General features: G+C 39.7%; 4 protein-coding genes across 5 annotated transcripts in view; all 4 read right to left on the reverse strand.

Moving 5' to 3' along the window:
- Positions 1-9,144: 9,144 nt before the first annotated feature.
- Positions 9,145-20,166, reverse strand: LOC113422744 (keratin, type II cytoskeletal cochleal-like). The gene is made up of 9 exons (XM_026683874.2): positions 19,577-20,166; positions 16,980-17,191; positions 15,298-15,358; positions 14,356-14,451; positions 12,759-12,923; positions 12,513-12,638; positions 10,261-10,481; positions 9,776-9,804; positions 9,145-9,648 (listed from the first exon to the last, which is right to left on the reverse strand). The coding sequence occupies exons 1-9, from the start codon at positions 20,159-20,161 to the stop codon at positions 9,218-9,220; spliced, it is 1,926 nt and encodes a 641-aa protein (XP_026539659.1). The 5' UTR covers positions 20,162-20,166; the 3' UTR covers positions 9,145-9,217.
- Positions 20,167-37,655: 17,489 nt separating this feature from the next.
- LOC113422721 (keratin, type II cytoskeletal 6A-like) lies at positions 37,656-52,769 on the reverse strand. The gene is made up of 9 exons (XM_026683842.2): positions 52,092-52,769; positions 44,748-44,962; positions 44,251-44,311; positions 43,370-43,465; positions 42,511-42,675; positions 41,465-41,590; positions 40,426-40,646; positions 39,076-39,110; positions 37,656-38,980 (listed from the first exon to the last, which is right to left on the reverse strand). Exons 1-9 carry the CDS (start codon positions 52,623-52,625, stop codon positions 38,652-38,654), a joined length of 1,782 nt encoding a protein of 593 aa, XP_026539627.2. The 5' UTR covers positions 52,626-52,769; the 3' UTR covers positions 37,656-38,651.
- A 21,455-nt stretch (positions 52,770-74,224) lies between these two features.
- LOC113422723 (keratin, type II cytoskeletal 6A-like) lies at positions 74,225-97,881 on the reverse strand. Its single transcript, XM_026683844.2, has 9 exons — positions 97,263-97,881; positions 94,745-94,959; positions 92,559-92,619; positions 91,572-91,667; positions 88,265-88,429; positions 87,460-87,585; positions 84,280-84,500; positions 77,337-77,371; positions 74,225-76,128 (listed from the first exon to the last, which is right to left on the reverse strand). The coding sequence occupies exons 1-9, from the start codon at positions 97,785-97,787 to the stop codon at positions 75,854-75,856; spliced, it is 1,719 nt and encodes a 572-aa protein (XP_026539629.1). The 5' UTR covers positions 97,788-97,881; the 3' UTR covers positions 74,225-75,853.
- Positions 97,882-133,441: 35,560 nt separating this feature from the next.
- The window catches only part of LOC113422722 (keratin, type II cytoskeletal 7-like), an 11,013-nt gene continuing 275 nt past the window's right edge, over positions 133,442-144,179 (reverse strand). Inside the window, exons 1-10 of one of the 2 annotated variants that reach the window (XM_087953993.1) lie at positions 143,756-144,179; positions 142,487-142,704; positions 141,591-141,651; positions 140,410-140,505; positions 139,403-139,567; positions 138,236-138,361; positions 135,103-135,323; positions 134,604-134,635; positions 134,470-134,517; positions 133,442-134,433 (exon numbers count right to left, since the gene is read on the reverse strand). The exon at positions 143,756-144,179 is cut by the window's right edge and continues 275 nt beyond it. In XM_087953993.1, the coding sequence (XP_087810119.1) occupies positions 134,207-134,433; positions 134,470-134,517; positions 134,604-134,635; positions 135,103-135,323; positions 138,236-138,361; positions 139,403-139,567; positions 140,410-140,505; positions 141,591-141,651; positions 142,487-142,704; positions 143,756-144,179 (1,618 nt within the window). In that variant the 3' untranslated portion in view covers positions 133,442-134,206. Of the gene's footprint in view, positions 134,518-134,603; positions 134,636-135,102; positions 135,324-138,235; positions 138,362-139,402; positions 139,568-140,409; positions 140,506-141,590; positions 141,652-142,486; positions 142,705-143,755 lie in introns of both variants that reach the window. The other variant, XM_026683843.2, reaches the window with a different exon arrangement.

Below are 144,179 nucleotides of genomic sequence, written 5' to 3' on the forward strand. Positions count from 1 at the left end.
TGTCCTTTCCATTTAATTGTCATTGGGTTATGATCTGCCCAGGTACTTGTTTCAATATCTATTTCTTGGAGATTAGTAATCAATCCATATCATATCTATTCTGAACCATGATGAATGTCTATTTGAATAGAAGATATATTGTTTAGTCTTAGCGTTTCTTTCTCTCCATGCATCTTTTAAATTTATTTCATCTATCATTTTGAAAAAGTATCTAGGGAGAGTCTTTCTGCTTTGCTTTGTTGTTTTCTGTGTTTTATAGTCCAATTTATTGTCTACTATTCCATTGAAGTCTCCCATCATACAGATATTAACATTTCAATTATTTTCATGTGTAATTTTCTATAAAATTCTTCTTGATTTTCATTCCGGGCATAGATTGCTATTAGGAGTGTTTTCATATTGTTGTCCGTTATTTCCACTATTAAAAAGTCTTCCATCGCCATCTGTGTGGATCAATTTTGCTGGGATAGTGTCTTTGATGTATAAAACCACTCCTCTTTTCTTGCATTGTGTCAAAGAAGTAAATATTTTCCCTAGCTTTGGCTGTATCAACAGTTGTTCATATTGTTTTTTTAATATGTACTTCTTGTAGGCAGATTATATCAAATTTTAATTTCTCTAGTTTATGGAAAGTTTTCCTTCTTTTAACAGCTGAGTTAAGTCCATTTATATTAATTGTAGTAAATTTTTTCTCTTCCGTGATTATACTTTATAAGTAGGTTTTGCAGCTCTAGTTGATCTTGGTTCTCGTTGTTCTCTAGCTTCCACCTTTCCGCCTACTGCACCTTCTTCTTTTTCAATCGCTGCTTGACAGTCCTCTTGGAATTCAATTAATGACATTTCTTTTTCTGTCTCCTCCTCTTTCCCTCTGAAGGATTCTGTATAAAATAATTCAGTTTTCTCAATTGAATCAATTCTGTGTCTCTGTTCCTGCCATATAAACATTAAGCCTTCTGGTATCAACCATCTATAGTTCACCTCTTTTTTTGAGTAGTCTTTTAGTTATCTCTTCTCATCTCTCTCACTCTTCTAGGTGCTTGTTTCAGAACCACAATCTCCTTATCTTTATATTTCAATGTTTTCTCTCTTGGCACCTGCAATATTTGCATTTTAATAGCTTTCTTTGTAAATCTAATGTGAACTTCTCTTGGTAAACTATTTCTCATTGTGTATCTTGTGAAAACTCGAAAGACCTCATCTATTCCATCCATCATCTTTTCTTTAGTTATTTCCAGAGCTTCCGCCAAGATTTCTGTCATTATCTCTGCCAAGTTTTGTCCCTTTTCTTCCTCTATGTTTTGGAATCTAAGATAAAATTCTGATCTGTCCATCTCCCATCTCAGCATCCCACTTTTATCTTGTTCAACCACAGTTAATCTGCCATCAATATCTCCAATCTTCTTGTCTCTTTGTTTATCTTCTTCTTCTTCATTTTTTTGGAATCTCTCATCATACTTCATCATCATTTGTTGAATATTCTCCACCTTTTCATCAGTTTTCTCTGTCCTCTTTTCAATATTCTCTGTTTTTGCTTGTATGTTTTGAATTCCTTGCATTATCATCTGCAGCGTCACCTTTTCCTGTTCTTTTTCTTGTTGTAACATCATCTGTATTGAGCGTTGTCCTCCAGATGGTGAAGAGGAAGAAGTAGGAATTGAAGAACCAGCCGCTGTTAGTTTCCTGCTCATTTCAAACAATTCAAAATCTTCAGGTTCTTCTAGACCTTAATCCACTCGTGTAATGACCAATTGTAATTCCAAGTAAAAATAATGAGAAAAAAGGAGGCAAAATAAAAGAAAAATTTCTTCAGGTTCTTGTAGACCTTAATCCAATCAATTGGTTAAATAGCAAGAAAAATCCAAAAAAGAGAAGAAAAAACCATAAACAGAAAATGGAAAAAATTGTTAAGTATTGTGGGTGGCAAAAGAAAAAAAAGAAATAAAGTTCTTCAGGTTCTTCAACACCTTAATCCAATTAAAAAGTCTCGAGAAGAAAAAGGAAAAAAAAAGAGCTACAAGAAAAAAGCCAATATAGGAGGTGAATAAAGAGCTGGGGAGGGAGAGAAAAAAAAAGAGAAAAAAAGACTACTCCCTTAAAAAGAAAAAAAAATACTAAAATTTTCCCTTTAAAATAAGATGCAAAAATAAAAAATAGACTCAAAAAGCAAAAAGGAACAAAAACAAATTCTAAAAGGCCAAAGATCCAAATAACTATCAAAAATAGTAAGGAGGGGGTTTGCTGAAGTGGAGAATAAAAAAGAAAAAGAAAAAAGAAGGAACACACTGCATCTATTTAGTTATCCAAGGCTTTTTGTTAAATTCCAAACAATTTTATAACTCTCTTCTCTGAAGTCTTATCGTCTTCTTTCTATAAGTTTCAACACCAGACTCCAGCCACTGATAGAAACCCAGAGGAGCACCTGCAATAACACTCTCCCGTGCTCTTCTCTCTATCTTATCAAACAGGCTTAAAGTCCTTGAAAATAAGCCTCAGTTCTTTTTCAGCTTTGTCTGGTTGAAAAGGAAGAAAAAAGCAACAATATTTCTAAGCCTCTAGTTGGCAGTGTTACAAATTTTCCTCCACTTTCACTTTCCCCCTCCTTTTCCAAACAGAATGTAATAAAAATTAATTAAAAATGAAGAAAAGACTTAAAAGAAAAAAGAAAACTAAAAGGGAGTCTCTAGCCTAGAATATTATAAAGACAAAAAAGGAAAAAAGACAAAAAGAAAAAGTAAGGTAAAAAAGAAAACCAGTCCAGTTTCAAAGTGAAAACTCATACATTAAAAGTCCAGAACTAAAAAAAGAAATATTAATTTTGACTTCCTGTTTAAAATTGCCACTTAACAACTTCTGCCTTAGATTTTACAAATTCTTTCTTTTCCTTAGGGTGTTGTTTCAAGTCTTAAAATAAAGAAAAACTCTCACCAAACCGGCACACTTTCTCTTTCCATTCTCTTCCGTTTCGGAGCTGTCTCAACTTCAGCAGCTTTAATGGCTGCCTCTTTACCACTGGCAAAAAGAGCTTCTCCTGGATCTACCAGGGACTTTGCAATATCCCTGGATCGACAGGATGTGCTCTTTACATTCACCATCTCTTCGGGACAGTTTAGATCCATTTGGACTGTCCAGGAGCAAAGATATCAGCGGTGATCTCGAATCTTCAAGATCGCACGCCGTATCGTCACGATGACAGCTCCGCCCCCAAGTGGGTCTCATTCTAAGGTAAGATGAAGGCACAGGAAAGGGATGCAGGCTTTGAAGCTGGGCACTGCTATAAACAGAATTCTTCAGCATTAAAGACCTGTCATAGTTTGTGTAGGAAATTATTGATATCAGAGTTATATTTGAATCTTGGGTTGGAAGCCTTCTAGCTTGAATATTGAACTGCATGCCACCAGGCATTAGCAGAAACAAGTTGGCAAAGGGAGGTAGAATGAGGCAGGCAAAGAGAAAAAAAATCTTGCATTTAGAGTCCTGCCTGCTTAGTAAATATTTGGACTGGCCTATCCAAAGAAGCTTGGCACACATTCACTCATTTTACTGTGTAGAAACTTGAACCAGCCACCATCATGCAGATTATAAAAGTAAGACTTAACTTAACAGGGCTTATTTCTGAACCTGATTCCCTTGAGACCATATTTGGTGTTGAGTTCAGCACCTGCTTCAATTAGCAGTGCTCACACTGAAGTACAGGTAGTCCTTGACATACGACCACAGTGGAGCCCAAATTTTCCGTGGTTAAGTGAGACCTTTGTTAAGTGAATTTTGCACTCCATTTTACAGTCTTTCTTGCCAATGGTTGTTAAGTGAATCGTCGCAGTTGATAAATTAAGCCACGTGACTTCAAAGGATAAGAAGAACAGGATAGGGTAGGGTAGGGTATGGTAGGGTAGAACCAGAACAGAACAGAACAGAACAGTCAAGGAAATGATCAGTCCACTAATGGGAAAAGATGGCAAGACAGTGACCAGCAGCAGGGACAAAACAGAACTACTTAATTCCTTCTTTGCATCAGTCTTCATGCAAAAAGTGGGGAAAATAGCTTAACTTACCCAATGTGGGATACAGAACAGGAATGCAGGTCCAAATAGGCAAGGAGTTGGTAAGAGAACACCTATCCATTCTAGATGAACTCAAATGATCAGGACCAGATGGATTACCTCCCAGAGTTCTGAAGAAGCTGGCAGATGAGATCTCGAAACCACTAAAGAGAATTTCTCAGTGCACCTAGAGTACGAGGAACTGCCAGAATATTGAAAAATATTCTAGTTCTAATATTTGAAAAGTGGGGAAAGGGAGATCCAGGAAACTACAGACCTATCAGTTTGACATCAATGCTTGGAAAAATCCTGGAAAAGATAATCAAACAGCAGATTTATGAGCACATAGAAATAAACAAGGCAATTACTAGAAGCCAGCATGGGTTGTTAAAACTATATCATGCCAGACAAATTTTATTTCCTTCTTTGATAAAGTGACTAAATTAGTGGATCAGAGAAATGTTATGGATATAGTATGCTTGGACTTCAATAAGGCATTTGACAAGTAGACCACATCCTACTTCTTGGTTAGATAGAACAATGTGGAGTAGAGTGTACCATCACCAGTTGGCTGACCAACCACACTCAACCTGTAGTCCTTAATGGAACTATTTCTACATGGAGGGAAGCATGTAGTAAGGTACCCCAAGGTTCTAGGGGCCAGTACTCTTCAACATCTTCATAAATGATCTAGATAAGGTGGTAGAATATATGAATCTTTTACATCTTTTTTCTGTTAATTAATTGGGGAGATCATATTTATTTTATTTTAGCTTCTATATTAAATTAAAGTTCCTTTCTTCAGTGAATAATTGCTCTCTTATCTTCCTTTTTCCTCCTCCTCTGTATGATGTTGGTTTTTTGTTGTTGTTTTTTCATTTTACCACCTAATTACAAAAAAAACATTCAGAAACACCTAGTGCAAGACTAACATCTTTTGAATTACACTTTCAATTATGTGCATCAAGCCAGGAATGTGCAGGCCACATGGATGAGATCTTATATGATGTGTCAGTCCAGCCATTGAGGTTTGCAAACTACTACTGCTATCCAGAGTCAGACAAAGTTGGAGTAGTATATCAGTGTGTTAAAATATAAACCATTTGATCCAATCACTGCATCACTATTCAGAAATCTGGAGGACTATCAAGAAATACAAACATTTTGTCTCTTTGGCATCATCTAGTGGTCAATTGACTGACAGCTCCATTACTCACTAGGTCCAGAATTTTATAGAAATGACTTAGAGCACTGCACACCTGAAAACCTCTTTCACATGTCCAAATTCCATTTTTACATTGCAGCTAAGTTTAGCTGCCATCTAGAGGCCATTAGGTCCATAAATTGACAGCTTTAGAAATCAAAGCACCCAAGCCTTACAAGCACCATCCAGACACTTTTCCATGTGACAATTAATGCCAGCTATCCTAGGCTTGGAGATGTTCACATTTTAGCTACAAATCACTACAATTCTTTTTTTTTTTAGTTTACTAAATATTTACAAACGTAATCAAGAAAAAAACAGAAAGAAAAGTAGGAAGCAAAAAAAAAAAAGTAAATAGGGAAGAGACCTATAGATATTATGAATAAAACTGAATAAAAAAATTCAAAGGAACAGAAAAATGTAAGGAGTAAGATCGAAAGGTAAATGGCAGACAGGAATATATCTGAGATTTAAATTAAATCGTTTTTTTCTGTAAGTTTATCTATGTGGGTCCTTCGCTTCCCACTAGATGGTGCTAAGTACTGCTAATTGTTGCAGAGTTGCTCAAATTTTTCTTCGACTTATTTGCTGGCATTTAAGCCACGATTTCCAGGACACAATCCAGTATCATCGGTCTGCTGGTAAGCATATCAGAATCATGAACTCATAAATGGGTTTCTAATTATCTCGCCCAAGTTTGTGTTTGATGTAAGGAGTCTAGAACCAGCATGCTTCACAAAGCTGATCCATCCAGTTCTGGTCTACAGGATAAAATAAAGACGCAGAGATCCTAGGAAGAGTGCAGAGAAGAGCAACAAAGATGATAAGGGGTATGCAGGATAAGCCATAGGATGAAAGGAGCTGGGTATATTTAGCCAAACAAACGGAAGGATTAGAGGTGACCATGATAGCTGTTTTCCAGTACTTGAGGGGCTGTCACAGAGAAGAGGGCAGTGGTGGGCTACAACCGGTTTAACAACTGGTTCTGTGAGCACGTGAACAACATTAAAAAAAAAACCACCAATTTCAACCTGAGGTGCGGAAACACACTGTGCCACGCGAATCAGCTGAGCTGAAAAAGACGGAAATATAGGACAGGATAGGGCGGGGGCGGGTGAGTGGGGCCAGCTAATCATCGGAACTATTGGTTCTCTAGAGCCGGTCTGAACTGGCAGCATTCCACCACTGGAAGAGGGGAGGGGTCAATTTATTTTTCATAGGACCTGAAGGCAGGATAAGAAATGTCCTGAAAGTGAGAATAATGAATCGTCTGCTTTCTGGAGTTGTGGCTGCTCCATCATTGGAGGTTTTCCAGAAAAGATTGGACAGCCATTTGTCTGGGATGAAATAAGGACTTCTGCCATGGGCAGGGAATTGGACTATCTCTCAGGCCCCTTCCAGCTCTATGGTTGTATGATTCATTTTTCATTAGTATGAATTTGGTTTATGTTTTACCTGCATGCGCCCTCTTCACAATTTTTCACATGGGAAACTGCAGTATGGTGTGTGTGTGTGTGTGTGTGTATCTCTGTGCGTGCATGCGCATACACACACACATGGTGCTTCTTCCCACAATTTTATGTGGTACAAATTGCTTCAAAGCATTTTCCAAAGCATGTATTTTGACATGCACACCAGGCATTCATTGATATTGATTGATGTGAATGATCCCAGTGCCATTTCCCATTTCTAAAAAAAAAAAAAAAAAAGCTGAGCTTTATTCACAAATGCAATACAAGCAGAGGTGTACAAAAACTTTCAGCAATGCCATATGGCAAACGAATGGGGCTTCTGATAGGAAAGTCTTTTGAATTCTTCTGTTATTTACTCTGTTTTGACCTTGATCCAATATCCGCTGCCAATCATAAATGCTTATAAGAAAATCTTGAAGCCAGAAAGAGTATTTGGTTCAGAAAAGCAAGAATTTATTTATTTATTTATTTAATTATTTATTATTGTGGATAAATAGAGCACAGAATTCATTATTGAAGGAACTAAGGCAGGTTCTCAAGCAAAGAGCAGCACTTGCCTTCCTCATCTCAACATGTAATACAGATTATGACCCATTTTGGCTGGTTCATTTTGTGACAGAACAGTCTCTTTTAAATGCAGGCCAGCTCTAGCTTGCATGCAACAGAAAAGGGCGGGGGACACATTTTTACATGTAAACTCTTCAACCCATCCCCCCCCCCAAATTTCTGCACCATGATTTAATCAATGCATCGCTGTGTTAATGTATATTACTAACTAGTACAGGAAAGGATAGGAAGTAGCCTGTGCAGAGGATATAAAGGCAGTTTGTAAATGGACAATAACAGCGTGAGGAAAAAGGGGTTGCTAATGCGATTCACACCTGTATCTCTCTAGAAACAAGAACAGATCCTTCTTTCCCCTGAGTAGAAGTACCTTTAAAAGATATTGTTCCATCAGAGTAGCCATTCATAGAACCCAGCCTAGATCCTTAAAACCAACACTGTCACCTAAACCTAAAAAGATGAATGGTTGCTCCAACACACAATTGATCTGTGCACTGTTTGTTTTCACAACAACCCACATTCTGTCTGCTTTCCCTTGAGTTCTTAATAGAATTCTGGCTCTGATTTTAGCATAGTAGCATAGTATCCAGGTGCATTTATGCAGCCATTAAAACCCTATAGGATTGCTGCAGTGAAACCTTGCAAAACGTCCCAGAAATGATGGTTCATAAACTTTAAAACCTAACAACAAAGGATTTTTCATGCCAAGAAATTCAGCAAAGCTGCTTGTAGAATACATATTCTAACAATTATTTCCATCCAGTAGAAAAGCACTGTTTTGTTTCTGCTTCCCAAAAATAATAAAAAAAGAAACAGTTATCTTGAATTCTGTGGCCCCAAAACCTCAAGTGTTACTGTCACTTGCAAGTATTGTGTTTTGTATGGAAAAGTGTAATTTATTCAGATTTAGTTAATTGGTCAGGGCTGTAGCATTTAAATGTCTAATCAAATCTGAGAAGCATTGTACGCATTCATTCCAAATGCAGGAAGTCACTTTCTGTCTTCACATTGTTCAAAGATGCCATCAGAGGTGGTTCATTTTAGACAGTCATTCTTGGACACTGCAGATTTTTACAGCTAAAGAATGAAATACTATTTGATTTGGAGAAATGGCATGAAACATGCAAGACAAAGAAAAGAGGAGGGGTTTTTTTCCCCAACAGTAATGGCAAGCAGATGAACAATAGCCGTGTGTTACATGTTCTCCCACAAGGATGGGATCAGAAATTTGAAGTGTAATTCAGATGTTATTTCTGTACTTTTTGTTGGCATTCTCAATAACTATGAAAGTACCTACTGTGTTACAGCAGAAAGATGTAGCGTATAGTTCTGTTAAAAGGTCATATATTTGAAAGACCTCAAGTGCTGCCTTGTGGGAATATACTATCAAAGGAATATTGGACTTCTGTGCTAAGCTGCTGGTTTTCATTTGGGGGTCAGAGGAGTGATTAAATGAGGCTTCTTTATATAAATAGGGAATATTAGTGGAAAACACCTGCTGCTCTTGGATTAATCCTTTAAAATATCTGCTGAAGAACTTGGAAAGTTTGCAAAGTCTTCCCTTTCCTTCCCTATCCCTGTTTCTACCCATGTTTCCCCTAACATGGCCAACTGACTTCTTACCATTGTAGATATACTTCACACACGCACATACACACACATACTCAATATTCAGGGTTCTGTGGAGTTTGCAAAAAAAAAAAAAAGGTTACCAATGCAATTACTAATCCCATATTCTGCAGTGACAGGAACAAAAGAGCTTCAAAAGCAAACTGGAAAAACAGTGAATGATTATTCTTACATGGGGAACTTACTGGAAAACTCCCCCCCCCCCAGAAGTTTAGTGAAATTTTCCCTCCCTCGTTTAATTTTTAGAGTTTGTTACGGTTTTGCTCACAAAGAGGTGGAGAATGTTGAGATGCCATTTGTGCCAGGTTCTAATAATGACTGCTGTAATCATCCCCAGAGTATCCTCCACTGCTCTGGATGTTATAGCTGCCACTCACAGAGATCCCTCCGGAGCCACCTTTGCTACTAACCCCAGTGGTTGCGGAAATACGTGTGGTGTTTGTGCTGCTGTATCCTCTACTCTTAGAACTGTAACTTCCAGAACTTCCCACATTTGCCACATCAGAATTCTTAGAAGTAGATGGGACCACAGTAGAGCTACCACTTTGTCCAAATCCAGAGCTTATGGAGGATTTAGAAAGGCTGTCTCCACTCCTAGAGGTAAGTGCAGGTTTGCTGCCATGATCTCCACTTCTAGAGCTGGATCTTCCACTGCTGTTGATGTTTCTTTGTCTCCTTCCAATTGTCCCACCATAAGAACGTCCACCAGTTCCAGAGATGTTGGGGGAACCTACAACAGCTATAAGAAAAAAAAGGGGTGAGGGGAAGCAATGCTGAATAACATTTTTTTTTAAAATCCAAGGATATGAATCTAGGGCATCAGGCAATGTTCATGACAATACACATATACTTTTCAAACTACTTACATATTTTAACAGGAGGAGCATTAGATATCCTGTGGAGAAAAGAGTATGAATAATTATTAATGTCCCAAGAAGCTAGCTCTGTATCCCAGATATCAGTACCCACAAAGGAGTTGGCTGATTGAGTTTCAAATGTTTACATATTTTCCCAGCTCATTTTTGAATTGTGATCCTTTAAGACAGCTGGTAGGTTCAAATGATGTATATTAGTGTATTTGTCCTGTGTTTTTTTTTATCCCCTCTGACCACAATCTAGAATTTATTAAAAGTGAAAAGTTGGCCATAAACAGTGCAAAGCCATTTAAATAGCAGCTCTTTCTATACTTAAACTATCATCTGATTCATTCAGTATTTTTTTTATTACAGCATATTCATACTGTAGTTCTGAAACATGACCAGGTGACCTTCCCACAAGAACATTAACAATCTGTAGCTGTGTGGTTTGGTGTATTTTTCCCCCCATTTTATTTTTTTTCCAACCCACTTACCTGTTCTCTTCTCCTTCCAGAAGTGACTTATACATCGCAATCTCAATATCCAGGGGAATCTTGAGATTCAGCAAGTTCTGGTAATCTCTCAGCAGGCGAGCTAGTTCATCTTTTGAGCTCTGCAGATTGTTCTCCACCTCAGTTAGCTTTAACCTGGCATCTTTCAAAGCACTCTCTCCCCGCTGCTCATTGTCAGCAATAGATGTCTGTAAGGCATCAATCTTGAAAAGAGCCAGACCAAAAAGAAAAGAAAAAAAGAATGAACTTGGGACAACTTGAGCTTCCTCAGCAGGTAGTGGAGAGGAGAGAAAGGGGGAATTAAACACAAAGGCACAAAATGACCAGGGTGTGTGTGGATAAGAAAGCATGGTCTTTTTTCTAAATCCATCAATCAAATGTCTGAATTTCAATGATCCTTAATGTGCTATCAATTCTCCAGGGGATGAGGACAAAGTTGGTCTTTGGGTAGAACCCCAAAAAGAAAAGGACAGGATAACTCAAATGTGTTTGAAGTGAAACTTAATTATACGTTTAATCCGCCAAGTCAACGTGTCATTTGTCATTTGCCCTTTCTGCATATTAAAAATGATCATTGGGTCATATATTTTAGACAGACTCTGGGGAATCACATTTAACTATGATAGCCCCTAGGTTTTGCATCAAAATAGCTTCTAAATTCTTAATTGCTATAGCCATGCCACCTGAACAAATCCAGTGTTGTCTGAATTTGGAAGCCAAGCAGGAACAAACGTAAGTAAGACTTGATGGGAGATCTAATGAGATAACTAGTACTCAGGGGTGGGATTCTACCAGTTCGTACCTATTTGCTAGAACCAGTTGTTAATATTCTAAGCAGTTTGGAGAACCGGTTGTTAGAAGAAATTACTGGCCTAATCCTGTAAGGAAGGCAGGAAGGAAACATTCTGGTGTTGCTTACAGAAACTGCCTCTCCATTAACCCTTATTACATTCTTGGCAGGACTAGACTTCCTGTCTCTGGAATTTCTCTGGAGTTTTTTCCCCCTCCTTTGCTGGTACTTTGCTTGTGTGGATTGACTATTCAAAGTTACAGTGGCACTGAAAAAAGTGACTTATGACCATTTTTCACACTTACAACTGTTGCAGCACCCCCACAGTCATGAGAGGCCAGGCGAGGAGATGCCTACCTCGATGTGAGTGATATTGAGTGGGCCATGCCCAGCCAATAACATGACCACCAAGCCATGCCCAGCAACTAAGCCATGCCCACAGAACTGGTTTTTAAAAAATTTGAATCCCACCCCTGCCAGTACTGTATACTTAATCTATAAAATTAACACTGCAAAAATACCTGGCTAAATTCCCATTTCCTTGTTCATCAGATTTCTATAGTATAGCTCCCCGTCCACAAGTGTGTCTCTGGATGACGTTCAATAAAACTAACTAATTAAAACAATCATATAAGCAAGATCATAACGGGAGGATGCATAATGCAACCAAATTTGTGGCCTCCCTGTTACCAAGGGATCCCAAGGCCTGCTAAAAGGAGATTTCCAAACGTCGATAGGATTGGACTTTATATTTGAGGGAAATGGGCATTAAAAATATGAAATGCAAATACATACATGCATGCATGCATACATAATCTCAACATGGGAGGGGATGTTTCAGAGGGCAGGGGCCAGGGCAAAAATGGTTCATCCCCCAGGTCCCATTGGATGTAGCTCCTTAGCATATGGAATCTATAATATGCACCTCCTGCTGGACCTGATGGGAAGGATAGATGTAACTGGGGAGAGGCAGTCCTTCAAACAACTTGCCTTCCTGCCGTGCAGTGCTTTAAAGGTCAAAATCAGCACCTTGAATTGGAACTGGAAAAAAGCTGGCAATCCATATAGCTCATGGAGCAGGGACGTGTACCTTTCTAGGGGCACCCATAACTGCCTGTGCTGCCCACGCTGCTTCCTTCCTTTCTCAGGATCAGGATTTGATTATGTCCTTAGTTCTTATATACGTGCCCAATTCCAGATTTTAAATGGAAAAGAATCAAATTGTGTTTTTTTAAAAAAAAAATATTTCAGGCATCTTTGTAAAATGTGCTTTGTTCCCTGTCCCATTTAGTGCAGAGGTGGGCAACGGATGATCCTTCAGATGTTGGACTTTTCTTGCCTTCACATCAAGCCTACTGATGGAAGATAGGTGGGAGATATGTGTACAATAGCATCTGGCAGAGCATATTTTTGCCTACTCCAGACTTAAATCAACTTCTTTTACCTGTTTTTTGGTACTTTCCACTTCACTTTTGCCTCTCTGGATCAGACGGGTAAGCTCTTGGATTTCGTGACGGCTACTGCTGAGATTGCTGCAATAGTGTCCCCATGTGTTCTGTAGCTCTTTATACTGAAATACAGGAGAAGTCTTATTCCTTTAAGTTTGTTGTGGCTTTGTAACTTTGGTTTCTACTAACGTCAATAAAAACACGCATTTCCCTCTTGGGAAAATAAGTTAAGCCAAGCTTACCTTGTTTTCATACAGAGCATTGACCTCATCCTTGCTCCTCTGGGCAATTTCTTCATACTGAGATCTCACTGAGTGAATTATTCCCTCCATGTCAAGGACTCGACTGTTGTCCATTGACACAACAACACTGGTTTCTGAATTTGCTGCCTGTAAGCTTTCTATTTCCTGTCAGGAAGAAGTTGCAAGAGATGCTGAAAGTACTTCTGAATAATGCAAGAAATTCCTATCCCAATAGAAGAAGACACGTTAGAAAGGTTTGCATCTTCTCCTTTGAGCAAATGGTCCATTTATCAATTATAGCATTTTCCTCATCATTTTAGCCCCTTCCCCTAGAGAACCCTGTAGCATCCTCATTCCTAGCATTCATCATTCCTAGGAGGAGCTGGTTTGATTTGCAATACATGCAACCTACTTCAACAATAGTGACAGAAAAGTTTCAGGGACATTATCAGACTGTAAGATTTCTATAATTATATTATTGAACTTGGAAGAACAATTATCATGTTCAGAAACAATACCCAGGAGCCTCCCTGATTCTTTTAGAAAAGATCACCTGAGGTGATAACATCACTCTCATAATTATAGGGCCTGATGGGCCTGGAAAGATTCCACCAAATTAGGACTCTATTCTGCTTTACCTATCCTCTGATGCAGATATTGGTAAATTCTTGAACTGTATATATGAACTTGGTTAAAACCTTCCATTATTTATGGTAGTCAATAATGATACCCCTACTTTAAATAGTCAGGGAACTCTTCAAGGGAATCCCCTGCAATGCGTGCAATGGACCCACAAAACCAGGGCTGTCTTAACGCATGGGCCTAATGGGCACTTGCTCATCGGCCCCACCAGCATAGGGGCCCCATACTAATCTGTGTAGGTTAACCCTTCAATGCACCTTGTATCATATAAATACAGCAACGTGTTTATTACATTTTACTGCATTTTTTAAATTAATACTATCATGCATTAATAGAAATTCACACTGATTTTTCCCCATAGCTGATGAGATGAGCCCGCACATTATTCTGTGTGGGCTCATCATTCTGTTCAGTCCAATGAGTTAATAGATATATCTAATGACCCTAATGACATGATTATTGATTATATTTATACATTGTATATGAACACAGATATAGGGCTACGCATAAATTATTAGTGATTAAATCTGAGGTTCATTCACAACATTGAATATTTGTATGATAAACATGTAGTAGTTATTTAAGATCAAGATTTAAGTCCAATAAAATAAATATAAGTTTAATTTTATCGACCATTTACATTTTTATTCCTGTGAGTAGTTGCCGTAGGGCCTCCAGTATACTGCTTTGCTCGGGGCCCATAATGCTGTTAAGACGGCCCTGAACAAAACTAAGTGCTTTCTCTTCCTTGGATTCTTCTACTACTAACTACCTGGGAGATAGTTGGATCTTTTCCACCTCTCTGCCCTGGGTTATGAAAAACAAATCAGATAATCCTCTTTCTTTTGGCCAGTTCCTGGTACAAAGTAAAATGAAAGAAAGTAACCCAAGGGAAGCAAAGATCATAAATCTTTTCATTGCAGAAGGAATAAACCACATATGTGGGAATCCTTACAGCTTCAAAGACACATTGGATGAAGTTGAGCTCCTGTCTCAGGGATTCCACTTTCACTTCTAGATCAACTTTGTTGCTATACCCAACATCAACATCCTGAAAAACATGACAGAAAGTACATTTATCTTAACAGAACAAAACTTATTTTTCAAAACATTTTATTATGTGTCCCCTAAAGATCTTTTCCACATTCTTCACTTATGAAGTTGACATGGTTGGTGATCAAATCAACATTATTATTATTATTATTATTATTATTATTATTATTATTATTATTATTATTATTATTGCTGTTGTTGTTATTGTTATTTTTACTATAACTATTATTATTATTGTCCTATAGAGGATTTTTCCAAGTCTTGTCCTCTCTCAATATATTGGACTATTAGTCCCATTAAGCCTCTTAATCAGCATTGGCTAGATGGTTTTCTCTTGCAGTAGACTAGCATTTCACTGATCAACTGTTTTATTGGAAATGCTTTTGTCAGCCTGGGACATATCCTTAGAAAAACAAGCCTGATTTCCAAGCAGTGAAAATTTGAACACCAGAAAAGGAGACTGGGCTGTTTGTCCTATCTCTCCTCTTCTAGTGATCTCTCAAAATTGACAAAATTGTCATCAACAAGGAACAATAAGCTGGGATGATTAGGAAGGGAGCATGTCTCCCGATCTCCAGTCTATATGCTACCAGTGATTAATGACTGAAGACCACTGAAATGTATGCATGTTATGAAAGAATGAATGAAATCAATTTGCACCCTGTCTAAAAATGTTGCAAAGTGGCTCATATTGACCTTAGATAAATTTAACAGGCCTTTATTTTTATTGCAATAAACCTACATCCTGACTGCTCCAGCATTACTGCTGCTCACAAGTCTGTACATATTGGGTGAGGGTTGAATCATTTTAATTATACTTTTTTGAGAACCAGAAATATCTAACCTTTTTTAGCAGCACAAAATTATTTTCTGCTTCCAGCCGGTGGTTGATTTCTTTTTCATACCTTGAAATGGGGGGGAAGGGAAAAAGGAGATAGCTAAGAGCTTGAATAAACAAACATACACACAAGATGCACACAAATCAACTGAATTGCAAAATTTTGTGTGAGTGAATGTCAGGTTTGGGGCAGAGTGTGAGCTCAAAGCTTTTGCCTCATGACCCTTGATGGGTCAGGGGAGAGGTTTCATTGGCTGGATTGGAATCCTCTTGGCTATTGTACAGATACTGAATTATCTCAAAGAATCTCAATTATCTCAAAAGGACAGACCTCAGCCACTAGGTCTACAAACAGTTTCAGATTTGAAGAAGGAAGAGGAGATACTAGGACACACATAGCACGCTTTGGGAAAAGAAAGGTAGAACTTTGTTCCTCAAAAGCTGGGGATCTTGGTATGACCTTCAGCCAGTGCTCCATCCCAACCTTTTCTGTATGAAGGAGAGTGGTACAAAATGTGCAATAATTTTTAATGCTGCCCAGGTCTGCTCTACAGCTACATTTTATCACTTTTTTGATTGGTTAGACTAAGGCCGCGATGGCGAACCTATGGCATGCATGCCAGAGGTGGCACGCAGAGCCATTTGTGCTGGCACTCAAGCCACAGGCAAATTTACCTCACTGCACATGTGCGCACCTCACAGCTGATTTTCAGCTGGTTTGAGGCCTTTTCCGGCCTCCCAGGCTTGAGGAAAGCCTCTGCAGTTTGAAAAATAGGCCCGTTTTATTACTTCCTGTATTTCCGGAAATACCATAAGTGACAAAACAGGCCTATTTTTCAGGCTGCAGAGGATTTCCTCAAGCTTGGGAGGCCCAAAATCAGCTGGGAGGTGCAGTGCAGGTAAGTGGGCAGGGGATTGCGGGTGCATGTGCAGGGAACGTGAGAGGGCGTGCGCATTGCCTTCTAGGTGCTGGCACACGAGTGTGGGTGTGCAAGTGCATGCACAATTTTTGGCACAGGAGCCCAAAAAGGTTAGCCACCACTGGACTAAGGTGTGCCTTTCACCCTAAGTCAATGGGACTTTGACAAAAATAAAAAATAAAACCCAAGAGAATACATTTTATAACTAAATAAATAAATAAAGCCAACACAAACTTAATTTTGATTCCTTTCCTTTTAAATTAGCACTTAATTAAATTAACATGATTAAGCACATTGGATATGATTGCCCCTCCCACTAGGTAGATATTAACATCTTCTGTCACATAAGCAATTATAAGCAGGTGGCAATTTGGGGAGGGAACCTGAGAACCACACTCAAGGTTTTGGACAACGCACACATTGCTCTGGGCCCCAGGTTTTGGACTTCTGCTTTAAAGATATTAGATACAATGCAAGAGATAATAGCCAGTGTGCTATAATGGATAATTAATGAGGTCCCTCTCTCACCCACCCATGCCAGAAGAAGATCTGTATTGAGCCTGTATTGTTGCCCCACAGCTATCTAGAAAGGACAGCGCACACCTGACCATGGGTTAATGTGTCTATGCTTGCTACTACAGAACAAAAGGGCAGATCTATATTTAAGAGAACCCAGTCCATTTTCAAGGATCCCCAACTACTTTTTGACATGGTTGGGCCTTGGGAAGCTTACCTTCTTCCCACCTGCTTCAATCTCTCACTGATTACCTGCTTTTGAATTCTTCAACCATATCCTGGAATTTTGACTGCTCCAATTGCAACTGTTCCCGCTCATTCAGCAGCCGCTGCAGCTGCTGTTTCAAGGCTGTGGTGTAATTTTCAAAGAGGGGCTGAATGTTGGCCTTTTCCACAGGCTCCTGCTGCTGCAGGCAGTTCCATTTGGTTTCCAGAAGCTTATTCTGTTGCTCCAAGTGCTTGACCTGTAATGAGGGACATGTCTAGATGCTCTTCTACTGTTTCAGACTATCAACAGATTCTTAGGATCTATTAGGAAGGTAAAGGAGCTACTTTTTTGACTGAAAGAATGATTCTTCTTCCTCTTGTTACTGATATTATTGTTTTGGGGAAAAAACTAAGCATCACCATTTCATGTCTGGGAAGATCTAGAGGACTGAAAAGGCCTATAAAAGAAAGAAAGAAGGGGCACACATCCAAATGTTTACATCACTGCTCTGAGCATCAGAAATGCAAAGTCAACCGCTAAAAATATTCTCAGGTTCCTTGAGAATGATTGACTTAAAAGTTGCAGCAATGAATTAGAGAAGGGCAGAATTTCCAATGTGGCATTGGAAAAACACGGCAATTTGCAGTACTCAGTGCTTGCAATGCCTTCCTCCCTAACTAGCATATATAGGATTCTAACAAAAGCTGGATTAGCTGTGGCTTTCTGTTGAACGCCTTTTATGGGTAGAAGTACTCTGGACTCTGTGTGTGTGTGAGAGACGATGGGTTCACTGTAATCCACACATAGACAAATGTTGCCCGAGGTAAGATAACTCCCCAAAAGATGTTGTAGAGCAGTTCCCAGTATAGCATTTGGTTAATCCATCCAAAAGCAGTTGAGAAAAACATCTTGATGGGACAAGGGGAAATACAGATAGTCCTCAATTTACAACCACAATTGAGTCCCAAATTCAGTAGTGGTATTCTACCAGTTTGGCCCAGTTCTACCGAGCCAGTAGCAGTGATGAACAGCAGAGACTAAACTGATTCTCTCTGCCACTCTGCTATTGGGCCCACCCACTCACCTGGGCTCCCACACCCACCTTTATTCCCTTATTTTGAAGCGCAGCTGCTTTGCACGTCACAGCGGAGTGCTGCGTGGCAGCTGTCGAAGCAACAGGGAGAGTGCAGAATTGCAGGAGGTGAGTTGGAATGCCTCTGTGCCTGCGCAAAGTGCATGCTTGACACGCACGTGCTCACCAAACCAGTGGTAATATTTGAATCCCACCACTGCCCCTTGTTGTTAAGTAAGAAATTTCTTAAGTGAATTTGTTCACTTGATAAGTAAGAAATTTCTTAAGTGAATTTTGTCCCTTTTACAGTTTTTCTTGCTACATTTGTTAGTGGATCACTGCAGTTGTTCAATTAATAACATGGCTTTTAAGTGAATCTGGCTTCCCCGTTGACGTTGCCTGTCAGAAGATCACAAAAGGCGATTACATAACTCTGGACATTGTACCTGTTGTAAATGTGACTCAGTTGCCAAGCATCTGAACATAAATAATGTGGCCCAGGGGTGGGATTCAATTTTTTTAACAACCAGTTCTGTGGGCGTGGCTTAGTTGGTGGGCATGGCTTGGTCATGTGAATTTGTGGGCATGGCTTGGTGGTCATGTTATTGGCTGGGTGTGGCCAATTCAACATCACCCACATCGAGGCACGCATCTCCTCGACTGGCCTCTCGTGACTGTGGGGATGCTGCAACAGTCGTAAGTGTAAAAAATGGTCATAAGTCACTTTTTCAGTGATGTTGTAACTTTGAACAGCCACTAAATGAACTGTTGTTAAGTCAAGGACTACCTGTGTGGCCACAATTTCAAATACATTTAATAATAAATACGTTGAACCTCTCCAGATCTATGTATAAGAGACAGTTTGGTCTAATGGTTAAGGCACCAGGGTGGAAACCAGGAGATGGTGAATTCTAGTTGCACCTTAGGTGTGAAAGCAACTGGGTGACCTTGGGTCAACCACACTCTCTCAGCCTTAGGGAGGAGGCAATGGCAATCTATTTCTGGAAAATCTTGACAAGAAAACTGGAGAGACTGGTTAAAGCTCTCAAAAAACTAACCCAAAGACATACATAAAAAAAAAAAAATAATAATCCTCCAAAAATCCTATGTATGGGAGAACAGAACCATGCATCCAAAGCCATATGAATTTTCTCCCCCCCAAAAGCTCATTGCTTTAATAAAGGATCTCTAACAAGTGGTCCATTGTTGTTTTTTCCATATACAGATTAGTCACAATTTGTGCAAGTTTTAATGATTTGATGCTAAATTTAGTGCAAATTGTAAATGGATTAGATTAATGTTGGGGCTAGTGCATACGCAGTTGCCATTTTAATATTTGTGCATGCAAAATGGAGAAAAGGAAGGTGCCGTTGAAGGAAAACAGCACAAGTTCCAAAAACAAGAAGTATTTGGTATAATTGAATGATACGAATAAGGTCATAGCAACCCTCATCTGTATTCAGTACAAGTTTAGTCCACCTGGTATAAAAATTGTTCTCTAATTAGAATGCCCAAAGAGAGCTTTGTGTCAGAACATTACAGGCCAGTCTTACCATTCACTCTTCTCACCTTATCAATGAAGGAGACAAACTTATTGTTCAGGGTTTTGATCTGCTCCCGCTCTTCCTCCTTCACTCGAGAAATCTCTGGATCAATCTGGATCCTAAGAGGCTGCAACAGGTTTGGGTTGATTCGGACTGTGTGGATGCCCCTCCCTTCGCCAAAGCGGCCAAGGGATTCGTAGTTCGCACCAAGACCACTTCTGCTGGCACCACCACCCAGACTTCGGGAGCTGAAGGTCTGCAGCTGACAGCATCTGCCAAAACTATTCCCGCCACCAAGACTCTGGCTGCTGAATGCTTCATGCCTGTGATGGCCTCTGCTTTGGTTGCCAGCTGCTCCGGCCTGGCTGTTGGTCCCTGCACTTCGACTGCTAAATCCCTTGTTCTTTGCAATTCCAGCACTAAAGCCTGCCGGCCCAATGCTGTAGCCAAAAGGTGCAGCTCCGTAGCACAGCCCACTACTCAGGTTTGCTCCAGAGTATTTCCTGCTATGGAAGGAGGAGGACACACTGCTGCCTGCATGGAGCCCACCACTAGAAATATAATTCCGTCTCCCGTTAAGGGATTTAGAGGTGCAGCATTGCCGGCTCATGATGGCTAAGGAAAAGGTAGAACCCAAGCAGTTGAAGCAAAGCTGAGCTGCCAACAGAGCTCCCAAAGAGGAAGAGAGAAGCTTAAAGAGAGAAGCAAAGTCTTGTCCTGCTCACATCAGGAATTATTCTTTATATACCTTCTGGGATCTGGGCTGGGTACAAAATAGCTATCAGGTTAGGAAGATTATGCTTCCTTTCCTTGGGAAGCATAAATAGTCAACATGCAGGCGCATTTTCTTTTTCCAATGTGCAAATGGAAAAAGACTTCAAAGAAAGCTAACGTGATGCGGATGAAATAATCTGAAATGGAAAAATCTTGCTTGGCTTGCTGGTGATCGTGAGTGACCTAATTAAACTGTTTTCCATATGACAATTAGACCTGAGTTAAATGATTTCAGAGAAGTCCTTTGCATTTTGCCTTCTGGAAACTTTGCCATTTTAGCACCTTGACTCAGGCAAGAGTGAAGATTACCCAGCTTTCAATTTTAGGGCTTCCTACTCAAAGCTACACACATCAGTGTCCCTGATGCTCCCATTGGACCAAACAAACCCAACAAGGCATCTGTCCCTAACCTTGATGATGCCAAAATACTGAAACTTGTATTATGATGTCACAGTGCAAGGTCTGCCTTCTTACATTGTGATGCCACTTGGAAATATGTAAGACGCACCGTTGGTGCTACAGTGAGGCAAAGCACATGTGATACTTGCCTTCCCCCACCCACCCACCCAAGGCTGCCTGCGCCAACAAATTAAAGCAAAAGAAATATTTCCACAAGATCTCCAGAATTTCCCAGCAATTCCTTGATATATTTATTTCAGAGTTACTATATAAAATGTGTAAAATCAGAGACACTCTGATAAGTTGATCCCATCTGTGAAGGAAAGTAGATTTTTCCAGTTCTTCTGAAAGAAAATTATTTTCAAAGATGAGCCGTAGTAACTGACCTCTCTGGCTTTAAATTTGTAATAATTAATTATTATTTGTAATAATTAATATATTATTTGTAATAATTATTTGATCTTAGAAATCATAGAATAATGGAGTTGGAAGAGACCTTGGAGATCTTCTTATGCAACCCCCTGCTCAACCAAGGGCCCCTTACTTTTCTGGAAAAATGCTTGTCCGATCTCTTCTTGAAAACTTCTAGCGATGGAAGACCCACAACTTCTGGTTGGAAGCCATTCCACGAATGGCTTGGTTCTCACTCTCAGGAGATTAGTTCTAGATTGGAGCTCTCTTGAATAATCTTCCATCCATTGCTTCTTTGTCCTGTCCTCAGGTACTTTGGAGAACAGATTGACCCTTTTCTCCTCTCTGTGACCGTCCCTCAAATATTGGAAGACTGCTATCATGTCATCCCCTAGTCCTTCTCTTTGCTAGACTAGACATACCTACCTCCCACAAGTGCATGGTTCAGCCTTCAGACTCCAATCATATTTGTTCTCCTCTCTAGAGCTTCACCAGATTTTTGAACTTTTTTGATTTTCATGAATTGATCCTTGACAAATGATCATTGAAGGTAAGTGGTGTTTCCAGATAAATTGTCTGAAAACCAATGCATACTCTTATTTGATTGAAAACTGAGCAGAGGTGGTATAGAGGTGTCTCTATGTCATCATGTCAACCCATGGTTTGCCATGTGTATGCACTATGTGATAAGCAATGTATATCCTTACACAATTTGGTAGCTGTCTCACTTTCTTTTCAGGAATTGGACATTAATTGGCTGTTGGACTTTGGTGATCAGATAAACAAGATAATTGAGACATTCTATCTAAAGCATTAACATAAAATGAAAAATCGGTACCACTTAAATAACAGCTTGCATAAAAGATGTGATTTTTCCCCCACAGTTTTTACACAAAAATCACTTTGCAAAGTGAAATATTTAGAGAAAATGGTCTGCATGTGGTACACAATAAACATATATATGTGTATTTTTCCACTTTCATTACATATCTTATTGTATGCAGAATGTAGAATGAAAAGAAATTGTGATGACTCAGGGCATGACACAAAAACAATACAGTCAGATAATCAGTAGGAATCCCTTTGTTAGCTCCAACTTTGCCCCCAGTGTCCTGGTTACCTTCTGGCTGGAGAAAAACTCTCCCAGGAACAGCCTTTGGCTGCAGAGAATCAAGTCCAAAACATGGTCAACAAAAACTGTAACTATAAGTCCAGTCAAGGTAAAATGAGATAATTAGTCTGGCAGGACAGAAGCAAGAATTCCAGATGTGAAGGCATGGCAATAACTCAACATGGTTGGGAAGGTGCCAGGAATACAGATAATCAAAGTCAACACAAGATAAACTCACGTTTGCTCCCAGCAGCTGCCTCACTCAGCATGCATCTCTTTTAAACTCTCATTCCCAGGTGTAGCTAATGAAGGGAATCAGGGCCCTTTCCTCTCCCGTAAGCTACGCAACCCACGCAACTTCTCCGTTCCTCCCTGCATGCCCCAGGATGAAGAGGGGGTGAGTCTGGGTCTTCCTCTGAACTCCCTCTCCCTTGTTCTATCTCTTCCCTGCTCTGCCCAGCCGGACTTTGCCCTTCCCCAGTTTCCTCCACAGCCAACGGAGTCCCACTCCCACTCCCTGTTAGCTGTTCATCTTCCTCCTCAGATTCAGACTCCGACAGAGGCATGACAGAAATATTGTTGCATTGTATTAATTGTAGGAGAGGGAAAAGCACTTCTTTAGGCCCAAATGGATGAAGATTTGGGCTGGGTCTTGTCTTTTATAACAGATTACCAAAATTCACAAATAACATCTACCTTTTAGGATCAACCATCAATAGTAAAAGAACAAGCGGTCAAGAAATATTACACCATAGACTAGCACTTGGTAGGGCAGTCATGAAGGCCTTGGAAAAGATATTCAGATTTCATGACCTGCAAACATGAAAATAGTGCAAACCATGGTATTCCAAATTTTGGTTTTGGTCTTTGAAGAAGAAGGGTATGATGAGTATTGTTCTTTTTTAAACTTTGGTATTGGAAAAGAGTTCTGAGAATACCACTGACAGTCAAGAAAAGAAAAAAAAATGGACCATGGAACCAATCAACTCCCAGAGTTCTGACTCAAGGCAGAAAAGATCAGGCTCAAATTATCCTATTTTGGACACAATGTTTGAGAACTTAACTCTTTGGAAAAAGATCTCAAGTTGGGAAAGGCCAAAGGAAAGAGAAGAAGAGGATGACCAGGAGGAATGTGGATGAACTCAATTCCAATGGCAATTGGCTTACCATAGGAAAACCAGGCTAGGGAAGCAATATCATGATAAAAACCAATTTATGTGGTCACTAAGAAATTACACCAACTTGATGGCACTATATAGTTTTCTTCATCTGCGCACAGCCCCATCTGTGTTTAAATCTGTATGTAGTAATTGTATTTATTTATTCATGGTGACAAATTTGTAATGCTGATTTTTTTTCCATGTCAATGACTTTTCATAACAAGAGTAGCTCCATGATCCAAAATCTGGTACTACTTAAGGCACAAGAGCTTGTGTAATTTTTTTCTTATCATTGTTTCAGAAGAAGTGTATCTTGCTTTGGTTTTGGAAGGTCGATTTTCCATGATGGGCCGGTTGCTGCTTCCCCAGCCATTTTTTTTAAGCCACATGTCCTGCATTGGAGCCACCAAGTCCAGCATCTGTCGGGCAACAAGAGGAAGTTGTTCTGCAATTCTATCATACCTTGTTTCAGGCAACTCCCCACTATTAAAAGGATATTTCCCTTCTGGGTTGCCCCAGGCAGCATTCATTTTCCTCAATGTTTGCAGACAAGGGCTCATTTGCCATGTTAATCCTTCATGCCTGCATGGGTTAATTAGCTTGAGATGGAGAAGAATTGCCAGGCTCACCAATTTCTTGGAGGAGGAACCCACATCCACTGCAATATTATGGTTGTTTATGGCTAGCAAAGTTTCCAGACTCTCATTTCAGTAGGGAGAGACTACCTTGTAGTTGGGTAAAGAATAGTCTCACGCTTATGTATAAATGTATGGTTGGCCTTGGACTTTTTTTTTAGAAAATGGATGCTGCCATCCAGCAATTATTAAAATCTACCCTGGTTGTCTCCTTCCGTCACAACAACAACAGCAACAAAGCCTTGTCCTACATATTTCCCTGCTTGCTTATACAGAAAGGATTCAGAGAATGAAGCCAGCCTTTAGTTAAAAATAGACTGAATTTTTTTTAAAGTGTTTTAACTGCTGTATGTAAAATTTTCCAGAGTGGGTTCAGAAGGAGGCACAATGACATAGTCATGCTCATGAATTGCCTTGTCCAAATACTTTGCAGTATTTTTCACCTATGTTTTAAAATAGAGACTGATCCCATTGTCCATGTCTCCCATGATCCAGGATATCAACTATCCAAACTTGGCTTGTTTCACATCCCACCAAAGATTCTTCATGTAGCAGCACTCTAGCTTTGATGGCCAACTTTTGCAGGTTCCAGGTGATGGCTTGAATATCTATCACTTTTTAACAAAAATCCTTTGACATCACATGAGATTGATATTTGAGAGAGTAGATCCAGAGTATCTGGTTGCCCCATTGCCAGCATGGACTGACAACCATTTTTGGAGGACTGAAATGGATGATATTGTCCTCAATTAAACTTCCATTCTGGGCACGTTTCTACCCCATGCCCAGAGTACATTTGCTATGTTATGTGACTTTAAACATACTAGTCCACTTCAGTTCATTATCTCAACCAATGATTCACTGCTGTGTAGAGGCCCTGGAATTCCTCCTACTACAAAGTAGAGCAGCACCTTATTGTGCTTGGTGGATTAGCTTGCTTTCTCATATTCTTTGAATGACAAACATTATCATCATCATCACCACCACCACCATCATCAACATTATTATTGAACAAGTTCACCAGTAAACCACTAAAATGTGGGCTGTCCCTTTCCCCCATTGTAGATCTTAATGTTAATTTGTTAAATTTATATCCACTTTTCCTCCAGGAGTTTGAGACAGGTAAATTATCTTCCTTCTTCCTTTCATCTGTATAGCTTTGCTAAGTTGAATTGACAGAAATACTAAAGTGAGGGAATCTTCAAAGAGATTTCATGGCTGAAGGTGATCTTGGGGTCTCCAGAGTTCAACTAATTAAACACTATGTCCTCCAGTTCTTATTCTTATTATTTATTAAATTTGTTAGCCATCCATCTTGTCACAAGGTGGCTTTGGGTAGCTTTAAATACTAAAATGAAACTATAAATATATGAATAAATATATAAAATCACATTAAAATTACAATAAAATACAAATTATAACCAAAGATGGAGAGGAAGGGAGGAGAATATACAAAGGGGAGGGTTAAATTTATGAATGTGGGAACTCAAGCTGAATATGAATACTATGATGACATTGACAATGATGATGATCTCTATTGACAACATTGATTTATTGTAAGGAGAGTATTTAAAAATCTGTGACAGCAGTTTAATTTCATGTGTGGATTATTGGAGAGAGAGAAATTTGACAATCCCATGACCATTTGTTTCTAGTGCAATGCCAAAGCATATAAAAGACTCCTTTAAAAACTAAACAATCAGTTATTCCAAACATAATTTCCACCATTCTCTGTTTTCAGAAATATTGTTTTCATTTATATAAATGTAATTATCACTTATCATTACATTATCATTACTGACAGATTTACTAATTGCCCATGTTCAAATGACTTTTTTTTTGGATAGTGGAAAGACTTGGATTTTTCCTTCATTGCATACTGAAAATATAATTGAATTCCACAAGGGGGTAATGAAGTTCTGTTTACTGAATTTCTCATTTCTGGATCATCTCATCACAAAAATTAAATTGAGCTATTTTCCCTCTTATCAAACTTGCAAACATTTTTCTCACCTTCACAAATATAAACAACACTATAATCCAGAAGAGGAATTGGTGCACCAACTTCATATGCCGTTTGAACATAATGTTAATCAAATTCATCTGTTGAACATAACATTAATCAAACTTACCTGCTTCTCTGAAGTCATACCAATCAATTCTAACAAATTCAATATTTCTACTAGGATATCTCAATATTCTAGAATTTATTCCATTTCTAGAAACATACAGTATATTATTGTTTCACTCTCACTCAGGCAGCTACCACTTCCAAGATTAAAAACTGTTTTGGAGCCATGTTGCCCACCATCAGAATCTCCTACACTCGGACTTCCGGTTTGCAACCTTTCGGCGGCGGCAGGGATTTGCGACCGCGCGATCCCTGCTGCGTTCACCGTCAAGGTTCCCCCGATCCATTTGGATCTGGGGGATATAGCTGCCCCGCAGAGGCAGCTGAAGACAGGGGGGATCCGGCAAGGGGTTTGGGGGTGTCGCAAACCCCCTCCCCAGCCGGCTAAACCCCCTTTTCCCGAGGCGGAGGAACGGCAGTCAGCAATGGCTGCCACGAAGAAAGCTGCAGCCGGACAAGCAGGTGCAGGAGGGAGGAAGCTGAAAGAAAAGTGAAAGTTGCTTCTAACCGGGACAAGATGGGAGAAAGTGACCTGGAACCTTGAAGGCTGCTAAGTATATATTGTTCCCTGTGAGAGTTTTAAGCTGCGAATATTCTAAAGGGGAAAGTTTTTTCTTTGTTCTACTCTCCTTCCTAAAGTGACAGCGGAAAAAAACAAAAACCTTTTTGGCTGTGAGTGGGAAGGGATAGTGAAAAAAAGAATTAGAGCAAAAATTTGAAAATAAGGAGAAGATTGCCTAGAATTACAAAGAGTTTAAAAACTTCCAAAAAATATATTTGAAAAGAATTTGTGATTACTTTAACCCCAGAAAGAGAAAGTGAAGAAGAAGAAGGTATCTAAAAGAAATTGTCTGTTTGGATTGTTTGGTGACTTTGGAACCTCTGGAAATTACTTCTGATTAAATCATTTGGGTGGCTGTTTGGAAAAACTTTTTCTCTACACAATGGCATCATCTATGGATGAATTGGAACTTATATATCAAAAATTTGAAAGAGAAAAACAAGGAGGGGAAGATGGTCTTGACACTATTTTTCAATACTTGGAAATGGCGGTTTATACTTATGTGAAGCAGAATGAGGATGATGGGGACAAAGAAGAAGGAGAAGCCATCTTTGATGAACAAATTACTCTGACTGGAGAAGAGAAAAAGCAAGAGAAAAAGGGAAAAAGGTCTTTAAGATCTGGAAAAATAGCCCAAAAAGAGAAGAATAAGGTGAAAGGGGGATATTATGTTAAGAAACAACAGAAAGGGGGAAAGCAGAATAAAAGGGAGGTGGAGAGACAAGGGGTTAAAGAGGATAAGGAGAAGAAGAAACAAGAAAGAAAGGAAGGGATGAGAAGTCCTAATGGTGGGGAGCAAGATGTTAAGAAGCAATTTTTTTTTAGAGATAATGGATAAGCTTTATGGTTAAAGGGATTCTAGAAAGGTACATAAGACTGCATTTTTATATTTGTATTTAGAAGTAAACATAGAAAATTAGAAATAATATGTAACCTAAAATGTGATAAATATTTAACATAAATTAGTGAAATTTTTGGTTAAGAAAAGGGAGTACTGTAACGAAACATAATTCAAGATTGTGATGTGAGGGTGGGGGGTGGGTAATAATCTTTGAAAAGCATAAGTGTTCCCACAAAGGCATGATATTTAATTGAAATGGATAAAATGTTTAAGATATAAATGATTGTTAATATTAATGATTAGAATATGGTATACTAGCGAAATTTTTTGTGAAATGAGAATTGAAGTAGAAGAAGGAGGTACTTTTTAATGAAATAATGAGTTATAATATATGATGAGGGATATAATATATAACTATGGAAAATAGGGCTCCCATAAAAGTATGTGATTTAATTGAAAAGTAATGATTTAAATGTTTAAGATATGAATGAATATTAATACTAATGAATAGATTTGTATTACTTTTGATAATATAGTATAATTTTAGAATGTACCAGACAGAATCCCAATATATGTTATGTGTTTTATATTAAGTATTATAAATGTATGGGAAAGAGATAAAGGCATCATACTCCATATAGTGTGCAGGAGAAGTTTTTTCTTTTTTTTAAAGAAGGAAAATAAAGGGCTGGCTGGAATAGAACAGACAAAGAATAATAAATATTATGATATGAATTGAGAGGAGATAAATAAAATAAAATAAAATTGAGAAAATTTAAAGGAGAGGAGAAGACATATAGAAAATTGAAAATGTTAATAAGATATGAAATGGTATGTAAAATGAATATGAATTTGAATTTGTGTCTGTACCAAGAGTTTTAACCCGGGACTAAACAACTTTCAGATAAGAGATTTTTTATGCTTTTATGTTTTGTTTTATGTGTATCTATGTATTGTTTGTCTTGAAAATAAAACTTGTTTTTTTTTAAAAAAAGAATCTCCTACACTCTTGATTATAATTCTAGAACCATCAAATATATGTTCATAATTTCCAATACCTTTTTGAACCCATGGATTACAAAATCTATTTCTAGAATTGCTACTGTTTCTAAAGTCAGATTCTCCATATGGTCCATAACCAAAAACCAGAGAATGAATTATGTCCGTGACCTCCCGGTACACACAACTGTTGCAAAGTCATAGCATTTGCTTCTACAAAAAGAAACTGTGTAAAAAGTCTGTGACTGTCAGGCATGAACAATCAGATCCACACATGAAAAGTTCAATTGGCTATTTTATTGTTCATGCCTATAACATAAGAATCCTCCCAGACTTCTGGTGTGCACCTGGACTAGACTAGATAAGGTTCAGCAGCATTCAAGGAGGGATTGGTCTTTTTTGGTTTTCTTGTGCCTACATAGAGATACCAGACTAATTCTCTGCTTGACTCCACCCCTTGGCTCAGCCAGTCTCTTTCTCCGAGAGTGATATAGTTTGTGGTTATAGGGCTCTATTACTCTACCCCCAAAATTGAGTGCAGCCTTCACCAGTGGTGGGATTCAAATTGTATTACTACCGGTTCTGTGGGCGTGGCTTGGTGGGCGTGGCAGGGGAAGGATACTGTAAAATCTCCCATCAGAGGTGGTATTTGCTGGTTCTCCGAACTACTCAAAATTTCCGCTACCCGTTCTCCAGAAATGGGCAGAACCTGCTGAATACCACCTCTGGCCCTCACCCATCATCCAAAGTTGTCATTTTAGTATGACAAAGGAGCTCCTGAGATTGATGACAGAGCCCAAACAAAGATACTATTAAGAATAAATGTATTAGTAATTCTTTACTACATTTTCCAACATACTGAAACATGTGAAACATGTGGAAGTGCTCTTGATAATATGCCAAGATTTAACAAATAATAAACCACTGCTCAATTTTGCAGAATTGGAGAACAATTTAATGTTGATAAGAGTCTTCTTTTTTCTACTGGCTGAGAAAAGGACTGGTAGGACTGGGAGAATTTTGAATGCTGCTTAAAAAATTTCTCATTGTTCCACACTGAAGTTGGAAGGGTTGGCTGCATGTTCTGTGATATTACAATCTGGTGGGATAATAATATGTTAAGAATAATATGCTTCCAAAAGTGTTGGATGAACATGGTATTCTAACATCAGTATTTATCAAATTTAGAAAATGAATTGATATTGTGAACTTATGCATAGTGTTGAATTAATACTGAGCACAAACTTTCCATGGGAAATAGTGTGTGAAATTTCCAGATTATTTGTGCCTTGAATAGGCAACATGTTCTGAGACAGAAAGCCAAAAGGTTTAGACCAGTTTAGAAGTTGCCAGGGCTTCATAGAGTTTCAGAAACATTATTAACTGCCAAATTGATAAGATGAATGAAGATCACACTAAGCCCACTCTTTTTTATACTTTCATACAATATATACTAGGAATTCTTTGCTAGAATTTTCTTGTTCCATTGAAGTGCAAGAATTGATAATTGATAAACCAACAAAAAATATTTCCCTGCCAACCAGGGAATAGAGTAGAGTAGAGTAGAGTAGAGTAGAGTAGAGTAGAGTAGAGTAGCGTAGCGTAGAGTAGAGTAGCGTAGCGTAGCGTAGCGTAGCGTAGCATAGCATAGAATAGAATAGAATAGAATAGAATAGAATAGAATAGAATAGAATAGAATAGAATAGAATAGAATAGAATAAACAGAGTTGGAAGGAACCTTGGAGGTCTTCTAGTCCAACCCCCTGCCTAGGCAGGAAACCCTACACCACTTCAGGCAAATGGTTATCCAACATTATAGAATTGACATTTCATTATCCCCAACAAAGAACTGCACATGGCTGAAAAGTACAATGAACAGGCTCAGTTTATCCCACTTGCAAAAAGCACTATGGAGAGACCCGTATTGCCTGGTTGGAGAGGGGGGCAAAGGATGGATGTGCGAATCCACTAGCAGAAAGGAATCTTTTTACAGTGCTCCCCACATCCCCATTCTACCCACTCTTTGAATCGAGAACTCATTTCAAGCAGAAAAAGAATTTTTTTTTCCATGAAAACCAAGAATTATTGGAAATCGCATTATTATTTCATCGTCAGCCAACAAGAGACCAATGAAGTTAATTAATTCTTAAAAGGCTTACTCTCAAGTGACCAGCTTTTCAGCTTAAGGGCTTGCTCCACATTGGGCCCTGTTTTGTTGTACTGTAAGCATGTCTAACAAAATTGCTAACTGGGCATTTTTGAGATGATTCTCGACTACTTACTTATTAATAGACTTAGACACTGCCTTACTCCAGGAACTACCCTGGGTAGCTCACACTATAAAACTACTGAACAACATAAAACCAATATAAGTAAACAAAAACAGCACCTGTCCAAAACATAGTGTACAGAGAAAAATACATGTAGCAAGGGGACTATATCTATTCTCGCTCCAAGCCTGGGAAAACAATCAGGTTTTCAAGACCTTCCAAAATACCATCAGGATGGAAGCTACACAGCTTTTGAGATGGGGGCAGGGGAATCCCTTAGATAGCATCATCTGCATGTGGTCCTTAACTTAAGCCTGGTTACTTAGCAACCATTCAAAGTTATGATGGCCCTCCCTGGGAGGACTTCCAATCAGGTTCCAAAGTTCTGTTGGGCTACTCCCCATGGTCATGTAACCACATATCAGGCACTCAGCAACCAGCTCGCATTTATGGCCATTTGCAACAGTCGTGTGGCTGACCTTTATGGCAGTTTTGCTGAAAACTCTTGGTTCACTTAACGAGCTCCGCAGAAAAGGCTGCAAAGTCAGGCTGAGCACATGGGTGACCTGATTGATCATTGTGACTTATGACCAGGGGTGGGATTCCAATTTTTTAACAATCAGTTCTGTGGGTGTGGCTTAGTTGGTGGGCATGGCTTGGTGGTCATGTGACTGGCTGGGTGTGGCCAACTCAACATCACTCACATCGAGGCACGCATCTCCTTGCCAGGCCTCTCATGACTGTGGGGATGCTGCAACAGTTGTAAGTGTGAAAAATGGTCATAAGTCACTTTTTTCAGTGCCATTGTTACTTTGAATGGTCACTCCACACAAGCAAAGTACCAGCAAAAGAGGGAAAGAAAACTCCAGAAAACTTCCTGAGATAGGAAGCCCAGTCATGCCAAGAATGTAATAAGGGTTAACGAAGAGGCACTTTCTGTAAGCAACACCAGAATGTTTCCTTCCTGCCTTCCTTACAGGATTAGGCCAGTAATTTCTTCTAACAACTGATTCTCCGAACTGCTTAGAATGTTAACAACCGGTTCTAGCGAATAGGTGCGAACTGGTAGAATCCCACCCCTGCTGTCAAAGCTGAAAACGGAGCTTCTCCTTAGGATTATGTAGGCAATGTAAAATCTTCTGCATTTTACTCTCATGGTAAATCCAGTTCAATGCTTCCTTGGAAGTAAATAAATGTGTTCTGGTTTGCAATTACAAACAGCCTGTGTACCTGTGTCAGTGAGGTGAGAGAAGTAAGTTATCAGCCTTTTGTCAGTCATTAGTTTGCCCTAATAGATCAGTCACCCACTTATAATAAATTTAGTTTACTGCGATGTTCTGTACATCTTCTGAAAATAGTCTTAAACTAAAAAAATGATTGTTGCAACGAATGTCATATTATGCACTTATATTATGCCAATGTTTGACATCCTTCCATATGTGTTTTGTGTGATAGCAAACTTTATAACCTGCCTTAAGGGCAAGTTACTTCCCAGTAAAATGATCTTCTCCTTCCCTCACACCAGCCACTCCGTTGCCTGTTTCTTCATTGCTGCACAGCGCCAGGATCCACTTTGATGGTCGGGAGGTAATTTAACAACCAGTTCACATGAACCGGTGCAAATTGGCTGAATCCCACCGCTGTATGTATGTATATATTTGTCTAAATATGTGTAGTCTACATGATGATGACAGTGATGATGATGATGTTGATGATGATGATGTCATCTGGAACTTTGAAAACCAATCCATAAGAAGAGAATGGTAAATTATTTCTGTGATGTAATAGGAGATCAACTTTACCTATAGGTAACAGTACTATTAATTGCTTTTGGCGCATCTTCCTTTCATGTCACTGGTCACTGTATTTAGAAAAGGGGAAAAATCTATTGCAGTTTTATATATATATAGTTATCTTGCCAAACCAATTCATGGAAGTGGACATCCATTGAATCTTTTTCCTTCCTGGAGGATTCTGTCCAGTGAAACTGCCCATTTCTTCCTTGCTTGCATTTTTGTTTTGTGAAAGATGACATTAGAACAATTTTGCTAGATATCCATAAGGACAGGACCCACGACTTATCTCCCAATTAGGACAAATGAAACCCAGCTCTCCCCCTTCTCACTTGCCTTAGATTGTCCAAGATAGAAGCCTTCTACTTCTCCCTTTGATTAGATAAATGCAGTGGGAGACTTCTTCTTTATGTTGGCTTTAGAAGAATCACAATAAGGAAGAGTTTTTATATCCTTCCCCCCATTTTTTTAATTCCTCAAAAGAAGGAGTTCCTGTTTAACTATATATACACTTGGCCCCATCACACATTGATTTCCACTGGATATCCTCTTTCAACATCTTCAAACATGAAATTAGAGCAGGATGTTTTCTATATGATCCACCCTATAGTTCAATGGTATCACATAATGTAATATTAGACTACATGATTTTCATCAAATAAGATATTATCTGTTTGTACTGGTTCCTGTCATTTCCTTCTTTAAAAAGCTAATGTGCTCTTTATATCTCCAAAGTTCCTCTTTGAGGCACTTTTTCTGCCAAAAAACTTTGGCTCAGAAATCATTCTGGTCTAAGATTTATTTCTTGCAATAACATTCTCAAGAATATCCATTTGAATTTTTCCCTTTGTCTTTTTTTCAACAAGTGTTAACTTACTATCCACTTAGTTGATTACATTCTATTATTTGAAGGCTGTCAAATGTACCTGAGTATTGACTAAATATAGTTGGTAAATCCAGTCATTGTGGTTTGTAAATCCCACCTTGTAGCTTAGAATAACATGCAAACATGGACTATGGATTGTTCAGCAATCCATAGTCAAGCAATCCATGGTTTTGTGGCCATCAGGGATACACAGTGCTCTTAGTTCAGTTTAATGTAGTTTGACAATCTTGTACTTTCCACCACATTTGAGTCAAGTCCTTGAATATCAATAAAATCAATAAAATATTTCTCTCACACACATTTACTCAATATAGAAGCTTATCAAAAATCAGTGCCCATTGGTCAATCACAATGTGCTTTATTAATTAATATTTTTCAGAGAAAATGTTCCTCTGTTTGAAGGTCATACCACAAACAAATAAGTGTTAAAAGAAAATGGCAGCAAATTTGAACATTTAATGTGATTTATATAATAAAATTTTTACATAGCATGACTATACTACAATACATCCTGTATATATCATTAAATCTCATGTTGAGAAATTGGGGTCAGCAAAGGGCCATCTATGGATATCAGCAAATAATAATGACATCTGGAATGGCAGGTTTGGCAGGTTTAAAATAAGACAGTCTGATAATCCAACCACAAGAAGCTTTGTCAGGATATACAAAAACAGATATTGGAATTTACTTAGTCCGTAAGCCTTAGACTGGGTCTCTTTTTTGTTATTTTTCTTCTTCTGGGGGCGAGCTTTTAACATAACAAAGGTGAAAGGAGATGTGACATTAACTGCGTGAACGCAACCATCGATGAACGCACTCAGGAACAGAATTCCAAGGGATGGAAAACAGCTGGTTTCAGGAACAAAATGGGAAAGAAAACAATTTAAAATATCTGTCTCTCTACTACTTGGCTTTTCCAAATTTACTGTGACAAACACACATCTCCTACAACTATTCAATATTGTGTGGAGTATTTTAAAAATGGGAGTACAGAACTCAATTTTCAGAATTGGGAAGAAGATCAATCCTCATCTTTCAGTGCAAAGGTTGGCGCACAAAGCTGCAATTCCCTTGTCACATGGCCAATCCAGGGAGTGCTACTGTTGTGATCCTGGGGTAGAAGATCTTTATACTTTACCAAAATAAGATGGAGAACCTGAATCACTTTAGAGAAATTTCATTCCTGTCCAATTATTGGTGTTTTGGAGAAGTAAATGATGAGGGGAGCTAATGTCTTCTAACAATTGTTCTGCCATGAATCTGCAGAGGGAAGAACATGGACATTCTCTCTCAAATTATGATTTCTCAAATGAAAACTGTAATTCCAAGTCTTCTTCAAGGAGTTCATTTCATTAGCTCAATATCTTGAATTTAGTAAAGGAATGCTCTAACAGTAGGTGCATACCGACCCCAGGAAGTAACATTGCTGCACCATTTTTTAATATTGGGCATGCAGTTATTTAGGAAAGGTGTGAGATTTATTTCTGTTTGTTGACAAATGCAGTTTGCTGTCCAGAAAATAATGATCTTCTTTAATTTTAGATGTTTTTCTCAAAATGTAAAGATCCCAACTACTGTCCATGGCATTCTGGGGCCCATCAAATTTCAGTGGGTATACTAGGATTTGAATAATGGTAATATGTGGAAATAAGGATGACAAATAATGAGAAATGTACTTTAAGATTGCAGATTATTCAAACTTCTGTTTTGGATTTAGGATTCCAGTATGCCTATTCATTCTATGTTGTTTAGAGGCAGGAATGTAGAATGTAACTCTAATGAACCCTTATAGCATAATCATATGCCTTCTGCAGCTGTTAGGTAAGCCAAATAAAATAAGAACTGATGGATTTTGAAGTTAGTTTCTCTGATTGGGCTTACCTGTTATCTATTTCTTTTTACAGTATATATAGATTATAGGTCAAATTGTTTGGGTAAATAGAGTTGCAGAAGCTTATATATTGTAGACCTGTTTCACAAGGGGAGGAAATTACTAATGTCGTAATATACTTATTAGTATTCAACTAGGCGAGAGAATATATGTGTATTTTCTTTTTTAATGTACCTTTGATTTTAGGGGGTTTCTTTCCTGGTTAGTTTTGTTTTGTTCTTTTTGTGTTTTTTTTGCTAGTTTGTATTTTAACTCTTGATTTTTTTTTTAAATGGGAAAAAAATTGATGGAAATAGAGCTTGCCCAAAACATCTTAATGGTTCAGTTGGTGAAGCAAATGGTATCTCAACCTCCTCCCCACCCACTTTCCCCTTTTAAGATAAATAGTAGTTAGTTTACTATGAGTCTTCTAGTCCAACCCCATGTTTTAATTCAAAGAATAGAGCCTAGGGGGGATTGCAGTTGAACCCCCTACCCACTGCCAAGCCCGGCACTGATCAGCCATCTTGTTTAGACCAGGCACCAAAGCTGTCCCTGAAGGTACATGGACTCATGAGCTCCATAGATGCTGAGGACCGGATCTTACAGCCTTAGCTCGATGAAGGCCAACTTCTCTCAATAGAGCAAGGGATGGTTAATTCAAGGCTTTAAAATGTTTGCAGATACAAATTGCTCCTGCAGCTAGTATTAAACAAGCAGGACATGTGAGGAAAAGTTTGTGCACAAGGCAGTTTTATTGCAGATACCAGAAATGTTAGAACTCTCAAGGAGATGTAAGGAAATATACAAAGACTTTGTGTAATATTTTTTTACATATCACCAGCATCGGAATAGGGTGACTTCCATCTGCATTCAGAAGTAGAGACGGTCAAGCAGACAGCTAGTGCAATAGACCAGGAGAGTTCCAAAAATATGATTTTAAAATCAAGATGAGGACAACAACAGTACAATCATCTGTTTTTTGTGTATGTTGTACATGTGACAGAGATAAAAAAAAAAATCAAGTTGGTGGCTACAAGTGTATCATCACATGTACCATATTATTATTATTATTTTTTTTAGCTACATCCCTTGGGCATCTCCGCAACAGATATATTTACTCATTTGAATACATTGCTGGGGAAAAACGGCTTCTATTGCTTTAAAATGTGGGTAAGGATGTAGGTAATTAGAGTCACTATATATGGAGGGAGAGAATGTTTGCATTCCTCCTCGATACACTGAATCCTGGGGGCACAGTAATACCCAAAGAATGTTGAATTATGTTTGCATCAATGTTGAATTATGTTTGCATCTATTCAAAATAGGTAATTCTGGGAACATTTGCTTAGATGTGCTTAGATGGTGCTGCTGAAGTTGGTAGAATAAGTGGGCACCTGCCTGATATGAATCTGCTCCTCCTGCTTTTGCTGCTGGTAAAGAGATTCTACAACCATGATTGCGCTTCAAAAACTTGCAATGTTGAATTGACCAGAAACAGTAAAGTTTGCCGAAAGAACAGCTTATGTCCTCCACAAAAACCAAGTGTTTCTCAGTGTTTCTGCTGCTCTTGAAAATAGCCTTGGATACTCATCTGGGCAACCATGGCTGTGTCTAGAAAGCATGAATTATAACTAATTATAGGCTCCTTCATATGTAAAAGGTAATGCAAAATAACAAAACCCTGACTTTTCTCATAGTATATTTGAAAGGGAGAAGAGGAGAGAAAGCTTCTATTCCCCTCCCTGCTTTCCTGCCATGAGAGCAGTTTGAATGCACAAATATGTGAGGCTGGAAGGTGACAAGTCGCAAATGGATCTATCCTGAGTTTAGCTTTGGGCCTGGTTTGTGAGCTTTCCTTGGGAAATTATTGGAATGGATGCAAGAGCGCACAAAAGGCTCCTGATACCTTGCAGAGCAAAGATAGGCAATTTTATTTTTGTCCAGGGGCCAAGTTCCCTCAGAGATAATCTTTGAAGGACGTTGGCTAATGGAAAACAACACTGCAGAAATTAATAGGTGGAGCAAAAATCTAGTGTATCCCATTTCAACCTCTCTGGCACTCCCTGTCCTCTCTCTTCCTTTTATTCTTTTTCTAATTCTTATGTTTGCCGGGTAAGCAGAAGCCGCAGGAATGGGATAAATGTTACCAGAAGTTAGAACTGAATGAAATTAGGCTCAAAGTCACATTTGGTTCTAAATCACAGGTTGAAGCAGTTTCATGATTTCAGCTACAAAACAAAAGAGAATATTTTGAGCTAATTTTAAAAATGACAGTATTTATTGCAGCACGAGACTTTATTGACACGAGAGATAATTCCACGAGGTGCACTGTGAATGAGGAAATTGCCGGAACTTTGCATTTTGCTTTTTGTTAACAACTTTAGAGGCTGGTATAGTCACATGAACTACTGTACATTAAAATTTAACAACGGATGTACAATAAAGTGATCTTTTAAACAGAGCTTATAAAAGTAGTATGTCTAGTTTGGTGCTCCTGTTCCTCATCTGCAATTTAGTGTATTCTCTTTGTGACAGGAAGATGGGCAAAGCCACTGAAGCAGAGAAGCCAAGAGACAAGCTATGTTACCTGCTTCCTGTAGAGTTATGCAACAGTACAGCTGACCACATGGAGGAAGGAAATATGGGAAGCACCATTCCATTCACAGAAGCACTAACCCAACAACGTGAGGGTGCAGGGAAATTACAATGGTCTATGCAGCAGAGCATGTAAGAAGACAGATGGGGTGAAACACATACAGTCAGAACAATCACATCAACTCGCATCTTCTGCCTTTCTGGGATGGGCCACTTCTGAGCCTGCAGGTGGATGATTACATGATTGAAATGCTTCTGTCATTGATCAGAAAACATGCCTGTTCATGCAAAACTAGCATGCCAGGGAGAAAACTGGGCTTGAAGCCCTGACACACTGGTCTTGTGCATACATACATACATCCTTTTAGAAAGCAAAAGAGAGAGGAAGTTTCCAAGTATGTGATCATCCACCTGGAACTTGGAAGGGCTGCAATATTAGATCAACCTCCTGATCATACTTTAGGCTTACAAGTGTCATCCCAAGAAGCCATTTACCCTGTAAATGTAGAGGATTGTATGATCATTGTAGTAGAAGTATGGGCAATTGAGGGCACACTTAATTTTCAGAAAGTACTGTATGGTGTGTTGGTTGGGCACGGGATAACAAGAGACTCTTCTGTTTCTTGAAGCAGGAAGTGACCTCTGCTTTTAGAAACCTTAGCTGATTATTCTCTTGCTTGAGGAGCTTGTGGACGATACAACCTTCATGCTTGAACTCCCCCCACCATAGGTGTATCCGCCCCCTGTGAGGCTTCCAGATCCACTTAAGCTGCCCCCACTACTAAACCGGCTCATTTTTCCTCCTCCAACACTAATGTGGCTGTGACCGCCGCCGCCGCCGCCTCCACCACCACCAAGGCTTAATCCACCGGCTCCTCCACCAATAGTATATCCAGCTCCTCCTCCGGCTCCGTAGCCAGATCCCCCACCGACACTATATCCTCCGGCTCCTGCACCACTGATGTTGCTTGAGCTGCTGATCACAGCTGTGGATTGGAAAATCATACAAGAAATCAGTCTTGATCACTCAAGAGGACAAAGGCACTCACTAATTTAATTGAAGGTTAGATTGTGTACTTACAGATATTGACAGGAGTTTCAAATTCTCCCGACATCCTAAGAGAGAGAAGAAAAATGAAGCATTGAAGCCGAGAACAAATTTTATCGTTAAGAAAATTCTACAGCTCTCAGCATTTTCATGGCTTTCATAATGGCATCAAATTTGCTTCAAAATAGCTTCAAGGAGTCTTTCCTGAATCCTGCAAATTTACCACTCAGGGCCAGAGCGTCAGGTTATTATGTGTGAGCTGGGTATTCTCAGGATAATGAGATTCAACCACACAGGTCTGTACAGTAGCATTTTCATAATTCATGGTTTTCTAACCAGTCCTATAGTAGCATTTAAGCCAGGGGCGTCAAACTCGATTTCATTGAGGACTGCATCAGGTGTGTTTGACCTTGGGGGTCTGGAGTGGGTGTGGCCAGGATGTGTGTGGCCAGCTCAACGTCTCTCATGTTGAGGCCGCTTGTGGTGTCCCAAGTGCTCTGAAAGAGAAAACAGGCTCCCGAGCTCCGTTTTCAGCTTTGACAGCAGAGGTGGTATTCTACCAGTTTGCACCTATTCGCTAGAACCGGTTGTTAACCTTCTAAGCAGTTCGGAGAACCGGTTGTTAGAAGAAATTACTGGCCTAATCCTGTAAGGAAGGCAGGAAGGAAACATTCTGGTGTTGCTTACAGAAACTGCCTCTCCATTAACCTTTATTACATTCTTGGCAGAACTAGACTTCCTGTCTCAGGAACTTCTCTGGAGTTTTTTCCCCCTCCTTTGCTGGTACTTTGCTTGTGTGGAGTGACCATTCAAAGTTACAATGGCACTGAAAAAAGTGACTTATGACCGTTTTTCACACTTAACGACTGTTGTAGTATCCCCACAGTCATGAGAGGCCAGGTGAGGAGATGCGTGCCTCAATGTGATTGATATTGAGTTGGCCATGCCCAGCCGCACACAGCCCTCCTGAGCTTCCTCTGCTTTCACTGGCAGAGGCACTGTGGGCCAATCCTTCACTGTTTCCAGGGGGCCCCCCACGAGCAGATCTAAGCACCTCACTGGCCAGATCTGCACCCCAGGCCTTGAGTTTGACATCCCTGATTTAAGCTTTTTGGCTTTAGTCTTGTATCAACATATTTCTCTTTCTGCTGTTCCAAATAATTTTCTCTAGAACTATGCATTCTTGTTTCTTTAAAAAAAATCTAGCTACATTATTGGCTAAAGGGATTGTCCAAGTCCCCACCCATGTCTATACTAGGCGATCTATGGTCTGTTCTGCATCTGACCAGAATAGACAACCACCTACAAAACTCAGATCTTAGCAATTGGTCTTTTGCACATGGAAATAGGCAAAAGAATCTAATATCCTGGTCAGTTACTTACCGGCATTCCTCTCCCTCTAACAGAGTCCTGTATGTAGCAATCTCAACATCCAAGGCCAGCTTCACATTCATCAATTCTTGATAATCCCTCAGCAGGCGAGCCAGCTCATCCTTTGCTGTTGTTAGGGCACTCTGGAGGTCAAGCAACTTTGTCCGAGCATCTTTCAGGGCTAACTCCCCACGTTGCTCAGCTTCTGCTAAGGTGGACTGCAGGTTGTTAATCTGAGAAAGAAAGAGACAAATGTTCCCTGAGATATCACGTTTTGTGTACATGGATGCAATTGGCAATACGAATTAATCAATTAATTCATTAATTCAAAGCGACTTTTTAGTTGCAGCACCAACATTAAATGGGCATTCTTTCCAAGCCCCATCTTTACTTTTAATTGTTTCTTAAAGAAGAATGTAAGATCTTGGAGAAAGAATTCCACTAGTAGTTGAGGGAATTTGTTTCTTTCTGTTGCTGTTGGGTGTAAGGTATCTGCTTTGTTTCTTGTGGTTTATTCACAGTAAGACACTGCTTCTTTAAAAATACCATTCTATGGTCTTGTTATTTTTACTTCAATTAAAATATGTTTTTCTCCACCCCCCCCCCAAAAAAAACCCCAGGTGGTTTCCATATGAACTGGATGAAGCGAAAGTATTCAGGTGGGAAAAATAAGGTGAGAATACCAAACCAGTGAAAGTGAATAGTAGAAAATGGGATTCTGAACCTGAAGCCCTGAGGAACCTTGAAGATATGCTTTGAAAGCAATTACAAATGAAACTAAGGAAATCTGGAGAAGCCATCAGCCACCTAATTGGAAGATGGTCCATTGCCCTTTCTCCCTAGAAACCATAGAAAGTTTTTTAATAACTAAATAAGAAAGAATAAGGAATTATTGAAATATGAATTGCATAAATCCTGTTTAAAGGGGGGGGGTTGAACCTAGGCAGTTACAAGAGTTGAATCTTTGACCATCCTACAGCAATTAATTTCTCCCTAGAAAAAGAAATAAAGAGAGGGGAGGAGAAAAAGGGAAGGAAAAGGGATGCCTTACTGCTTTCTTCACAATTTCAATTTCAGAGCGAAGTCTTTGGACAAACCGGCTCATATCTGCAATCTCATCTTTGGTTGATTTCAAGTCATCTCCATGTTTGAAAGCTGTACTTTGCAATTCTTGGAACTGAAAGTCAAAGTGGAAAGAAATTATCATCTTGTGCATCTTAAATAAGTTCCGTTCACAAAATGTTTTTTATTCACATGCATAAAATAATTGGTATTGGTTGCAAACGTATGGAAAAAAGGTTGAGCATTCGAAGTACTTGAAAAAGAAATTTTTAAGTTGCATAAGCTTAATGTACAGAAAGATCTAGTTTTTCTATAGATGAAGAGTCAAAATTTAGTTACAGGAACAGAAATATATTTTCAATAAAGGAATGCATATACTGAATATAAATTTATATGCAGATGTGCTCTCAGGGCAAAAAGCAGATTCTTGGGAACCATTCCAGGAAGCTGGAAGACTCTCAAGACAAAAGAGCCAGCTTACAAAATGAGCAGAACATACTTTTCCACTTGAGGAAAAACAGAAAGGTACAGTACATTGTATGTCAGGCCATACCCTTTTGTTTTCTAGCAGCTGAAACATCTTATAAATACACCCAAGATGGGGAAGGTTACGTTTTAGAAAAATGAAATACAAATGGAAGGGATGATGATAACTACTTATTGATAGTGGTCATTCACCAAACCATTTTTGGGTGTAATATGCCCTATGTGTATGACGTAAAAATAGTGCTCCCTGTATCTTGTGAAGTAGATTAGATCTTTAAAAATATGATATAATGATCTCATGAACCTCTTTGGGCTGCCATAAAAACCGTTGTTTGATTTTCTTGCGAAAGACTAACTTTCCGGACAAACTGCTAGTTGGTTCTTTCAGATTTCAGTAGTTCTTAATTCAGGAGCATCAGAGAGTAGGAAATTATATTTTGTTCCAGTGTAAACATTGAAACCCCTCAGAGATTTGCTATATAACTGAGGGGACTTTTTTGTCATTCAAGGTGAGATGAAATTACATCTGCTTTGGCCAAGGATCCTCACCTTAGATTGATACCACGCCTCGGCCTCAGCTCTGCTCCGATTGGCAATGTCTTCATACTGAGCTCTGACTTCAGCAATGATGCTGTCGAGGTTCAGATCTCGGTTGTTGTCCATTTGCAGAATAACGTTCGTCTCTTTAACCTGTGAGTGCATCTGAGCCAGCTCCTGTCGGATTTTCAAACAATACAATTGTTAAGGGAAAACCCCTGATGTGGAACCGTGACTTCAGAGTGTGTTCGTGCCCTTGGATTAACTTGTTAGACATGTATCTACATTGAAAGGAGCTCACAGGAAAATAATTACAGGAATGATTTTCCAATAAAGATTCCAGATCCTCTATCAAAGCAGATATCCTTTACAGATGGGATTTCTATCATTATATATGATTTTGAATTCTCAGTGTCACTTTGTTCATAGCTATCAAAGTAGAAGTGGCAACAACCACCATTCACTTCCATTGGGAAAAGATGTGATGCTTGTTGGCCTCACATGGCGTGGGAGATGTGAATCTCTCTCTGAAAGCCCATTAAGACGTCCACCTTTTCAGGTATTCTTGCAATACAGAAAAAGTCCCTCCTGATCTCACCCCACACCAAACAATCTGATAAGGATGAATTTATTTTACCTAGGATTAAGATGATAGTTGATTTGAAAGGAGCTATTCATGGTTAATGAATTTATAGGACAGCTTTTATAACAGGTAAAGGACAGGTTTGTGCAGGCAGTAAAACACAGTCAGAAAGCTCTACATGGGGTGGCATGCATTGCTCTACAGGGACATGCATTTATTGGTCACATATTGGAAAAATGAATTTGCTTTAGGTGCTAATAGGTATAATAAGGCAGAAGTGATCCTTACCGCATCAAAGAGCGCTCTTAAGAACTGGATATATTGAGTCAAGGAGTCAGACTTGGATCCCAGATCAATTTTGTGCATATATGAGCCGTCCACGTCCTTTGGAAGAAACATATGAATACTATCATAGTCTGGACAGAGCAGGCAATGATGGGTCAGAGCTTTAAATTTAACACAGAAATTCCTGCTTTAAGGCTTTTTAAGGAAGCAATATTCTATGCAGGTACTATACTGGGTACATAATACAGAACAAAGTATTTATTTATTTGTTCAATGAAGAGCTTGCTTTGTGGAGCTCAAGCCTGCATTTATAGTGCTTGAGCTTCCTAGCATTCCGCATTAGAACTACCCTATATGGTAGGTTGAATTGCTAGAGAGCCAAAGGCCCAAATGTATCTTGTGAGCTTCCATGGGCGTGCGTGGACTGCAACCTGGCTCTCCCCACTTTTATCCCAATACCATAACCATTACCCCACATTCATTTACAATCTATAGTGATATCAGCCGTGGTGGACATTGCAAGAACACATCCCTATAATTAAGCTGCACTTTTAGAAAATAAATATATCCCAGGTTAGAAGCCAACAATTTTTAATGCATAGATATGTGAACTTTTGGAAGAGAGTTTTTTTTTTTAAATGTGCTAATAGCAACAATCTGTACCTCTGTCCTAAGATAAGCTGCACATCAATGGTTCGGAAATGTTGGTATTGGATTTAACACAGGTAATGGGGTAATTGTGAATGCCAGGCATGTTAGATTATTAATTTTAGCACTGCAAATAGATGTGTAAGTGCAAATGACTGGGAATGTATAAGAAATAAAAAAAATATGATTGTGGCTTCACATTTCCATGTGTTAATGTGTTAAAATGGACCACTTACCTTTTTGAGCACCACAAAATCATTTTCACAAGCTGTCCGTTTGTTAATTTCATCCTCATATCTGCAATAGGAATAAATTGTTACTGGTAATATTAGCTTTATTCAACCGGTTGTTCAAATGCATACAAAATCTTTACAAGCCTTACTGAATATATAACTTTATGACAATCTTCTATGGCAAATGAAATCAGGAGGTCATTGCTTGACCTAAGTATCAGCAGAAGTTCTATACTTCATATGAGACTATTATACCTGGCCAGATGCTATGCACAGGACCATACATGGCAAATCAACTAGGTATAAATTGAAAGAAGACTGCCCACCCAGTTGCAAATAATGAGAAGGGAAAGCAAATCATGAAACTATGGTGAAAAAAATTAGCATAAGAGCAATTGCAATAATTGGGAGGAAGGCATCTCACATTGCTTTGCCTTCTCGACAGAAATCCACATTATCCACCCAACATCAACTACTTTTTTTTTTTCATTTTTACTTACTTGTTCTTGAAATCTTCCACAAGCTCTTGGGTGTTCTTCAGTTCTATGTCCAGGTGGTTTTTATCATTGCAGAGGCTGTCAAACTGCCTTCGAAGAGTTTCAATGTAAGCCTCATAAATAGGTTCAAGATTGTCCCTTAGTGCTGGAGAGCCTTGTTGGTACAGAAGATCCCATTTGGTTTCCAGGACTTTGTTCTGTTGCTCAAGGAATCGCACCTAAAACCCCACAAGGGGAAGAGAGAGAAGAGGGACCTCCTTATCTTTCTTGGAAGAATTGCCTAGAATCCGTTTGTTTGTTTTGCAGATTAGTTCCTACCCTGTCTATATAGGCCTCTCTCTCTTCCCCTTTTCCCTGCAATAATGCTGTGAAATAGACAGACCTCAGGGAGAATGACTGGACTAAGATACCAAGTGAACTTCCATGGCTAAAGCTGGGAGCTGAACATGGGTTTCCCTAGTGACAATGCAATTCTTTTATCATTCTTTATCAGATCAGGTGGAAAGGCCCTGCTGAATCTCCGCTGATTTCTCCATGTAACAATATTCTCCAAGTCACTTCTGAGACAAAATAATAGAATTGGAAGGGACCTTCTTGGAGGTCTTCTAATCCAACTCCCTGCTCAAGCACGAAACCCTAAAACATTTCAGACAAGTGGTTTTCCGGTCTCTTCTTTAAAATCTCCAGTGATGGAGCATCCATAATTTCTGAAGGCAAGCCATCCCACTGTTTTAACTGTTCTGTCCTCCTGAATAGTTAACCCTCCCTCCATCCTTTCTCTAATTTTAAAAATTCAAAATGTTGAAAATCAATTTCCACACAATTTTACCGCATCAACATTTCGGCAGAATCTCATCTGCCATCATCAGGCTTCTGTATTGTGTTCGTCTGTGAGTCAGACTATATGTATATGTTTTCTTAAGTTTTTGTGGGTACTTACATGTATGGTATTCAGCTTTGTTCGGGTATTTTCCCACCTCATTGTAGTTGTGCTTTTAAAGTTGTAACGTTTCGGCAGAATCTCATCTGCCATCATCAGGCTTCGGTATTGTGTTGTCTGATGAACACAATACAGAAGCCTGATGATGGCAGATGAGATTCTGCCAAGCTTGCTACAATTTAAAAGCACAACTATAATGACGTGGGAAAATACCCAAACAAAGCTGAATACCATACATATACATACATACATACATACATACATACATACATACATACATACATACATATTCTCATTGTGAAATTTTAAATCACCAGCTGATTAAAATTGGCATAGATCCTTTTTTTAAAAAAAGGAAATAAATAGGAAGTTGCATTTTACATCTATATTTTGTTTCTCTAAAACCCCAGCAATATCTATTACTAGGAATGATTGGAACATGAAATTTTATAGGGAAGCAAAAATATTCACCTTTTTGGAAGTATACAAATCAGGATTAGGCCATCCTGTCTTCACTCTTAACCCAGTCAATATAATTCCATACCTACCGTTGCATTTAAGGCTGCTAATTTGATTAATGGGGCGTAAGAAGGTCACTCCCACTCTCAAATAACTATTTAGGCTGAAACTTCTTAGGTTGAGATGTAGATGAATGAACTATTTGACAAACCAAGATTAAGTCTTTCTAGCAGTAAAAAGCTTATCTGGTCTCTACATTTGTAGGGGCACTGGGTATTTTAGAATTGCCTTTGCTGTTTTCCATTCATTTTTAAAGGTTGTAAAACAGATTTATCAATGTTCATTTTTTATTTTTTTTTGTATTTTTACTTCACTGGTTCACTAGTCAGAAAACCGTAATTCCTATATAAGCAAACAAGTAGCTGTACACGGCCTGAAATCTTAGAACTAAGGAAAAATTTCCTGACAGAACAATTAATCAGTGGAACAAGTTGCCACCAGAAGTTGTGGATGCTCCAACCCTGGAAGTTTTTAAGGAACTGGTGTAGGGTTTCCTGCCTAAGCAGGGGTTTGGACTAGAAGACCTCCAAGGTCCCTTCCAACTCTGTTATTCTATTCTATTCTATTCTATTCTATTCTATTCTATTCTATTCTATTCTATTCTATTCTATTCTATTCTATATCACTTTGTTTTATTCTATGATCTGCCACAATTCACAGACAAAAGCTTATTATTTTGCTACAAAATCTACCAAACTATTGAAGTAAATCTAAAGAAGTTGTCTTTGGGGTACATTATGCTTTGAAGCTGCTATTGCTTCAAAAATTATTCAGAAGGACTTCAGAAGCAAACCTATACCCTTCCCCAATTCATTAAATCAGCTATGATTCCCACCCCCCCAACTTCTACCTAAGCCAAGCCTGGGATAAAAATGTGGCTGCTTTAAAAGTCACACTAATGGTATGGCTGCTTTAATAAATGCACTCAGTGGCCAAAACATAGGATAGTTTTCTCAATGGTAGTTTAGGGTTGGATTGGTGCTAAATAAGCATGGAAAACCATGTTTAATGAAGATGTACTTGAAATAAATTTGGAAAAGAAAAAAAGATGAAAAAAGATCAAAAGAGCTCTTATCTTTCTTATTCATATTTAAAACCTCTTAGGATAAAATTACAACAGCTTATAATTTGAAAGGGAGTATTTATTAATGCTCATTAAAGAATGATATATCTTTATAGTCATCCAATGCTCTAATGGATATGTTCTCCCCTCCTCCATGACCTCCCCCCCTCCCCAGAATTCAGTTTTTTAAACTATGAGAACAAAATGTTCATTATGATTCTGCCACATTTCTTGGGTGGCCTTGGGCAATTGACTATCTCATCAGAGCTGCTCCTTCATCTCTGAAACAAGAGTAATAGATAATGAGGAACTTAGCCTTGAGGGATGTCATAAGAATTAACAAGATAATGATTTTCAAACTTGGCACCAGAATGTAATGCAGTTGCCAGATGCCTGTAAACTTTTGCATTTTGCATGGGAAAAGATTATATTTCTCATTTAGCCAGAAGGAAAGGCCATATGTTTCTTAATAAGGAAATTTGAGTCTGAAAGCAGCACTCTTGAAAACACACAAGTACAGATAAATAATTGGAAAAACCAAACAGCCCATTAGATATTCAGCTGTGAGGAAAATTAGATGTTAAATGTACTGAAGAAATTGTGACAAAATTCTGTCAGTTTTGCCTTTATTCCATAGTAATAAATCTGAAATACAGCATTTGCATTTCTCCCATTTGGATATTCAAGGGTGAGAGAAAGAGGGAGAAGGAATAGGAAAGGAAGAAGTGAAATAAACAAACATTGCTTTACCAAAAATGGGTACTGTATATTGCAGAAACTAAATGCAAATATGCATATACTGGAATACACACGTATGCATGAATTTTGATGGACTGAGATGGAAACAGGATGCATTAAACTTTTTTTAAAAAAATCATAAACTAGAGAAAGTGAAGCAGATAAGTCTGCCCCACCCAAATTCTGGTTCATCCTGACTGAAAGGACAGGGCATCCTGTGGAAAGTAAGATAGTCGTTTCCCAGGAATCCCTGAAGCCACATTTTAGATCATTGTGGATGACCAGTTCACAAGAACAATGTTCCCCATTACATTTTGATATATACAAATCCAGAACAGGTTTTTCCAAGTGATAATGTTTTTCAATAATAGTTGTATCCATCTTTTTTCTCCAGAACTATTTATTGGGAACTCAGCCATGAGAGTGATATACTGCTACTTGGAAATACAAAACTATATATGACTGGCAGTGCTTGGTATGCATTTTCGTTCACTTTATCCTCAATGTGAAAAACCCAATGGAGAATATTGTCTCCCTCATCTCATTCCTCAACAGTGGAGGCACCTCAAAAGGCTGAAACAAGAGTTGAGTATAAATGAAAGATTTTCCTCCAAATGGAATTTAAACAAGTTTTAGTATTTTTTTTAAAAAAACAACATTGTTATTATTTCTAATAAATGTATGATGAGGCAGCTATAAGACAAATCCTAAGAAGGAGGATTGCATCTTACACATCCAGCTTTGATTGCCACAATGTAAAAAAGATGTTGAGATGCTAGAAAGAATGCAGAGAAGAGCAGCAAAGATGATTAGGGGATTGGAGGCTAAAACATATAAAGAATGGTTGCTGAAACTGGGTATGTCTAGTTTGATGAAAAGAAGACTAGGGGTGACATGATAGAAGTGTTCCAATATCTCAGGGGTTGCCACAAAGAAGAGGGGGTCAAGCTATTCCCCAAAGCACTTGAAGGCAGGACAAGAAGCAATGGATGGAAACTAATCAAGGAGAGAAGCAACCTAGAATTAAGGAGAAATTTCCTGACAGTTAAAACAATTAATCAGTGGAACAACTTGTCTCCAGAAATTGTGAATGCTCCAACACTGGAAGTTTTTAAGAAGAGATTGGACAACCAGTTGTCTGGAATGGTATATCCTATAACAATAAGAATAGTTTGACAATTGAGTAATTAGGCAATGGGAAAGGATAACTGGATTGAGAAAGGAAAGAAAACAAAAAGGGAAACAAAATTGAACTTATATGAGGTGAAACAAAAAGATCATTAGACAGGGAAGAGTTAAATTCACCAGGCAAGCAGTTTTTCCTACCTCCAAAGCTCCCTATAGAATCGTAACCTTCAGACTTATTCTTCAGAATAAATTTTTATTTCTGCAATGAGCAGATGAATGGACGGTCTAAACAACCCTATCCAACTCTATAATTCCATATACCAATGACCTGGACAAAGACATCTGCCAGTATTTTGGAAAGCAATGAATGAGGGCTTGGCAGAAAATTTACCAGGCACGTGTCAAGTATAGATTTAATGAAGGGAAGACATTACTGTGGTATGCCTCTGTAGAGGTATATTGATACAAGTGTTTAGAAGAGAGCTGTATAGAAAACCCAGTGAGGAAAAGCTCAAAGTATTAATTAGATTTGCCTAGGGCTAAACTACATTTTCAGAACATTAAATTGTACAGACAGCCCTTCCTGACCTGTTCCATGTTAATGTTCTTATGCAGGGGGAAGGGAAGGAATAGCATATTTTTAAAGCTCTTTCATGCAGGACACTTGATTCCAGTGTTCTGCTTGATTGGTGTTTCTAATATCTTCTGTCTGTTTTGTAGCTTTTTTTGTCTTGATTGGCTGGCAACATTGTGTTTCCTGTATTGGAGGCTTTTACTTTTACTTGGCTCCAAGTAAACGGACAGCAAACTCCAAGACCAATAAACACAGACCAAGACTCCCAACCAATCAGGATGAAGAAAAAACCATTCTGGCACAGCAGTAGGCTAGCCCCAAATTTAAAACTGAAATGGCTGTGAAAGTCTGACTCACAGACGAACACAATACAGAAGCCTGATGATGGCAGATGAGATTCTGCCGAAACATTGCTACAACTTTAAAAGCACAACTATAATGACATGGGAAAATACCCGAACAAAGCTAAATACCATACATATAAATACCTGCAAAAACTTAATAATATATATATATATATACACACACACACACGTGTGTGTGTGTGTGTGGTGTGTGTGTTTGCATCTTCAAGACAGTCTTGAGTCATGGTGACTACCTATACTAATCCCTGCAATTTTCAGGTTGCCATTGTCCAAGGCCAAGAAAGAGATATGGGCTCCAGGTCACTTAGCTACTTTCATATCCAAGACAGGACTAAAACTCAAGGCTTCCCAATATCTAGCATGATGCCTTAACCACTACACCAAGTTTGTTTTTATTTATTTCTATTACATCATAATAATAAAACCTTGGGGGAGTAGTTTGTGAATACTAGCAATAAATGTTTCATAAAACATGTTATGAAGACGAACATGTAACATGATTTTCACATGCACGTGAACAAACCTGTGATTGAGAAACACCTAAGAATGAAGCTGTATATGTCATTAAGAACATACTATTGTTGTATAATATATCATTAGGAATATACTACTAACTGCATAATTCGTTAGAACCATTTATATTAACCAAATGAGTTTTCAAATTACTACTATCAAATTAATCCAAAATGGTTGCAATAAAATGCAGCATGCCTACTTCTCTCACCCCTAAATTCCACCAATTTTAACAGTTCTGCATTTTAACTTCCACATTCTAAAAATCCTTTTAAAAGTCACAATTGTTCATTTCCACCCCAGTTGAAATGCATGCAAAGCAGTCCTTGTTTAAAAGCTTTTATATTTCTTTTATATATATAAAAAGTAACCTCTATCTCAAAATGTTGTAGGTTTGCTTTGCTAAAATTTGGCTTGTGTTTACCCGGCAGCTTTCCTCTTATGAGAAAAGATTTCATTTAAAACTATGTTTAGACACATATTGCAAAGAGAAACCAGCTCTTTGAAATAGTGATGATTAACTTATTCATTCTGGAGACAATTAGCTTTTTGGGAATTAAGTAGGTTTATTTACTACATATACTAGAATAGATTTATATCAATGTCACTATAACATTTTATTTGAAAGAAGCTGCCATATCTACTAAGTGAAGCCAGCAATGAATTTAACAGTATTGTGGGGGTGGAGGTTAGTATTTCTGACAGAAGTAATTCCTAATTCCTTTGGTAGAAATAAGAAGGATTGAAATTAGGAGGAATTTGCACATACCTTCTGCCACCAAGTTTACTAAATTATGCAGTAGAATGCTATACCAGACACTAATCTTCAGATCAGTGTATCTCAACTTCAGCAACTTTAAGATATGTAGACTTCAACTCCCAGAATCCTGAGAGTTAGCTAGGGAATTCTGGGTGTTGAAGTCTTAATTGACCATGTATTCCATGACAAGATATCTTTTCATCTAGTATCATTACAAATGTCTGACCATCCTTATTTGATAATTTCCAGGGAAAATAGAAACTTTCACATTTATAGATAAGGTGTTTCATTACGGAAATACCCTGAAACCTAAGAATTTCTTCCTAGTACTTAATTTAAATGTACAATTTAAATAAAGTTACTAGTTCTTTTCTCAAGTGTAGCTTCCCACCATCTGGTGCTCTCCAGATAGGTTCAATTGCAAATGTTATCATTCCCAGCCAACATAGACAAAGGGATTAATAGAAATTACTGCCCAAAATACATGAAGGAAACCTGATTGAGGAACGTTGCCCTACAATTAAAACAGCAGAAACTCTAATCATTGTAGCTTCAGTCATTTTGTCCTCTTTATGAAGTCAGGTTTTCATAAGCTATAGAAATCCTGAGCAGCATCACTCTACCTACCTTCAGGTTCTAAAAGAAAATTTCCCTTGTTTCTTATTTTCAGAACAGCCTTGAACCTCTTGTATGATCTTCCTAGTGTTTCTTTTTGCAATGCAATGTTCTCCCTGCCCTCCATCTTACCTTGTCAATGAAAGAGGCAAACTTGTTGTTGAGGGTCTTAATCTGTTCCCTCTCTTGCACCCGGACCCTCTGAATCTCAGGATCGACCTCCACATGCAGGGGAGTCAGTAAGTTCTTATTCACTATGACGTTGTGGATTCGCCCAGGTGGTGGGCAAGGCATTGAGCCTGAAAGTGCATATCCTCCTCCACCACCACCACCAAAGCCTCCAACATGACTACCTAGGCCAATGCCACCGCCAAGGGCAACCCCGCCACCATAACCTCCATATCCTGTGCTATAACTGCTGAATCCCAGACCACCACCCAAGCTTCTTCCATAGTGAGCTCCACCACCACCGGAAGCTAGGCCCATAGAGATCCGCTTGCTTCCACCAACGTTGTAGAGACTTCTGCTGCCAAAGCCACCACCAAAAGATCCCACTCCTCCGATGACAGAGGTTGAGCTGTTGCCCACTCGGAAGCCACTGTTGGAGACAGAGTAGTTCCTCCTTCCCCCCGCTGAAAATGATCTGGAACTGAATTGCCGATTCATGGTGCGTCTGTGAGTGGGAGAACGGCAAGGTTGTGAAGCAGAAACAGAAGTCGAGATTAGAGGAGACCAAGAGCCCCCCTGTGATGTGGAAATGGGAGATGTCTCCTTATATGCATTTGACGTCTTGGGCTTGGTTGCATGGGAATGAGAAGAGGAAGGCAAATATTCAAGGGCTTGGCTTGCCTTCAAGCAATGAGTTCTACAGTAACGGCCCAACATCAAGTGTAACACACCTATCCGATAACTTTAATTTGTTCAAATTGCTTGCCTTGCAATACCAGCTTATTTGCATCCCTTTCATGTTCACCATTACCATGTTTGCTTTCTTCAAAGAGCTTTAAGCTATGGTACACAACTGAAGATTAATGCAAGGGGGTACAACTGAGGATACTTTCCTCTGTGCCAACATATACTGTTGCACATAAAGAACAAGGCACGGATCTGAGTGTGTGATGCTCTGCAGAAGTTTGTAGGTCTTCTGAGCCAATCAGCAAGATCACATAGAGAATTCTAAGAACACGTTCAGCTCTAGAAAATTCTGCAAAAGTTCATTTTAGTGGGGAGTCCCGTAAGAGCATTTGTGTGTTCATATTTTTGTGTGTGTGTGTGTGTGTGTGTGTGTGTGTGTGTGTGTGTTATTATGAATCACATAAATTGTGATTGCACCTCCACATCAGCTTTTTCCAACATTAGTTTCTTTGGATGTGTTCACCTGCAATTTCCACAAACGGACACTATCACTAGCAATGTTCAGAGATGAGTCTCAGGCTAAATACTTAAAGAGCATCAAGATGAGAATGGGTGATTTTCTACAAATCCATGTAAATGGCTCAGAAATGATAGATTGAGCTACTTGAGTAACACCATGCCTTTCTTAGGGCTACAGCATCATTGGAACTTGTACAACATTTTATCTAGAGCTATGGCCATCTAAGAAGATTTTGTGTAACACTACAATGCGGGCACCTTGGTTAAAGGAATACTATAAACAAGTTCATTTTAAATAACAAGTTGTTTTCAGGGTGATTTCAGGACTTTGGGGTGGTTTGGAAAACCACGTTCAGCTAAATGTTTCCAGCTTCTATTCAAGCAATACCAAGTACTCAACTAAACCACAACAAGTAATAAAAGTTCCCTTAATTGCAAAAAAACGTCAGGGCAAAAATGTCTTGCACTTGAAATATTATGTATTAAATAATGTTCTTTGCCTGCCTGGGCACAACATGCAAGGAACAGAAACCTTTATAAGAATCATTTCCCAAGCTTGCATAGAAACAAATGCAGCCAACTTAATGCGTCATTAGAAAAGCTGAAAAAATGTATACAATATGATCTATATTCTGGCTTTTTCCCCAGGCATGGAGCAATGGGGAGAGAGAGCCTCTTATTAAATTTTTCATGCTACTTTCCATGTGGTCTTCTCTTCTGAATACATATAATTCTTTGTCTTGTTAAAACATTCTGATGTTTTCAATGTTTTATGATGACCAGAGTCTGATAGCCTTATACTATAAATATGCTAAACAAACTAATAATCCCAAGCAATTCCATCCAACCCCCAACTTTCTCCTCTGATCAAGTGATGACATTTTGCTAGTAATTTAATTCAGCCAGTTGGGATGGATAAATCAGGGAGTAGCTAAAAGCGAGAAAACAAAAAATGTAATATGTCCTCTTCAGAACCAGATCTATTCAAATGTCTTCACTAGTCTTTCATAACTGCAAACATTACAAGTGTACACTTGCTTTTCACACCTTTCCCTATAGGCCCTGTACATTTTCAGAGTAGCCATTATCTGGGTGGGCAAATTATGGATGTTTATGTTAATTGATGGATGTTTAAACTTGAAAAACAATTTGACCAGGAGCTGAGCTTTTGACTAGTATCAAGTACTGTGAAACCTAATTGCCTGTGTGCACCTCAAAGGTCTCACTTCTTTCTCAGGCACAAAGTCTCTGCACCAATGGCCTAGAAAAAAATACCTCACACAAATTTCTGTTTTGAAGATACATCTCTTCCCCTCTAAAGTGTCACCTCCTGTGGAGGTGACATGCTGTTCCTCTATTTCCAGATGTAAAGAGGTGGATGTTTATATTTATTTATACAGCCCAAATGATACTAGGAAAACAGAAGAGAGGAAAGGGCTCTGTGTTTCAGAAAATTCCGCAAAGAATTCTGCAGAAAATCCAAGCATGAGTAGAAAAACTTCACAGGAGGCCAATTTTCTCTTACTCCTTTTCACATTTATCATTTTGAAGATCTTGTCAACTCTCAGTGGCATTTATCTTTCCCCTCAGCAACATCCATAACAAACCACAAAATGATGACATGTACACAATGGAATTTTGATAGAAATGACACAATTACATACTTGCATTGTTTCTTCTGACTCAAGTATGTAAACAGCATTTTCTTGCCCATTTTTGTTGACTCTGTTTCTCCATGTTTTATTGTGTAAACTTATTAGGTAACCCATTTCTATGCACTGAACTTTTCTTACATTTCTCCTAATGTATTCAGTTCTCTAATCCTTATCACAAAATGGGCAAGGCATACTCTTATGCAATGCCTTTTTAATTTCTATTGACAAACAGAGGGTACAGCCTACTAATACTTTCCTACCACCATTAATACAATTTTGAAATGTCTCCATCCAGTTCACCATCTTTTTACAATATTAAAGTATTACAGGTACAAAAAAGTTAAACAACTTGTTTTGATTTTTTATCATTTATGTATAATTTGCAATCACATTATCTCCATTTTCCCTGTGAAACACAATTATCTTGCTTCTTGTGCATTATTTCTCAGATCTGCACTAAATATATTATAATCTATTTAATATTTGCTGAATCATATTCTCAGCCAACAACATGGTATTATCAGCATATAAAAATCCACATGACCGCAACCAAACTTTAATGTCACTGCAAACATTCCATTTATATATATTTGCTTGGGCAGAGGGTTGGACTAGATGACCTACGAGGTTCCTTCCAACTCTGTTAATCTGTTAATTTATCACATACTTCCTCTACGTCAACAAAGAGGGTAAATTTTATTTCTTACATTCTTTACTTAATTCCCTTTTACGTCCTTTAATCCCTTAATTTGAGGTAGAGTCAAAGCACAACTGGATGGAGCTGAGTAGCTCCATCCAACCCCCAACTTATATGCCACTACCAAGGACTGAACTTTCAATCTTTTGAGTGGGAGGCGAGCATCTTCACCACTAGGCCATCACGCCGCTCAAAGAATGCTCATGCATTCTTTACTAACCTGCTGAAAAACAGAAATCTCAGCTGCCAATCTATCCTAGCATAAGGCCAGATTGCAATTTCTCAAATTTTACTCTTTATTACTTCAATCAGAATTCAACCAAACACTTTCCCAAGCATCCTTAAGAAATTCAACCTCTCGTTGATTGATTTATTGATTTATTTGCTTTTACTCTTTGCTATTTTCCTTTCATTCAGAAAGATAATGATTTTCTTCCCATCATCAGCACAGATGCAGATTTCACCTACATGTTTAAAAAAGTTGCACAGCCACTCCTCAGCCAATCACGTCAAATTTAACATTTCTCTACTTTCTCAGTCTGAATCTGCAATCTTTCTATTTTTCAGCACTCTTGCAGCATTTATAAATACTTTTTTTCATCATTTTTTGTTGGATACCAGCTTTTATTTCAATTCCACACTTAAATATCGCATGATTATTCCCATGTCAGTTTCTAAGAAACCTTCCAAGGTCTTAAGGTCTTCCCTCCTCTCAATTTCATGACTTGCATTTTTAATCCCGTTTACTCTGCTCAAGGGCTATTGAACTCTCTTCTCCCATTTCCACAGCCGTGTCTTTTTCCAATCAACATCATTCTGCAGTTTCTCTGCCTCTTTTAAGCTTCACTTAAATGCACTGTTGGATTGCATTGGGTGTGGAGCATCAAATATATTGAGTTTTTCATTTGTGTTTGCCTTTGGAGATTCCTGCTTTCCATTATGGCTTTACCTTGATCTTTCAATCTTGGTCTTTCCTTCACTGACTGGTTGCTTTTCCTGTTCTCTGTTCATGTTTATAGATGGGGACATCTGTGTTAGAAGATCACATCTTGTGCACAAGCATGCTGGTGCTGGAACCAAGGTGTGTATGAAGAACCTGACAATGGCTGAGATACACAAGAATACCATATTTCCCTGAAAATAAGACCATGTCTTACTTTTTTTATTTTTGCCACCAAAAAAGGCACCAGATCTTATTTTCGGGGGATGTCATCCACTGACTAACCTCACTTGCACACGTCGCCCCCGGCCTCCTTTTCGCTGTCAGAGGCCTTCAGAAACTTCTTCTGCAGTCAGCAAGGCTTTCCTGAAGGCCTCTGCAGCTGATAACAGAGCTCTGAATCGATCTGGAGCTTTGTTATCAGCTGCAGTGGCCTTCAGGAAAGCCTTGTCAGCCTTGCTGGCTGCAGAAGAAATGGGCCGTGAAGGCAGGTGTCAGGTGTGCAAGGCCTGGCTAAAACTGTCCAAAGCTAAGTAGTAGGGCAGCTCCACCACCACCACCCCAAACCCTAGCTTAATTTTTACCTGTGCACTCTGGAGTGGGAGGGTTCTTCATTAGGGCTTATTTTGGGGGGAGAGGTAGGGCTTATATTGGGCACACATATAAAAATCAATACTTGCAGGGTAGGTCATATTTTCAGGGGAAAAGGGTACACAAGTTGAGAATTGCAACCAGGAGAATGTCTGTGGATATTCTCAATCATCCAGGTCATAATTGTCTGAAAAGTGCTTTTTCAAAAGGCAACTGGACTGTTTTTATCTTGAGGAAGAAGAAGAAAATGCTTCATTTCTCATCCAAGAAGCTTCATAAGTTAGAAGCTTCTTGGATGAGAAGTAAAATGTTTTCTTCATTTTCCTCAAGGGAAAAACAGTCCAGTTGCCTTTTGAAAAAGCACCTTTGATGCAACCAGGAGAGACCAAACATGCATCAGTTTAGTTTTTGTTTCCCTCGAGAACCCACAGCTAATAAAATATATTATGGTTTTACAGGAGGCAAGACATTCTTGCTTTTATGAAACCATAAAAAATGCTGTAATAAAAAGAATAATTTTAATTTAATTGTTGAATTATGATTCATTTTAAACAGTACTAGTTGTTTTTCATAATTCTTTTATTTATGGATTAGGATCAATATTTGGTATCTGTGCATTTTTGCAAATGTATGAATGTGGCCCATTGATTAGCACATTTTTTTTTTGTAATGTGGCCCTGGAATTCATATGAATTTCAGATCCCAGCTGTAAATGTTATACAGGCAGTCCTTAACTTACAACAGTTCTTTTAGTTCAAAGTTACAGGGCACTGAAAAAAGGGATTTATGACCATTTTTCACACTTATGACCATTGCAGCATCCCGATGGTCATGTGATCAAAATTCAGGCGCTTGACAACTGTCTCATATTTATGACGGTTGCAGTGTCCTGAGGTTATGTCACCACTTTTTGTAACCTTCTGACAAACAAAGTCAACGAGGAAGCCAAATTCACTTAGCAACAATGTTACTAACTTAACAACTTATAGTGATTCACTTAACAACTGTGGCAAGAAAAATCAATATAGAATGTTTTGTAGATGGCACCTAGCCCCAGCAAGATTGGCTAAAATGTATCCAAACACAAAAGCAGAATGTTGGAAGTGTAAATATAAAGAAGGAATGTTCTTCCATATGTGGTGGCAGTGTCCAGAGGTTAAAAAATGTTGGATGAGGGTACAAAGATGGTTATCAGAAATTAAAGAACACAGATTAGAACTCGAACCAGAAATATTTTTATTAGGAATAATTAAGGGGAAATTGAGCAAGGGCATCCAATACATCATTATACATATCGTAACTGCGGCGAGAATAGCCTTCGCACAGGGATGGAAGAAAGAAAAGTTACCATCTGAAGAAGACTTGACACAAAAAATAATGGATTGTCCGGAACTGGATAAATTCACAATGGAATTAAGAGGCAAAGATGATTTGGATTATTATGCAGTTTGGGATAGGTGGTACAAAAGGGTGGAGGATAGAACTAAGAGTTGATGTTTATGTATAAAAGGAGATGTGTGTATTAATGACAACACAAACACTGTTAATGTGAATAGAGATTTGTATTTTTGTTTTTAAAAAATAAAATATTAAAAAAAAACTGTGGCAAGAAAAAGTTGTAAAATGGGGCAAAACTCACTTAACAAATGTCTCACTTAGCAACATAATTTTGGGCTCAATTGTGGTCATAAATCGAGGACTGCCTGTATAAGACCATAATCCATTTATCCTATTTTCACTCTAGTTTCTTCCCATCCTTCCTTTCCCTATATGGCCATTCCCCCCAAGACAGGTACTATCCTGTCCTGGTAGTAGCAAAAATTTGTCTGTTCCACATTCTAGCTCTTGTATCATTCATTATTTCTCTCAACCCTCATAATAAATTCCAGATTAAACCTATTTTTATTCATTATCATTGTAGTTGTGTGGACAGATGAATAGACGTATAATTACACCATGTATCTTAGTTGCCCACTGACCGTTACAATTTTCATTCATTTTTGTCATTCCCAATGACCCAATGGGGTCTTTGTCCTGTACTTTTTGTTCTGTGTCCCTACATTCATCTATTCATTTTGCCTGACATCATAATTTCCCCCAGAGATTGGCTTCATTCACAACGTTGCACCATTTATCCCAACTTGTTCTTGGTTCTACCATTATCACCATTCAATGGAAATCCCAAAGGTGCTTTTTCCAGAAGGCAACTGGACTTTCTTGGAGTTTTTCCTTTGCTTGTCGTCCCAGAAGCTTCTTCAGTTTTAGCTGACTGGTGGGGAATGGAAGGTTAGAATCAGTCAATTGGAACTGAAAAAGCTTCTTGGATAAGAAATGAAATATTTTCAGAGAGAGAAAAAAACCAGAAAGTCCAGTTACCTTTTGGAAAAATAGCACCTTTGGGACAACCATGACCTGGATGAATGAGAATCTCCATAGTAAAAAGCAACATGCAACTGTTAAAAATGAGGAAGCCCTACTTTCAGAAGAATCTATAATATAGTAGATGACATCAATTCAATCAATTTTACATGCATTTCAGCCCTTTTAATTATAATTATACCGTCCCTTCCCTTCATGTATTCATCAACTCCCATACACGAGAGCCAGCCACCTTCATTCAAGTTTATTACATCCTTCTTCTTTTCTTACATTCCAAGTTGCATTCTTTCACATTCCAAGTCATCATCAAATGGCCCTATAAATATTGATCTCCACTGCTCATGATGGGCTTGGCCAACTGAAGCTTTTATCTATCATTAGGGAACCAACCTTAGTCACATCCATGCCATGTGCACAATTCCCTACAATGAGGCCAGCATCAGTCAATTTCTACTCATTTTGATCAGGAGGCCAGAAACACAGTAGAAACTATCTTGCAAGCCAGTGTACAGTTGCTGCAATCCCACCAGCTAAGAAATAAATACAATCTCAAAGGTGCTTTTTTTCGAGAGGCAATTAGACTTTCTGTTTTTTCTTTGAAGACATTTTGCTTCTCATCCAAGAAGCTTCTTCAGCTCTGACTGGATGGTGGGGAATAGAAGGATTTATATTCCTCGCAGACAGCTGGTCATTTGCATTCTTTTAGAGATACAGTCTAATAGCAGATGATCAATGTTAAAAAAAAAGGATAATTATGGAGTTAATGTTATTTACATTTCAATTAAATCAAGTTTAACTTTTCTTCTGGCCTCACTTTTAATGTCTTTCTCCTTATCCCACCCACTTTTTGAACTGCGTGACCCAGTATGCAGCCCAATAGGATCCTCCTGCCATATAAACTCTGCCTCTGGTCTCGGTTATTCCACTTCCAAATGTTAAGTGGGACAATCTCATATTTGAATACTCTCATTAAATTATGGCATTTATTCCATGATTTTACAAGCCTGTGCCCCTTCCCAACAGAGAAGAGAAATCCCAAACCATTTATTAGGAAGAACTTTCCCCATGAAAGTTCAAGAGGAATGCATCCCACCCCTTTTCTGAATATTGAAACATCTCTCAAACTGTTACTGGTTTAATTTGAATGGCTGATTGATTGATTGACTGACTGATTGATTGACGATTGATTATGTGTCATCAAGTCATTTTCGACACCTAGTAACCACATAGATAGATTTTCTCCATGATAATTTATTCCTAACCTAATCCTTAAGGTCTCCCCATGGTGCTTTCATCAGCACTGCAACAGAGTCTATCCACCTTGCTGATGATGGCCCTCTTCTTCTCTTTCCTTTCCCCTTTCCCCAGCCTTGGAGCCTTTTCCAGACAGTTCGGCCTTTGCACAAGATAAAAGAAGGAGAATTGGAGCCTGGTTGTGGGTGCCTCACGTAAGAACTCTTGTTTGGCGATCCATTCAGTCTCTTTTCTTGGCTGTCTACAATATTTACAGACATCTCCAATTCCAAAGTTAAAAAGAGTCAGCATTCTTCCTATCTTCCTTCTTCAAAAATCCAATGACTGTCTTGCCTATCATGAATTAAACCCAAGCAAAGAAAGGAGAAACAAACTGGAGACAAAGGAGAGGTGGGCTGGCTCACCTTCCCAAGTTATAAAGTAGCATAGGTAGTCCTTGACTTACGACCACAGTTGAGACCACACTATCCACTCCTAAGCACAGTGAACTGTGCCTGATTTTACAATCGTTTTTTGCCCTAGTTGTTAAGCAAATCACGGCAACTTTTAAATGAACCGTGCAATTGTTGAGTGAATCCAGCTTTCCCCATTGATTTCGCTTGTCGGGAACCAGCAGAGAAGGTCAAAGATGGTGATCGCCTGGTCCCAGGATGCTGTAAATTCATGCCCATTGCCAAGCACTCAAATTTTGATCCCATGCCCCTAGGGATATTGCAATGGTCATAAGTGCGAGGACTGGTTGTAAATCACTTTTGTAATGCCATTGTAATTAGGGTTACCCAAAAAATGGTTGCAAGCTGAGGATTGCCTATAGAAGGATGTAATATCAAGAATGGACCCACTGCTGTTATCATTGATATGTACATATTTAGGACAAGGTAGTATATTTTAAAGAATAGAATCCTTAAGGTTGGGGAGGGGGAACCTCTTTTCATTAAGCTATATCTGGATCTACACATTTTGGTCAAAAGCCAAGGAACTATTTGTCATAATGACAAACCTATGGTGGCTGGATGGGAACTGATAGCTGCCTCCTGGCCCTCTCGTTCCTCTGTGAACAGAGCGTTCTCTGTCATCCTGGGCCAGCTTAATAGACAGCTACTGCTTAATGATACAGGACTGAACATGATTGAGCAAAAAGACGTGCTCCCTTGATAGCATCAAATCTTTCAAGCCTGAAACTCCTTCCTGGCCGTGCCAGTACATGTTTGACTCTGAGATAGATATGGCGGCGTTTCACTGAGTGGTGCCAAGGTCAGGACAAAAGACACAATGTTTCTCCATAGAAGGATGTAGAAACAAGTCCATCCCACAATTTGGCCACGGAATGCACAACCACTAAGGTGTAGCTTGCTCATCTAGGTCAGGGATGGACAAAGAGCCACCTGCAATGCTGGATGATGGGTTGGGGTGTCATATGGGTGTCATATACACCTGAGTGCTTTCTTTGAAACCCAAGCTGCACAAATTTGCCCAGTGATCTAAAGGAGCTGAGAAAGTTATGGAGGAAAGATAGGTCTTTTCTGTCACTAGGGGCTGACATAGTAGTGATGTTCCAATATTTGAGGGGCTGCCATAAAGAAGAGGGAGTCAAGCTATTCTCCAAAGCACCTGAAGGCAGGACAAGAAGCAATGGATGGAAACTAATCAAGGAGAGAAGCAACTTAGAACTAAGGAGAAATTTCCTGACAGTTAGAACAATTAGTTAGTGGAATAGCTTGCCTTCAGAAGTTGTGGGTATCCCTTACTGGAGGTTTTTAAGAAGAGATTGGACAACCGTTTGTCTGAGTGTATAGTTTCCTGTCTGAGCAGGGGGTTGGACTAGAAGACCTCCAAGGTCCCTTCCAACTCTGTTATTCCATTATTCTGTTATTGTTGCCTGCTCTTCTTAACAGGGTTCAGAATTTCAGTGGCATAGCAGGAATAACAAGCGCAGTAAAATCAGAAAAATAGAAAAAGAGCCTTTGACTGCCATCTAATACAATATATAGAAAAAGGGAAATCCCTACTAGAAATCCCTAAAATTACATATCAACATTTCAACGATTGTGTGCTTTCTGCAACCCCCAGATTTTGCACCTGGAAAGGTCTGTAGGCTTTGTACTGTACTAGGCTTTGCAGAAACTGGGTCATTAAAAAAAATCAGCAGGACTTGTTATTGAGAAAGTCCCAGAAAATTGCACAAGTTACAGGTTGCCCATCCCTGATATAAAAGATATTATTCTCACTTGGAAGAAAATGTGAGTGAGTTAACATTATTTTGGGGGGGGGGCTTCTCCCAAGGGGGCTCTGCTTTCTAGAAAGGAATAGCTTACATCTTGGTGTGTAGTATAGACAACTTCCAAGACTCCATTCTAGTATCTCCCCTTTGTAAGGACTTCTTTGCTTGAGACAGTGAGAAACAATTGCCAGTGTCAGCCGCTTGGCTTGAGTTCTATGTGCTGCAGTCCTGCCTAGCATCTTGTAAGGCCATAGGGGTTTTCAGTACACACAATAAGTCACCTTTGTCCAGAGCTTCTGATACTCTTCCACTGAGAACTGATGGTGTCTATAGTGCCTGCAGAGATATTCTATCTCTGGTCAACAAAACAAAAGAGAGGAGAGTTTTGGGTTGAAGTGAACTCTACACGGCAAGCATCCAATGTCCAGAGTAGCAGTGGTGTAACAAGGCTAAGACACCAAAGCTTTAAAAAAAAAAACCTTTTAAAAAATTATTTTAAAAATAAATTGGTATCTCAGATCAAAGGAGATACTGCCTCATCCTTGTCAAACCCATCAGTCTTAACAATTTTGGAATGCCCGGCAGTGCAACACACAGTAATTATCAACTGTCCCCCGGTAATTATTAACTACTTGGCATCCCGGAGCACCTGACATAATTTGGCACCTGCTAAAGTAATCTCCTGTGTAATGTTACTCTGTTTGTGCTGCTACCTGTTGATGTACTATATGGAAGTTCACAATATGGACTTGATCATAGAGTTGGAATAGGTAGAGACACAAACTGTATATGAAACCAGCAATTAGGAGAAGCTTTCAATAACCAATACTTGTGCCCTGAGCTTCTATTACACAAAGAGATTGTTTATGTTCTTATAAAGTCTGCTGATCAACAAACAGCAAATAGGATTTTTAGTGGAAAACTACTTTAATCACCAATCCAAACAAGTGCAATTTGTCTATTCTGGCTTATTAAACAACACCTTTAATAAGCAAGACTGGATAAATTGCCATTGTTTGGATTGTATCACAACCTATTTGCTACAGTTGGCTACCTTCATACAACATTATAAGCCAGAAGAAACCACCAGGTTATTGGTTTGCATTGTGTTTGTATCATGAAAGGGTGATGGTGTCATAAAATAAAAGTCTTCTTTATCCCTCTATGGATTTAATCATGTCAGGAAAGAAAAAGAAGTAATTCCTATTCATTTCAGGTTTGTTGCACTCCTTAAAACAAAATTAAATGCTATCCTATTCTTGTGAACAGAGGCAGATTGCAATTAGAAGGAAACACAACAATAACCCAATTTTTTTTTTGCTGGAGATGTTCTGGTCTGTCAAAAATGGTGGGGGTGCTATTTGTTAAAACATGGAAATGAAAATAGGATTAATGGGAGGGCGATATGATACCCTCATGCTGATGCTGGAAATTAAATTATGGAGGAGAACTTTCTGGGTAGGGCAATTATGTCAGTCTCTCACACTAAAAACAAAACTGAGTTTTTTAATATCTGAAAGCTGGAATCACCAGCCAGTTTGTTTCAAAATATGCTAGGAATCCCAGTCAACAAGCTGGTTCAGATCTCTGCAGATATATTCTAAGGGATGAGTGTCAAACTCAAGGCCTGGGGGCCGGATCCATGGGGCTGTCCTGGAAACAGTGAAGGACCAGCCTGCGGTGCCTCTGCCAGCAAAAATGAAGCTCGCGAGGGTTGTGCGCGACCCTCCTGAGTTCCGTTTTTGTTGGCAGAGGGTTTCAAAAAGCTGCCCCAGCCAAAAACAGAGCTTGCAAGGGCCATGTGTGACCCTCCCGAGCTCTGTTTTCACTGGCGGAGGGTGGCAAGAGGCTGTTGAAGCTGAAAACAGAGCTCGGGAGCCTGTTTTCACTGGCAGAGTGCTCGGGCAACCACTGGCACCCTGAACACAACTGACATCATGCTGGACATGCCCCACCCTGGTCATGCCCACACCAGCCCTCTGAGGTCAAACACAACCCTGATGTGGTCCACAATGAAATCGATGGGTGTGATGACCCAGGGCGTGGCACAAAGGCAACACAGTCACATAAGTAAGAAGAGTCCCTTTAATACCTCCAACTTTGCCCCCAATGTCCAGGTTACCTTCGTCTGGAGAAAAAACTTTCCCAAGAACAGTCTTTAAGTGGAGGAAATTCAGTCCGAAAACAAAGTACATACAACCTGTAAATAAAAATCCACACAAACCACACTGCAGTAATTAACTTGACAGGGCAGGAGGAGGAATTCCAGACTTGAAAGGCCAGTCAAACACACACAGTTGGGAAGATGCCAGGAACCCACATAAGCCTCGACAATAACAGATAATTGCTGTACGTAGCTTTCCTTTTTAAACACTTTGTTCTCAGCTGCAGCTAATGAAGGGAATCAGGGCCTTTCCTCCCCTGTAAGCCATGAAACTCACGTTGCTCCCTTCTCTGTTCCTCCCTCCATGTCCTAGGATGAAGAGGGGGTGGGCCTGGGCCTTCTTCTGAATTCCCTCTGCCTTGCTCTACCTCTCCCCTACTCTGCCCAGCCAAACTGTGCCCTTCCCCAGTTTCTTCCACAGCCAACAGAGCCACACTCCCACTCCTTGTCAGCTGCTTGGCCTCCCCCTCAGAATCAGATTCCAACAGGGGCATGACAAGGGGTATCAAAAGGACTAGTTCGAAGACTAATATATTTATCGTTCTATTAGTCTTCATGGACATATTTATCATCCTTTTAATCTTCATGGGTTACTACCCACTGTATCAGATGCAGAAAGATCCTGAATTACAGGATATTTGGGGGAGGATTGTAAAGAGTAAGATCATGTAACACAGAACATACAGTCTGCATTGGCAATCATGTTATAAGCCAGCGGTTGCCAACTGATGGGCCACGGCCCACCGGTGGGCCTTGAGAAAATTTTGGTGGGCCACAGAGAAATCTCACCCCTAGAGCACCCCCCAAAGCAATTAATCCAGGCTGCGCAGAAACACAAGGCTGCACTGCCAACATGGCCTGCAGGAACGCTCCCCGCCCACTTACTCCTTACCCGGCAAACTTGCCTGCTAAAATTGCTATTTTTCCTTTTTCCGACCATCATCTGTTCTGCTGTGCCAGGAGATTTAGATTAGCTAGGAAACAGGAAATGGTTGGATTTCTTGCTTTCTAGCTAGTCTTTAGATCTTCGGCTCTGCTTTTAAGTACAGCCAAACCTCCAGACTCACCTCAAGCAAATTTGAGCGACTGAGCTAGCCGATGGCAGATAGATAGATCACTGAATGATTCTGTGAGCAACTCAATCTGCCTGCTTTGCCTGATTTTGGGTAAAAGTTGCTCTTTTTTTAAATAAAACATTCAATATTTACATTCATGGTGTGTTGTGAGTTAATTTTATGAGTTTGCTTGCAAGCAAATTTTATGTGACAGACAGAGCTAGCCAATGGCAGATAGATAAATCTCTGAATGAATCTGTGATTCTATGAGCAACTCAATCTGCCTGTCTGCTTTGCCTGATTTTGGGTAAAAGTTGCTCTTTTTTATAAAAAAAACCCTCAATATTTATATAAATATTTATAATATTTACATACAAGCCATGCCCAGCCAGTCACATGACCACCAAGCCACACCCACAAATTAGGCCATGCCCACAGAACCGGTTAGTGGTCCCTGGGATCTAAAATTATGAGTTTGGTGGTCCCTGAGGTCCAAAAGGTTGGCGACCCCTGTTATATGCAGTTGCTCCTGTTCACAAATGGAATATTTCAAGTGGAGATGAGACAACCAACTCTTGGGGGTGCCTTCCTCCAGATTTCTGCATTGAGCTGGTGGTTAGACTTAGATAGCATCTAAAGATGGAAGGAAAGAGAAAAAGAGGACAATCAATAGCAGCAAGATGGAGGGACTCAGTAACAGTGGTGATGGGAGCATTGTTGGAAGACATGAATGATCCCAGGCTAGGGACAGCTTATCATGGAGAAAATATATCTGTCTGATCACTAGGAATAAAAAAAAAATACTCAACAGCATAGTATCAATCAACCCGTTCAATAGTTTTATAAACATTAGTCAAAGCCTTGAAGAATCACTTAGTCCATGAATCTCAACATTTCCCTAATCAGTAATTTCTTTCCTTCATCCCATCTCCATTCTATTTTGTTCCCTCCTTTTATTTCCATTTACTTTCAAGTAGAGTTTCTCCTTGCCATAAGTCTAGCTTCTCTTCTGAGCCCATCTCTAATTGCTCTCTGGAGTAAGTCTCTTTCTAATGAACTTGAACAGTATCATGGCAGAGGGGTGGGCTACAGACAGAGCACAGACTTTGTGCTGTACTTAAGACTAGGACATGGGAGCTTATGGATATGTGAGGTAATCAGTAGATTAGTCATTCTGAGTGAGATAGGCAGCCTCTAAATTTGATATATAAACAAACAAACAACAAACAAATATAAAATGGTGCTTTTTTTTTCAAAACCCTAATTAAACACAGGGGTGGGATTCAAATTTTTTAACAACCGGTTCTGTGGGTGTGGCTTAGTTGGTGGGTGTGGCTTAGTGGTCATGTGACTGGCTGGGTGTGGCCAACTCAACATCACTCACATCGAGGCACACATCTCCTCGCCTGGCCTCTCATGACTGTGGGGATGCTGCAACAGTTGTAAGTGTGAAAAATGGTCATAAGTCACTTTTTTCAGTGCCATTGTAACTTTGAATGGTCACTCCACACAAGCAAAGTACCAGCAAAGGAGGGGGAAAAAGCTCCAGAGACATTCCAGAGACAGGAAGTCTACACCTGCCAAGAATGTTAATGCCAAGAGTTAATGGAGAGGCAGTTTCTGTAAGCAACACCAGAATGTTTCCTTCCTGCCTTCCGTACAGGATTAGGCCAGTAATTTCTTCTAACAACCGGTTCTCCGAACTGCTTAGAATGTTAACAACTGATTCTAGCGAATAAGTGCGAACCTGTAGTATCCCACCCCTGACCGGGACCAAAGGTTTCTTCTTCCAAGCTTTCAGGCTCATGTGGAGCCCATTATCAGAGAACTTTTTTCTCTCTCTCTCTCTGGAATGTGGTTCCTAGCTGTGCATGGCTTTTAGTCAGGGGTGGGATTCTACAGGTTCACACCTATTCTCCAGAACCGGTTGTTAACATTCTAAGCAGTTCGGAGAACTGGTTGTTAGAAGAAATTACTGGCCTAATCCTGTAAGGAAGGCAGGAAGGAAACATTCTGGTGTTGCTTACAGAAACTGCCTCTCCATTAACCCTCATTACATTCTTGGCAGGACTAGACTTCCTGTCCCTGGAATTTCTCTGGAGTTTTTTTCCCTCCTTTGCTGGTACTTTGCTTGTGTGGAGTGACCATTCAAAGTTACAATGGCACTGAAAAAAGTGACTTATGACCATTTTTCACACTTACGACTGTTGCAGCATCCCCACAGTCATGAGAGGCCAGACGAGGAGATGCGTACCTCGATGTGAGTGATATTGAGTTGGCCACACCCAGCCAATAACATGACCACCAAGCCACGCCCACCAACTAAGCCATGCTCACAGAACCGGTTGTTAAAAAATTTGAATCCCACCCCTGGTCCCGGTAATTGAGTCAAACTGTATCTTGGTGCTTTTTTTGTCTTCATAACAGTTCCTCAGTAAGATTTCCACCACCACCACCACCACCCCCAAAAGAAGCTCTTTGAGAAAGATTATAGATTCTTCTGAAAGTAGGACTTCGTCATTCTTAATAGTTGCATGTTGTTTCTCTACTTGAGAAATTAGATTTCTCTGTATTGTGATATCATTTAGACACAATCTAGTCCTGTATTTCTCAGGATATGCAGAGTTCATACTTGCAACTTCTGAATGAGTCAGCACAGTACTTGAGGGTTCCAAAATATTCCAAAATGCTTTTTAAAAAAAAGAAAAGAAAAATATGCTTAGATTTTTTTTTTTCAAATATGCATTTATTTAAATATTTAACATGACATTTATCTACAGACATTTTTCAATTTACAGATAGCTACAAAACCTACATGGCACAGATTTGAGTGAGGACGTGAACCCTTGGCTGAACCATAACTCACATGAAATTATCTGTCCCAGGACACTAATTCAAGAGAAAGGGGACCTGTGGCCCTTCATACTTTGCTGATGAAGCTATAGCTCAATCACAAGGTCTTGGGACATAGAAATGGTAACTTAGGTTGAATATCAACTCAGTTGGATTTCCTGTTAAAGTTCCATGATCCTTTCAGCAGCTTCCAAATTGACCATGGGCCAACTGGAAGAAAGCCTGAATTCCCTATATGAGTAAGTTTTTAATTCCAGTGGTTTGGCACGACGAGGCAGAGCTAATATCTTGGGAGTACTTGAATATCATTGATGAATACCCTGTAGATTTATTATTTATTTATCAAATTTTTGTACCTGCCCATCTCACAAAGAAATGACTTTGGGCGGTGTACGAACAAGGCTAAAAACAATTAATTAATAAATGGCCAGGGGCATCACAAAACCCTATAATTAAGATATTGGGCTTCAAAGGAATTGTGTCCAAATCATTCCGTGGGTGTATGCCTTGCAGAAAAAGGCTTCACACCACAATCTATTTTCTCCCAGAAGTTTCGCACAGAAGATTTGGTATGCATGTAGGTCACAGTGATAAAACAGAATGTGTTCTGCAGTATCCATACTCCATCCAGTTCTGAAGGGCTGGATACTCTTAGTGCTAGATGAAAAATGCTATCCAGCTCGTTCTGATATGATACAAACTGATTTGAGCAGGCTTGGCTTGCACCTCTCAGATCATATTGGAATATAAACAAACACTTTTTAATATGCTTCCTTGAAATAAAGACATGTTTTTCAGTAGAACGCAGAAGATAGAATAATAGGGTTGGAAGGGACCTTGAGTTCTCCTAGCTAGTCTAGTCAACTAACTGAGAATAGAATCGAATCATGGGGCTGGAAGAGACCTTGGACTTCTGGCCCAACCCGCTGCCCAAGGCAGGAGAACCTATACCATCCCAGACAAATGACTGTCCACTCTCTCTCTTTGAAAACCTCCAATGATGGAGCACCCACAACTTCCATAGACAATGCATTCCACTGATTAATTGTTCTCACTGTCAGAAAATTTCTCTTTAGTTCTAGGTTGGATCACTCTTTCATGATCTTCCATCCATTGCTTCTTGTTCTGCCCTCAGTTGTTTTAAAAATAGCTTGTCACCTTCCTCTCTGTGACAGCCCCACAAGTACTGGATGACTGCTATCACATCATCCTTAACCCTTCTCTTCATTAAGCTAGACAAACCTAGTGCCCTGAAGTGAACACCACATGATTTAATTCCAGAGTCCAAATCATCTTCATTGCTTTTCTCTGCACTCTTTCTAGGTCTCAGCATTATTATTTTTTTTATTTTTTTGTGTAGTGGTGACCAGAATTAGATGCAATATTCCAAGTATGGTCTCACCAGGGCAATATAAAACATTACTATCACTTCACGTGATCTTGAAGCTATCCCTCTATTGATGCAACCTAGAACTGTTTTAGGGTTTTTTTTTGGGGGGGGGTAGTTGCAGCACACTTTTAAGCTCAAATTTATGTGGGGTGGTCTACTATGACAGCTGGAGCTGTCTCACAGTTGCTATTGTTCTATAAAACCCCTTGTCTCTAAAAGGTATCAAAATATATATTCCTAGGTCAGGGGTGGGCAAACTACGGCCCGAGGGCCACATCCGGCCCGTTGGTCTTTTTAATCCGGCCCGCCGAAGAATTAAGGTTTGATGTGAATGATTGAATGATTGCATTCATTTGATTTTGACTTGTAATGACAGGCATTTTGACACCAGGTAGCAGCCCGTCTGTCAAATTTTAAAAGTCAATGAGGCCCCCGAGCCAAAAAGTTTGCCCACCCCTGTCCTAGGTAGATATTAGAATATGTATTTTAAGAGAGACATATTTAAATATAAGAATGTTATTGGTTCTGCATTTTTAAAGAAACTGATTAAATTTTCAATGAAACTTTTTAATCCAAATGTTCTAATGCATAAGCCCACATTGATCTGTATACCAGGGAAACTGCATGTCAATTAGCATGCATTATTTTGTATTTCTTAATTTGCAGCTGCTGCAGATATAGGAGGAAATAAATTTAGAGCTGAATACATGCAAGTGAATTGACTATTGGGAAATTTAATTAACTAATACTAACAAACATGGATCAGCAGTAGACTGATTGAACTAATTCATAGTTTGAATTGGATTTAAATGCAAATTTTAGGTACATTGGAAATGTAATTCACATGATGAATTAATTGGTAGATCATTCAAAAAAAAAGATTCTAAGTAAAAATAAACTGACTCATCTCTCAGTTCTTCCTCAAGAACCTATAATTCTTAGCTATTGTTTTGCAAATCATCTTTAGCTTTACTTGTTCAGTCATTGCATTGAGTATCACATATCATATTTATTTGAAAGGAAGACAATCTTGAATTTAAGATGACATTTGGTGAAAAAAGTAACTAGAATTGGACAAAAATCTATTTAAACATATACTAAAGCTCTATGTGGTGCCCATTTTCAAACCACGGTTGCCAGCTTTAAACAAAACAGATGCTTCCTCCTCCAATACTTTTGTATTGCACATATTTGTGCATTTGCACATGTACAGTATGTGTGCACATACTGGCTAGAGGCCACATTTCAAAATAAGGCAGGTCCAAAATGAGGAAGAAAAAAGGGAAGGTAGGAGGCTGAAGAGGTGGTGAGAGGAGAAATAAGTGAGCTAGGGTTAAGAAAGGAAAGAGAGTAACAGAGAAAGAGAACAGAAAGCCCAGTAGGTATTTGGATCTTACACAGCAAGTATAAATCTACAATAGGAATGCTGTGGTAATTTTGAAATCTTATTAAATTCAGTTCATAGGCTGCTGCTGGGCTTGAAATAGATGACTTTAGTGGGGTGATGGAAACAGGTTAGGACTAGGGTTCAAACTCACAGGGCATTGGAGAAAAAGCTCCCCCCACACACACACATTCACACTTACATTTGCAACCCAAAAACTTTGACAGAGGCATTTGTGCTGAGTTGTAAGGAAATTCAAACCTACGCATGCTTACAATGTCATAAATCCCATTGGGACCAATGGATTTTCCAAATGAATATGCTTGGGATTATCAGACCTGTTTGGTCATCTGAAATCCATCAAGAGAGGTGAAAACTATTCAAGAGGAGTGGGAGGCCTGAATGCCCTTCCTACCCATTTCTCCGGCTACCCTCCATAAGGAGGATAAAATGAAAAAAACAAAAAAACAAAAACAAATGGGGAGCAGACATCTCCATTGTTATATCTTTTCTGCCGCTCACTGGAATCATTGACATCTAGATACCTCGATTCTCCCATTCTTCTTTTTCACTTTGAACAAAATCTGCTTTGAATATAAGACAATCCTCCCACTTCAGAGATAAGTCTTTTTGGTTAACCTCCTGCTTCTCATCTTACTTGATTTTCAATGGCTACAGGTTTTTTTTTTTAAACTTTAAAGAACACAGGCTTACTTGGAGGTCAAGCATTCTCTTTGCCCCTACACAGAAGGTTTCTTGAATCTCCTGAACCACAATCACACCTTCATCTTCAACTTGATATAGACAATTGATCCTGTCTGTGGGGATTCTGACCTATCTACCCCCTTGTAAATCCCTTGTTCCTTGTTTTAAAACACCTGCAAGAACAAAACTATAATCCTTCTGAAGAATTTGCAATTCCCAGGCAGTCTTCTGTGTAAGACCATGGTCTTAGCACCGCCAGCATTGTCACTTCCCAAAACATAAGAGTAGTATTCATTAGGGAAACATCTCTTCAATGAAGCCTTTCCTAGACGTCATTTAAACTCTGCAGGTATTTCCTCCATGTTCTTGCTGTGTCATGCTCTTGTATTTCTCAATGAGGTTGAAGGGGCAGATCCCTTAGGTTGGAACTGGTTTGAGTCTGAATGCTACAGTGGATTGTAAGCTTAGCAAGGGAGCATAGGAACTCAGCTCTTTTCCTTCCCTCCATGTTCCCTCCCATCAGACCCCTCCTTCTTTGGATATTTCTCCCTAGGATTCCCCTCTTCCCTCAACCCCATCCCCAATTGGGGTTAGAAATAACCCTTTCCCAGCAATTTGGGAGATGAAAAACATGCTGTATCAGCATTTGGCAAGAAGCTCTTTCTCATGCTACTGTAACATCAGTGCCAAGAGTTCAGTGCCAAGAGATATTTTCCTGATTGTCCTACCAGCTCTCATTCAATGTGATGAGAAAATTTGCTTTTGAAAGTCTTCCTAAGGGGGGAAAAATAGAAAACTTCCCTATGTGCTCTTCTGGTTATATTACTACAAAGTGAGGAAGGGGATCTATGTTGATATCCAGCCTTTCACTGCACCGTCATCATGCTGGGCTCTGGCTCCCTTGATCTATTAAATCCTCATATATTTCTTGGAGTGTTGTGTTACCCTCACTTGAGAAACTCTGGGACAATTTCTTATTTCCTCTGCAGAAATTCTGAAAATTCATTTGTCCCCACCGACAAGTTTGGAAGGGAATTTGGAAAATCCCTCTGAGCCCACATTAGATCTGATTTGTCCTCTTGGGCCATTTGGGAAAAGAGCCAGATTTGTTCCTAATCTCTGAAATCAGAAAAGTTTACTATTTTAGCCTGAATTATGAGAATGCCATGTCGGGGTGGGGGGGGGGGGGGGGGGGTGGGGAGAGAGAGAGAGAAAATCCCGATGTCAAACTTTTTTAAAAATTTTATTTTTGCAGTTGGGCTGTTGTTTTATTCAGGCCAGATCGGTCATTTGAGTAAAAGCACTTTCTGGTATGAAATCAGTACCTCATCCCTGTTGACAATGGTACATCTCTCTTATACTTGTAGTATTGCCCATCAGTGAGACACCAGAGGTAAACGAGATGAGCCACAAATGAGTCGATCAGTTGAAACCATTTTGTAAGGGGGAAAAAATGTTGTAAACCAAATATTCCTAGTCTCCTATTTCTCTCTTCAGCTATAGGTCCTCCATGTTTGAGTTCTTCATTGAGGAAAAAAAAAGCATTTTAGCTGTAATGAACACCCATGGGTAAAAAAGAAAGAAGACACCAGCTAGAAACAAGTTATCACAATGCAGTTTATTTGCAATTTCAAGCATGAAGTTATGGAGAACAATAGACCGAGCAAAAGAAGCCAAACAGTTGCTAGTTTATTTACAACAAGCATTTGGGGACACTTACAAAATAAGCCATACAAACTATTATGCATTTTTAAAATGTTCTTCATCAATTGGGAAATTTATTTAACAGTTTTTTTTAAAAAAATCATCTTGCAGCAGGGAGAAGGGAAAGGTAACCAAAAGAATACTAAAATTATTTTTCTACGGTTGATAAAGTCAAATGCTATGCTTCTTCTAGGCACAGAACAACAAAAGGCATCGTTTAAAAAGATGGCTGACCTAAGCACTTGTCTTCTAATTCCCAATTAAACAATGTGTTGTTTTGACTGTGTATATTCCTCGGGGTGTTGGAAGAGACTTGCCTACTATTACAACTGAATTAAAACACGGGAGTTCTTTGTTTTCTGTTGGCAACTTCTATATATTGTTTCAATTAGCCCATCCATTAAATTGCCTTTTCCATTCTCAAATGCCGTCTCAGCAGAAGGCTATCACATTTTTAAATGCTGAGCAACATGCGCCAAACAGAGCAATGGGGCTTCAGTGAGAAAAATACAGGCCCTGATGATACAGACCACTTTGGGTTACACTTTCCTCCTGCTTTCAATGGGATTTAAGAGGATATAATTATATCACATTCATCTACTGGTGCAAAGCACTCGACAAAAAGAGCAGCATAAGAAATTGCAGAAATATGAAAATAGACATGAAATTATGACCATAAAATGAATGTCAATACTGGAAACAATTCAGTGGTTTTTTTTTTGAGTGCTTAAAAACAACCGAAACAAAAGGTAAGCATTTTCCCCATCCTGTTGATTTCAAATATGGAGAGTGAACCTAGTACTCAATCTCCCACTGAAATCATCAGGGTGTTTTTTAAAAAATGTCTTATGTGGTCAGATTTTATTCCTAAAGTTTTGCACCATAAGAATAGTATTTGAGGCAGGGAAGGGGGTTCCTTAGTCAGAAGGCTTGGGCTTGGCTTTTTGGTTTGTTTGCTTTTGACTAAAATCAGCCTTAACCAGATTCCAGATTTGCTGATTTAAAACTTGCCTGCCAATTCATGAGGTGGTGGAGGAGGGGAGCTGGACTAGATGACCTACAAGGTCCTTTCCAACTCTGTTAATTTGTCTGAATTCCTATCACAAAAGGGTATTGTCATCCTTTTGAAAGAAAGTAGGGGAGGAAATTATCAATTCTGTCCAACATGGGAGGGGTGTTTTAATTCATTCAGCCTGTAGGAAATGTGGTACTTCTTTACTGAAGGCAGAATTGCAATAACAGAGAGAGGAAAAATCAGAGACGCCTCGACAGCCACAAGTCACGTTGGTTGGGAAAGAGACTTGTAACATAAACACTGCCTGGCGAAGGGGTAATACGAGCCATTTCTCATGAATGGCCAACACCTGCTCAGAGGTGTTCATTCAGGAGACAAGGGACAATACCTGTTCATATTAAACTTCTCAGGGGGAAAAAAGAAGGATGACTAGCTTGGGGACTTGTGCTGATGCTGGCGATTAGGAGCTTTTTTTTTTTTTTCAGAATCAATTGTCAACGTGTTATTTATTTTTTATCTGACCATTTTTCGGCTGGACGATGAGGTTGTGGTTGAGACATATTTCATGCTGGAAGAGCCTCCTCCACCTCCAACCCCTATTCCCCCACCATAGCTTCCAGTGCTGTAACTGCTCCCTCCAGTGCTTATACCAAAGCCGCCAGCACCAACTCCTCCCACTGTCAGGCCCTGGCTGCCTCCGGCACCACTGCCTCCCCCTCCTCCCCCAACCCCCAGGCCAAATCCTCCACGACTGCCTCCGCTCATGGTAGACGAGCTGCTGATCACCGCTGCAAGAAAAACACAGGGGCGTTACTGGACTTTGCTTCAACTATTGACTTGTAGCCCATAGGAAGGAATAGATGACCATCATACACAAGTCTTGGGGACAACAAGGGCATATCTGAGTCATTCTCCTATTCCGAGATGCTAATTTCTCCACTATAGTCCCCCGCCCTGAAATTATCAAACAAACTCCCATCCAAATTCTAACGAGGTACGATCCTGCTTAAGCTTTTTAAGGTTTCAGGTGCTGCCACCTATTGAAGGCAACATGAGTAGCATTGCTGCCAAATCGCTCACTCGAATTTCTCATCTAGTGTGGGGCTCTGTTCAAAACTAAATATCAAGGGATATCTCTTGTAGTGCTCATAGAGGATGGCCTTGGAGAAGAAATGGAAGATCTACTACCAAGACAATGATCAGATAAGCAAGATTTTAGCCCAAGCAAGGAAAGTGGCTTATGAAAAGCAGGAGACCCTATATCATTTCAGACAGGTGGGTGTCCAGTCTTTTCTTAGAAACTTCCAGTGATGAAGCACCAACAATTTCTGAAGGCAAGCTTAATTGTCCTCACTGTTAGGAAGTTTCTCTTTAATTCCAGATTGTTTCTCTCCTTGATTGGTTTCATCCATTGTTTTTTGTCTTGCCTTCTGGTGCTTGGGAAAATAAATTGACCCACTCTTCTTTGTGGCAGCCCCTCAAATACTGGAATACTACTATCATATCACCCCTAGTCCTTCTTTCCTCTAGACTAGCCATACCCAGTTCCTGCAACCCTTCTTCATATGTTTTAGTCTTCAGGCCCTTAATCGTCTTAGTTACTCTTCTCCCAAGGTCTTTCTCATATGCCGTTGCAGATCTACCTCATAAGGCTAACACCTTCTAATTCCTTCTTCTATTTAGCAAATATATAGTTTTTGTTTCATTTTGAATGGATCACAACTTAATCCATTTTACTTACGTTTTCTTAAAGCCTCATGTCTCACTTTTAATCTAAGTTATTATTTTCATCACTAGTATAAAATAGGATAGGCACCCCCTCCCCCACCTCACACAGAGTATAGAGTATTTCTTATTTGATCCTCTTGTCAGTGATAGAGAATATTTTTCAAGATTTCTAAATTATATTCAGTATTAGTATTAAACAATAAAGTCTGTGCAAACAAATGTATTATCATGAGCCTTCATGGCTAATTAGCATAAATGAAATACTTACACATGCTGACAGGGGCAGTGAGTTCTCCAGATATCCTATAGGCAAGAAAGAGGAAACAGTGTGTATATAAGTCAATTTACCTTTATCATGTGTAGCTCATAGCCTATAAGGCCCTGTCCTTGCAAATAAAGATCTTGGGGAAAGTATCAAGTGACAATTAGGAACCACCTGTCACTGTAAATTCTCCATCAGATGGGTGACAAAATAAAGGAAAACATGCTTTGTCTCCCTCCTGCCCTCCCAACACACACACATACACACACACACTTCTTTCCTTGCATTGTCTAGATAGGAATTTGGGGAGTGGGTTATTGATGTATTTGATAAATTCCTGTGGAAGTTAAGCTCACTGAGGGACGATGTCTGCTGCATTTATTCTTTCTTGCTTTTGGACTATATACCAAAACTGCCTTAAATAGCTTGCTACTTCTGGAGACTCCCTGAAGTTGACATATTTACTTCATGGACTGGCTCCTGTTAGCTTTTTAGCTATTATTCAACCACACCTTTCCATTTTTGTCAGTCTTTGTCTATAATAAAGATTTGATTTGATTGACCCCTCTCATTTGTTTATTATTCAACAGACAGGGTTTTTACTCATAACTAAGCCATTTAAAGCTTAACTGGACTACTGAAAGGAAGAATCCACATCACACCAGTTCAAACTAATCACACTATGGATTAGTGCCACCATGAACAAAGCTGTAGAGTTATACTTTTCTTATGAAAATCATAAAACAGAGATTTTGCATATGCCACTACAGATAGGTGAGTTCAAAAGAACGCCCAGGATTGGGTGCTCTGCAACTAGAGAGAAATCCTTTAAGTTAAGAATCTATTTCTGAGAAGTTGCCGTAAAAAAAGGCACTGGTTTCAGACTGAGTGGAAAAAAAGAAAAAGAAAATGGCCTTGATGAGCTGGGGCTCTTTGGTATAATTGACTCCTATCCCTGCCAGCCAAAGGATGCTTACAGTTTCTCTGCCTTTCCTTCCTGATAGAAAAGGCAGCAATTTTACTAAACAAATTAAAAAGTGGGGGGGAGGAATTCCTAGGGAAACTTGTGAGGATGAAACAATCTACATCCCCTTTTAAGGGATTTTGCAAGAGGCAAGGCAGGTGCATAACACTTATGCACCATCTGAAGCACACCCCTGAGCTTTGGAGGGGGTCACACGAAGGGATTAGGATTTGGGAGGAGACTGAAACAGGTTGCACAGTAGTCTTTTTAGCTGGCTTACAGTGGTTCGCCCCTCCCTCAGGGGATCCTGCCCTCCAAGTCTGAGCAGAACAAATTCCTATAGCTCCCTGTCTACTGCAGACTTAACTGGAAAAGGGGGGAAGAGGAGTCTGCCCCTCTCTTGCTGGCAGAACTTACATTTCAGCCCTGAGGAAGCAACCGGCCGCAAAATGGCCGTGCCCGTTCTGTGGCTCAACCCACAAGAAAGCATTTTGCGGCTGCGTTGCCACACAGGTGGTGCAACGTCTCTACCATCTTCTCATGGGATGAAAAATTTATATTCTGTACCCAGTTAGCATCTTGCTTTCAGGAACAGCTGCCTTGATGGAACTGCCTTAAGAGCACCCTCCTGAGGCCAGAGTGCTCATCTGCTTTGTACAAAAACATTGTGAAGGAAGACAATCCTGACCCTTATTGCCTTTCAGGCTTATCCGGATGACAACAGGAGACCAGCAGAGCATTTGCTGTTCTTCAGGGTCAGAAGTTAACCAGAGTAAAGTACATGAACAAATGTTGCTAAAATTGTTGGTGTGCCTCTGGGTATATATAGATTATCCCTTTTTTACATCTGTATAACTACTGGCAATTATTTCACCCCAAGAATAAAATACATTCAGTTCAAGGGTTACTACAACATAAGGTTTTTCCAATGTGCTAAATCAGACAGTGGCCTGGAAGAAGGCTCACAAACAAACTGCACCAACACACATAAGCCAGAAACAATAGATGTTCTTCAGACAGATGCATTTCCTACTATTTTTTTTCCTGGTTCATAACTCAGAAATTTTAGATCCTGGACTATTAGTGAAGGTACACCATTATCTTTAATATCTAAAAGTACTCCTTGTTCCTTCCTCTATCTGATCGCCATGCTCCATAATTTCATCTATGATGGGCAACTATGGGGTTGAACACAATGAGGCCTGATCTCCATTCTTGTGGGCACCAGAGTTGATTTATGGTTTCCAGAGCTAACTGCAGCTATATCTTAGGGATATGGAAAAGTACAATGCGGTTTGGCCACCCCTCCTTCAGTAGCTGACAGAATTCTAGGAGTGGTCTTATAATTAATGTCTACACTAGATTTTCTTGTTCAACAAAATTCAAGGTACTGCTGCAACTGACACCAAGTACCAAAATCCAGCCCACCATTGAAATTCCCAGAATGCCATGGATCCACACTATCTCAGAGGGATGAGGAAAATGAACAACACAGCCTTTCTGCTCTGACATTGGTGGGAGCACAAAGCCAATTAAGCTCCCAAAGCACGTCCACAAATGAAGTGACCACAAGAGGTCACTTTGCCCAGTTGCCTGCTAGCAAGTCCTTCTGCTGTTAGTTCATCTCATGCTTCAAAGCATGGGTTAAGTAGTGGAGGACAAAATGAAAACTAGGAGCTCTTCATATTTAAAAACAGGTTTTCCTCATAAGGTTAATAGGAGCTAATGTCCTTTCAGAAAAGTCAAGGACTTTAAATTCTATCTTTTTCCCATTGTCCTGCCTCATGGTCCCAACAGGGAATGCATATGGATTAAGTTAGAAGTGATTTGGACCCCTCCCTTCTTGAGCACAAGATCCAAAACCATTCCAGACAAATGGCTGTCCAATCTCTTCTTAAAAACTGTCAGGGTTGAAGCACCCACAACTTCCGAAGGCAAGTAATTCCACTGATTTTTCTCACTGTCAGGAAAGTTCTCCTTAGTTCTAGGTTCAATTTCTCTTTGATAAGTTTCCATCAATTCCATTCTTATATTGCCCTCAGGTGCTTTGGAAAATAGGTTGTTGCCATCTTCTTTGTGACAATCTTTCAAATATTGAAAAACTGCTATCATGACACCCCAGTCCTCTTCGTTAGACTAGAGTCATTAGACATACCCAGTTCCTACAATCATTTATCATATGATTTAGCCTCCAGACCCTAAATCATCTTTCTTCCTCTTCTCTGCACTCCTCTAACATCTTTTTTGTATTGTGGCGATGCAGCTGCTATCTTTCTTTTGAAAGGATGAGAGATCTTTTCTTGGTTTTAAACAGAATGGGCTTCGAGCCTTACCCAGTTATCTTGGGCATATCTTGCAAACTCTACAAATTATGTAGACACCCTCCATCATTTCTAGCTATCTTCTACTTCCCCTTGCAATAAAAGCTCATTGATTAGAGTGGGCTGGGGAAAAGATTGGTAAAGCCATAGATGATCTTCTAAAGAAGAACAGAGCAGCTGTCATCCTCCATAATCACTGGATTAAAGACAACACAACTCTTGATCTGGCAGTTTAGGACAGCTTTTCCCAATCTGATTTAGACCAATCCATATTAGCCCTAGGAAATTAAAATATGTACAACCCATCTGAAGGACATCAGATGGTAGGAAACTAAGTGATCTTATGAACCAAGGTAGCTAACTTAGAAGAAAATATTTCAAACATAAGGGAAATTACTTTAGGGGTAAATGTACACACATTTGGATTGCAAAGTGGTGAAATCTTAGAATGTAGAGATATTGCAGAGAGAGAACCAGATTTAATTCCCAGCACATATTTTATGTGGAATGCAAGCCTTACTTTGTTTGATATTTCTTGAGGAACATACTTGAGAAAAGATTGCTTCTATATCTGTGCTGTATTTTCTCTTCTGAATTTTCACCACTAATTAAAATATCAGGGGTGAAGGATAATTTTTTTTTTTTTTTTTTAAAACAAGTTTTATTAAAAGTTTCAACAACAAACAAATCATTACATATTGAATCTTTCCCTGTTTTTCTACAATAATTTCCCCAATATTCTCATAAAACACAAACAAACACAAACAAACATGTACCTTGGCCCCAGTTACCTCTCTTTGCATGGGCTAAAATAATAACACATATCACTCTTCACATTTCTATCTTATTTAATCCATCTTAATAAATCATTAAATTGTATCTTTTGCCCATTCATTTATCCCTCTATCTCTTCTTATAATAAAAGAAAAATTTCTCCTGAAATCACTAATCAGAGTATGATGCCTTTCTATCCTCCCCTAAGTTAGTAAAATTAACATTCAACATAACAAATACCCAATTTGGTTCTGCTTGGTACATTCTATCCACCAAAAATGTTTAAATACATTGTATCCTCCTTTCCTTCGATATTTTATTACATTTTAAAAATCAATCATTAATAAAAACTTCAACATTTTAATTTCTTATTAAATCTTAAAGCATTCTAATTTACTATTTCAAATATAAATATTACAATACCATCTTCTGTACCTTAGCAGAATCTTTCTTACAGAAAATTATATTTCATCCTTTATCTCTAAAAAAATCCTCTTCTCCCATCCAATTTTAAAGCTTTGAGGCTTTTCTCCGCCTTTCCCCTTTCTTTCTTCCCCCACCAAATCTTCCTACCCCCTTCTTCTTCTAACCTCTGCCTTGCTGGGATCCCTTCTCTGTTGCATTCCCTTTTTCTCTTGTTTGTTATCATTATATTTACTTTGCATCATATTTTTCTCTTTCTCAAATGTTTTTTTAGATCTTAAGTCCTTCATTTTCCTTGCTCTCTTCCTTCCTTCTTCCTTAGATAAGTTTTGGAATTCAATGAAGATGGCGTCTTCGTCTCTTCCTTGTTGTTCTTCTTCCATTTCCATCTGTTCCATTGTCTGTTGGTAATTGACCAGCGCCATTTCTAGAAATAGAAAAGCTTTTTCCATGCCATCTTTGCAGATTGCTTTTGTTTGCTCATATTCATCCCTCAGGTCTTCAAAAAGGAAAGCCATTATAAATAAGTCTTTTCTTTTCTTTATTCCTCTTTCTTCTTACACCAACCAAATATTCCGAGAGAAAGGAAAACAATCCCAAAATCCACAATCCTCAATAAATCCAAGCAAGCCAAAATTCCCCTTCCTCTTCCAGGGGTGGTATCAAACAAATAAAAAAAAGAATCCAAGTCTATATTTTAAAGCCTTATTAAGATTGTATTTCTGTCCTCAAGTCTTCAAGGCATCTCCTCCAACAAGATCCAAATTTATATATTTTCTTTATCCTCTCCCTTCCGGCTTAATTCCGTCGGGAGGGAGAGTAAACTTTCCCTTCAGCACCTCAAAACAGCCGCTTTTTTTCTCTTGTGGAAGAAATCATCAGAAAACCATCTTTTCCAGGAATTAAATTAAATAAATCTCAAAGCCCTGGGTCGACCAAGAAGAACTTTTACTTTCAATAACTTTCTCTTCTTCCTCCTGCGCATACTTGCCCGGCTGTTCAACTTCTTTGTGGCGGCCATTACGGACCGCCGCTGCACCGTCCTGGTAACAGGGGTTCTGCCGGCCAGGGAGGGGGTCTGCAACACCCCAAACCCTTCCTCCGGATCCCCTTACCTTCAGCTACCCTGCAGGGCAGCCTTGCTCCGCACCCGTCCGGTCGAAGCCCCAAAACGGCTAGCGCGGCAGGATCGCGCAGCTTCGCGAATCCCTACCGCCTCGCGAAGCGACAAACCGAAACTCAGGGGTGAAGGATAATTTTATGTGTCTCTCTCCAAGTCAGCAACCAAATCTTACTATGAATAATGACTAAGCAATATTATAATAGACATAATGACTGCCATTAATTCCAGATTGTATAGGAAACATAATTTTAGTTATTTACTTGAAATTACACAAGCATATATTATTTATTTATATTCTTAAAAGCCTACCCCATGCTAGAAGCATCCCTGGTTAATGTTAATGTTAATGCAAATTATGGATGTGTGGAAATGTCTTCCGCTATACTGATGATATTGAACAGCATGTAGTGCTTCCTAAATATGACACTGAACCTTCAGACATTTCAACATTGTTGGAAATGTGCCATAAAAAAGTTAATATTTGCATGCACACACACACCTGCCACTTTCTAAACTTCCTACTGACAGCTTGAGAATCACTTTTATTTACTGGCTAAATATACCATAACATATACTCTAGATTTGGGGATAAAGCTAGACATAATGTTTAGAGAGGCAACATATTTAGGGGCAGAAAGAGAAAATTCATTTTAGCTACAAAACATTTGATATCACTTTTCATTGATAGGACTCTTGTTGTTTCCCGTGAAATTTTTTTGCTATTGCTGAATTTAGGAGAAATGTCCTCTATATAATGTCCTCTCCTTGGAGCCCTTTGGAACTTTATCCTATGCACTATCCTATGAATTGTGCTAGGCAAAAGGAAACTGAAAGAGAGAGAAAGAGGAAGAAGAAGAAACTGCTCAAAACTGAATAAACTAAGGATCAGACCCAGGGACAGGATGGTTGAGGAAAGACAGCCTTTTAAGAAGGATGAACTAAATGCAATTTTCTCTAATTTGGCATCCACAAAAGGTACTTATTTGTCTCTGATTGGAAATTCCAGGAATTTCCTAAGAAAAAAATCAGTGGAAAAAGCCTGCAGAGCTCTGAAAAGAGAATCAATAGAAAAACATACAGGCTTCAAACCTAGGATAAGACCTTTGTTACACGCGGAAAAAGAATGACAGACAAACAAACAAATTTTAATGGGAAAGGTAGTGGATGCACAGGCTGTATTTCATACACACAGAAAAAGCAGTTATAGAAAAAGCAGAACAGCCATGATGACAGGTATCTGTTGGTATATTCCCATGTTTAAGATTGGGTAAAATTGACACACAAGCAACATGCAAATAGATTTGTTTCACTCAGAAACACAATACATTACAAGAGTGCACCCACCTGCATTCTTCGCCTTCTAGCAGCGTGCGGTATGTAGCAATCTCAATATCCAGAGACAGCTTGGTATTCAACAGCTCCTGATAATCACGCAGGAGACGTGCCAGCTCATCCTTCGAATTTTGCAGAGCCAGTTGCAGGTCGCTCAATTTCACGCGGGCATCTTTCAGGGCCAACTCCCCACGCTGTTCAGCATCAGCAATTGCTTTTTGAAGACCTTCATTCTGGATACATTTGTATATTAATTAGGCTCTAATTTCATGATACGTGTGTGTCATAGCATGCGTGACTTCATGAAGTATTAAATAAGTAAAGGTAAAGGTTCCCCTCCCACATACATGCTAGTCGTTTCTGGCGGTGCTCATCTCTGTTACAAAGCCAAAGAGCCAACACTGTCCGAAGAAGACCCCGTGGTCATGTGGCCGGCATGACTAAATGCCGAAGGCGCATGGAACACTGTTACCTTCCCATCAAAGTGGTCCCTATTTTTCTACTTGCATTTTTACATGCTTTCGAATTGCTAGGTTGGCAGAAGCTGGGACAAGTAATGGGAGCTCACTCCATTACACGGTGCTAGGGATTCGAATTGCCGAACTGCCAACCTTTCTGATCAACAAGCTCAGTGTCTTAGCCATTGAGCCTCCGCGTCCCCCCTCGCATTATTGTACACTGGCTTTTATTTGGACCTCAGAGACTCAAAAAAATCAGAGGGCAGCATTCAATTGCTCCCATTACTCTTCAAATCCATACTTCAACAAGGATATTGATAAATAATGTCTTATTAAATTGATGGGATAAACACATTCAACAGGACTCATGCATCTTTCAGTGGACAAGTTCTAAATCTTGTTGAAAGGCCACAGGGCAAATTCAATTTCAGCAAAATGAATTTCAACAAAACATGTAACTCAAGGGATTGTAATACCAGCAGTCCTTGACTTATGACCACAATTGTGCCTAAATTTATGTTGTTAAATCAGACATTTGTTAAGTGAGTTTTCCCTATTTTACATCCTTTCTTGCTATAGTTGTTAAGTGAATCATGACAGCTGATAAGCTAGTAACACGGTTGTTAAGTGACTCTGGCTTCCCACTGACTTTGGTTGCAACATGTCCTTAGGACACAGCAATGGTGGTAAGTATGAACCAGTTGCCAAGCATCTGAATTTTGATTACATTATCATGGGGATGTTACAAAGGTGATAAGTGTGAAAAACGGTCATAAGTCACTTTTTTTAGGGCCATTATAACTTTGAATGGTCACTAAATGAACTGTTGTAAGTTGATGTCTACCTGTACTCTCTCTCCTTCACTATCTATCTCCATCAACAAATTTATTCTTCAACAAACCAGTTCAAAGTGAGTGCCACTTTCTGTTCCTAGACGACCTCCAACTATGACACTTAACAGGGCAAGAATTATTTATGTTAATAACATGAACATGTGCTTAGATAATCAAAATGTTTACTCTGGTTTGATGTGCCAAGGAAGCCTTTCATGGTCCTCTTTTCCTTGTGTGCATCATCTTGGCCTAAGGCTTGATTCAAATTATTGACAAATAAGCAAGAGCACTTAGACTTATATACCGCTTTATAGTGCTTTTACAGCCCTCTCTAAGCAGTTTACAGAGTCAGCCTATTTCCCCCAACAATCTGGGTCCTCATTTTACCCACTTCGGAAGGAGGGAAGGCTGAGTCAACCTTGAGCTTGGTGGGATTTGAACTGCCAAATTGTAGGCAGCTGGCTGCAGCAGATGTAGCTTGCAGTATTGCACTCTTAACCACTGCACCACAGAGGCTCCTAAATACTTTTTGCCCCTAAAAATCTTGAGGAAATGCATACAGCATCATAATGAAAACATATCTTGCATCTTGAATTTTTCATGCATTCAGAAAAACAGGTGCAGGGAGTTTGATTGTGGGTTTGAGCTTTTATTGGCATAGCCAACAAAAAGTAAACCTGGAAATTATCAAATATTGCATCTTCCTGCAAATGAGAGACCGAAGCTCTCTGAACCAAGGAATCATGTAGTTATTATAAGTCATATAATATATGGTAGTGCAGTGGTTAGAATGCATATTGCAGGCTAACTCTGCTGATTGCCAACAGTCTGATCCTGACCAGCTCAAGGTTGACTCATCCTTCCATCCTTCCAAGGTTGGTAAAATGAGGACCCAAATTGTTGGGGGACAGGCAATACGCTGACTCTGTAAACTGCTTAGAGAGTGCTGTAAAGTGTTATAAAGCATGTCTACATGCTAGTCCTATTACTATTGAACTTTGAGCAGTGTTTTATTCTAATCAGAGCCTTTCTGGAGCTAGTGAGTCCATTTCTATGCATTTTGTAAATAAATTTTGTGTTTCACCTATAAAATAGAAGCTAATATTGACATAATAGGGTCACCGAGTTTCAGATATTATTCAAGCTGCCGTGTTTTGTATTACAGAGCAATTTTGGGAGCAAATTCATATTCAAAAGTATGCAACAATTTAAATGTGAGGTTACTAGAATTTAGATTAATGAAGTGAAGCTATTTTTATCCAAGCAGAACAGCAGCTGGCACACAGTCAGAGATGGTAATGCATGACTGACGGATAGTCCTGAGAATCAAAGAACATCTCCACGTAACCGTTCTTGCAATATTTCTGCTCCACTTCTACTGTAGAGGAAGAAATAGCAACTTAGAATACATCTCTGCATCAGTGGTGGGATTCAATTTTTTTTTACTACCGGTTCTGTGGGCGTGGCTTGGTGGGTGTGGCAGGGGAAGGATACTGTAAAATCTCCAGTAAGAGGTAGCATTTGCCAGTTCTCCGAACTACTCAAAATTTCTGCTACCGGTTCTCCAGAACTAGTCAGAACCTACTGAATACCACCTCTGCTCTGCACGTTGTGTAGGCCTGAGTTATAAACAGTCAGGGCAGGGGAACGATCTCCTGAAAATGGTGGCAGGGATCCTTTAATCAAAGAGCTATCCAACTTGAATTGATATGCTTGACCACTTTTCCTCAGAAATAAATCCTGTTGAAATTCGATGGAAATATGCTCCTAGCATACATACATGAATGAACTGCAAAATAAGGTGCAAGCTAAAAGCAGATAGACCTGTAACAAAGATGAAAAAAAGAGAACAGAAAAACCCATGCTGACAAGAGTATTGCTATATTCAAATGGCCGCTTACCACTTTCTTCATATTGTCAATTTCTGCTTTTAGTCTCTGAATATGCCGAGTCAGTTCCGCAATCTGATTCTTCATATCTTTGAGGTCATCCCCATGACCAACAGCTGTGCTCTGAAGTTCCTGAAACTATAACATCAAAAGAGAATCCTAATGACTGATGGGAAGCAATACCAGCTTCACAAATTAGACAAGAGGCCTTGGATATGAGGTGAGTTCTGTGTGTCACCTTTCCCTAGAAAAGGCTGATAAAAGATTTGCTGAATTTGCCACATCTAAACCTAAATGTGATTTCAAAACAAAAAGTGGAATCTAAATATTTGCCTTGTAAGAAGAGGCAAAAAATAATAATAATAAAACCCTTTCCTATATTATGTACTGAGACAATGGCATCACACTTTGTCTTTTAGCAAAGCTCAGTAGGCACAAGAACTTTGTGGTTAAAATGGTAGGTACAGAACTTGTAGTTGCATTATTTCTCATGATAAATTGCAAAGCTCCCCCATGGCTTCTCATATAATAATGTGTAGGGTTTTTCTGTTCTTCCTAGCAGTCCCAAAAGTAATGCTTGTTACGACCTCATTATAAAGGAACCTACGATATAAGACAAATGTTCTACATCAGATTCAATTCACTTAAAGGATTTCTGAAAAAAAGAAAAGCCGATTGGAAGTGTAAACCCATGGCCTGACTCAACCCTCTCACTTCAGACTTTCCTTCTCGTTAAGAAGAGCATTGATTCCAGATTAAGAGGATAAGATTATCTTAACTGCACAATCATCGCTGGAAAAGGTACACAGAGTCTTACCTTGCCTTGATACCATGCTTCTGCCTCAGCCCGGCTCCTGTTGGCAATGTCTTCATACTGTGCTTTCACTTCAGCAATGATACTTCTGAGGTCCAGATCTCGGTTGTTGTCCATTTGCAAAACAACGTTGGTGTCACTAATTTGTCCTCGGATTTGAATCAATTCCTTTGTGGAAGAACAAGATGCTATTATCCATCCATCCAGATGTTTACAGATTGTTACTCACTAATTCAAGTTCATCTTAGCAATTGAATCATACAAAAATATTCTGTGGAAGCCAACTCAAAATAAAGGTTGTGCCTCCTTTTGGCAAAGCAGTAAGTTGTCAGTAGGCTGTCTAGTTAGTGTTGTCATCACTGACTACAGCATCTCCCTGAGACTCTAGATGGAGGTTTTTCTAGTCCTATTTAAAAAAACAGCATTTCAGCCTAGGAGTTAGGTGCAGAGGTGGGCTGCAGCCAGTTCACACCGGTTCAAGCAGACCGGTTGTTAAGATTCTGCACAGTTTGGTGAACCAGCAAATCCCACCATTGGCCCGCCCCGCCACACCCTATCTCACCTCGCCCGCCTTGGCCAGTGGCTATAGTTACGCCCATGCCCAGCGACTCTCTGGCTCCTTCGCTCACTCACCCAGACCACATGGCCCAGTTGATCTCCGCGCCTCGCCCATTCTGCTCACAGCTGCTACCCACAAAGTTAAGGCTCTCGGATGAAGGGCCACCTTGGGGTGGACAAACCGAGTCTTGGCCACCTTTCAGGACTGGCTAATGCTGCCCACTCGCCCTTTGCCTTAGGTCGGGGGATGTGCAAGTCCATGGCTCCTTTCCCAGGGCCACCGCTTGCATGCTGCCCACTCACCTTTCACCTCAGGTCAGGGAATGCGACATTCCCTGGCTCTGGCCTTCCCTGGGGCCTCCGCCCACATGCCACCCACTTGCCCTTCACCTTGGGTTGAGGAACATGCCAATCCCTGGCTCTGGCCTTCCCGGTGCCTCTGCCTCCATGTCGGGCCTCCGCTGTAAGAACAGTGCAAACCCCATGGACTAGAAAGTAAAGCTGATGGCGGGGAAGGAAGATCTGCTCCAGGTTTGCTGCGCTCAACCAAGGACCACCTTGGTGGGGGCGAAACACACAGAGAGGCTCGGTCCCCTTTTGGACCCAGCTTCGGCTTCTGGGGGGGGCTTCCAGGTGTGAGGCCTGAGAGAAGATGCCTCTCCCGAGGACCGCCTGCTCTCCCATCCACCTGCCAGGTTGGCCTGGAAGCAGAATATCCCCTTATTGTAGGCTGGATGTGGGACCCGAAGCAGAGCATAGGTCAAACAGGCAGCAGGCCAGAGCAGGGCCCAAAAGGCAGTCGAGCCTCGCCGTGTCCCCCCCACACCGAGAACCCTGCAGCCGCCAGCTCTTTGCCGGCATGAGAATCCTTCAGCTGCCACCTCTTTGCCAGCACGAGAAGCCTGTAGCCGCCAGTCTTTGCTGGCGTGAGAAGCCTCCATCCACTGCTGCTATCTCAATTCCAGCTAGCAAAGTGGCGGCGGCTGCAGGCCCTTTGCGCCGGCAAAGACTTCTCACATTAAAAAAGACTAGCGGCTGCAAGATTCTTGCACTGAAAAAGACCAGAGGCTGCAAGCTTCTCACACTGAAAAGGAGAAGCGGCTAATTTTACTCAGTGTCCAGGTAAGAATGAGATTAAGATTTGTGCCATAATCCAGAAGTCTAGGTTCTAGAAATTCCTGTAAATTTTAGTTTTCTATTCAATATGGAGTTCCATTATCAGAAATTTTCATACCACAGTTTAGCTGTAGTCTAGTTTTATTTTTATTTTATTTTTCAGTTTTTCATTCAAACAAAGCTTAAGTTAAGGAAACCTGAGCCTAAATATTGGGAAACCTAAATATTTCCCAAACTTTCACAATAGAAGAGAATATGGCTGTTAGCATAATAATATGGATTTTTTAACCTAAGGATGAGGAAAGAGAACGTAGTAAAACCATTCAAGCTAACTAATCTGATTATATCATTCTTATGTCTGGGAACCCATTATTAAAAACATTCTGTTTCAGAACATCAATTAAAAAGTACACTTTTTTATAGATAGCACTTTCTCCATCACCGTTTTTAATAATAGTAGGCCTCGTATATATCAAATTGTTTACTGTTTCAAGAAGACATAATTGATTAGTGGACCTGACTGACTTCCTCTTTCTCCTTTGTAGTTCAATGGTGCCTCTACACCAGGGCTGTCAAACTCCCGGCCCGCGGACCAGATGCAACAAGCACTGGCCACGCCCACACCCAGGTTAGCAAAGGGGGGGAAAGTACTAATACGTCACGTGACGATGATGTGACGGCGTGAGTCTGACACCCCTGCTCTACATTGTGTGTCAATCAACATTTCTTTAAACCTATGAAAAGAAACTATATGTAGCAGTCAGGGGTGGGATGCAAATATTTTTTCTACCAGTTCTGTGGGTGAGCATGGCTAGGTGAGCATGGCTGGGGGGCATGGCCATGTGACTGGGTGCGCGTGGCTTCCTTTTTCTTTGACAGCCCCCCACCTGCACTCCTTTTTTTTTGCCTCCTGGGCCTCAGGGAAGCCTCCTGGGAGGCAGTTTTCCTCAAGGAGGCTTCCTGAGGCCCAGGAGGCCAAAATTGGAGTGTGGCGCACAGCCCCCACCTGCACTCCTTTTTTTTTTGCCTCCTGGGCCTCAGGGAAGCCTCCTGGGTGAAGCTGTAAGACAGCGAGGGGATCCTGGCACATCTGATCATCGGAACAGCTGGTTGTCGGGAGGGGGGGGGAAGAAATACCGGTTTGGTAGAACTGGTAGCTATTTTTTTACTACCGGTTCGGCCAAACAGTGGCATTTTTTACTACCGGTTCGCCTGGTAGAATACCACCACTGGTATCAGTACTGCAATTAGGTTTGCACATTACATCATGCCAGCATTAAAGAAACAGCATTACATCTTAATGCAAAATGTTGTCCCAGCCAATTGTGATTTAATCAACAAATCTGGGCTAGCAAAATCACATCTTAGCCTGATGTGTGAATCCAATCAGGACACTCCCAAGTCCATATTGTGGATACTGGCCTCCCTGTCCCATAAAAGAGCACCAAGGTTTTGATCTAAGTCCCCAGGAGATCTTTGAAATAGAATATAGTAATTCATAGGATTGTCAATGAATCACACTTGTTCTACTTTCCTGGCAAGATCATTCCAATTCTTCCCCAAATGCAATGTGATTTCTGGCCCTGAAGGACTTTTCATTACTTTGGATACAATGACAAGAACATTCAACACTTACAGCATCAAAGAGGGTCTTCAGGAAGTTGAGCTCATCTATCAGCCTATCAGTCTTTGCTTGCAGGTCTATTTTGTGCATGAATGAAACATCAACATCCTGCAAGAATGCAACACATACCAAAATTACATAAAAGCAGTCCAAGGATTCCTAGACAGCTGCTTCATACCACTTTAGACATTCAATTTATTTAGCCCATAGAGTGTACTCCAACGGGCAGCATTTCTTCAGAGTGTCACATAAAAGTTTTGTTTTTAATTAATAAACTGGGCATTAAACTTATGCCTTTTTACAACAAAGAAAAATGTTGGGGAACAGGAGTCCTCTAAATGTTTTACACCACATAAAAGGGATGGAGAAATTGAGGTCCTTCAAAAGTGGTTGAATTACAATCTCCAGCAGCTGTAGCCAACACAACTAATGGTAAACAAGGCAAGAATTGTAGCTGAACATACTGTATATGGAAGACTACAAATTGTCCAATCCAATTCTACATTGCTGCAAGGTTCTGTACGATGCACATTTCTATTTAGAATTGTCCCTTTTAATTCAACATCTTACTCTGAATGTGCCACTACAAGCTCACTGCCTAATAAATTAATGCAAGTTTAATATCACACATCAATAAAGAATAAACACTTCCTTACAGTGATGTAAAATGTAGAGCATAATTTTAAGTTGTAGCTTTATCAGTAATCAGTTTACATTTAATACTAAATGTGAACCTTCCAATGAAAAGGCCATGTTTTTTTTTATAATCTTGTTCCAGTTTCTTGCTTTAACAAGTGAATGGGTTTGCAGGTATTAATGGGCTCTAATGACCATCAACCAAAGTGAAGAATGAAAAATCATAGGAGTTGTGTCCAAAAATGGCTGAAATGCTGTAAATTTCTCAGCCTAATTAAGAAATTTATAAGACTTCGAACAAAAGTCTTTTCTCTGTGTATAAGAATCTCCTTTTTCTTAATTCTTTTGTTTTAGGATAGTCACCTTTTTGATACCAACAAAGTCATTTTCAGCAGCGGTGCGTTGGTTAATTTCATCTTCATATCTGTGAAGAGAAGGAATATAGATTTTCAGTCCACTTCAAGGAAAATATCAGGCAGAGAAAAGTGCCAATCAATAGCCTTCAATGGCCTTGACAAGGCTGTCATAAAAGCTCTTCTTTTAGGGAAACAAATTGTTTATATCAGTTTTGAATTAATTTGTGGCACAGCAGCCATGTCAAAAGAAAAAAGAAGAGACTCTTACTTATTTTACAATATTGAGTCAAACCATCTGCAAGGAATATCAAGCACGAATTATAAATGACATTTCATTAAACTCACCAGCATTTATTTTACGTCTCATGCTTGAGGAACCTGAGTTTCAATAGTTTATCTCCTTTAAAACAGTGTCTGACTTAAGTTACCACTCCATTAAGTTGGCTGCTGGAACTTGGCCAGCATTTCTGCATGTGAAGGATTGTTATCTTTCATCATTACTGCCAACAGCAGGTCATTACAAGTGTTGGATGACAATGCTTAAATAAGCAGCTATTTATTTCTTATTATTTATACCACTTTAATTACAGTTGATTCTAAGCGATTTGACTAAGAACATTCATTTAAAAAACCTAAAAATTGTACTGAAACAATTATAGTGCAGAAATTAACACAACATAATTCGGTCAGCATCCATCAACATTAATGGCACTGCAATCTCTGAGTGGTCTCCAAGACTTTGCACGATAGTTGAGATTTCACACTTTTGGAATACCATAAAGGAAAGGTTTATTCTTGCTTCATATTACATATGTAATACATTATGACTATGTAGCACTCCCAATTCAAAAGTCTGCTATAACCTCGCCAGTCAATTTACATTTTTCTCCAGGTTGGCAGAAAAATAATATCTATAATGCTATTGTATAGTTATGATAATTATATTTGCATAAAAATAGTGGAGTAATTCATTTTTTTTCATTTTCCTATTTATTCTTGTCTTTTTCTTTATCTTCATGTTAGCTTGTTAGTCTGAAGTTTTTACATTTTTAATTGTAATTGTAAAAAAAAGCAGTCATTTTTATTTTTTAAGAACAGCTCTATAATATATGGACATAGAATAAGCACATATAGCATGAATATATCACTTCTATTGTATCATGTACTCTGTCTATGTGTGTGTGTATGTGTGTGTGGTTTCACCAGTTTTCAGATAGTATCAATATTCTTAATTTAATCTGAAACAACATCTGAAAGCTAATAATTTAAATAACAATCTTCCAAAGTAAATTCAAACGAGGAGGCAAGTAGCCTTGTCAAATACATCACAAGTCTGAGTAGGCATTAGAAAGTTTGATAGTGCTCCACAAAATTGTGTTTTGTTTTGTTTTTTGTTATAAATGTTCTTATTCTCACTGGTTATTCTATTAATATTATCATATTTGATTACTATTCCATCCTTTTCTTTTTTAAAAAAATTAAAACATGTCAGTTCCATTTCATTTTATTGTAACTGTCTCCTCAGCGCACTTGATTTAATTGCTACCAGAAGTTTTCATAAACTTCAGAAGTGTTCAGTTCATTTTAATGAACCGTAACTACTTGCTTTAATGTCCTCATTTCTTTGATAAATCAAAAATGTCTCCACCCTAAAGCACAAGCTCGAGTTCATGCCAAAATGCACAGGCACACAGCTATCATTTGGGCATAGTTCCAAGGAAGACGGGTAGGATGGGCTGCTGCAGCTTCTTCAGAGCTTCCTCGGGGTACTTCCTCCTGACCCACAAGAGTATTTCACAAAGTAGTTTTCAGGGGTCTGGGCAGGACCTTTTGGGGGAGGGGGAGTCTACAAAGTCAAATTTTAAATATTTTAACATTTCTCAGTTTTCATTTCCAGTACATATCAATAGATATGGTCCACATAAACCAAAACTCTTTGGGGTCCTCAATCATTTTTAAGAATATAAAGGAGCTCTGAGACCAAAATGTTGGAGAATCACGGCTCTGCTAAAACCTTCTTGCAGACAGCAAGCAAACAGAGCATCTAACATTCTTATTTTCTGCCTGTTTTAGTTTTTCATTTTGTGTATATTTTTTCATAAGGGAAGGCCTTAACTCTTTTATGCCCCACATGCCCATTTGCAGACTAATCTCATCCCACTTTGCTTAAGTAGGCCTTGGAATCCCACTTACTTCCTTCTGTAGTCTTCCACAAGATCCTGTACATTTCTTAGCTCTCCATCAAGCTTTGCCCGATCGCTCGTTAACTGATCCACGTTCTTTTTGAGGTTACAAATGTAAGTCTCGAATAATAAATCTATGTTGAACTTTGGAGCTGAGCTGCCCTGTTGTTGCAGAAGATTCCATTTTGTTTCTAGCACTTTGTTCTGTTGCTCAAGAAACCGTACCTGAAGTCCAGAGAGAGAGAGAGAGAGAGAGAAAGTAATGCTTTTAGGAGCCCTTTTAGATTGGAATGCACACCACGTTGTATAATGAGGACTAGCAGCATTCAAATCAAGGGATGACAACCACAGTGCCACAAGTGCAGCAAGACAACCAGGAGGCCACCCAAATCCTTAATAGGGCTACCAGATCAACCAGGTGACAAACAGCAAAGATTTAGAATCTTGAACCTTTATTTCCTGTCATCCAGAAGTAATCCAGACGTTGCAACTCAGGTCTTATAGCTGTATCATTAAATCATGTATGTGGACAAAAATATGTTATTTTTTTGGGATTGTGGATAGATTGGTTTTGTACTTATTTGCTTAAAAAATAAGGCTAAATCTGTATGCTTCCACTTGTGTCCTTCAGGAAAGTTGGAGTTCAGCACCTATCATCCCATTAGTAATCTGTACCCTAGGGAATATGGAGCTGGGCAAAATAACTTTAAATTACTGTATCATCTTTTCTAAAAAAAATTCTTTGGCATGAATAGTGCTGCAAACTGAGTAGGAAAAAATAGTAGCAAATTGCTATAAAAATAGCTTTCTTTCTATCAATACATGACCAATTGGCAATCCCACAATGATGGTATCATTAATTCTGTGCTGAATCTAGCATTTTCATGACAGCCTAAACACTACATGGATAGTTGCATTGTGAGGATTGCCAATTAACTTTGCAAAAAAAGAGAAGTATGGGTATTCTTGTTATATTTAGCACAAACTAAGTGCAGAAGTTTTCTTTTTCCCAGCAAAAACATTCCTTACTGACACTTCACATCAAAATTCTCAGAAGGTAGTTGAGAAGCTGCAGTTTTACCAAATCAGTGGGTAGCTTCAACAAGTCTCAAAGCCTTTGTAAAGTATAATTGATGTGCCTTGGAGCAATTCTGCCTCTCGTCATCAAAAGTATACATCATTGCTGCCACCACAATTACATCTGTGAGTATAGGGACTTAAATTCTGTGCAGAGGACTGTAATTTCTGTTTCCGAAGACCTTCTGATTATTGCTAAGACTGGCTACATTATGGGTAGTCCTCGACTTACGACCACAATTGAGCCCAGAATTTATGTTGCTAAGTGAGAAATTTGTTGAGGTTTGCACCATTTTACAACTTTTCTTGCCCCAGTTGTTAAGTGAATCACTGCAGTTGTTAAATTAGTAACACAGTTGTTAAGTGAATCTGGCTCCCCATTTAATGTAGCTTGCCAGAAGGTCACAAAAAGTGATCACATGACTCCAGGATACTGCAACTGTCATAAATATGAACCTGTTGTCAAGCATCTGAATATAAATCATGGGACCATGGGGATGGGACAATGGTCATAAGTGTGAAAAATGGTCATGTCACTTTTTTCACTGCTATTGTAGCTTCAAACGAGGAGCTGAGGACTACCAATATTTTAAGAACTGCAGGCCCAAAAATATCTTCAAGCTTGAGTTAAAAATCTCTTCAGGAGAACTTGCATTCAAATTTGCAAAAAGGTACTTGGAATGAAACATAGAAATTGCTGCTTGAAGATACTGTAGACAACAAAAACAAATAATCCTATGTCATAGACGTAAGAGATCATTTTGGTCAACTCCTCTTCCTATGGAACTCTGGGAGTTGTAGTCTTATATAAAAATACGTGAGATGAGTGGTAATGTATCTGCTGAAACTCTGAATGATCTCCTAAATGTGTTCCGTGAACAATGCATTGCGAGAATCCTGATTTCACTCCTCCAGCCTCGGAGGAATTACAGGAACTTGGAATCTTGGAAATTTTTGCAAAAGGGCTGACAGGTCATAACGTTCAAAACCTGAAAATTCAGCTCAAACAGTTCTGCAGCTTAATCATAAGTAGTGTTTTGAACTGTGATCTCTGAGATTAAATAGTAGTTGTTATTATTATTATTATTATTATTATTATTATTATTATTATTATTATTATTATTATTATTATTATTATTATTATTATTATTATTTCTAAGAAACCCCCAAACCAGAAAGCTCTCTCCACTTTGCATGATCATTGAAATTTTGCAGGCCTTGGACAGCCATGCAACCTTAAATGCAACCTCCTGACTGCCAAAGTATTACTTTAACTCCATCTGTCTTTTCAGAAATTAAATGTTTGGTTTGGAACACTCATATCTGTCCTCATTTTCATCCAAGAAGCACTTGGATGGCTCGTGTATCCATTTCCATCTTGCAGTCTTATTCACAGACTTCATCCTTGAGACTACCTGCAAAGAACTTGACGGTTGACTTAATGGACTCACCTTGTCAATGAAGGATGCAAACTTGTTGTTGAGGGTCTTGATCTGTTCCCTTTCCTGTTGCCGCACTTTTTGAATGTCAGGATCAATCTCCAAGTGCAGTGGTGATAGGAGGTTGGAATTGACAGTCACTTTCTGGATGCCCCCAGGAGGAACCATGGGCCCCATTCTTAGTCCACCATCATAGCCTCCTACTCCTACTCCTAAACCAAAACCTCCAGCTCCATATCCATAGCCACTACCAAATCCTCCTCCACCACCGCCACCACCATATCCTAGGCCACTCCCAAAGCCTCCTCCAATGCTGCTATGGCTGATTCCTAAAGAGGTCCGTTTGCCACCCCCCAGATTGTAGAGGCTTCTACTACCAAAGCCCCCACCCAATCCTGCACTTCCCTTCACACCACGGGATAATGAAACTGAACTGAAACTAGCTTTGGTTCCACTGGGAATGACAGTAGTGGAAGAGGTATATCCCCGGGAAGTCCTAATCCCTCCCCCAGATCTAGAACTGAATTGCCTACTCATTGTGCCTAATTCAAAGAGTGCTAAAGAGAGCTGAGCGAAAGCTGAGCTACAGAAGGAAGGAAGAAAAAGAGAGAGAAGGACAGTATACCCCACTCCGAGGTGCAGATTTGGTTTCCCCTCTATATATACACACACATTTATATGTGGAGGTGTCTTGGCTGGAATTAGGTAAGTAATTAAGAATCAGATCGTTACTGGGCTGGGTTATATCTGGCAGCAATAAAAAAATATATCTTCAACTTATCTTAAAGGTGCCTTTGAACTGAAGCGCTACCTTAAAATTGCTTAGCTTGGAGGCTTACCTGACACAAAATCTATGTAAGCTAACCAATTAATTTACCCACCATTGCCTCTATGCATAAACAAATAATAATTCAGAGCTGACAAGAAGGATTTTTTTATTCTTAAAAAAACCATTTGCTTTAATTGTAGATGATTATTAGGTGCCGTACTTCAAAGCTATGTAGAGGTTTCCCCGCCCCTTGCCACCATTGGCTGAAAATCTAATCTGTAGCACAGCATATGTACTGCAGGTGGTTGATTGCTTCCCCTGAGGGGAATTTGATGCAATTGTCTTGCTTACCCCTCAGTATATGTTTGAAAGTGCTTTCCCTATTTCTTGGAACAGGAACAGGTGTTTTTCTAGCCCTAGGTCAATGCTTTAGGCAACAAAACTCCAGCTTCTGGTCCTATGAATCAGAAAGGCTACCTTTTGTCCAGCACTGCCATCAAACACATGCTTCTTTCAGCTCTTGTGATGTTGCTGAACTACAACTCCCAGCAGATGTAATCAATATAATCAATGGTAAAGAATGTTGGGATTTTTAGTTCAACCACAGCTAGATCCTATATAGGGCCTGTTTAGCTGAACTGCGGAGAAGGAAAGATTCCCAGCTCAGTACCTTTTCACTGAGGAGGTCAGTAGTGGCAGGTCAAATCTCACTTCCTGTTTCTGATCTTTCCTTAAAATGAATGAGACCATACCATTGTTTTGAATCTGAGGGTTGCCCTTAGTTTGAATGGCAAACTGAAGTTTTAAGGTCAAGCCAAGATGCTAACTGTTGACAGTGATATGAGAAGTACTGGGTTCTGAAAGTTGGCCATTTATGGTACACCAAGAAAATGCCGTATCTATTCTGGAATGCCCTCTTAATTTAATTTGGGGAACAATCACCCAAACTAAGCCAATCTTCCAGGTGGTGAACCTACCTTACAACAATGAAACACTTCATCTGCTTGTATAGAATCTTCCTCCCACAACTGCAAGAGCAGACTTTTCTTTCCCCATGAAACCTGCAAGGAATAGCCACCAACCAGTGGCAGGACCATTGGGAATTTGACACAAAAAATAAGGCAGCAGCTGAAGGCCTGTTGTCTCTAATTGTAACAACAACAACTATTTTGGAATGTAATGCACAAAGGGAAGGCATCAATTCTTTTCATTCAAGGTCCAAATCTAGAAGATGAACCTGTGGGAACAGCAGAATTTAGCAGCCTCATATTTGGTGAGGAAGCAGCATACTTTCTGAAATGATGAAACATGAATAGCTACAAGTCAGAGATCTCCCACCCTACTACTACCCAACCCCCGCAACCCCCAACAAAGTATGATGAATATCCTCTTCATCTAGCTCAGTTGGTACATTTCGGCAACCCACTTTATCTCCTAAGCTAGCAAAATCCTAACCCTGATCACATATGCTGTCTAAATATTTTAATATATATTACGCATCATTTACTATTCAAATGCTGATGGAAAGCATGACAGGACCTGATTAGCAGCTACTGTTTTTTAAAAAGAGATTTAAAACCAGAACTCAGTAGCTTCAGCTGGAGGCAACAGGGGCTGCAGCTGTGAAATGAAGCAAACAGAAAATTCAGCTGTAGAAGCAGAATATTAGACCTGGCTAATCTAGGAACTTCATATTATTTGACTATTTCAACAATTGACATACCCTTTGGTCTTTGTAGCTGTGTCAAGTTCATACTGAAATCCTAATCACTAAGAGCCAGTTTGGTCTAGTAGTTAAGGCACCAGAATATTGTGAGTTCAAGTTATGCCTTAGCCATGAAACCCAGCTGGGTGACCTTGGGCCTGTCACACACTCCCAGCCCAACTCACCTCATGGGCTGTTGTGGAAGAAATAGGAGGAAAAAGATGTATTGGATATGTTGTTTGTAAAAAATAATAAAGATGAGATATAAATAAATAAGTCAGTGTTTCTCAACCTTAGCAACTCTATGATCTATGGACTTCAGCTCCCAGAATTTCCTAGCCAGCAAGGAATAGATAACCTAAAATTGAATCTTAACATTTTTTGCAAAAGACAAGAAAAATATTGAACCTACTGCTATTTCCTTAGTTAATATAAATAATTGGCTGAGTTCCTTAGGGACATAAAAAACATCACAATTTCTTCAAACCAACCTCACTCACCCTCATGAAACTATACTTGATATGTTATATGTTAACACAACTTAATATGTCATATGTTAACATAGTATAAGTATATGTGTGTTATATTACACTAAGCTATAACTGTATCCCCAATCCCTACATAAACCTTCTTTTAATGCTATATATTAGGACCTGTGGCTTTTTTAAGATAATGGCAAATGAAGCAATGCCAAATTATTTTTGAAAACTGGCAAGAAAATACCCTCTTCACAATAAGATTGGAGGAAATTAATATCACTGAGGGAAATCCACCCTAGCCTTTGGCAATACTTCTGTTGAATTGGCAGTAATTTTACAACCCAGCATGCGTTCAAGTCAGAAGCTGGCGGGAGAGACCAAACTATCTGGGGCAGGTGAGTCCTATTGGATAATATCCATACCCTGGGGCCATTTTGCTGCTTCAAACTGCCATTTGCCTGAGGTAACAAAGGGAGAATTTTATTAAAATTCCTTGCGGGCAGAGGTGGAATGTTTCTTATAGAAAGGAAGGAATCCAATCCAATACCTATTTGTTGCTAATATTTAATTCGTGCAGTCTCCTATAGAAAGATCTGGGGAGGAAAATCCACTAATGATAAAGATTGAAGCTTTATCATAGTCATTGGGCTCCCTGATATCATAGCATAGCAGTTTTGCTATGTCTGGTTAGTCCAGCACACGGTCTCTTTCTTATGAATGTGTTTGTTTGTTTCACTCATTTATATGGTAGATAGTACAAATGAGGCTTATCCGGAGATTTCAGAAAATTTATAAGTATAAAATGCTATAAAAGCCATCAGATACTGAATACAAGAACACATGGACAATCAAATCCAGGTTAACTAGGTTTTTAAAAAGCAGTCATCACTAAAATTCAGAAGTTTGACTGAAGATTATTTTACCCAGTTTACAGAAAAAGACAATAGTAAAGGGGGCCGAGTATCTCTGGTGGCAAATTGTTCGAAAGTGTTGGGGCCATCACAGAGGAGGCCCTTCATTGCCCAGTGGTTCTCTCAATTAAATGGTAGACAATGGTAGCATTTTATTTTGCAGTTGCAAGCCATAAATAATTGTGGTACCTCATCAGCAAACAGGCTGAGTGGAGAGCCCCTGATACAAAGATATATCAACTTCAATGCCAAAGAATATGCAGATACAGTGGTGTCATGGTTTCTATATGGTGGAGTGAAGCTATTTCGAGGCATGTTCGGGTCTTTTCCCATGTAAGGTTGAGAGCATCTTGGCAACATTTCAACGAGGTCCCATTCGGCTTCGTGCTTGTGCGAGCAAAGCGTGATCAGAGCTGCCGTTTCCCTATATATACTGGTGGGGAGGTTGGTTGTGTTGTCATTTCTTTTTTTTTTTTTTTAAACAAGTTTTATTAATTTTTAAAACACACAAATTGTCATTATTCATTACATGTTTAAACCTTTTTTCATTGTCAATTTAACAAGTCAGATAAATTATAATTCTGTTTTAAACCATTTCCATACAACATACCAAAACCTCTTATTCAATTTCTCTTTACTTCTCTTTACTCTTATTCAATATCATTATTATTATTTCATCTGTTTCTTTCTGACTTAGTTACCATTATTCTCAATCTATATTTCTACAATTTTTAACTAATTCTCCCCCAAAAAGACATATACACACAACACACAAAACATTAAAAAAATCTTTTTGGAAAGTAACTTGGACCCAGGTATCTCTCTCTTCATGGACTTCAATTATATTCATGCTCATCTTACATATCATTACTTATTTTATTTACCATTCTAAGCCTTCTATATTAACTTCCCCACATATTTCACACTTCTTACTTCTATCTTAATTAATCATCTTAATTTGAATCATTATATTTATATCTTTTGTCCATTTTTTATCATCCCTTTGTCTCATTCCTTATAAAAAAAAAAGAAAATAAATTTCTCCTGAAATCATTAATCAGAGTATGATGCCTTTCTATCTCCCCCTAAGTTAATCAAATTAATCTTTAAAATAATATCTAATACCCAATCCGATTTTGCTTGGTACATTCTATCTAACTAATACATCCAACATAATTAAGTACATAATTAGACAATAAATCCAAATATTAAAAAAAAGATACTATAATAAAAATTTTATAATAACATCAATACCATAGTCTTATTAAACTCTTTAATTAAAACAATATTCTAAACCTCCCCTATTATTAGGTTTTAAAGCCAATCATTTTTAAACATTTTAACATTTTAATCTCTTATCAACTCTTAAATCATTACAATACTACCATCTCATCTTATGTACCTTGCAAAATCTTTTTTTTTTTAAAAAATGTATACTTTATCCATTATCCAAAAAAATTTCTTTTTTTCATTTAATTTCAAAACATTGTAGCTTTTCTCCACCTTTTCCTTTCTTTCTTCTCCCAACAAACCTTTCTACCCCCCTTCTTCTAGCCTCTGCCTTGCCAGCTTCCCTTCTCTGTCGTATTCCTTTTCCCTTTTGTTTACTATCATCATATTGGTTTTGCACCTTATTTTTCCCTTTCTTAAATGTTTTTTTAGATCTTAAGTCCTTAAGTCCTTTAATTTTCTTCTTTCTCTTCTTTTCTTTTCTTTCTCTCTTCCTTCTTTCTGGATCAAGTTCTCAGATTCATTAAAAATGGCTCCTTTCTTTCTTTCTTGTTCCTCTGCTGTCTTCATCTGTTGTAATGTTTGTTGATAATTAGTAAGCGCCATTTCTAAGAAAAGGAAAGCTTCTTCCACACCATCTTTACCATTTTTTTTGCTTGTTCATATTCTTTTCTTAGTTCCTCAACAGAAAGAGCCATTATAAATCTTTTCTTTTCTTTTCCCCTTCTTTCTTCTTACAACAACCAGAATATTCAAAAGAAAATAAAAAAAATAAAACAGTCCCAAAGTTATCAGTCAGTCCAAACCAAGGCAGAGTTCTCACTTTCTCCTTCTGGGGTAATATCAATCCAAGAGAAAGAAAGTCCAAATCTGTTTAAAATCTTATTGCAATATATTCTAGTCTTCAAATCCTTAAGGCATCTGCTCCAACAAAGTCTTAGCATACAAATGTTTTCTTTTTAATCCTCTCTCTTCCCACTCATCGCTTAAAACCAATTTTCACCTAAAAGAAATAGGTTTCTTAATATCCAGTTATTTATTCCGTAGGAAAAGAGGGAAAGCTATCCTTTCAGCACCTTCAAACAGCCGCTTTTTTCCTCTTCTGGCAGGTATTATTCAGAAAGTCATACTTTTCAGGAATTTTATTAGATATGTGTTAGGTATAACATTGATACCAAATATGGTTTGGGTGAATAAATATATAAAACTTAGATATCATGGTTTAAGTGCTTATCACTTTAAGCACAATGCAGCAGGCAATTAGCCGATTAAGGGTGCGGTTAGAAGTTACAATATAAGGAAGCATTAGAAGCTGGAAAGCTTACTGTTACTGTCTGTTACTGGCTGTAACTGTCTGACTGTAACTGTGTGCTGCTGCGACTAACTGTGATTACTGACTGTGAGTGCTGTGACTGAACTGTTCTTGTTTGCTACTGTTTACTGAATATCCAGCGTTTGTTTCTCTGGAAAGTGAAACCGGAGGAGGAGAAGATATCTTTATCGGCTGATAAAGATATTGCAAGGACTCTTAACTTGGACTATACTAGTGAGTCTTACTGGATGGAAATACTGTGAATGACTTAATGGACTGAATGACAATGCTTAAACTCTAACTGGATTAAAAACTATTTAAACTACAAACAGTGTTTGTGTTCAGTGTGTGTATACTCTGGGGCCCTTCCGTTCTTCTTTGGCTGCCTGGCTTGACTACTGCTGCAATACTCTGCTAGGGGTTAATTCCCAAACCCTATCATTGGTTATGGGCCCAGCAGCATAGTCTAACTAACCAGGATATAGCAGAGAGAGTTGGTGTGAGTTGCACATTACTGTAAAAACAAACTGTTTTAATTAGTTTAAAATAGTCAAAATATCTGAAGAGTAATGGCACAAGTAAATTTGTCACAACTGTCCATGATATCCAGACTGGATGGAACAAACTATGTTTCATGGTCAATGAAATGTAGTTTACTTCTACGCAGAGAAGGTTTGTGGGACATTATAGCAAACCCACCAGATGTGAGTAGATGGGATCCTGCTGATGATGATGATAAAGAAAAGTTACAAGACTTTAAACTGAAGAATGAGCAGGCTTTATGCATCATAGGACTGACTCTCTGTGATCAGCAGCTTGTCCATATTCGTGGAGAAGAAAATGCTGCAAACTGCTGGGAGAACCTCAGGAAGATTTATGTTCGGGACAGTGTAGGAGCACATATAAATCTTACACGGAAGCTTTTTCGAACGCATCTTCAGAGGAATGGAGATATGTTAGTTCATTTAAACTGTATGAAGAGCATTTTTCAAGATTTGCAAGAAAAAGAGCTAATATTTAATGAACTGCAACAAGTCTACATAATATTATCTTCATTAGATCAAAGCTATGATGACTATGTGACTTCGTTAGAGGTATTGCCAAAAGAAAGCCTCTCATTAACCGAGATTACAGGCAGGCTACTAGAAGAAGCCAGAAGAAGGCGTGAGCGTGACGAGCTGAGAGAAGATAAGAAAGAAAAGAAATTATCTTCAAAGTTTGAAAGAAACCAGCAAAGCAAAGTAAAGCACCTGGAAGAAGAGAATTTATCTTCAACGGCATACACAATTAAAAAGTGTTTTAATTGTGGAGGCAGAGGACATTTGGCAAGGTTCTGCAAAAAGAGAAAAAGCCAGAATGTAAAAAAGCCAAAGAAAGCATTTGAACTAGCCACGTTTAGCAACTCTGATGTGAAGAATAATTTATGGGTGGTTGACAGTGGCGCATCCCACTGCATCACAAGAGATAAGACAAAATTTATAAAAATGTCTAAAAGCTCTCAACATATATCACTTGCAAACGGCTGGAACCTGAAAGCGAAAGGTCAAGGTTTTGCACGTTGTCCGTACATAAACCAGGATATAAAAATGTTGTATGTACCGCAACTAAAGTTTAATTTGCTTTCAGTAAGGGTATTAGATAAATTAGGTTATGTAATTACTTTTAAGGATAATAATTGCATAATTGAAAAAGATAACAAAAGGGTAACTGCAGCTTTAAATGGAACATTATATGTCTTAGATAATAGTAAGAAAGGGGAGGCTCAAACTGTATTTAATAATATAAAGCCTCATGATGAATGTATCCATTTATTGCATAGGCGTTTGGGGCATGTAAATTTTAAAATGCTAAAACGTACAGTTGAGTTATCTGAAGGAATAAGGTTAAAACCTTGTGATAAATATTTGCGTTGTAATGTTTGCTGTGAAGATAAGAGCAAGGTATTGCCTGCAAATAGGCTAAATGGTTTCAAAACAAAAGAACCTTTAGAAGTAGTATTTGCAGACATAATAGGTCCAAAGAAACCCAGTATGGGGGTGCTAGATATATACTGAGCATTATGGACCATTATTCTAGATATGGGTTTTGCTATTTAATGAAAAGCAAAACTGAAACATATCAACATTTTTTCAATTGGCTTAGGTTTGCTGAAAGAAAGTCTAAACGACAACTAATAACCCTGGTGACAGATAATGGCACGGAATTTGTTAATAACAAATTCCAGAACAGACTTAAGGTAGCTGGAATAGAGCATAAGAAGTCTGCTCCATACAGGCCAGAACATAACGCTTTTATTGAAAGAAGAGGCCAAACACTACAGGCAATGGTTAGAACAATGTTAAATGATTCTGGGTTACCTGATTCTTTGTGGGGGAGGCTACAATGTGTGCTAATAACATATTGAACAACGTTGTTAATACAACGACAGGTGAAATACCATTTACCAGGTGGCATGGCAGGAAACCTGACCTAAGTTACCTGCACACATTTGGTGCACCAGCATGGGTGCATATTTCTGCACAACTCAGAAAAAAAGGGCAACATAGAGCTAAAAGATTTTTCTTCGTTGGTTATCAGGCAAACCATAGGGCATATAGATTTTGGGAGAAAGGCACATCTAAAGTGTTATGTAGTGCTAGTGCCCAATTTCTAGAACATGAAGGATGGGAGAAATTAGAACAGGATGCCAATAAAGATGTAATTATTGAATCCTATAGAAATCCCATTAGTTATCCCTGTAACTTTAAAAATAAAGTAAAGAGACAAATACAGGATGAAATAGTGCCCATAAAGGAAGAAACAGATTCAATAGCTGAACAGGATGAGGAAGATGAACAGGTAGTAGTTCAACAAAGTCCTCCTGTAAGCCCTGTAATTCCCAGAAGAACTACACGTGTATCTAGACCGCCTGATAGGTACCAGGCTAACACAGTGTGCCAGATTAATCAAGTTCCTAATTCTGTTGAAGAAATTAAAAAGTATCCTAATAAGGAAAAAGAAAAATGGTATGCAGCAATGAATAAGGAACTGAATTCATTAAGAGATATGAAGGTGTATGAGAATGCCAAATTACCTGTAGGAAAGAAATCCATTGGCTGCAAATGGATATTTAAGGTAAAAACAGATAAAGATGGTAATTTAATCCATAAGGCAAGGTTAGTAGCCCAAGGTTTTAGGCAGAATGCTAATGACTATGATGAGGTGTTTGCACCTAGTCTTAAGGCAGCAACCTTGAGGGCAGCTTTAGTGTGGGCAGCTAGTAAAAACTATATAGTTAACCATTTAGATGTGGAAACTGCTTACTTGCACGCCCCATTAAAACATATTATTTATATGAAAAAACCTGTTGGTATTAAAAGTGAAAATAAGGATAATAATGATTGTTGGTTGTTAAAGAAAAGCCTCTATGGTCTTAAACAATCAGGCTATGAATGGAACCAGTATATTGTAAAGGAACTAGACAATATAGGATTTAAAGCTGGTTTAGCCGATCCATGTCTGTTTAAGAGGGAGACAAATGGGAAAGTATCATTATTATTACTATTCACAGATGACATTGCATTGATAACTGAAACTAATGATGAAGCAAATAAAATAATAGCATCATTAGGAAAGAGAATAAAGATCAAGCAATTAGGGGAGATAAAGAAGTATCTCGGTTTGAATATAAAGAAAACACGGAAAGGTTTTAAGATATCTCAGGAAGATAAGATAAGCAAATTGCTAAAAGATTACAAGATGGAGCTTTGTAAGCCAGCTAAGACTCCAATGAGTCAGGAGTTTAGCAACACTGATGTACAAAGCCCTGAGTTTGATAAGGTGATTTATCAATCATTAATTGGTAGTTTGAGTTATATTAGTAATTGGTCTAGACCAGATATATCGTACTGCGTGAATCAGTTGGCTAGATTCAATTCTGCACCATGTGAAAGACACTGGAATGCAGCTAAGAGGATATTAAGATATCTTAAAAAGACAATGAATTATTCATTGTATTTAGAACCAAAGGGTGATTTATTTTTGTGTGTTATGCAGATGCTAGCTTTGCATCAGAAAGACACTAGAAAGTCGACTTCAGGAACAGCCATAATGCTGGGTAAGACAGGCTAGGAAGTCACAGACAACAGCATATAGTTTGTCTACTATGGAGGCAGAATTCTCCTGTTTATCATTGTTATGTACAGAATTAATAATGTATAAACAAATGTTAACTGATATAGGTATAACAATAGATTATCCTATAATTATACATGAAGATAATCAGGCAGCAATTCAATGGCCACAAATATTGGAGTAAAAAAAGGAGCAAGCATACAGATCTAAGATACCTAACGTGAGACAATCTGTAAGAAGTAAGATGATTCAGCTAGAGTACTGTATGTCGGAGGACAATTTAGCTGATAATTTTACTTCTTACAGATTGTCTCACGTTTAGGTATCTTAGATCTGTATGCTTGCTCCTTGTTTTTACTCCAATATTTGTGGCCATTTGAATTGCTGCCTGATTATCTTCATGTATAATTATAGGATAATCTATTGTTATACCTATATAAATTAACATTTGTTTATACATTATTAATTCTGTACATAACAATGATAAACAGGAGAATTCTGCCTCCATAGTAGACAAACTTATATGCTGTTGTCTAATTGACTTCCAGCCTATTAATGTCTTACCCAGCATTATGGCTGTTCCTGAAGTCGACTTTCTAGTGTCTCTTTCTGATGCAAAGCTAGCATCTGCATAAGCACACAAAAATAGAGTCCTAGGGGACCTTAGAGTCCTAGGAGCCAAGAAAAACTTTCTCCTCTCAATCACTTTCTCCACTTCCTCCTGCGCATTCTTACCCGGCTGCCAGCTTCTTTGTGGCGGCCATTACAGACCGCCGCTGCACCGTCCTGGGAAAAGGAAGTTCTGCCGGCCAGGGAGGGAGTCTGCAGCACCCCAAACCCTTCTCCGGATCCCCCTACCTTCAGCTGCCCTGCAGGGCAGCCTAGCTCCTGTACCCGGCTGGGTCGGAGCCCCAAAAACGGCTAGCGCGGCAGGGATCGCGCAGCTTCGCAAATCCCTGCCGCCGCTGGGCCGACAAACCGGAAGTCGGTTGTGTTGTCATTTCTTGATTGGTTGATGGTGTTGATGTTTGCAGATTGGCTGGCTTTTTCATAAGAACATGTGTGGCTGAGGTATTGGCTGTGTCTATCAGCCTCCTGTGTTGTAACGACCTGGGTAATGGGCTGTGTGATGACCTTCTGAGTTCTATTGTTGTGACATCCTGGGTCTTGTGCTGTAATCTCCCAACGCCCAATCCCACCACGACCCAGCACAGATAAACTCCGTGGCCAAAACACTAATTGCCAGAACCAAACGCCTGGCAGACAAGACACACATAAAGACTGAACTATGCACCCTGACTAAAGTACTGACAGCCAACGGCTTCCACAAAAGCAAAATCACTGGCTTGATTCACAAAAACACACTGAGACATAATGGAGACCTAGAAAATGAACAGACCTATGGAAAGCTATCCTGCCCTACATAAGAGGTACTACAGACAAAATCAGTAAGATACTACACAGGCATCACATCAAGACTGCCTTCAAAACAGGCAGAAAAATAGCAGCCATCCTAACAAACCCCAAAGATAAAATTGACCTGGAAAACCAAGGCATATATGAAGTCCCCTGTGCATCTTGCCCTGCCACATACATTGGACAGACCAATAGAAGAATAAGTATCCGCCTAGATGAACACAAAAATGCAGTAAAAAAGCTGGAACACCCTTCCTCACTAGTCCAACACATGAAAGCCACAGGTCATAGCATCAACTTGCTGTTTAGGTGTGTTAGGAAATTGTTTAGGTTTTCTTTTCCATGGGGCCACTCGAAGCCAAGCCAATCAAGACAAAAAAAGCTACAAAACAGACAGAAGATATTAGAAATACCGATCAAGCAGAACACAACAAACTCCAAGACCAATAAACACAGACCAAGACTCCCAACCAATCAGGATGAAGAAAAAACCATTCTGGCACAGCAGTAGGCTAGCACCAAATTTAAAACAGAAACGGCTGTGAAAGTCTGACTCACAGATGAACACTATACAGAAGCCTGATGATGGCAGATGAGATTCTGCCGAAACGTTGCTACAACTTTAAAAGCACAACTACAATGACGTGGAAAAATACCGGAACAAAGCTGAATGCCATACATGTAAGTACCCACGAAAACTTAAGAAAACAAATTATACACACACACACACACACACACACACACACACACACACATATATATATATATATATATATATATATATATATATATATATATATGAAATAATTTGTAAATATTTGTTTATTGCCCAGTGGCTATCCTAAACAGAGTGATCTCCAGAGGCCAAAATGAATAATATACATACTACTAAAACTCTTGTACCTGTAACTTTGAAATAAACAAAACAGTAATTTTAGGGCAAAAGTCTTTCAACTAAGGTGCTTCAAATGGGCTAACTTAAATAATGTGTCCAAAATCCAAGAGCCATAATTCCCATGGGATTGTATTTTGGCAAATTTGTGGCTGCTTCAATGCTGTTGTATAGCCACACCATTACCTAGAGCAGGGGTGTCAAATTTGATTTCATTGAGGACTGCATCAGGGATGGGTGTGGCCAGGGTGGTCACTTGTGTGCCTGTGGTGGCCCAAGCATTCTGCCAGCAAAAATGGAGCTCGGGAGGACTGTACATGGCCCTCCTGAGCTCCGTTTTGCTGGCAGAAGCTTCACAGGCCGGTCCTTCACTGTTTCCAGGGTGGCGCCAATGGGTCACGGATTGTCTAGTGACAATTAAAACTGAAAGGTCACTAGTGGAAACTGTTACTCTTGACCAGGGTTGTCAAGCTCAATTTCATTGAGGGCCGCATCAGGGTTGTATTTGACCTCGGGAGGCTGGATGGGCATGGCCAGGATGGGCGTGGCCAGCTTGACATCACTCATGTCAGGGGGCACCTGTGGTGGCCTGAGCAGGGCTGGGGGGATCCTCTGCCAGCGAAAATGTGGCTCCATTTTTGCTGGCAGAGGCACCGCTGGCTGGTCCTTCACTATTTCCAGGGTGCCCTTGCGGGCGAGATCTTAAGCACCCTATAGGCCTTGGGTTTGACATCGCTGCTCTTGACTATTGCCTGATTTCACTAGGGAAAACATAATGTAACTTGATTTGCATATTATTTAGCAAAAGAGCAGAGATTACTTTCTTTTGGGGTCCTTCATTCAGCCTGGTGCTAGTGAAGCATCACAATTGATGAAATGTTTCTTGTTTCCTGTTGTTATTACAGTATCATTTTATCCTCCATTGTTTATATGTATATAGCTTAAGGCAGCAAGCACACCTAATTCTCCTGCTTCCTGTTCTAATTGTTTTCCTACCATTGTCAGGTTAATTGGATAGTCACTGGGCAACAGATGTTTACAAATTATTATTTCAGTGACATTAGCTTCCTTCCCACAAGGCACGCTGGTCACCTAATGAGAAGATTGAGGATTCTTTTCTCCATTTTGCTGGTTTCAGCCACTTGCTATAATTTATAACAGTGTTTCTCAACCTTGGCAAATTGATATGTGGACTTCAACTCCCAGAATTTTTCAGCCAGCATGGCTGGCTGGGGAATACTGGGAGTTGAACTCCACCAGTCATAAAGGGGCTATTGTTCCCCACCTCTGTTCTAGCCAAAGAAGAAATGGAATAGGCCTGGTAGATGTCTAGAGCGCTCAAGGCTAATAATCTTCAACAACCATGGTGAGAGGTAACCATGGAAATCCTTGAGTCAATCGTTTAAACTGGTCTGTGATTTAGAGCTGGGATGAGTTTGCCTAAAAAATAAAATAAACTGATAATGTTACAAGAAAAAGGTGCTCATACTTAGCTAAGGAATTTTGTTTGAGCTCCCTAATTATATCTCTGTCCTTATTTCTTCATGCATTTGATAGGAAAAAGCAAAAAGGGCTATACCAAGGAGCTTACCGATCTGAATCAAAGGAAACCTGTGGATATGTTTCATTTTAATAGCTGACTATGTTGAATCTGCTGCTCAACTTGTGCAAATTAGTTTACCTTGTATATGGGCTTCCTCCATGCATGTAATCCATTCCTACAAGGAGATATTTCATGAGGTTCACACAGAGTATTCAGCAGGTTCTCACCAGTTCTGGAGAACCATTAGCAGAAATTCTGAGTAGTTCAGGGAACCGGTAACAGAAATTCGGAGTAGTTCGGAGAACCAGCAAATACCACCTCTGACTGGTCCCACCCCCATCTATTCTCTGCCTCCTGAGTCCCAGCTGATTGGCTGGGTCTCCTTTTGTTGCCCTGCACAGGAGAACGGAGCTGAAAAGCAGGTTAATGGGATGGGGTGGGAATGGAGATTTTGCAATATCCTTCCCCTGCTACGCCTACCAAACCACACCCACCAAGCCATGCCCACTCACCAAGCCACACCCCCAGAACCGGTAGTAAAAAAATTTGAATCCTACCACTGGGTTCACATCATACTTTTAGGACATTCTTACTCAAGCAGCTGTGCTGTTGCTTTCATAATTTGAACCAACAGAGCAAATAGATGCCTCAACTGGAGATTGAAGACAGGAGTTACTGAACTACAGAATAACATTTTATGAGGTCAAATTATTTGTCCACCCAGTCCAGCTTTGTCTGCTTGGAATAGCAGTGAGGTCATTGATATCATCTGCTTAAACACAAATTCTTTTTTAACCACTCAAGATGCCAAGAGTTAAATCTATTTTTTCCCATGCAAAGCAAATTTTGTACAATGAAATTATTGCCCCTGTCCTATGTTCTTGTGCACAAGAGGAAAGAGTGAATTATTGGCCCAACGATATCTCATTAGAGATAATAACTGGGTATGAATATGTCAAAAACTACAAACTGTTGGTATAAAAAAAATATTCATCATCCTAGCTTTTTCCTGTAGGTGCAGGGCCTGTTTTTTTCAGATCAATGAATGCCATTCCACACAATCAGATGAACTCACTGGGTGCAACTGAATGGTTTTCATGTCTGCATTAATTGTGTCCTGCCACTTTTGCTTTGATCTCCTATGCGGGCATTTGCCATCAATATTAAAGTGATAAGCAATGAACTTGATGCTCTGAGGTGCTGCTTATAAAACCAAGTCATGCCACTGTAGCTGTTTTTTCTGCATTTTCTCTGTTATTACTGCTGGACTGTATCATTGCTGTCATGGTCAAGAAAGGAAATAATTGATGACCAATTGGGCATTTGTATCTCCATGACATATTAAAGGTTCACCACTGATCTGGATGATGGAGATCCTCGGGCTAATTTTTAGATACTCGGTCTTCTTGATATTGAGGCCCAAACTGAATGTATTTATTTATATTTTTGTCATGTTTTTGTTGTGTATATTGGACGTGGTGGACTTTGAAAGCTGTATGCAATGAAATTTCATTTTAATGTATACCGATCAGTGTACATTTAAAATGACAATAAAGTTATTCTAAATCTAAGGCTATTGGTTAAGATGGTTTTTCCATATATGAACAAAGCATTGCCCTTTTTCCCTGGTGGCAACTGTCAGCAGACCATCAGCAGCATAGAGAAAGGCCCAGGAAGCACTGTGATGCAGGTCTCACACAAAGGTATCCATGACAGGAATGGATAGCAATGGCAATAATGCTGAACTTTGGTTGCATGCCAACTGTCATAGGAAAGCAATAGCAATAGCACTTAGACTTATGTACCACTTTACAGTGCTTCATAGCCCTCTCTAAGTGGTTTACAGATATTGCCCCCAACAATTTGGGTCCTCATTTTACCCACCTAGGAAAGATGGGAGGCTGGGTCAACGTTGAGCCTGGTGAGATTTGAACTGCCAAATTGCAGGCAGCCAGCAGTCAGCAGAAGTAGCCTGCAGTACTGCACTCTAACCACTGCGCCACCAAGGCTCATTGGTGAACAGTGATAGAAAGGTCAGTGATGAATAACACAGGTAGTCGTTGACTTACAGCCATTAATTTAGTGACTATTTGAAGTTGCAACAGCACAGAAAAAAATGACTTACAACCATTGTAGCATCCCCATGGTCATGTGATCAAAATTCAGACACTTGGCAACTGAGATGTATTTACAACAAGTGTAGTATCTGGGGTTATGTTTTGTAACCTTCTGGCAAGCGTAGTTAATGGGAAGTCAGATTCACTTAACAACTGCAGCGATTCACTTAACATTTCTGACAAGAAAGGTCATAAAATGGGGCTAAACTCACTTATCAACTGTCTCACTTAGCAACAGAATTGTTAGGTTCAATTGTGGTTGTAAGTTGAGAACTACCTGTACACAGCCCTGATTCACCCCCGTTGGAAATGACAAATGCAACTAACATATCACCACTGCAAAGGACTTGTGCTGTCATTTTGACATGGAGCACTGAATCAAGTTTGCAAATTTCCTTGGACATCTGTAACAGGGATGGATAACTATGCTCCCTTTATGACCTGTGGATTTCAACTCCCATATGGCTGGCATAGGAATTCTGGGATTTGAAATCCACAATTCACAAAAGGGCCATAAACTGTCTCCATCCCTGATCTATGGTATCTCAGGATGATCCAAGGAGCCTCCCTATTTACAACGTCAAATGCCTTTGTCAAGTCAAAAAAGGCAAGTTCTGGATCTGCCTCCTGGCAAATATCATGTTGACTATATTTCATTCTGGCTGAAAGTCATACCAAGCTTCCAGGAATTTCCTTTATGAAAGAATGGCAAGTCTGTTCAGGAGAACGCTGGCAAAACTCTTGCTTGGGATGGACAGTGGTGAGATCTTCCTGCAGTTTGCTTCTCTTGTTTTTATAGAAAGATGCAAACAGGAGATCACAAAAGTTATCAGGCATCTCTTCTGTAAATCAGATGTCTTCCAGAAAGTCTTGGAACACCTGCAAGGCTGGATCCAGGACTTCGTTGATCCGAGACAAATACTCATAATATAAAAGACACAGATTAACATTTTTAAAAGTAGAAACACATAATCATGGGCCCATCAGTTAGGAGTATTGCTATATGTTAAGTTTGGAGAATAATGGAGACCAGACATCTGACCAGTGACTTCAACTCTTTAATAACAGTAAATAGAACAGAACAGAGCAAGGCCATGGGCAGCAGCAACCCTTTTATAGGGTTGGCTGCTACCCATTAACCAATAATATGTTCAATAAGTTCAAACTAATAACCAATAAGAAGTGGCCTAATGTTGACCAATCAGGGACTGGTTATGGACCAATCCTTATTCATTGTATAAGGACCAATCGGTGTGCACGCTTTCAAACCCTGATTTGCATTTAGGCTAGTTACTTTTATTGATTCACAACACCCCTCCCCTTGGGTTCCGTTTGAGGAGCTGTAACAAAATCCTCAAGATAGACAGGCCGTTTGGTCTGTCTGGATGATTTCGTGGTTCCACCGGGTTAGGCCTAAAGTCCGGTTCCGGTGGAGCGTTTGGATGATCTCTATTAAGTTCTGTTTCGCTGCACGGTGATTCCGTGCTGCTTTCATTGTGGTTGTCTCCGTTAATCAGTGTTTCTTCGGGTTTCGCAGTTTGGTTTCCCCGTGTTTAAGTCCCATGGAAAAGTCAACTCCTCCCCGCTTCACTACCCGGTACTTCGCTGGGCCGTAGGGTTTCCGTTGGCCTGCTATTTGTCATATCAAAGTCAATTTCCTCGATATTTCCTCCCCCTTCAGTTGGTGAACCCGGGAGCCTTGGGCGCTGGGTGGTAATCTCAAGCGGAGTTGGTCTATGTGGCGTTTCCACACCCTCCCATCGTCTGTTAGCAGGCGGTAAGATCTCGGCCCAGTAAGGTGGGTGACGGTTGCGGGTATCTATAATGGGTCGCCGGAGAAGTTTTTGGCAAAGATTAAATCGCCTACCTTAAATTCCCGGCACTTGCTGCTAGAGCCGAAAGGCTTTTCCGGTGCGTATGCGGGGTGGAGCCGGTCAAGGTGCGATCGTAGTTTCCTCCCCATGAGAAGTTCGGCGGGCGTTTTGTTGGTAACGCTGTGGGGCGTGATGTGCTGCAGCAATAAAATTCGATTGATTTTCTCATCGATGTTTCCGAATTCCATTTTGTGGAGGGTCTTTTTACAAACTGTACCATGCGCTCTGCACGTCCATTCGCCGCAGGGTGCGCGGGTGAGGTTAGCGCACGGCGGATGCCCCGGTCAGCAAGATATTGTTCAAATGGTAATGCTGTGAACTGTGGGCCGTTATCCGAGACCAACACGTCCGGAAAACCATGTGTGGCAAATAGTCTGTTTAACTTGTTGATAACTGAGTCCGTTGTAGTTGTTTTCATTCGATGGATCTCGAGCCAATTTGAATAGGCGTCGACAGTAATAAGGAAAGTGTGTCCTTTTGTAGGCCCCGCAAAGTCAATATGAATACGGGACCATGGTCCCCTCGGAGTTTCCCATTCGGTCGGGCTTGCTTTAGGTGGGGCATTGCTGACGTCCTGGCAACGTTGACAATTAGCGACCCAGGCCTCGATTCTTTTGTCGATTCCCGGCCACCAAGCGTAGCTCCGTGTGAGTGCTTTCATCCGCACGATGCCCGGATGTCCTTTGTGCAATACCGCCAAAACAGTTTGTTGTAGTTTGCCAGGGATTACGACTCTATCGCCCCACAAGATGCAGCCCTTTTGGGAAAACAGTTCGGTTTGGCGGGCTTTGAAAGGGGCCCATTCAGGTGATATTTGTTCTGTTGGCCAACCACGTTCAACCCAGCGTAGGATGTGTTGCAGGACCGGATCTCGTTTTGTTTCGAGGGCAATGTCCCTCGCCGTCAGTGGCGGCGCGTGTAGAGCCTCAATTTGCAGCGTTGTGATGGTTGGGGCTGGATCTTCAACCAATTCTGGGAGCGGTGTTCTGCTCAATGCATCAGCGTGGAGAATTGATTTCCCGGCGGTGTTGCAAGGTGTAGTTGTACGCCGCCAAGAATTCAGACCAGCGGGTCATTCTGGGGGACAATATATAGGGGTTGGTTTATTACCCGCAATAATCCCCAGTAGTGGTTTATGATCAGTAATTATTGTAAACGCACGCCCATACACATATTCATGAAATCGTTTAACTGCAGCCACAATAGCTAAAGCTTCTTTATCCAGCTGACTATAATTTCTTTCAGCTTTAGCTAAAGTTCGCGAAAAAAACGCGATGGGAGCTTCCGCTCCGTTTGGTAATACGTGGGCCAGAATTGCTCCCACCCCAAAAGGTGATGCGTCACAAGTAATAGTGAGCGGAAGAGTTTCGTTGTACTGCATAAGTACAGAATCAGAAGTTAGCAATTTCTTTACTTGTTGGAAAGCGTATTGTTCACGTTGTCCCCAAACCCACGTTGCTTTTTTGTCTAAGAGTCTATGTAATGGTTCAGCTATCGTTGCTTTATTTGGTAAGAAGACATTATAAAAATTGATAAGTCCAAGGAACGCCTGTAGATCTGCCTTGTTCCTTGGAGTGGGGGCCTTCTTAATTGCCTTTAATTTGTCTTCGGTAGGATAGATTCCTTGGCTGTCCAGGAGGTATCCCAAAAACTCCACTTTTTCGGTACATAACTGGCATTTATTGTTTTTAACTCTGAGGCCTGCGCTTTGGAACCTTTGTAAGACCTCTCGGAGTCGTTTTTCTAGAGTGTCTCTGTTAGGGGCGGCGATGAGTACATCGTCAAAATACGGTACGACTCCTCTTATTCCTTGTAACAGCCTTTCCATTAAGCTCTGAAAGATCCCTGGGGCAACGCTTACCCCGAACTGGAGCCGGTTGCATTTAAATGCGCCCCTATGCGTTACGATAGTTTGCGCCTCTGTGGTGATCGGATCTACAGGCAATTGTTGATACGCCTGCGCTAGGTCTAATTTAGCGAAAACTTTCCCGCCGCCCAGGGAATGGAGCAGGTGTTGCACTACCGGCACTGGATATGCACTTTGCTGAAGTGCGTGGTTTAGGTGGCCCGGTAGTCTCCGCAAATTCTCAGTGACCCATCAGGCTTGATAGGCGTCACTATTGGGGTTTCCCAACGGGCGTGGTCGGTGGGTTCCAGCACACCCTGTGCTATTAGTTTATCGAGTTGTTCGTCGATTTTAGGTTTCAGGGCGAACGGCACCCGACGCAGCTTAAGGCGGATGGGTGCTACCTCAGGGTTCAAGTTAAATGAGATCGGGGTCCCCTTGTACTTGCCTAGTCCGTTCGCAAAACGTCTTGGAAATCTTGCACGAGGGCTTCTTCCCAATCGTTGCTCTCGGCACGGTGGACTCCGCTACAGTGATTCCGAGCGGTCTGAACCATTGCAGGCCTAAAAGGCTAGGCGGTCACGGTCCACGACAGTCAGTGGCAGTGCGATGGTGCGGTCCTTGAAAGAGACCTGGAATCGGCGGGACCCAACAACGGGAATTCGGTTACCCTGATAGTCCTTGAGTATAACCCTTTGAGGGTTGAGGTCTTGGCGGTGAATCGTCGGAATGAGCTGTTGAAGCGTTTTCCAGGACACCATCGAGAAGGATGATCCTGAGTCCACCTCCATTACACAAGGTTTGTTCTCGATAGCGACCTTCACTCGGATTTTCCCGGCATCAAGGGATGTAGCGTGGCCTATGGTGATTGTTTGGTGGGTCTCTTCCCGCCTGGTTTCTTCCCGCCTGGTGGAGGTGGTGGACGGCTTGTTTCTGTAGGAGTGGTTTCCCCATTGGTGGTTCAGTTTGTCTCGGGGTGTGCCGAAGAATCCTGAAGACTGGTATTCGCCTGTCGGGGTTTGGAGTTTTGTTTGCTTCTGCAAACCTTTGCGATGTGACCTCGTTTCCGCAAACGCGGCAGAGTGCGTCGAGGAATTTGCAGCCGGATCGTGGGTGATTGGCTCCGCATCCTGCACACGGTCGAAGTGAGTGTTGTGTGGACTGGTCTCGTTCCGTTCGGAGTCGGTTGACCTCTTCCTCATCGCTATCAGACGGGGACTCTAGGTCTTCGTGGTGAGTTGATACCGGGTGTCTCTCTGTGCGAGGCGAGGTATCGTTGGCTTGTTGTCGTGGCGGTGCGCTGGTGCGGTGCATTCGGGCTGCCGATTTTTTGGTTGCCTCCGCTGCAGTGGCTTCTTTAAGGGCATCGGTGAGGCTGATGTCCCCCTTAGCCATGATTTTACTCTGGATCGCGCAGTCTTCTAAACCCAGAACTACGCGGTCCCGGAGGGCTTCTTCTAAGTCAGAGAATCCGCAGAGGCCTCCAAGGTTGCGGAGGTCTGCGACGTAGTTGGCAAGGCTCTCGCCTTTCCGTTGGTTCCTCTGGTAATATTCGTGCCTTCTGACTAAGGTTGGCACGGTGGGCGCGTAGTGGGCCCGTAGTAAAGGCTCGAGGACATCCCAGTCCATCTCTTTTACTTGGCTGGCTTGGCAAGTGAATTTGCCATTTTAAACACGGTAGGCCCGCAGTGGGTTAGAAATATAGCTCTTTTTTTCCCGGTTGTTGTATCTTTCAAATTGTTGGTCTCCAGAAACATCTGGAACCTATCCATGTACGATTCCCAGTCTTCGGTTTCTGGGTTGAATGGAGCGGGTGGTACGGCACCGCTGGCCATGTTGCCGTTGATGGTGCGTGTTCGACCACGTGCTCTGTTGGTTGCTCTGTAGATCAGTCAGCTCTTCGGTCTCCGGATCCCATCCTCGTCGCCAGTGTTAAGTTTGGAGAATAATGGAGACCAGACATCTGACCAGTGACTTCAACTCTTTAATAACAGTAAATAGAACAGAACAGAGCAAGGCCATGGGCAGCAGCAACCCTTTTATAGGGTTGGCTGCTACCCATTAACCAATAATATGTTCAATAAGTTCAAACTAATAACCAATAAGAAGTGGCCTAATGTTGACCAATCAGGGACTGGTTATGGACCAATCCTTATTCATTGTATAAGGACCAATCGGGTGTGCACGCTTTCAAACCCTGATTTGCATTTAGGCTAGTTACTTTTATTGATTCACAACACTATATATTTTATATGACACAAATAAAAATATTTGATCTTTGCTTACTTGTAGCTTAGTGACAAACTTATCTTCCTGTGTTGTATAAGCCACAAATTCTTGTTTTTTCCTCCTGGAACATGATTTGTTTATAATGTATTTTCCTAATATGTTCAAGGCAGAAGAAGCTACTATCTCTGATTCGTACAACCCTGGAAATTCAATTAAACAGGCAGAAACCAGTGAATATGACTAGGCTTATTTCCCAGTTGAAGCTTAGCTTATCATAATGTATAAACACCAACATAATATTCAATTTCCCATCTTGTTGATGAAACAGGCAAATTTCTTCTCTATTTGCTCTCATTTTTCTTTGTGAACATTCTGAATTTCCAATTTTCTGTTTAAGTGGTACTAGCAGACTTGTATTAATGATCACTTCTTGAATGCCACTCAGCAGACAGCTAAAAAAGCTGAGATCACATTGACTATTACCAAAGCTGCCATTATCTCGTCCAGTCCCAGCAAACCCACCCCAAAAAAGCCTAGGGCCACCACCAAATCAATCTGCATCAATGGAAAGCCCCTCCTGGAAAGCGTAGTTTGGGAAATGCTTATTGTGCCCAGTAAGATTATGGAGACTTCTGCTATTAAAGCCAGAATTTCTGCTTACTCTTTCCCTGCTTTTACACCTTGGAAAGGTTTAAGTACTTCTGTTGTAACCAGGAACTGACCCCCTCCTTCATCCTAAAGCTTTTGCATTCCATTCTCAATTCTGTATTGTGATGGTAGCAGCCCATAAAGAAATATGCAGTTCTATAGCCTCTCCATGAAGTGATCCTTTATGTATGATTACCCAAAGTAGACTTGGTTGGACAAGTGAAATAAAAGCAGTTCAAAGTATTCATGGGCTTGGTTTGGCACCATTCCAATTTTTATTGAAACCCACTAAATATTGCTATTTTTTTTCAGGACTATCTCGCCCTTATTATAGTTAGCAATTCTTCCCAAATATTTTAACTTCAAGGAACTTTCTCTATATAATTAATAAGCTAGATGGTTATTAAATTTGACAGCTGTAAATCTTTTGAAAAGCTTTTAAATGTCTTTTGAATTGTTTTCTGCAATGCAGTCAATCTTGACAGGTCTGACTAGTAATCTATGGGAATGGACAACAATTTATGCCATTCATCTCTTCTGCTTTTCCTTCAAAAGGAGCATAGTAAGAATTCCTGAACTGATTTTGAAATTTTTTGGTTGAAGACAGTGATCATTAGCAATGGAATAGCATGTTTTTAAAGTAGCTGAATAATAAATAATAAAAATATTTTTCAGGAGTTCAAGGTTTAGAGAATATAGGATGTGTATAGAGAATAAAAAGGACATAAATCAAATCTGTTAATCAATGCTGAGGCAGGAGGGGGGTATCTCCCAAATTATTCACAGCAAGAAGATTATTGATGTCAGGTTTTGTTTAACACCTGATCATACACTGGCTCTTAGGCCATTATAATATATATTATACTATAATATACAACAGGAGTGGGGAGAAAGCGGGCACCAAAAACAGATTGGTAGGATAATTTCAAAGGAGATTGGCCAACCTCAGACATCGTCAGTTAATAGATGAAACTGCTAAGCAATAACAAGATTCGTCCAAGGTATTACCGAACTGTAGATAAAACTAAACTCTTTTAACTGGTTTATTCAAGTATTTCTATGAGCAACCACTAAGTAGGGATCTTTCCTTTTGCATTTTGAAACTCTTCAGAACATAATTCTGAGGTATTCAGTCAATAGTTGCCATGGGCATAATGCTAACCTACAAACAAAAACCAGACAGACTCAGCTACTCTGCCTACATGTTTGTGGATAAAAACAAACATGAATCTGAATGGATGGAAATAAGGAAGTGATGCTTTCCTTCCTGTCTCTTCTACTTCTTGTTTTTTTTTTTTTTTTAGCATTCTCTCCCATTAAAATAAGTACAAGAGCCATTACTTCAACTTTGGAGCTGGAGTTTAGAGATTAGCAACGAGCTCGAGAATCTAAGTGAAAGTAAAGAGGAGTTTATATTCTAGTGCATCCAAAGATGCACTAGATCTTGCTGCTTTTTAATGCAGTTTTAGATTCTTGGTTTTAGACTAATTATTGGTTGTATCATTTAGAAATTGATGTGTGACATATTATTTTTAAAAATCTGTGATTTATTCATCAAAAATGTACTTGTATAAATTGAAAGATGGTTTATTAGCACACCAATAAAAACCCCAAGAAGTTTGGCTGCTGTTTGTAATTTGCATATATATAAATATATATTCATACACCTCTTGCCCAGATAAGAAGATGCTCCACAAACCAACAAGGACACATCCTTAATCCACTCCCAGTCTATTGCAAAGGCAGACCCCTACCTTCATTTCCCGCTCATCTTCAAATCGCCATCTTGTACCTTGGCCTATTCAAGATCTCCTGAGCAGTCAATCAGTAGTGAATTGATCTGAGGTACGGCTTGCCTTTCTGTAGGTAGCCAGACTTTCTGAGTCTTCTTTAGACATCCCATTGGTCCTTGATCCCTGATTCTTAACACCTGTTGACTTTGGGCAGCAACTGAGACAGAGCAGTGGTGGGATTAATTTGTTTTTTTTTTCTACCGGTTCTGTGGGCATGGCTTGGTGGGCGTGGCAGGGGAAAGATACTGTAAAATCTCCAGTCAGAGGTGGGATTTGCTGGTTCTCCAAACTACTCAAAATTTCTGCTGCCAGTTCTCCAGAACTGGTCAGAACCTGCTGAATACGACCTCTGAGGCAGGCCCTCCCAAACTAACATGCCACCTCTCCTATCTCTCTTATCATGAGTGACAGAAGAAATAGGGACAGATTAAGAGGAAGCAGATCTTTGGGGTGCCAGTTCTCATGGCACCATAAAGATTCGCTTTCTCTGAAGCTGGAGCAGGTGGGTCTTCACCCTACTCTACTGTGAGGAAAGGGTCTGTTTACTGCCAAGACAACAGGTATTAGAGATACAAAGCTGATTAGGGGACAGAAGGCTAAAAACATGAAAAACAGTTGCAGGAATTGGGTATGTCTAGTTTAATGAAAAGCCAGACTGAGGGTGACATGATAGCAGTACTCCAATATCTAAAGGTCTGCCATAAAGAAGAGGGGATCAAGTTATTCTGCAAAGCATCTGAAGGCAATAGATGAAAACTAATCAAGGAGAGAAACAATCTAGAAGGAGAAATTTCCTAACAGTTAGAACAATTAATCAGTGGAACAATTTGCCTCCAGAAGTTGTGGATACTCCAACACTGGAGGTTTTTAAGAAGAGATTAGAGAACCATTTTTCTGAAGTGGCATAAGATTTCCTGCTTGAGCAAGGGATTGGACCAGGAGATCTCCAAGGTCTCTTCCAACTTTGTTATTCTATTATTCTGTTATTCTTGGTGGTGGTGGTGGGGAAACATGACTGGGAAGATGAAGAAAAGAAGTAATCCCATGTGCCTGTTGGCATCTAAAGAGGTGTTCCCCACCCTTTCTCTCTCTTCTGATGCAGAGAGACCTGTCTGCTTTGTTGCCAAGGCAGAGTAAAAGTTGGAAGGGTAGCCAGCCCTTCTGTAAGCTGGCATAGTTTTCTACCAGTTCTCACATTGGATAGTAGCTGCAGTGCAGAAGAGCCCCTAGGCTCTGTCTGGCTTTATATATCAAGATCTGTTGTGCTTCAACCTGAGCAACAAAGCACTTTTCAAGGAATGCTCTGTTGGGTTATATGAACCAGCTTCCCTTTATTTTTCTGCAAATTGAGCAGAAAATGGGGTTTCAGAAGCTTCAAGGAATTAAGTCATTCCCCACTTCCCAACTACACAGTCAGAATCTCTTTCAAGTGGCACACAGATTTGTCCCAATGTAATGGATTGCCACTAAAACAGAAAGCGAAATATGGTTTCCAATGAGCCAGTTTGGACTAGCATCGTCCATGGCATGCCAGCAATCAGTCCGTGCAAATCATGTCCCCTCAGGTCCATAGAAAAACATTTTTGCATAGAACTGGTCCCTGGTGCCCAAAAGGTTAGGGACCTTTAGTCTAATGTATAAGGCACTAAGTTAGAAACTGTGAGTTCTAGTCCTGATTTAGGCATGAAAACTGTCTGGGTGTCTTTAGTCAGTCACTTTCATTCGGCCCAACTTATTTCACTGGGTTGTTGCTGTGGAGTAATAGGAGAAACAAATACCAGTTGGTTTGCCTCCTTGAGTTATTTATAAAAATAATAAAAGTGGGAAAAAAATAAATGATGTCCCTCTCCCTATCTGCTATACACTCAATTGAAATATAAAAGGATTAGCTCGATACCCGTGCTTCATTATGAAACTATGTGATCGGGCTTAGTTTTTGGAGAGGAAAATAAGGGGGAAATTTTTTGCCTCTGTCTACCAGCTTCCATCAGTATTCATCTGGCTAGTGTCCTGTCAGTGTGTGAAACAGTTGAGGGCTGTTTGGAAACTGAAACATGGAAACTGAAACAGTATTTGTTGTGTGAGCAAGAAGGAGACAGCAAGGAGCCTGGATGTGGCTTAGCTCAACTGTTCTGTACAAAAGCTGGTTGCTGCTATGAAAGTAAAACTGAAACGCCTCTCCTCTGCTTGGGTTTTGCATTTGGAACAGATTTCTTTTCAAGTGGGGAGGGGGAGTAGAACTCCTTAGTTTCATAATAATATACGAAATACTAATGTTCTGATGGTCATTTCGAAAAATCCTTTCTTAGTGAGCACCTAGAAGCCAAGAGGAACATATGTGCCAAATTTCAAGTTTGTAGGCTTCACGGTTCTGGAGATTTTGTGATGATGCGTAAGTGGTATTTCACTTTTATATATATAGATGTCCCCCACCCCACTCTGTACCTCTGATACATGTTAGTGTAATAGACTTCTCTTGCATATATTTATTTATTTATTTATTTGATTTGTCAATTGTTTACAAGATAATAAGTATAAGTGTATACATAGTTGTGAATACATGAGATTGGTACATATAAGAAAAATAAAAGAATAGAGAAACAATAGGACAGGGACGTGTAGGCACGTTGGTGCGCTTATGCACCCCCTACAGACCTCTTAGGAAAGGGGTGAGGTCAATGGTAGACAGTCTAAGGTTAAAGTTTTTGGGGTTTGGGGAAGAGACTACAGAGTCGGGTAGAGTATTCCAGACATTGACCACTCTATTGCTGAAGTCGTATTTCCTGCAATCAAGTTTGGTGCGGTTAACTTTGAGTTTGTATCTATTGTGTGCTCTTGTGTTGTTATGGTTGAAGCTGAAGTATTCATTGACAGGTAGGACATTGCAATGTATGATTTTATATACCATGCTTAAGTCAGACCGAAGACGGCGTAATTCAAGGTTTTCTAGTTCTAGAATTTCAAGTCTGGTGGCATAAGGTATTCTACAACGAGTAGAAGAGTGGAGAACTCTTCTTGTGAAATATTTCTGGACTTTCTCAATTGTGCTAATATCAGATACGTAATGAGGGTTCCAGACTGATGAACTGTATTCGAGTATTGGTCTAGCAAATGTTTTGTATGCTCTGGTTAGTAGTGTGATATTGCCAGAGAAAAAGCTACGTAGGATTAGGTTAACAACTCTTAATGCCTTTTTGGCTATGTAGTTGCAGTGGGCTCTAGCACTCAGATCATTAGAGGTGAGTATTCCAAGGTCCTTTACAGAGCTTGGGTCATCAACAAGGTCTTGACTATTCAGCTTGTATTTTATTTTCTGATTTTTTTTGCCAATATGTAAGACAGAGCATTTATTTGTTGAGATTTGAACTTGCCATTTGTTTGACCATTCGGATACATAGTCAAGATCTTTTTGTAGGGTAGCAGTATTGTCTGTGGTATTGAACAGCTTTACATCATCAGCGAAGAGAACGCAATTGCTCTTAATATGATCACAGAGATATATAGATATATAGATATATCTATATGTAGTCCTTCATAATACTACTAAACATAGGGCTAAAGGTGGGTGTGATGGGTGTAGCTAAAGAGGACTTGGGGACAGGTTAGCTGAAGTCCCTGAAAAAATGAATAAATGGTTGAAAGAGATTGATGGAACCTAGCTTTTGAGCATGACTCTTTGGAATCATCAAAAGCTTTGAGTTTACTAATCTTGTTGTGTCTCCACCTGCATTCTGAGCCAATTGAGGCATGACAAATCTATCAGGCTGGAGGGCTTAAAAGAAACGACAGGAATGCAACCACCTCTGAAAAAGAACTATTCCGTGAAGGCCAGGTAATAACTGAATCCGCACGTTCCTTGCTGCTTTTTCTCTTGCTAATTTTAGCCCTTTATTTTAATCTTCATGTCTGTGCCTTGCATTCCTATCATTGTACTAGCACGATGGAAAAACTTCAGTGCCTGTTTCTGTTTCTTGCACACCCCAGAAGTAAAATTAGGTCTTTTAAAGAAATGATCAAATCTAGCCTTTCAGCCAGTCAGGAATCCAAGGTCTAGTGCTGACCGGAACCTTATTGTAGGCAAGCAGATTATGGGAAAGTAGAACAAATATGATGGCGAGTAAATATTTTAGGCTGAGTCTGGGTCTAGTAATAGTTATTGATGACAATTCTTGGACACGTTAATATCTTTAATTAATGTGTCTTTTGACAAGTTCTACTTGACCTTTGTGTCTGCAGGCTCATCTTCAGTTCTGGGTTTGTTGCTTGTTCATCAGTGCCACCACAATCATGCCACATGGGCTTTCATCCTTAGGTTCATCTTAATCTAGAAATCTAGTTCGTCCCTCTGTTAATCATCCCTTCTTTCTGATAGCTTACATGCTGACCTTTCCTGATAATTTTTCTTTGGAGCTGCGCCACCAAATTACCCACCAGCACGCTCTCTATCCTCTGATCCAATGATCACAAATGCATCCACTCGTCCAATCCCTCATAAGTAGACTTAACATCAACTGATGAATGGAGAAGAGGCAGTGTCAGTACCTTGTGCATCAGACTTCATAAGGTGTTTGCTGAGGACCTTCCAGCGGTAACCTACAGCAAGCACCTGGCTAGGGACAGAAAGGCTTTCTAGAAAGGTGCATACTTTAGGTCCAGTAAAGCCATTATTCCAGGTAGGAGGCTTCAAGGATATTTGGCATCATGAATGTCATGTGGAGGGCTGATTCACATCCCCTTCAGTTGTGTTGCACATGTCCTAGATGGAAATCAACATATGGTGTGTAGGGAAATTGTGTGTTGTCCTTAGAAAAGGAATAGGAATAGGTCAAATCAAACATCCACACCAGTGATGGGATTCAAAAAAATTTACTACCGGTTCTGTGGGCATGGCTTGGTGGGTGTGGCATGGCTTGGTGGGCGTGGCTTGGTGGGCATGGCAGGGGAAGGATACTGTAAAATCCCAATTCCCTCCCCACTCCTGGGGGAAGGATACTGCAAAATCTCCATTCCCTCCCCACCCCACTAACCTGCTTTCCAGCTCCGTTCTCCTGTGCAGGGCAACAAAAGAAGACCCAGCCGATCAGCTGGGACTCGGGAGGCAGAGAATAGATGGGGGCGGGGCCAGTCAGAGGTTCTATTTGCCTCTTCTCCAGATTACTCAAAATTTCCACTACCGGTCCCCCAGAACTGGTCAGAAACTGCTGAATAGCACCTCTAATCCACACCAATCTGTTCACATTAAAAAAAAAGGTTTGTTTGGGGTTTTTTGTGCAAAAGAAGAAAGATGCAAGAAGAAAAGACAGATAACACCTGCACTTCTATTACTATGTCCATTTCTACTGGTGGCATTACAGCTCAGTCTTGGCAATAGGAGATCCAACACAGGTAGTCCTCAACTTACAATAGTTCATTTAGTGACCATTTGAAGTTGCAATAGCACTGAAAAAAGGGACTTATGACCAGTTATCACACTCACGACCGTTGTAGCATCCCCGTGATCATGTGATCAAAATTCAGGTGCTTGACGATGGACTCATATTTATGATGGTGGCAATGATCCCCTTTTGTGCACTTCCGATAAGCAGCATTAATGGGGAAGTGAGATTAATTTAACATACATATTACTAACTGAACAACTCCAGTGATTCACTCAGCAGCTGTGACAAGAAAGGTTGTAAAATGGGGAAAAACTCACTTAACAAGCGTTTCGTTTAGCAACAGAAATTTTGGACTTAGTTGTGGTGGTAAGTTGAGGAATACCTGCACTCCAGGAAGAAGAGAAGGCCATACACTAACCCAGTGCCTCTCAACCTTGGCAACTTTAAGAAAATGGGATCTCTAATCTCAGAATTCTGCTTAGCCTTTCATTGATCTCCCAATGCAATGGAGTTGCCAACTCCAACCCCTCCCCCCTCTTTCTCATTCCCTCCCCCCCTTCTCTTTCTCACACACAGAATGAATACGATTGAAGGGAAAGTTATGGACCACATTATTCCATTCTATCTGTTATCCTAGAACTCTCTGTACTCAGCGGGCAGCCCCAGGAAGGAAAAGCATCCACAGAATTTGATAAGGACAGGCTAATATTCTTGAGCTTTCTCCTAACTCCAGTGACCAGTGCTGACTCTGCAAATTCTAATAAGAACCTGAGAAGAAATGGCATGGCATTGTCCAGGGGGCCTGATCTTCTGAGCCAATATGCACTTTTCGAATTGTGAAAGCATGTTATGGGCCTTCATTCAACATAATTGTTGAATGCTATCAAAATTCATGTTACATTTAAAGCTTGTGGCATGCTGGCTTTCTATTCCTTCTATATAATTGAAAGAATTTAACAATGCAAAATTAAGGATAGCAGACAGCACTGTGGGAATCAAGGAATGTGTCAGTGGGATCACTCTTCCTTTGTATATATTGTTGGGGATTCAATGCCTAACTCAAATGGTCACAATCTGTACCCAGTATTCCATATATGTGACAGTAAGGGTTTGGGAATTGTGGGAAAAGATTTAGATACAAGAGGCCAAAGGAAAGGGAATATATATGAGAGGGAGGGAAGGAGAGAGAAACAGAAAGAGAGAGAGAGATGCAATGGGATTATAGGTTTATAGAACTGGTTCACAAATAAACCACTATTGCTTGCTGGCTGGGAATTATGGGAGTTGAAATCTTAAATATTTGGGAGATACCAACCAGTAAAAACTTGTCTTAAATTTACTTCCAGAAATCTTTCCATTCACCTCTAATATCTTAAAGTGTCATGCAAGGGCACATTCATATTTCACCAGCATTAGATGCTACAACCCAACCTTGATTCGCACAACCTATTTCGTTTATAAAACACTTTAGGACTGGCAATCAGCTAGGGATTTCTTTAATGGCAAATGTAATGTTACCACTCTTGTTGTTTCACAGGGCAGTTTATCAAGCAAGATTAAAAAGGTGTTTCAGTCTGTTTTGTGACATATGTACAACCAATATACAGTATTTACTTTCTGCCTCCACCTAATTTTAAAGGCAGGGAGTGAAGGCTTTCTGAAAATGGAATGGATTCTTTCTCATTTAATGCTTGACAACACATTAACCAGTTGGACCTTACTTTAGAATCGGTGACATAAATGTGCCTAAATTTAATCATATTTGTTCCTTTACTGTTGATGGTTGTTCCTAAAAGGCAGAAACTATCTATCACTTTGATAGTTCAGGGATCTTTTGAAAGACTTTTCTTGTTTTTCAAAGTATGTTTCCATTTTCTATGCCTTTGCTGATATTGTTGTAATACTACCAGTACTTCTACCTGCTCTCTAAAACTATTAAGTTCCTTCCTAGGGTTTTTATCATTATTGGCTTTGGCTTTGCTTTTCTTCTTGGAAATTTCCATTGTTTGTTCTGATATCCAGTTTCCTTTCTTCTCCTTGTTCATTTTTGGCAGTCTCTTTTCACATCTGCCTTTAACAAACCCTTTAAATTCATCGCATAGTTCCTCTATTCTCTATTAGTGAGATTCAGAACTTCAAAGCAATTCTCAATGTTCTTCTTCACATCTTTCTAGTCTCCATGTAGTAAAGATCAACATTAGAAGAAGGAAAAGGAAAAGTTGGGGAAGAAAGAGATGACCATATATTATCAGTCCCAATTCTAAAGCTGGTTGTTATTCTTACTGCCATTAGTTTGGTCTTCTTTATGTTTGATTTTAGTCCCATTTTTTTCACGGCACTCCTTGACTTTTATTATTAGATTTTGTAGACCCCATGCAGTTTTGGCTATCAAACCAATGTCATTAGCATAGTGTAAATTATTGATGTTCCTTCCTCCAAGTTTAAAACTATATCTATCTTTACACAATTTATTTGTTTGTTTATATTCTAGTTTTACTATTTTTATAACCAACTCAGAGCGGTGAACATACCTATTACTCTTCCCCCTTCCATTTTCCCAACAACAATAATCACGTGAGGTGGATTGTGCTGAGAAAGAGTGACTGGCCAAAGTCACCCAGCTGGTTTTCATATCTATAGTGGGACTAGAACACACAGTTTCCTGGGAGATTTTTTTTTTTTTTTGCCTGATGTCTAGTTAACCAAGTGTTTAACTAGACCAAACTGGCTCTCCCCAATGCAGTTCTCCAAAATATACAACATGTGGGTTGAATAAGTAAGGGGCGATTATATGTCTTTGTCTCACTTCTTTCACAATGTAGATCAATCTGTTTTATCATGTTCTGTTTGGACGGCACATAGTTTTCCCACAAGGACAATGAGATATTCTAGAATTCCCCTTTTTTTTCCTAAGCACATTCTACAGCTTGATGTGATTGACACAATCAAAAGACCTTTCTAAATCAGTGAATGACATAGTGAGTTATTTTTGCATCCTTTGGCTTTCTCGATTATCCAGTATGCATTGGAAATATTGTCTCATCATCCTTGGTCTTCTCTAAAACCAGCTTGAATATCTGCCACCTTCTTTTCTATGCAGGGCTCTAATCTAACAATAACCCTGAGGATTATTTTGCCAACATATGAAATTAAGGATATTGTGCAATAGTTTGAGCAATCTCCCCCTCCTCCCCCCCCCCCTCTCTCTCTCAGAATTGGAAATTGGAATGTACACGTACCTCCTCCAATAGGTTGGCCACTGTGCCATTCTTCAGATTTGCTTGTGAGAACCTTGACTGACAATTCTTTTTTGCTTGCCATTTTTCAGTAGGTGTTCCATTGGTTCCTGTAGCCTTCCAACTTGATAATGACCAGAGTGCTGATATAACTTCATCTTCTAATATTAGAGGTTATTCTAAGTAGGTAGTACCTTTTGGGGTATCTTGGATATTGATCTTTTACTGAACAGTATTTCAGTACATATTCCTTCCACCTTTCTTTGATCTCTTTCAATCAATTATTCTCAGTCAATTGGCACCCTTTGGCATACCACTCAAGATTAGAACCTCCTGAGGTTTGTCAGCTATTAGCTTTTGAATTAGCCTTGTATTAAAAGAAAGGCAAGACCAGACAATATGATACCTTACAGCCTAGATTTAATTTAACACTAATTATTTTAATGTTTTGAAAGCAAAAACATAAGATAACTTTACTTAAATAGGCTGACTTTTTCTTTTTTATTTCTCTGTCTCTGTATATATGTAAGGTTTTTTAATTTTGTTGGTTAAATTGTTTTAGCTATTATTTGCATTTACATTTTTAATCTACTCTTTTTATATTTTTATGTTTTTTGTTTAGATAGTTTAATAAAGTGCGGTTTTTTTTCCTTATGTACACACAGTACTTAATATATAACAAAGTTTAAAGTTTATAGTGGTTTTTATATTAGATTCCACACATTAGATACTATTATGTAATTCTTTTTTAAGAAATGTCAACTGTAACATTTGTAGAATGTAATACAATTATTTATAAAGAGAGGAAAAAGAACATCAAGGTTGAAGATCTGCAACTCCCTCAGTGTCGATGTCTCCTTCCTGAAACATACACTAAAGGGGTTCTTGGTGCTCTCTGAGCTTGCTTATTTTCCTGCAGTCATTTCATTACCCAAACTAGGTAACCTCATCGGTGCTAGACACTGAGCTACAAATATTCTCCTTTATTGTTATGTACGGTATACATTCATCTCCACCAGGATCTGTAGCAGCCAAGTATTAAATCATCATTCAGTTTTCACAGAAGCCTGTTATTTTGGCAAAATAGTGGTTGAGTGATTCCAGAAAAGGCTACACAGGAAGATGCTTTTGTATCTTTGAAGATGCCCTGGGGAAATGATTGAAATGACAGAGCAATAGCAGCTGAGGAAAAGAGAGAGCTAGCTACTACAGGAAAAGATAGTGTGGATCATCTAACTTGCTGCACTGCAGCCTCCACCCCATCCCAACCAACCCCATCGCATCCTACCCAGCATAATTCTGAGCTGAGGATGCAGCAAAAGGAGGCGTGTAGTTGCTACTGGTACTGGTACTGGAGTACATTTATGATGTTGAAAGGAGGCAGGAAACAGGAATGCTGGATTTCCATTGTTGAGAAGACTAGTCACCCTCTCCCACACCTCAGCTATCTAACTTCAGTGCAGTTTCAGATAAACTGATCACAGAGCCAACCAAATCCCAACTTAATCCTTAATGATGTGAAATTGAATTATCAGTTTCAGTTATTCTCAGACTGATCCAGCATCCTTGTACTGGGCCACATTGTACATCTGTGTTCTGACATGCACAAGATATCGTTCATTCATTGGTAGTCAACTATTTGACCTACCTTAGGGGGTAATCAAGCCTATTTCACAGCACGACATGAGATAGTTTCCTGGATACCATCCTAATTTTTAGAACAGATGCAAATAATAAGCAGGAGATAAAACAACCGGATAAAAATCATTTTGAGAAGCGAGGACTATTCCTGAGATTCTGCAGATGGCACACTCAAAAAAAGCTAGATGTAGCATCCGAGCTGAAATTAAAATTTCCATACCAGTTTTAGGCTAACAATTCTGAATACAAAGCAATATTTTTCAAAATTAGACCTTGGGTAGGTAGTTTAAAAAAAGCAACAACCAAAAAGACCATCATCCAACCAAAGTTAAAGGCTTTTAAAGGCTGACATGAAGCATCCATGGTTAAACTACTCCCATTTATCATAATGCTTAAGTTTGGTTGTTCTTATGTTACACTGAATTATTTTAATTGGGATATTTCTGGCTTTAAGGCAAAAAGGGTATTTAATTGCCCTATTCAATGGAATACATCCAGATTGTCCACAACCCTGATTTCCATGAAACATATGATTCTGAGCAAACATAGATAACGCCCAGAAGATCAGTCAATTACATCTTTTCCTAGGGTTGGACATCAACTACAGAAGACTGCTCCACAGGTCCAGGAGCAGCAGCTTTGAAGTATTTGAGAAGTTCCTGGCAGATGGTACGCAACATATCCATGTTTCATCCAATCATGAATGCTCTTTAAAACCAGAGCCCTCCACGCTCCAAGTAAGTAGCACCAATTAATCATGAAGCTTTTTGCCTGACTCCATATTGCCCAATCTTACTATATGCTGCTTTATGGAGACCATATTTAGGGATTGGTGTGCATCCCTAATGTATGTTTCCTCTAAAGGAAATCCAATTAATTCAGTGAAGCCTACTCTCAGACAAACAAATATAAAATTATAAATAAAGACTACATCTTCATGAAGAGTTATTTCCCAGAAAATAATACATAAAGTTTGTGCAAGCCACTTCAAGGATGGTCCATTTTTGAAGTAAAATGATATGCGTGAAACCAACCATTTTTAAAAAATGAGACAACATCTAACTTGACTGCAGTTTATTGAAAATGATCAGCTTCTAAGAAAATGGGAAAGAAAGCCTAAGAAATGAAGATAGGTGCAACATAATCCACAAAACTGGCACAAGATTGAATGTTTTCACAGCACAGTCCTCAATTCCTGATTTCCTAACCATGAATTGTTGCTTGTTCAGGATTCTGCAGGACCCTGTCTTTCTGCAAACTCAACTGTTGAGTGGAAATGCGATGGTGGTTTGAGAACATTGGCATTTAACTTATCAGTACAAGTTTGACCTGCCTAACATTGACCTAGACATATACAGTGAAAACAAATGATCTCCTTAATGAAGCAGGGAACTATAGCAAGACTGAAGAGAACCATTGGTCGGAAGAAGACTCCAGGCAGGAAAGCTCTCTTTCATGCACATCACTATTTGGCAGCCATCAACTAGGCCAAATATGTACAGCATACTTAAGGAAGCAAAACCCAGATTCATAGTTGATTCATCTCCCCTTTCTTTCAAGCATTTCTCTCTTGGATGTCCTAAAATGGAATTTGGTTACCATTTCATGACTGGTCATCGAAAGCAATAGAAGTGAGATGGATGATGACCTCCTCGGCGGGGACTGGTTGCAGATTTCCTCTGGGAGGTAAATAGAGACCAGATCTTGGGCTTTAGAAGACACCATTTGTTCTTTTTTGAGTTGCCAGAATGGGGTTGAAAGAGTTGCGTTTACACAAGCAGCTAAAAGATGTTCCTTTCCTTTGTGGGGGGCCGGGAGAGATGCCTAATATCTTCCGCTTGATTTGGTGCACGAGCTGGACGTGGTGGTTCTTCGGATGACAGTGCTGGAACCACTTCCTGAGCCGTGAGAGAATCCACCTCCTCCTCCACAGACAGAGCCGCCAGCCCCTCCACCACTTATAATGCCACCATAGCCTCCACTTCCATAGCCACAGCTCCCTCCGCCGATGCTACCGACAACACCACTTCCAATGCCGCCACAAATGCCACCTCCCAGTCCGCCGCCAATGCCGCCGCCAATGCCACCGCCAATGCCACCGCCAATTCCACCTCCAATGCTACCACGCCGCACAGCTGTAAAGAAAACACAGATTTAGTATGCACATCTTCACAACTTTAAAAACTATAAATCTATTCAGGGGAAGACATTAGGTACTTACAGACATGGACTTGAGATCCTGAGCCACAAAGCCTGTTTAAAGCAAAAAAAAAAAACAGGTGATTTTTGAACAAAATTCTCCTTCATGAAATAAACAATTGCCCAATAGGTCAAGTTATAGTTCCATATGATATTGTCAATTTTTTTGTTTGCAAGGTGGATCCCTCCACTCATGAATCCCCATGTCCTACCTGCAAACCAAGCCACAAAAGAAGCACCTTTCGAATCCAGATAGGGTAGTGGGCAAGACCTGGAGCACCCCCGTGGCATGAAGTACATCAACATTTCCAAAGGCAAGCCAGAACTCCAAAAGTTCCAAATGAAACCTCTTTTCCCCAAATTAGGGAGTTAAATATTGACAAGACAATCTCTTAACTATTCAGATATTTAAATAGACATCCTTTATATGATTTATTGGTAGATTTTTAGCCAGATTTAGCTTGTGGATACTTGGCCCATTTAAAACCAGACCCACTCCTTATAGGGACCAGCAGACAAACCTGCTCTCTTCTCCTTCCAGCAGTTTCCTGTACATGGCAATTTCGATATCCAGAGCAAGCTTGACGTTTAGCAGCTCTTGGTACTCTTTCAGGAGGCGAGCCAGTTCTTCCTTGTCTTTCGCCAAGGCGCATTCCAAATCATGCAGTTTTTGCTTCGCATCTCGGAGAGCCAGTTCACCACGTTCCTCGACTTCAGCGATGTCCGACTGCAATTTAGCACACTGCAAGGCAACAGAGATAACAAACAGCTCTAGTTGCCACTGTGAGCATCTTTTTAACTCCTTTTAGATGAAGTGTTTATCATGCTGTGATTCTATTTCATTTGGGAAATTTTCCAAGGGCTTCCACCAATAGTTCTGAGGTTTTTCTCTCTGCACTAAATTGAATTGAATTGACTTGGCATCCTTCAGTCTCAAGAGACTATGGCATCGTGCTATGAAACCGGTAACTGCCACTTCCCGTGTTATTTCAATGCTGTGTGCAAAGCTGGAGTGTCTTCTCCAGAGCATGAGGCCTGGGTAATTTAAAATGGAGGATTAACTGTTACCCAAGCAGCAGATCCCCCCTCTTCACGTCACTGAAATAGTCTAATGGAACAGCAGAGCCGATACGGTTAGTTCCAGCTGCGTCACAGGAGTTACCAGAACGTGACTGTACACAGTCACGAACTGCTTACGGGAATCCTGCTCTGGATTTTGCCTCGAGGTTGCACTAAATAAACGCATAAATTTAAACCCACTGTAAATAATTTGATACTTCTGCACTATCTCTTGCGTGGTAGCACTTGGGAGCGAGAGATGTCCAAATCAGAAAAATAATTAATACATCCATTAATCTGAGTTCCCTGTTTTGTTTTGTTTCACTTTAAAAAAAAGATCTGTTAAAACTCACCCTTTTTTTTCAGCTATCCAAATGCAAAAGTATTTTAACATAATTACCTCCAATTGTGTTTTAACATAAATGATCTCAAGATAATATCAATCTCTAGTATTAGTTTCCATGATGTCATTCTTTGTTAACTTACATTTCCTGTAGGCTAGTGTAGGCTTTTAATATACTGCATAAATTCCCCAGTGTAAGCTATTTTCCTTTAAGCATCTTATTTCAGAAATATACTTTCTTATACAATTTAGCTTTCACTTTTTTTAAAAAAGCAGACTTTGGATCTAAGAAATGCTTCTGTTCATATTATATGTTACAAAGCAGTCTGCCTAGGTGGCAGAATGCCCTGTATGGAAACACTGTTAGTGATCAAATCAAATCATTTCCTTGGTCCTAGGAATTTGATGATTCATTGTAGACGCTCAGCAACGATAATTGGCCCAACACTCTGTTTGAATATTGCAGACTTTTTTATTCTCATGTTCCAGTCCAGATGCTCAATCCAATTTTTAAAAAGGTATTATTACTTTTTATTTATTTGAATGTATAAGCTGCCAACTCTAATGGATTCCTGATTTCTGTCCAGGCAAGCCCTAAATGTCAGATCCTCTGACACAACTTTTTTGCTATTGTTCTTTTCGGAAGCACCATCAAACATATAATGGAGTTAGAGAGCTAAATCATTTTACACTCCGCTTTTTTTTCTTCCAATTATCGTTCCTTTAAAAGATGGAACCCTGTTACTATGATTCCTTTCTGCTTTTTAATTTTGAGGTTGTAAACTAGGATGCTTTCTTTCCCTTATTTCTCAAAGTATGGTGGTGATTTACTTATACCACCTCTGAGTTGTTAGGAGAGCGGTAAGACACTTCCTTATATCAAGCCAGATCAAGCATCTCTTCAGAAGGCCTTTTCCAGCCATACTATGGTAGACCGATGTAGACATTTTCTGTGAATGGGCTTATATTTGGGCACAGCCGAAATGTGAACTCTTCTTATTTTGCTTAACAATCTCCCAATGCACTTCAGCAATCTATGGGCATCAGCATGGAAAAGACATATCTTAGAAGCTTTTTAAAGCCTTTTGTAGCAAGGCTTAACTTGTCTATGAAGATTCTCAGTCATCCAGCTCATGATTGTCCCAAGGATGCTTTTTTTTTTTTTCCCAAAGGAACCTGGACTTTTCTTGTTTTTCCTTGAACACATTTCACTTCTCATCCAAGAAGCTTCTTCAATTCTGAAGAACTGAAGAAGCTTCGTGGATGACAAGCAAAACATCTTCAAGCAAAAATAAAGAAAGTCCTTTGGGGAAAAAAAAGTATCCGTGGGATAAGGCTTGACTCCTTGTTCCCTCCCCAGGCCCAATCAGTATCTATGGACCTTAACTGAGGCTGGGGGACAAGCCTCATAATCAAAGGGGATTGCTGTGAAGAGATTCCTTATCTATATGGTGCATAAAATATGTGTAGCAGAACAGATGCTTTTCAGCTACACGCATCAATACTTGAGCGTGTATCATGTTCTCCCATGAACCACTGAAGACCAGTTTAAAATTATTAAGAAGCTAAGAATGAAGAACACGCAGTTGTACCATTGGCTCATCCAGTTCAGAATTGCTGACGGTGACAAATAGCAGATCTTTATGATTTAAAGATGTGTGAAGATTCTCCAGCCCTACCTGAAGACTCCTGATTCCTGCCAAACCAGTCTTCTACCGTGAACTACAGCCCTTTCTTGGTACATGGCTTTTCCTTTTCAACCACTGCAAAAAAGATTCTATCCCCAAACCAATGTAATTCACATTGCAACACCCATTCAGTTTTGCTATCTAAGCCAATAATGTCACACCTGGACTTACATAAAGGTAATGCAATTCATCTTGTGTACAAGAGAGCTCAGCTATGATGAGGCAATGAGATATGTGGTGCTGTTGTTCAGCTCTTACCACATTGAAAGATGGGAGAAGTAGTTTAAAAGGAGTTTGGCAAGTTTCAGTGAAATGTATTAAGCTACTGAGTCAGAGTGTTATCTGCTGAGAAACAGAAATGCTTCAAGATCTTAAATCAAATGATAAAAAGGGCAATTAAAATATATGATTTAAAAAATAGGCACCTCGTGTCCTTAGAATAAGATTCTGCACAAGCTCCCACTAAGAGATTCTTCCCCTTTGTAAAGGTGAATTCAACACTCATATAGTGACCTGGATCTCCCAAGGAGATTGAATTGTAATTCTTCCCTACACGTTCCATACCTGCTTCTTGACATGCTCAATTTCTGAACGCAGTCTCTGGATGTTCCTAGTCAACTCCTGAATCTCCTGCCTGGTGTTGCGCAGATTGTCACCATGCCGTCCTGCTGTGTGCTGCAGAGCTTCAAACTGTTGGGCAGAAAAAGTGTAATTATCCATTTTGCTGCATCAGCCCAGTGGATGACAATGGAAGCAGAATAGCTCAGGGATGGCAAAGGATGGCCGAACGAACATTTACAATTAAATTACAATTTCCAGCAGGCCCAGACAGCATAGTTAATGGTAAAGGATGCTTGAAGTTGTACTTCAGACACCTCCACAGAGCCATGGCTTTCACACTTCATATTGATTTGACATCCGTTTGATTATCATGGTTCCCAGAAAGGGCTTTGTAAAGCATTGTGAGTACTGACTCCATACTTAAGGTCTTAGGGCTGAGATGCATTTTAAGTCACATGGTAGTTGACTGAATCTGGGCATGGTTGAAGAGTCTATATAAACGATATATCAACATCTGTCCTGGATAATTAAAGACCATTTTGGCTCAGGTAACTGCTTTTTGTCACATTGTTCAGAAAATGAAGAGGCTTAAAAACCTAAAAAGTTATTAAAATAGGGTCCCCCACAACTCACTATTCATGTTCATTCCTACCCTGTGTGTCAGTACTGAGATTGGGCATCTTTAGGACTGATTGGTTGCTCCTTGGTCAGATTTTTAGGCCTCTCACTCCCAGCCTTCCTCAATCTGACCTCTTCAAGATGAGGCAGGACTGCATTTCCCAGAAACACAGCTGAGAACTTACAAGATAAGTATTCTACAACTTTGGAAGGTACCAGGCAGGGAAAAGCTGATTTGTCCTGAGAATATCAATCATGGTGTTTGTTGCCAAGGCTTTCTTCAGAGAATTATCAATATTGTACTTTGGTGAGGGAACTACAAATTCAGCCTTAGAAGTCAGCAGAGAAGCTAAAGTCCAATTTGCAGGGACTTCATGGAGAAAGAGAACAACAACCGTTTAAATAGTAATCTCAGCAAACAAGTAGAAGCAGAAAGTCCCTAATGCAATGTTCTGTGATTCTGTAGTTTGAATCCTCAGGAGTTCCTGCTTCCTAGAAAAGCATAAGATAAATTAGGGGATTTTATTTCCTTGTCTCAGTGTGATTACTTACCTGGGAGTGATACCAAGACTCAGCCTCAGCTCGGCTACTGCGAGCAATCTCTTCATACTGGCTCCTTACTTCATCGATAATACCTTCCAAATTCAAGTGGGTATTATTATCCATGCTCACTACTACTGAGGTGTCTTGGCCTCCAGTCTGGTACTGAGAGATTTCCTATAAAGAATCCAAAAAGCATGAGTTAGGTTGGCAATCTGCCTCACTTTTCCCCTATTTCACCACTCTTCATCTTAATCTTCACCTGCTTCCCCAATGACTTTGCTTGTCAGAAGGTTGCAAAAGGAGATCACATAATGCCAGGACACTGCATCCATCATAAATATGAGGCAGTTGCCAAGCATCTGAATTTTGATCATGGGACCATAGAGATGCTACAACAGTCATGTGGAAAATGATCATAAATCACTTTTTTTCAGTGGTGTTGTTTAACTTTGAACATCACTGAAGGGTAGTCATCACTAAAGTTGATGACCACCCATAAAAGAGAGCTAGAAGAAGGAGTGGTTTTCCTCCATCCTGTGTCTAGGGTCTCCACCTTCGAGGGCCTTGTTTTGAGATGGGTGAAAAAGGAAGAGAAAGTCAGCCATCTCACCATTCTAAGAACATTTGCTGTTATAATGTGGACATTTTTTGCTCTTGTAACCGAAATCACTGAAGGATGTGTCCTGTGAACCAGAGGTGATATTCAGCAGGTTCTGACCAGTTCTGAAGAAGCGGTGGCAATCTTCCCCAGGATTGGGGAGAGAATGGAGATTTTACAGTATCCTTCCCCTGCCTCACCCTCCAAGCCATGCCATGCCCACCAAGCCACATCCCACAGAACCGGTAGTAAAAAAAATTTGAATCCCACCACTGCTGTTAACATGCCCTGTATGAAATAAGATTCTTTCTTGGAAGGAAAGGCTCATGGTATACATAAAGACAAATCTGAATTTGGGTTCAGCAGGACCTGAAGACACTCTCTTCCTTTTAATCAATGAAACTAAACCATTTCTTACCACATCAAAGATCTTTCTCAGGAAGTTAATCTGCTCAGCCAAAGCACCAACTCTTACTTCCAAGTTGCTCTTGGACAAATAGGAACAATCCACATCCTACAAGGATCCAAAAGAATGTCAGTGTAAATCTTCAACAAGTCTCATCCCCAGTTGAACCATATCTGAACTCTTTTTAGCAAGTCCACACAAAGAGCCTTGTATGTTCCTTTTAGGTTGTTTAATTTTAAGTCTTCAGCTCTCTGTTTTTGAAAGACCACATCAGCAACATGTGAAGAAACAATACACTGGAAAATACATATAAGCAGGACAAAATTGCTGCTTCTATTCTTCATTGAGGAATTACAGACAGCAAACTTTTTCAGATCAAATCAGGTATCAGCAAGCTTCAACACATAATACCATCTTTTTGACTAGTCTAAAAGATCCACTGTGAATTACAGGGATAACATGTTTACTATTCAGACATATCAGGAGCTACTGAATTTATAAATAGGTGCATAATCCTTTTTTAACAGTTAAGGAGAGAGGATAATAAGTTTTGATTTCAATGTCAAATTATTACTTTTAGTCAACTCTGAGGACCAAAATTAGTTAAGTCAACATTTCTAATTCTCTGAATTTGGCAATGCAGCTCACTAATAACAAAAGCCATATAAAGATTAGGAAAATGTGAGATGATAGATGATAGAGATTAGATAGATGATAGATAGGTAGGAGGGAGGGAGGGAGGGAGGGGGGAGGGAGAAGAGAGAGAGAGAGAGAGCAAAATATTACACATTCACATTTTTGTATAAACTTGATCAAATAAATCTTAATCTTGACAAATGGAATTTGACAAACAAAAATCTAGAGATTTGCTCCTTTCTATTCATGGTTATGTCTCAATTCAAAATACTTTTTAATATATCAGACTCCCTGAAGATGGAAAACAAATGTATTAAGGAAATTCCTAATTTGATACCATTCTACTTTTCCATATAGAACGAGATTCAGATATGGACTGTAATCCTATAACTGCATCATGTAGCATTTTTGGCAACAAAAAGATAGGCCTACATGTAGATTTTTGACCATGGTGACTTAGTTCTTAAAAATTGGAGAAATCTTAAAGAACGATTCAATTCTGTCCCTGGATTATGCCTTCCATGTTTGTAGCAAACTGCCAGATATTCCTCTCTCACCTTTTTCAGCACAACAAAATCATTCTCAGCTGTTGTGCGTCTGTTGATCTCCTCTTCATACCTAGAAGAAAAAGCAAGTGAGTTCATTGATTTCTTGACCAGGACTTTCAATGCAATCACACATAGACTACAGAAGCCAAGCTAAATACTAAATACAAGAATTCAAGATAAATACAAAGCTATCATAATAAACACAACGAATGGAATATGAACAAATTCGTCAAAGAAGCACTAAGAAATTAATTCTCCCACCTTTGTTCATGGGACATCCTATGCTGATTGTAATGTTATCCCCCTACTTTATATCTATAATGTTGGACTGCAATATTTATGTTCTCCAGGGCTTGGAGCAGCACCTGCAAAGAGCATTCTTTGTGGAAAGGTATCTCAAGAATTATGATCAGTGGTATTATTGTATAGAGCAGGGGTGGGCAACTATGGCCCTTTTATGAATTATGGACTTCAACTCCCAGAATTCCTGAGCAAGCCATGCTAGCTCAGGAATTTTGGGAGTTGAAGTCCACAAGTCATAAAGGGGCCATAGTTGCCCACCTCTGGTATAGAGCCTCGATGGCGCAGTGGTTAGAGTGCTGTACTGCAAGCTACTTCTACTGCAGCCAGCTGCCTGCAATTTGGCAGATCGAATCCCACCAGGCTCAAGGTTGATTCAGCCTTCCATCCATCCAAGATGGGTAAAATGAGGACCCAGATTGTTGGGGGCAATATGCTGACCCTGTAAACCACTTAGAGAGGGCTGTAAAGCACTATAAAACAGTAAATAAGTAAGTGCTATTGCTATTGTGATCGGCTGCTCATCTGTGGGACAGACTATCACTTGACTGCAAGTGCCAATAGCTGAAAGGGACACAGTGGTTTGTTGTTTCTGAAGTTCTCACTTGTTCTTGAAGTCTTCCACGTAATGCTGCATACTTTGGAGTTCTGTGGCCAGCTGTCCTTTCTGGCTGCGGATATTTTCAATCTGATTCCTCAAGCTATTCAGGAATTGCTGGAACTGGGCATCCAGATTCATAGTTGGGCCAATGCCTTGTGATTGTTGTTGGAGGATTTGCCATTTGGTTTGCAATACCTTGTTTTGTTGCTCCAGAAAGCGAACCTATAAAAGAAATTAGTTGAGGGAATTGCCATCACAACACATTGGGATAACTGTGGAGGAAAATTAACAGCAAAGCTGGATCATTCCAGCTAAATGAACCTTAACTTGAGAGATAGGAGCAAATTCATTATGTTCTCTTCTCTATTTCGCCTTTCTTTTCTTTGTAAAATTGAAACTCTGATCATCTGAGGAATGAGAAGACGATCTAAAGGACACAAGTATTTTGAGAAGTTCATGGACTTCACTGGACTTCCTTCAGCTGCCAGTGGAAATCAATGAAGGGCTTGTTCTGTATCCTTCAAACTCTATTCTAGGTCAGGCACTTTACAAGAGCCTATGTGGTTACTTGTGCTGAGCAAGAATATTCCAGACAGACTCATCCCAGAAATGCAAATGCTGCCTCTTTTTTAGTAGACTACAAATGCTGGACACAAACATTTTCAGTAACAAGGCATCATTATTTGAAAAGCTTGTGATAAGCTTTTTCCATGCTTGGCATTTTTAATCCTTGGCATCTCCAGTTAATTCTTGGCATCTCCAGTTACAGTAAGAGGCTTTGAAGGCCAGCAACTGATTTAGCCCTTACAAAATATCTTTTTAAAAAGTTGTATGGAAACGTTCAGGCATATATACGGCAATCAGTTACATTTTGTCTTATAAATTCCACACATGCTACTTTTTAAAAGTGGCAACGCTTTCTGTTATCCTGAAATCATTTTGAAAATCTATCTGCTAATGAACACCCTAATCACTTTTTCTGGTTTTGTACTACTTCCCAGACATTTGCTTCTATTCAATTCATCCATTTCCAAGAGCCCAACAAACAGAAACATTTTAAATAGTTACTAGGAATCTTTGTAAGTCTCATGATATCAAAGTTTCTTAGAATATTCTATGTAACTTCCAAATAAAGAGAGTTGGTAAATGAATTCACATCAGGAACTTTAGATGTTACTAGATTGTCGAGCACAAATTGCATCAAGTTTAGTCAACTGACATGCATTCCATGACACCAATCAAAAATGTAGCATTTTCTGTTCTGTTAACCTACCTTATCAATGAAGGAAGCAAACTGATTGTTGAGGACTTTGATCTGCTCCTTCTCTTGATTTTTTACTTGCTGTATTTGGGGGTCAATATCTACCCGGACCGGTCGCAGAAGATTTGGATCCACTTGGACACTGCCAATACCTCCAGATCCAAGGCCGCCGAATCCTCTACCACCTAACCCACCTCCCATTCCTCCATAACCACCTCCCATTCCTCCGTAACCACCTCCCATTCCTCCGTAACCACCCCCTATTCCTCCATAGCCACCTCCCATTCCTCCACAGCTACCTCCTATTCCTCCATAGCCTCCACCTATTCCTCCATAGCCACCACCATATCCCCCACAGACGCCCCCTCCATAGCCAGATCCATAGGAAATCCTTGTAACTCCACCATAGTTATGGAGACTCCTGCTACCATACTGG

This window comes from Notechis scutatus, chromosome 2 (genome assembly GCF_049901735.1).
Source record: "Notechis scutatus isolate UNSWTSFEM ecotype Mainland chromosome 2, rNotScu1.2, whole genome shotgun sequence".
Lineage (NCBI taxonomy): Eukaryota > Metazoa > Chordata > Lepidosauria > Squamata > Elapidae > Notechis > Notechis scutatus.

Bases quoted from the DNA above. Each gene is read 5' to 3' on its own strand.
- LOC113422721 (XM_026683842.2), bottom strand. From the start codon at position 52,625: ATGAATCGGCAATTCAGTTCCAGATCATTTTCAGCGGGGGGAAGGAGG. The intron at 44,312-44,747 runs GTAAGTAAAAAT...TTCCTATTGCAG, and splicing joins GTGGAAGATTTCAAGAACAA to ATATGAGGATGAAATTAACA. The intron at 43,466-44,250 runs GTAAGTGGTCCA...TTTCTTCCAAAG, and splicing joins ATTTTGTGGTGCTCAAAAAG to GACGTGGACGGCTCATATAT.
- LOC113422723 (XM_026683844.2), bottom strand. From the start codon at position 97,787: ATGAGTAGGCAATTCAGTTCTAGATCTGGGGGAGGGATTAGGACTTCC. The intron at 92,620-94,744 runs GTAAGTGGGATT...TTCTCTTCACAG, and splicing joins GTGGAAGACTACAGAAGGAA to ATATGAAGATGAAATTAACC. The intron at 77,372-84,279 runs GTGGGTGCACTC...TCTTGCCTATAG, and splicing joins CTAGAAGGCGAAGAATGCAG to GATATCTGGAGAACTCACTG.
- LOC113422744 (XM_026683874.2), bottom strand. From the start codon at position 20,161: ATGAGCCGGCAATGCTGCACCTCTAAATCCCTTAACGGGAGACGGAAT. The intron at 15,359-16,979 runs GTAATCAGTGAG...CCCCATTTCAAG, and splicing joins GTTGAAGAATTCAAAAGCAG to GTATGAAAAAGAAATCAACC. The intron at 9,649-9,775 runs GTAAGTAGTTTG...TTTTTCTTATAG, and splicing joins TGCTCCTCCTGTTAAAATAT to CTGTTGTAGGTTCCCCCAAC.